Source organism: Pinus tabuliformis, chromosome 3_1 (genome assembly GCF_031772625.1).
Source record: "Pinus tabuliformis cultivar Carrire ecotype Pingquan chromosome 3_1, CPIR1, whole genome shotgun sequence".
Classification (NCBI taxonomy): Eukaryota; Viridiplantae; Streptophyta; class Pinopsida; order Pinales; family Pinaceae; genus Pinus; species Pinus tabuliformis.
Genome location: NC_142301.1, coordinates 798,015,123 through 798,159,301, shown reverse-complemented (window position 1 = coordinate 798,159,301; position 144,179 = coordinate 798,015,123). Strand labels below are relative to the sequence as shown.

The following is a 144,179-nucleotide window of genomic DNA, read 5'->3' as shown; positions in this document are numbered from 1 at the left end:
ACATAAAATCTCAACATTAAATGTAGTGAAAACAACACGATCACAAAGATTCATTCTTCCACAATAAAGACAAATCAATTTCCCTAAGAAATCTAAACTTGGGAGGAAAACCAAGAAATTTCTTCTAGGAGAAATTATTCTTCAACAAGGTTTACAAATCCAAATTTGTCTGGAAATCTGTTCCAAAATCCAAGTCCAAATACCAGCCAAACTTGTTCAATATCCAACAAGTCATTGTTGTTCAAACCAACCAAAAATATAGAAGTCAACATTGGTCAATAGTCAAAATTTTAGCTTGCAGTCAAGCTCAATCTTGTGGTCAAATTGGCATTTAGCCAAACGTCTACGGTCAAATCCATAACACAGTCAACCTTAGTCAATAGTCAAACTCATTCAAACTCAACTTTTAGTCAATTTGGCCTCTATCTATTCACACATGCAAATGCTTAGAAAAGAGATGATGTGATGTGATGAATAGTCAAACTGAAGTGTCACATCATGTATAAATACAAGTCAAATGGGTGAATTTTGAGTAACGGAAACACCCTTTCGTGGTGGGGTTTGTTAGAAAATTATATATTACAGAGCAATGGAACACATAAAATATATTGCAAAAACTTAAACATAGAAAACACATAAAACAAGAGAGACACAGATATACATGGTTTACCCAATTTGGGCTACGTCCACGGAGAAACAACCAGTCCTTCCTTTTATATTATCTAGCAAACTGAAGGGATACAACCTACATCAGATCCGTTGTAATTCCCTCTTCGCTCTCACAAAATCTCCTCTCTCTTTCTCATTCAGAATACAGATATACATAGACTTAATACAATTCCCTCATATATAGCGAGGGGTTGCATTCTAGGGAAAAAAAACTCTAAATTAAACATAACTTCTACCATCAGAACTCCGCCTAATGAACAGCCCATATTGACTACGAAATTACAGCATTTTACAAGGCAATTTTACATCTATTTTTTAGCTTCGGGGGCGCTTCCCCTGCCAGGGGAGGACTCTCAAGGATCACAACCGCCCCCCACTGGACCCCCCATGTAGCATACATTTTACGGGCAGTTTTGTCGCCACATTACGAATTGGGGTCCAATGTGGCGATACCTCTAAATAAAGAAGATAATAAGGCTCCACACCCAATAGGGTTGACTTGAATTGTTGAGCCCACGTGATGCCGAAAAGGTAAAATTTTATTTTTATTTTTCATAATTCTTCTAGGCTGACTTGGGTGATCTTTTGGCATGCGGGAATGCCTCTTGATGCCCATTAGAGGAAACTTCATCCTAAAAGTGGCTTCCTAAGGAAAAACAATAAAACAATAGTTAAAATAATAAAATAAGAGATGAATTTTTTAGGGAAAAAAAGAAAACTACTTTTAAATTGTACTTTTGGCTTATCTCCTTATAGGTTTACTCAAATTTCAAGTGTAGACACTCGTTGGATGTGGAATTAAATTCTACATCCAATGAGTACCCATTATGCATACTTTTGAGAAGTCCCACATTGATAAAAATTGCATATACATTAAAAAAGTGTGTTGGGCACACTTTTTTAATGTATATGAAATTTTTATCAATGTGAGACTTCTCGAAAGTATGCATAACGGGTACTCATTGGATGTATAATTTAATTCCGCATCCAACGAGTGTTTACACTGGAAATTTGAGTAAACCTATAAGGAGACAAGCCAAAAATACAATTAAAAAAAGTAGTTTTTCTTTTTTTCCCTCCAAAATATTTACATGTACCTCTTTTTAAATTTTAAAGGATTTTGATTGGTTTAAATATTATGACATGGAAATTACATGAAAATTTCATGAAAATTTCACAGGCACTTTTAGGCTAAAATTTCCTCTAATGACACAAAAATCAACACAAGAATGGCGATGTGACTAGAATCATAGTTCTAACAAACCTATTGTGCTATGTAACCATATCACAAAAACAACAGAAAAGATAAATCAACAAATTAAAAATAAGCCTCTTCAAGGGGGCAACCTTTTTTTACATCACATAAATGAACAATTCTTGGATGATCCAAATGAAAAGATCTCCTTGGTATATATAGGAGTCTAAAGGGTCAAAATATAATTAGGGCCTACATAACAATAATAATGCAAAGGATAAAAAATAACAATAGTGGGCTTCTATGGGGCACAACAATAACAATATGGGGGCTACACTAGTATTATATGGATCTAACATTCCCCTCTCCTTCAAAAAAGAATTATCCTCATTGCTTACATAGTTTTGGATGCTTCTTTATGAAATGTTCATCCTCCCATGTGGAATCCTCAACAGGTAAGTTCTTCCACTTTATGATATACTCTGAAATTGATCGATTCCATAGCTATCAGATTCTTGTTTCCATGATTACTTCATGCTCCAATATGTTTTTTCCTTCTTCATAAAGTTGATTTGAATAAGCTAGGAGGTGGATTAAGGTCCATATAGTTATCCAATGATGAGGCTCATCATCAACCCCCTACTGAAAGTGTTGCTCATCCTTTGAGCAACTCAATCAACATCCATGTCCTTTATTTCTCCAGTGGCCTCCCTAATGTCCCATGCTTCTATTGTAGTTTCCTCTTCCTATGCATAGAATCCTGCCTTCCTTTCTATCTCCTCCCACTGCTTTCTTTCTTCCTCTTCCTTCCTTCCTTCCAACATTCCTAAGAGCAGTGGTGGACTGAGTCTCAAGCCAATCCAATTGACTTTGAGTCTTTGGAGAGCTTTCTTGTACATGGGTGTCCTATTTAGTGCTTCTCTCATTCTTTGAGGAGAATGGTACTCTCTGATTTTCAAGCTGTAGGGCAAAGTGTTCCATATCCTTTGGCAAGCTTGCATGCTGTCATCCCCTAATAGCCTAAACATGTCCTCAAAGTGTGTGATTGCTTGCTCTTGGGCAGCAAGGTACCTAGGTGCAAGTTGAGGGTCATTTGCAATCAAGTTATGGGTGTTGATGACAACCATTGGATTTGACTGCTCAGCTCTTATCATGAGAGGTTATGTTTCTTCCCTTGCCATTATTTTCTTCATTTCTACAGCCCTTGCTTCCTCATGGTTCATCCATGATTCCAAAGCCATCAACTGTAAGTCCCCTAGTTTTGAATTAGGGTCCCACACATTCAGATCTGTCAAGGCTAAGTTATGTAGGTAGAACTCAGACATTTTAGCCCTATCCTCCAATGTGCTTTGATCACAAAGATCAATGAATTGTCTATAATCCTGGAATGACATAGTGCCTCTCTGTGCTAAAGTCTTCATTTGGAACTGCAACCACTGTTCCTTAAGATATAATGCATAGGACTTAGATGGCATCCTACACTGGATTACCTCTAAGGATAGACGGGCCATGGATGCCAATTGATTCTCTCTCTCTTGTAGCTGTCCTCTTAACCATGCATTTTTTGCCTCCAACTGAGCTTTCATCATTGCCTCTCTATCCCTCAGGCTGCTTAGTTCTCTATCCATCTCCTTTAATTTCTCCTCCATGTGACTTATGTCCTCCACTCCATTAGATTTGGAAATTTAAATCCATCTTTGTGTTCTTGCCCTTTCTTTCTCATGCTCAAAGAATAATGGGATGGCAAATTTCTGTGGAATGACCCTACCCCCTTCAATGAGCCTGTAGTAGGAGTCAAGGTTAGGTTGAGGACTAGGTTCCCTCAGCTATGGATCCTCCTTTTTTTTTTCTTGCTGCATACTCCCTTCTTTGTCCAATTTATGAGTTTCTTGTAGGTTTAGTGTATTTTCTTGTAGGATTGCCTCTGCTTCTTGTAGGTCCTTCTGTGTATCCTGTAGGAGGCCTTTTCCTTTGGATGAGGCAGATCTAGTGGTAGGCCTCCTATCATAAGTGATATGAGACTTGGGAGAGTCTTGTCTTGGCGATCCTTCTCCTTGATTTTTCATAAGAGGAGCTATCTTTTCCTACTGTTTGGGTGAGTCATCAATGAAAATAGGAACCTTGGTGGGAGTTTGAGGTTTTGGAGGGCATCTTCTATGATAAGTCTAATTAACCCATGATGGGCTAGAATTTGATGGTTTCCTTCCTGCACCTTAATGCTCATATCTATCACCGATTGAAGAAGGAAGTAGGGTATGCTGAGTTTGTTTTGAGGAGATGTGTCTACTCCAAAGCTCAACTCTTGGAGAAGCCTAAAATGGTATCCATATACCACACTGTAGCTACCTTCACATGAAATATAATTAATAAGGTGGTAGCTAATTTCATTCCAAGGATATGGCAGGGTTTCTCTTTTGACTCCATTTTTTGTTTTCCATGGCCTCCTCTCCTTCTAAAAAGAATTTCTTCTTTGCAATTTGGCTATTTCCCTTATCCTCCTTTCTCCAAGGCATCCCTAAAGGGAGGGTGGTCATTCTACCTATGATTTCAAGGGTGAGTTATATAGAGAGGCCTTTCACCACAACAGTGACATGGGTCCTAGTCAGTGGAATGAGGGAGAGAGAAAAATCTTTGGCTACTTCATCATCATATCCCCTCAATTTATCAAAGAAGCCCATCCAATTATGCCTTGTGTATATCTCTAGTACAGGAGGGTGATGATGAATCCTCACTGTGTTGATGAGTTCCATCTTATTAAATCCCCCTGTCATTTTCTCTGATGGATGGAGGGTTGTATATGTTTGATACCAAATTTAATGAATGAGGAATTTTAAATGAAAATTCTGTGTATACAATTCCCCTAGACTGCAATCTTTTTCAACACAATAGAAGGTTTTTCTATATTCTTTTCACTTGGAAATTGTGGGAAAGTATAGAGCCTACCTCCTTATCACTGCTTGATGAAGCCAACCTCTGTTTTTCCCTTATAGAACTGCTCACTGCCAATCTTGTAGGTGTTGTTTTGTATCCTATAGGATCTCCTATAGGATCCTGTAGGATTTCCTGTAGGATCCTGTAGGTGCTCCTGCGCAGGGAAAAAATGAATTCTGCCTTTCTTGTAGACTGCTTGAGGGCCAAGAGTGACTTTTCTAGTGTGTAGCCTCAAGAATGCAAATGTGCATGGGGATCAATGTTTATTTCCTCATATGGGTGATTTATATGGTGGTGGGAATATCTATTTTTGGAACGTTGGTCCCACTACCACATCATCATTCTCCTCACTTCGTAATCATCTCCCACTTCGGGCATCCGTAGCTTAACCAATTTCAACCTCAGCTCTCCTTTTCCTTGACTTGACTACTGCCATGTGTGTAAGGACTAACTTCCTGAGCAAAGGTGGCCAAGTTAACTGGCTTCCTTTGCTTATAAACTAACTCTTTCACAACTTTTACATGTTTGATCATATTATTCTAACGAGAGAGTGTAAGAAAGATACTTACCTGTGTAATGATGCCTTGATGATGTTTGTTGAAGAATGAAGTCCTTGTTGTGTTTTAGCTACATGTGTTTTTCTCCTCTCTTTTTTTTATTATTTTCCTTTGATGTTTTTCTTTGATGTGAAAGTACTGGGTGTTGATGTTGATGATCCTGATGTTGTTGCTAAGCTCTGGAGGGGCTTCTTTGTGCTCTAGATCTCTATGCTTGAAGCTGAATGCAAACTGTGATTTTTGTTTTGTGGGATAGGTTGCTACAGGATTTCCTACATGATGTCCTATAGTTGCTTCTCCCTCAAATTTTTTTAATAATTTTCCACTCCTGGAGCATGAGGATGGTTGGCATGGGCAGAGAAGGGGTCTAGGGATTTGTGAATGAGGAAAATAGCCTTCAGGTGTTGTCCCCTTGTTCTCTATCTTAATCCTCTTTTATCTATATTTTTTTCTTTGAAAACTGATTTTTTTTTTTTGAAATTGATTGTTTTGGATGAATGCAGGTGTGATCATGGCGGAGAGAGGTATGGTGATGAGATGGTGAAGTAGAAATTTATTTTCTTGACATGGGCAGGTCATCCCCTTGCTCTATGGTTACTTCCTTTGGGATTCCCAAGCCACTATAATTCCTATAGGATCATCCTGTAGGTTTTCAGGGAATACTATAGGTTTACAGGGAATCCTGTAGAAAACACAGAACCCTTACAAATTGAGCTAAATGAGTGGAAAAATGGAGGTAATGATGGAGGATAATGAAAGGATAAATAAAAACATGAACTAGATAGGTCCCTTTTGATCCTCTCTTGTTGCTCTGATCCTCCTCCTGCTGAGCTGCAAACAATATTTTCACAATTTTCCTTTTCTCTTTTTTTTTTTGAAAGCAACTACTCTGCCTCCAAGAGGTTTTCATCCTAACTGCTTGCCCTAGGCACCTCAAGAGAGGTTTTCACCTAGAGATCTTTTTTTTTTGACACCATTGGGATGCCTCAAGAGGTTTTCAACCCAAAAGTGGGACTCAGGCATCTCATGGAGGTTTTTACCTGAGTCTCCTTATTTTTTCTCTCTTATTTTTCTTTTTTCTCTCTTTTTCTTTTTTTCTTTTAGGGTGACTTGATGAGGTAGAAGCTGAGACTTGCTCCACCACCATCACTATCTTGCTGATGCCATCAATGAAATCTTGCTTTGACAATGGCTTCTTGTAAACCTTCAATCTGTGCCCATTAACAAGTAAAGGAATGGCCTCTGCATCAATGGTTCTAATATGCACTGAACCATTATCATGACATTTCTCTATGACATAAGGCCCTAACTATCTAGTCCTTAACTTGCCCTTAAAATCTTTATATATAGAATCATATAACAAAGCCCATTGACCTTCTTGAAATTGCTTGTCCTTGATGTTCTTATCATGCCAGATCTTCCTCTGAATTTGAGTCACCTCTGTGTGTAGGAGGGCCTCCATTCTAAACCCATATAACCCATTCCACTGGAGAAATATCTCTTTTTGTGCGCTGCTGAGATCTAGATCTAGTTGGGCTGCCATCCTTAATGTATTGTACTCAAATTCAATGGACATTAGGGCCTTTTTCCGATAGACCAACTCATAGGGTGTGAGTCAAGTGGTGGTCTTCTAGGTGGTATTGTAGGCCAAATTGGCATCAACTAATCTATCCACCCAATCTTTTCTACTGTTGCTAACCACTTTGGTCAGGATTCCCTCCAGCACTCTGTTGGTCACCTCTACTTGCCCATTAGCTTGTGGGTGATAGGGAGTGGAGGTTCTATGCTTGATGTTGTGCTGGATTAACAAGTCTTCGATTATGTGAGATGTGCATTGGCTGCCTTGATCAGTGACCAGTTCTCTAGGGTATCGAAACTTGTAAAATACATTTTCCCTTAAGAACTCAACCACTTTCTCCTCTGTTGCTGCCTTGATTGCCTTGGATTCAACCCACTTGGTCAAGTATTCAGTGCACACAATGATGTACTACTTTTGCTTGGATGGAGGGTCAATAGGTCCAATTAAATCCGCGCCTCATTTGTCAAATGGCTCGAAAGTCACTTGAGGTTGCAGAGGCATTTCATCCCTTGGAGTAGGTTTTCCCATCCTTTGGCACCAATCACACTGACTAGTATACCTTCTCACATCTTGATGAAGAGTGGGTCAATAATAACCAGCTTGTAACACCTTGAATGTTGTCATCTTGGCTGCAAAGTGACCTCCACAAGGCACATCATGGAAGTCAAAAGGATGTCAAAGACTTCCTCCTCCCTAACACATATTCTAAGAATTTGATCTGGGCCTAGTTTGAAGAGGTTTCCCCCAATCCAAGTGAATGGGGCGCTCTTCCTCACAATCTTACTTTTCTCTTTGGAGGACAAATTCAGTGGGAACTATGTAGAAACCAAATAGTTTGCTATGTTAGCAAACCATGGAGAGAGAACTGAAATGGAGAATAAGTGTTCATCCAGTAACTGATCATCAACCATTCCTTCCTCCCCTATAGGAAAAGTTAACCTGGATAAAAAATCAACAACAACATTTTCCTTGCCAGGCTTATCAACAATAGTTAGATCAAATTGCTGTAATAAAAGTAACCACCTAATAATCTGGGCATTTACATCAGGTTTATTCATCAAGTTTTTAATTGCAGCATGGTTAGTATGTAAAAATGTTTGGTAACTTGTAATGTAATGCCTAAATTTGTTCAATGAATGCACAACAACTAGGAGCTCCTTTTCGGTCACTGTGTAGTTTAGTTCAGCCTTTGACAGATTCTTACTGATGAAGTAAATGGCATAAGGTAACTTGTCATCTATCTGGCCTAGAGCTTCTCCTATGGCTTTGTGTGAGGCATCAACATGTATATGAAAAGGAAGGGCCCAATTCAGGCCTCGAAGAATAGGTGCAGTGGTCAACTTGTCCTTTAGGGTGTCCAAGGCCTCTTGACAGATTTTTGACCATACAAATTTAGAGTCTTTGGCCAATAACCCAAATAAAGGAGAAGCTAACTTGCTGAAGTCTTTTATAAACCTCCGATAGTATCTAGCTAAACCTAGAAAACTTCTGACATCTCTCTGTTTTTGTAGAGGTGGGACCCTTTGGATGATGGCTATTTTGTTTGGGTCCACCTACAGTCCTTGCTAGGATATTGAATGACCTAGAACAATCCCTGCAGTCATCAAGAAATCACATTTTTCAGGACTAAGGGACAGGTTCATTTCAATGCATTTGTTCAGCACCTTACCTAAGTTGGATAGAGCCTCCTGGAAATCACACCCATAGGGTGTAAAATCATCCATATAAATCTCTACTGCATCATGGACTAGCTCGACAAAGATACTCAGGACTGCTCTTTGGAAAGTGGCAGGGGAATTGCATAGGCCAAAAGGAAGGACCCTATAGGTGAAAGTACCCCAAGGACAAGTGAAGGTGGTTTTATCTTGGTCTTTCAGGCTGATCTGGATTTGAAAAAAAAATTTCCCTACTAGGAAAGATAATTTTTTTTCCCCTGCTAGGCCATATAACACATGGTCAATGAAAGGTAGAGGGAAATTGTCCTTCTTTTTTGATTTGTTTAACTCTCTGTAATCGACACAAATCCTCCACTTCCCATTTTTATTTGGAACCAACACCAAAGGAGAGACCCACTCACTACCCAAGATAGGGTAAATGAATCCCGCATCTAGAAGGTTTTGCAGTTCTTCTTTGACTATATCCTTGAGAGATGGACTCATTCTCCTTTGGGGTTGTCGGACTAGTTTGCAACCTTCCTTGATATAAATTTGGTGAGTACACACCGAGGGGTGCACTCTCTTCGTTTCCTTGTAACACCAAGCAAATGCATCTAGATGTTCCTTTAGCATGTTGCACAACTTTTCTTCTTGGTGTACAGAAAGAGATGGGTTGATTTTCAAAGTTCTCTTAGGGACGAATTCAATGGTTTTGACACAGGTAGGGTTTGAATAAGCTAATCATAGGTCAATCTGATGGTTCTTCTGGATTTATTTTACTACTTCCTCTAAGGACAATGTGCTAGGAGTTGGACTGTGGAGTATGTGTTCAATCAAATCATCTTCATCTGGTTGTCCTCCTCCCATGGCTGTTTCTAAGGTATAGAGTTGGGCTGAATAAACTTCATCTTCTTCCTCCTCTTCTAGCCATCAAGGTAACTCATGTTCTAGAGATGGTTGAGAAGGAGGGTACATGACTAACTGCTTGGACATATGCCCATTTTTTATAGTCATATTTCCAGCCCTGCAACTGATGTAGGCATCAACAGTGGCTAACCAGGGCCTCCCAAGGATGAGAGAGTAACTAGTAAGCTTGGCCTTAGGCTGGAGAACTAGGAAGTCTACAGGACAGTCCCAAGAGTCAACGAAGACCATCACATCCTGCGCAATCCCCTTAGGGGTCACTGTGGAACGGTTTGCAAGTTGCAAGACTGTTGTGGTATTTATCAATGAACCTTAGAGCTTGAGCTTAAGCATGGTGTCCTTAGTCATCACATTAATGGCATCCCCAAGATCAATCAATGTGTGTGGGACAATGGTGCCATTGATGTGCACATCTACTACAGGGCTTCTAGGGTCCAAATACTTCAGACAAATTACCTTCCCCAGCATTAAGTTGGACAACTGTCCAATGACATTAATGGTAGGGGTGTCTATTTTCTGCCTCCCTAGATGTTTGAAGCACTTCCCCTTAATCAAATTGTTGTAAATAACTACATCCTTTATGGCTCAGAGAAGTGGAATTTTGAGACATAGATTTTTCAATTCATCCAGAAGTTCATTCTCTTCTAGGGTAGGCTGGACTAGATGAGTTAATCTCTCAAGAAAGGGTGGAGGATTTACTCTAGGCATGCTTTCCTCTCTTTCTTCCTCACTCTCCCTAGGTGGAGGTAGAGGTTGGTTGTCCGAGAGTACTCTCCCAGATCTCAGGTTGATTTCCTAAATCTCCAGAGCATAAGCAGGATAGGATGTCTCTCCACTGTATACTTGTTATGTCTATTTGTTGTTCGGGTTTGGATTTGGTTGGGTAGGCATCTAGGGTTGTTTAGGTGGATTAGTGTGTAAAAGTGGTGGTTGAGTAGGTGTTGAAGGCAATAAAGCTAGAGAATTATTGTATGGGGGCCTCCACCCCTGGGGCGGTGCATTCCACTGAGGCTAAGGTGGAGCATATGGCTGAAATGACTGGTTGGTTGGTTGGGAATGGTACTGAGGTGAAAAGGACCAAGGAGGAGGTGTAGACCACGAAGGATGAGTAGGGGCCCTCAAGAGGGAATGGATGTGATCTAGTTAGGGTTGTAATAGGCATGGGATGACCCTTGCATGCCCTGCTAGTATGGCCAAGGTCCATGAGGTCTCCTTTGATTTATGTAGCAGAGTTGTTCAGTCACCCCTTTAGTTCCCTGATACACAGATTTTACTCCAAGTAAAGAAGGGCACTTGTTTGTGGAGTGGTTTTATTCACAGGCCGAGTAGACTTCAATAAGATTCAATGGACATTCATTCCTAGGGTGCCTCCTTATGCATCTAGGGAAGAAAATGCCTAAGGCTCTCTTTGCCTCCTCCTACTTTCTCTTGATGTGCATAGTGTCCATCTGTAGGGAAAGGGTTTGTAGCATCTCACTCTTGAAATCTTCTAGCATATTTCCAATTTCACCTTTGATGGATGTATTGGAAGAGGATGGACTTACCATAGGTTGACTACCCCTACCATTTTTCCTAGCTGCCATAGAATGGTTCCTAAAGACAGTCTTGATATCTTCATAGGGTAGTTGGTAGATGTCCCCTCCTGCTAGCAGGTTTAGGGTATCCATAAGATCTTCCCTTACCCCTCTAAGCAAGACTAGCTTCAGTGACTTAAGATCAAGTGTGCACCCGACCCTTTTGTAGCTAAGCTGGAATCTTTCTTCATAATCCTTTAGGGATGCATCATGCCCTAAGGTCATCCTAAAAATTTCTTCTTTAGTATATTTGGACCTACAGTAGTCTCGATACTTGTTGTTGAAGGCTTGCTGAATATGAGCCCAAGTCATGATGCTATTCCCAGGTAAACCGATGAACCAATGCAAAGTTGCATCCTTGAGAGTGGATGGGAATAGTTTCAACTTTTTTTCATCATTGGTGTAATAATAGGTTCTGCATATGACAACAAACTCAAATAAGAAAGTGTATGGATCTTCTAAGGTCAAGCCATGGAAATGAGGAAGAGCGGAGGGGATTATATTCTTCATCTTGGTATCCCCATTAGTTTCTCTGATGGGAAAGGTACCCTCAAATCTTTCTCTATTTCCTCTGTCATTTCTATTTTCAGCCATTGGGTCAGTTGGAATGGGTTCTTCTTCTTCTTCTCCCCTTGTAGGCTCTTCAAATATCTCTAGTTGTTCACCTAATGGTTCCTCCAATTCACAACCATTGAAAAAGAGGGAAGGTTGGCTGTTTGAAGCGGTGGGGGTATTTGGCAAAAAATTCCCTAAGTTATCCCTATTCATACGAGGCATGAAAGAAGTGTTTTTGGTTTGTTTTATGTTTTTTTCAAGCTTTGAAAATAATTACAAAATTGAAATTGCAAACTGAATGGAAACTAATTGACTGAATGAAAACTAATTGCTTCAATGAAATCTCACTTGCAGAATGGAAAATAAAGCAAAGAATGCATAATGGAAAAGAAAGCAAACTAAATTACTTTTGCAGAAATGAAACTAATAGTAGAATGTCAGAGATAAGAAATGGAAGAAAGAAAGTAGACCACATATTACTCAGACACCTCACCGGCAATGACGACAAAAAGTGATGAGCACCAGTATTGCACCAAGAATGTTGCAACTCCAAGGGCTATCAAATTTACTTTATCAACCTGGGTTTCATAAAAACTTGGAGGTGACAGTGATGTATACACAAGTAAATGTGATGGGTCTGCTCCTTGTCACTACTAAGCTGACGATATACCACTAAGGTTTTTCAAACTAAAATTCTATGGATTTAGAAGAATTTTTATTACCAATGAGGAAAAGAGAAATCTACACTAAGAGAAAGCTACTGTGGTAAAGAAAAAGACTGAAATCAAATGCTAAATCACACCATTTTTCTAACTAACTGCTAAGAGGTTTTGCTTCAAAATAATGCTAAAGTTAACATATATGCAATCCTATTGTCCTAAGCATGCAAATTGAAACATCAAACATTCTACTGCTTTGCATGTAAATGACCAAAATAACTTTGTTTTCTTTTTGTCACTTTTTGTGTGAAAGTGTGAAAGCTAACTTCTTTTGGTGATGTGGCAGGGGGCTTAAGGATGATGGTGAATGGTCAGAATGCTTAGGATACAAGTAGGCCTCAAAACAAGCCACTACAGGTCTACCTAGAGGATGTCCTAATGCGTTCTACAGGATGTACTGAATTCCTACAGGATCCCCTGTATTCCTACAGGATACAGCCGAAAGAAAAGGAGGGATGTTGAAGGTGATGGAAGGCTTAGGGAAGGTGGTTGGTGGATGGAATGAGGTCAGGGAGTGCCTAGGACCACTTCAGAACTCAAAACCAGAGTTGGGAGATTGCTAAATTTGCTCAACAAGCTTCGAGAAGTATTCTTGTGAAATGATGAATTTGGTGAGGGTTTTAGTGAAAGAAAGGAATGATCATGGATGGATGAATTTGGGATGAGGTTTTTGATCATGAAATCTCTATGTAATGCTAAAAATCATGCACTGCATCAAACATTGACATTTATCCATAAATCATGCAAACAAGAAGGATTTCAATTAACTAAGGAAAACATAATTTCATGAGCTAGCTGCCTACTTCATGCATGAGGGAAAAATTGTAGAAGAAGATGAAACCCTGATAAGATCTAAATTAAAACTGAAGATATAAGAATTGATAACTAAATCCTATTCTTGCAAACTAATCAAATGCTGGGCTAAGTACATAAAACCCTAAATTCCATAAGAAACTAGAATTCTGTCTTTTTGGGGGCTGCATAGGGGTTATTTCCTCAAACCATGATCCCTGAAGGAAGGAGTGAGGAAAAACCCACCCACTGACAACTTTTTGATGTTCCTTTATCTTTTCTAAGGTACCGTTGAAGTAAAGCACAAATGGAAGCAAACTAATGAAATCCACAACTACTTGTAATGAAATAATGCTAAAGACAATTCAACTATGAAATCAACTAAGCATACAAATACAAGAAGAGGAGCCTTTTCTACTAGGGTTGGGCCCTAACCCAAAAGCTTCATCCCTATGAGTCAACTCAGTGATGGATCAATGAAATGTTGATTCTCATTATCAGAACAGAAAATTACATAACAATGTTTTCCACAAGTCTTGAACTCGAAAATGACTAGTATTTTTACAACAAAAATTTAAATCCTAATGAGGCTCTAGGCCTTCTTATTTATTCAATTGAAGTCTCCAACAAATTTCTTAAATCTAGGGAGGCTCGACTCCCAGCCTTGAGATAAACTAGCTCTTTAACTGTAACTTAATCGGTTGCCTTTTGATCTCCATGACTTGGCTGCTTGTAACTCCGAGCTAGTGTGATTGATGGAGGAGTATTAGAATGAGTGAGGAGTAAATGAGGAGGATCTACCTCCTACAATCTCTCCTCCTTGTCTTATTCGAGTTTTAGCCCTTAATTAGCCAAAATTTCCATGATTTTCTCTCAAAAACCTGCAATCAGTGCATATTAGTCCACTAGGCATAATATCCCACTTTGACTCATCTCATTAAGAAAAATACAATCAAAATATGTAATAAATTATGAGAAGAGTTGATTTGAATAAGCTAGGATGTGGATTAAGGTCCATATAGTTACCCAATGATGAGGCTCATCAGGAACGAACAAATCTAAATATGAAGAGGAATCATTTAGCTTCTTCATATTTTTCACCATAGCTGTAGCCATGGACTTGTAGTCCATCATACTGAATCTCCTCAAGATCTAGATGATGTACTTCCTTCATTAGATAGATGCCACACCTCCAGTCCAAGAAATAATGTATCTAGACAAGATCCTTCATCTCAAACTCTGAGGCCAACTCCCTCTGATACTGAAGTAGATCCATCTAGGTTGCTACCTTTGTCATGTAAGAAATCTCTTCTACCACTACTGCTCCCTTTGTCACTGAAGCATACTATTACTATCATTTCTAACATGGCCCCTTCTTAGAAAGCATACAACTCCTAGAGACCTCTTATCTCTTAGTATCTAATAAATTCATGACATCCTCTTGGAAGGTTACTCCTTCTACTCTTCTTGATTGTATGCTCCCTCAGAACTAGAATCCCTTTCGATCATATCACATGATCCTAGATGTTCTAAAAATCTATACAATCCTCCCTCTCAAACACCAATCACTCCTGTTGAGTCTATGCCTAAGCCTTTAGGTCATATAAGAACCTAACTATTTAACAATTGGAGAAAAAAATCTCCTTGTAGTCCACTACCTCTTTCCGGGAGAACCTTATCGCCACAAATTTTCTTTTTACTTCTTGATGATGCCATCTTATACATGAATAATGTACCTATTCTTCCTTTTTGAAAAATCCATTCAGGAGGCCGTAGTGTAAAAATAATAACCACAAGAGGTTGACCAAATAATAATAATAATAATTAAGGGAGAAAGATATGGAGTACTTGTCTCTTGATTAAGGAAGAAATTGTTGAGGATTTTCAACTCCATCTTTGAAAAATCTATAAGAGAAACTGTGAAACCCATCATGTGCCTAGAGGCACAACTCCCCACAAAATTATTGGTAATATATCTTGAAATAATAATTCCTTTGACTTCTTCTGAGGTGGACACTCATCCTCGTCCCAACACCAGTTGGTGCATGTCGATTTCCTTTTTTTTTCTTGTATGAATTGTAAGGGTTGGGGTTTCTCGATTCTACAAATTTATCAAGCTATATGGCCACACCAAAGGCTCGAAAACATGCTAGAATCAACACCAAGTCACTCCACATGATATCAAGAGATAAACCAAGCATACATCACACAAAATCCACTTGCATCCAACACTCCAAGTCTTTTTCTAAGGTTCCATCCCAGAAACCCCAAGAATTTCTCATCCAATAATTCAACAAAAGTCATAACCTCCAAGTCTTCTCTAGGGTTTACGAACCCTAAGTCTTCCAACTCCTGTACCACACAAGAATAAAGAATCCAAGACGGATATATCGATATTAAAAGCACATAATTTAATATAAGTGTTATGATAGGCTCTCTTGTTGCTATATATAAAAGCAGGTGAGGGAGTCTTTCTCCTCAACTCCCTCTAGATTTGGAGTAACTTCCTTCTGAATATTTCTAACATTGTCTTTCATTTTGAAAGTTGGCACCAATTAACAAGAAATTGAAATCTAGTCAAGTTGTTGAACACTTGTCTCTTAGGTTGACTTCAATGGATGCTCTTTCAACAAAGATTTGACACCGTGTTGAATTTTCTACAAGATGAATAGTAGAAACCAATTTTTTGATTGGATAACTACTACCCAATTATCTTTGACAATTTATCTTATGCCACTAATATCATTGAGTAATTATACACAGGAAATCTCAACATTAAATGTAGTGAAAACAATAGGATCACAAATATTCATTCATGTACAATAGAGACAAATCAATTTCCCTAAGAAACCAAAACTTGGGAGGAAAACCAATAAATTTCTTTTAGGATAAATTATTCTTCAATAAGGTTTACAAATCCAAATTTGTCTTGAAATCCGTGCCAAAATCCAAGTCCAAATACCAGTCAAACCTGGTCAACATCCAGCAAGTCATTGTTGTTTAAACCAACCAAAAATACAAAAGTCAACATTGGTCAATAGTCAAAATTTTAGCTTGTTGTCAAGCTCAGTCTTGCAGTCAACTCGGCATGCAGTCAAAGGTCTGCGGTCAAATCCATATTGTGGTCAACCTTAGTCAATAGTCCAACTCATTCAAACTCAACTTTTAGTCAATTTGGCCTCTATCTATTCACACGTGCAGATGCTTAGAAATAGAGGATGTGATGTGATGAATAGTCAAACAGAAGTGTCACATCATGTATAAATACAAGTAAAATGGGTGAATTTTGAGTAACGGACACACCCTTTCATGGTGGGGTTGACTTGAATTTTTGAGCCTGTGTGATGCCGAAAAAGTAAAATTTTATTTTTATTTTTCATAATTCTTCTAGGCCAACTTAGGTGACCTTTTGGCATGCGAGAATGCCTCTCAATGCCCATTAGAGGAAACTTCATCCTAAAAGTGGCCTCCTAAGGAGAAACAATAAAATAATAGTTAAAATAATAAAATAAGATTTATGATTTTTTTAGGGAAAAAAAGAAAACTACTTTTTTAATTGTACTTTTGGCTTATCTCCTTATAGGTTTACTCAAATTTCAAGTGTAGACACTAATTGGATGCGGAATTAAATTTCGCATCCAACGAGTATCCATTATGCATACTTTTGAGAAGACCCACATTGATAAAAAAAAATGCAGATACATTAAAAATATGTGTTGGACACACTTTTTTAATGTATATGCATTTTTTATCAATGTGGGTCTTCTCAAAAGTATGCATAATGGGTACTCATTGGATGTGGAATTTAATTCTGCATCCAATGAGTGTCTACACTTGAAATTTGAGTAAACTTATAAGGAGATAAGCCAAAAATACAATTAAAAAAAGTAGTTTTTCTTTTTTTCCCTCCAAAATATAAACCTGTACCTCTTTTAAAATTTAAAGGATTTTGATTGGTTTACATATTATGACATGGAAATTACGTGAAAATTTCATGGGCACTTTTAGGCTAAAATTTCCTCTAATGACATGAAAATCAACACAAGAATGACGATGTGACTAGAATCATAGTTCAAACAAACCTATTGTGCTATGTAACCATATCACAAAAACAACATAAAAGATAGATCAATGAATTAAAAATAAGCCTCTTCGAGGGGGAAACCTTTTTTTACATCACATAAATGAACAATTCTTGGATGATTCAAATGAAAGGACCTCCTTGGTATATATAGGAGTCTAAAGGGTCAAAATATAATTAGGGCCTACATAACAATAATAATGTAAATGATAAAAAATAACAATAGTGAGCTTCTATGGGGCACAACAATAACAATATGGGGGCTACACTAATATTATATGGACCCCCCATCTCCTTCAAAAAAGAATTATCCTCAATGCTTACATAGTTCTGGATGCTTCTGTATGAAATGCTCATCCTCCCATGTGGAATCCTCAACAGGTAAGTTCTTCCACTTTATGATATACTCTGAAATTGATCGATTCCGTAGCTATCGAATTCTTGTTTCCATGATTACTTCATGCTCCAATATGATTTTTTCTTCTTCATAAATTTCTATAAATATAATTTGAAGGGAACTTGTCATCTATAACCTTCTTTAAGCATGAAACATGGAAAATTAGGTGTACTCGAGAAGATGCAGATAACTCCAATTTGTGTGCCATAGTACCAATATTTTGCAACACCTTACAAGGGCCATAGTACTTGATTGATAGTTTAGTATCCTTGTTAGCATGCTTGAGGGACATTTGTTTGTATGGTTGTAGTCGTAAAAATACGCAATCACCCACATAAAAAATTCTTCCACTGCGTGTTGATCTAATTGTTGTTTCATTTGATTATGTGCCCAAGTTAGTGTATCCTTTAAAAGTTGGAGAAGTTGTTGTTGAGCTCGACGTGATATTTCATTGCTTGAACCTTAGAATTGTCTCTTAAAGATGATGTGATGGACGGTGGATGATATCCATAAAGCGCCATAAATGGGGCCTTTTTGTTGCGGTATGGAAGGAAGTGTTATACCACCATTCTGCCAGAGGTAACCACTTGACCCATTGTGTTTTTTTATTAGATACAAAGCAACAAATATATCCTTCCAAACATTTGTTCACTATCTCAGTTTTCTAATAAGATTGAGGATCATAAGATGAACTATGAGCTAATTGAGTACCAAGACAAGAAAATAATTCTATTCAAAAATTTCCAGTGAAAATGGGATCTTTGTCACTTATAATAATCTTTGGGTTTCCATGTATATTTTGAATTATTTCTAGAAGTGCAATAGCAACTGTCCTGGATTTGAAAGCATGAGATAGTGAGCTTCATCCAACAATTCATTAATGATAGGAATGGGAAATTTATCTATAATAGTGAGCTTGTTGGGCTCTCTATAATCGAGACACATACACCATGATCCATCCTTCTTGTGCACCAATACTACTAGAGAAGAAGAAGAAATTTGGCTAGGTAGAATTATGCCTTTCTTTAGCCTTTCTGCAACCATACGTCCAATTTCACTCTTCTGGGCATAAGGATATTTGTAAGGTGTAATATTTGGAAGAACAATTCTTGGAATCAAGTGGATATCATGATCATTTTCACGAATAGGTGGGACACCTTTTGGAGTCTCAAATGCCTTTGACTAATTATTAAGGATTGTGTGCAAATATGGAGAAATTGATGACTTAGATGTTTGAACATCTAGTGAACATTATTGTACAATTACCCCTCATTTTTCCTTTTTCAAAACCTTTTTCATGCCATTAGAGTCAATTATCTTCCTAGATTTCCCTCTGATACCCCTTAATTCAATTTCCTTTCCTTCCAAGAAAAGTTCTTGAAAATTAAAAGTTATTGTCCCAAAATATTTTAATCATTGGAATCCCAATACAACATCTGTGCTACCCATTGGACTATTCAATACATATTTCCCCATGGTTAGAGTGATATTATGGCACTTCCCTAAGCAATTTATAGTTCCTCCATTTGCAACCATAACTTGACACTCTAGTGTTGGATACACAAAGCAATTTAAATCCTTGGCTATCTTACAATGAATATATTATGAGTACTACATGAATCAATCAAAACTATTACCTTTTTCCTCTTAATATCGCCTTCTATCTCAAGAGTTTGAGGAGTGGTAATTCCTGCCAATGAATTAAAAGATATGGTTGGATTCATTTCTTCTTTTTCAATTGTTGTGGTTGGTCCTTGGTGTATATCTTTTTCTTTTGATGTTTCTTGTTCCTTTTCTTCCTCCTTTTCGCAATCTATGTAAAAGAATTTCTTCTCCGCACACTTATGACCTTTAGTGTATTTGTTATCACAATTGTAACAAAGCCATTTTTCTATTTTTTTATTCCATTTGTTGTGGTGTAAACCTTATAGGTTGTGGGAATTTAGGAGTGGAAACACTTCCATCTTTATAGTTGTGAGTGCTAGACCTCCTTGTTGTCGTAATTTTTCTTTAAACTTTTCTTTCCACTTTGAATGCATTCTCCAATGACTTAGGTTCCTAAAGACGAACATAATGTTGGATATTATCCTTTAAATTCTCCATGAAGACATCAATCAAATGATCCTATGGAATACCAATTACCTTGATATTCAATCTATGGAAGTCCTCAATGTGCTTCTCAATTGAACCTTTTTTGTTGAGATTTATCATTTGGACAACGAAGGCATTTCTCTTTGTATCCTCATAATGTGTTATTAATTCCTTTGTAAAAATTATCCAAGTGAAAAGTGATTTACAAGAACAAAGCCATCGATATCATACAAATCGATTAGGCTCTAAATATAAATATGCAATATGTACCTTTTGTGTGTGTTACACATCATGTAGATCAAAGAAATTCTCCATCTGTAGTATCCATGTAACCAGATCCCTGCCATAAAACTTCCACATATCAATATTTGGAATATGGTTGGTCTTCAACCCAAAGTTTGAGTCTCTAAAATCATGATTCACATTCCTTTTGTTCTAATTATGTGTTTCATGGCATACATTGTCAATAACAGGAAGCCTTTATTCTAACAACTTTGTCAAACATTCCTTCAAACCTCCCATGTCTACTTTTATTTTTGCTTCTAAACCATCAATATTAGCTTCTAATTCATTATTGGTTGCTCTTTTTTATAGCAAAAATTGTTGCACTTGGTCCTGTGAATTTGATATATCATGTTGCATTTCTTCTTTTTCATGCATCATACTAGAGCTTTCAGAGGGCTTGATGGGTGTAGAATTTTTGGATCAATTAATGATATCTATGCTTGATTATGCCCTTTGAATAAGTTCAAAATTATTTTTCAAACAAAATTTATGCAAATTTAAAATACACACCTTTTAAGAACTTGATTTTGAGATTGTTAATAAGGCTGACCTTGAAACTATTGTATCTTTGTGATTTCAGCCTCCCAAGGTCTGAAATTATGTCATGTGGTATCCCTTTATGTTTTCTTTCCAACCCTACCAGTTAGACCGAGATTGGATTCTTCAAGGTGAATTTATGCCGAATATCCCACGATGACCTGATTATGGATTGGTTTAGTAGAGAGAACTTGTAGGGTATGCCACATGTCATTGTTTTAACCTTCAACCCTTAAATTGATACACAAAAAAATATAGTTTTTTTTACTTGGAGTAAATTTTTATTAAACTCAAATCTGATGTAGAAAATGAAGGTTATGAAAATTTTCCGTAGAAAACTTGTTTGAGGCTAAATTCTATAGCACGTGGAAACCCTAACTTGCTTGGATCATACCTTTGAAAATATAGCAAAACAAGATCTAAATTTTTTGCAAGAAGTTCATAAAGATTTCAAATCCACGTGGTAAAATTTTCATCTTTTGAAGCCGCGTAGAAAAAACTTTATAGTGAAAATACCAAGATGACTTGTTTGAAGTAGCAAAACCCTAGGATTCAAAGCTCTGATACCAAATGTTAACCAGATCATAAAAACAAAAGAAAAGCTAGATCAATGACTTGAAAATAAGCCTCTTCGAGGGGTAAACCTCCTTTTACATCACGTAAATGAAAATTTCTTGAATGATTCAAATGAAAAGACCTCCTTGGTATATATAGGAGTCTAAATGGGTCAAAATATAATTAGGGCCTACATAACAATAATAATGTAAGGGCTCAACAATAAAAATAGCGGGATTCCATGGGGCACAAGAATAACAATATGGGGGTTGCACTAGTATAGATACCTAACATATTTGAACATACTAAAGCACAAAAATTCAATGAAGATATATTCCATCCAAGATATGGATCCATAGTGGTCAAAGTCATAGGTTGTTTAAGCTGTTTGAGTAAGGGAGAAATTGATTCAACACGGGTCAAAAATATGTAAAAAATTAGAAGCGTGGAAGATGGAAGGTATTAGTGGGATCATGATATCAAAGGAAAATAATTGAGGAAACAATATTACTATATACATTGTCTCACATCAAGGACACTGAAATCACAAAATAAAGGTCTAAGTCATATTGCTTAAAATCTTCTATCTCACAAAGGGGTTATGAAAATGTCACCCCTTTTAATGAATAGATGTAGGTTAACTAAATAACTATATAATATATATAGTAGGATAAGGATATAAATTATTGAATCAAATTCACACATGTATAATAACTACTAAGATCCCAAACACTATGCCAGAAATCATAGATAAAAATGTGGTAGAATGTGTCAACAACATAGAACTGGGAAACTAGATGGTGTATATAGCACCATTATAATCTAGAAACATGCAAGGGTTAATAGAGGCCCTTGAATTTACATGCTTATAGCTTACGTGGTGAAGGTGTGCATTTGTGTGTATGCACACCTTAACCCCCTTGGAGGGTCTATGGTGGCAGGGTGGTGGAGGGTGAATGTGTGAATTTGTGAATCATGAGGGTTGAGCTCTAAAAGTGGTGAGGTATAGGATGTGCATTTGTGCTATGAACATACAATATTAATAAACACATATTTTTCACATTAACTAGGTTTTATAACAAAATTGACATGACCCATTGGATGAAGGTTTACTTTTAGAGGCAAGACAAAGGAGAGGGCTCAAAATCCCTACTATGTTGTGAATTAAATAAAAATAGGAGTCCATCCTAAAGGGGCCAAAATTACCATTGAGTGGATTTATAGGAATTGGTAGGTTTTCTTGATATTGATGTTGTTATTGAAATAACTCTTTACAGTAATATGCTAAATGAATTGTTCATCTTTACCAAAGTGTGTGAGAATTCCCATTGAGTGGATTTATATGAATTGAGAGGTTGTTTTGATATCAATGTTGTTATTGAAGTAACTATTTACACTCATATGCTATACTAATTGTTCATATTTCCCAAAGTGCGTGAGAATTGTAACTGCTAACCATTAGTAGTTAGGGCAAGTAGAGATATCAAATAAGATTTAGTGTTGGCATAGTGTGTGGAATATCTAACTCGTTAAATATAATGTTTCTTTTAACTAATCAATTGTACCATAAACAAAATTATCAAATCACATATCTATTACAAGTTGGGGGAAATAATTGTATCAATTTTCTTGACTATTCTATTCCTTTATACATCTAATGATGGTAAATAGGGGAATGAGAAAGAAAAACTACTTGATAATAAGTGTTTGGTATCACTTTGTGGTTGATGAGTTGATGCAAAAATTGTGTTAGTTTACCCATTGACACCCATATAACATAAATGAATCATTGTGGTTATGTTCAATTATTTAGTAGAGGGTACTATTTTACTACGCAAGGAAGTTGAATTGGTGGAATATATAATTAGTGTTTAGGGTGCGATCCCAAGTAGATTTGGCATGCAAGGTCTGACGATGTGTGGCTTGCTAGAGAATTCAACATCCTTGAGTAGTGTGACAACATGGACCATGAACCAAACATTTTGATTACATGCAAGCTTGATGTGATGGGGAACTTGGAATGTAAGTATAGGGAAATAGTGGGGGTGAAATCTCATGGGGCAATTATAGAAATCATGTTAAAGTGTTTAGATGTAAGAGGCTCTTTTGGAGGACTTTGGGGTTAAATGTTGTCACAAATTACTATTTTTAGTATAATATGGGTCCACATAGACAATGAATTATGTCATTGTCTTCAATTATTGTTAAAAAAGCATGTGTGTAGCCCTTGAGAGAGGTGCATCACAATGTTGTAAGTAACCACATCTTAAGGACTCTTTGCAAAGGACACATTTGAAATGAACCATTTATCATGTATATCATTTGAGGCATAGAAATGCAATGTTTTATTAATATAAGATGGTGGTGTTTATGATACTATCCATGGCAAGGAGGGACATGTGTGAGAAAAATGTTTCTCACATTAACTACCATGTTACTCATGATTAGTGTGACTCTAGTAAGAGAACAAGGTGTAGGGACTACACTAGTAACAAACCAAACTAAATATATTTAATCTAATACAAAATTTTGTAAAGGCACACATAGGTGGAGGAGAGAATGGAACTTCTTTCATTAAGGCGATACCTTCTTCTATGATTTAAAAACAAAAATTTGATACTATAAATCCTCTATTCATTTTTCATATATCAAAATGAAGTGAACAAATTCTAAATCATTAATACATAAGAACTCATGAAAATATTATGTAAAATCAAAGTCAAGCTGTAGGTTATGGTTTAGAACGAATAAAATTGAATGACTATCTTTTGTAGAAATTTCATCATAGATTACCTGATAATGCAATATACTAAATAAAAATGCTTGATCTACTTCTACTATCAAACTTTGTGGAAGCTTAATCAATTTGAGAAAGATCAGTCAGAACACATATAACAGAGAAGAAGAAATCATACACATGAAACACAGAAGAATACTTTGGGGAAAGCCTCAGCTAAAAACCCCGCTATCTGTATTATCATACAAGTGGAAATATCTCAGGATTACGCAAAGCTTTAGATCACAAGATATCCAGCTCTCAGTACAATCCCTCACTGCTGCTCATAGACAGAATAGACAACACATATGCCTTCCTTCAGTCCTCCAAGCCTCCTATTTCCTTGTGCAGTTTCTCTTGTTTCCTCCAGCTGCACCTGTGTGACTCTCACCTCACACACAACATTGACCTCTAAAATAACTGCGCAATCCTGAAGGAGATAATTCCTTCTGCGTGGATGAGTTTCCTATATAGGAAAATTCCTCCAACTGATAGTACATTGTCCCTTCCTTTAATCTCAACTGGGTCTCTATCTGAACTGACATGGATGAGTTATTTATGAGAGAATATTCAGTTATTTGGAGAACACTAGTTGCATGCATGCATGCATTAATCGACTGAACTCACAATTAGTTCCTACAAATGTTTGGAACTAATTTAACTGGAATTAACTCAGTTAACTGATCTAACTAATTACAACTCAAATATAGCTCATCCTTATCTCCTTAATTAAGGGATAACTTCATCAATCAAAGGGATAACTGTTGCATGTCTTCACATAGACTTCATGTTTGATTTTCTCCAATTAATTAACTCAAGATGAATTAATTAATTATTTTTCAAACAACTAGTGAGTCTAAATTCGAATTTTAATTCTCAATTTTAATTCAAGGACTAATTAAAATTGGAATCTATCCTAAAATTCTATTTATAGCAATGATATTTTTAACATTTCTATTTTTTGTTATTTCCAAAAAAGTTGGAGTATATCCTGAAATGCTATTTATAGCAATGCTATTTTTAGCATTTCTTATTGTTATTTTCAACACTTCCTCTCAACAATAAAGGCATTTAACTCGAACCCGATCATGAACCTTTGGAATGTTTTGCATGCAACACTTCTCTCAAGTGTTGTTGCTCCAGAAACTCTAGGAACACAAAGAATATCCAACCTGTATCAAAATGATGCCTCTGTCATCAAAGTCTCTGATTGTTATTGCCCCTGTCGACTAAAAACTCTGCACCTATGTGCCCTTTAGTATCTGACTGCTCTAGCCTCTACCACTTTTATCTCTGACTACTTCAATCACACTGATTCCTCCTACTGCATCTGTGCTGCTGCTGGTCCTATCTCCCAGCATTGCATCCGCACTGCACCTCCTCTCATCATGTTGCATCATGCTGCCCACTGCTACACTGCAACTCAGTTACTGAGAAGTAAGCAACTGATCTCCCAATTGACCTCCCTGTTGGGCAAGAAACACCCTCTGATGCTGAAGCTTCCTCTACCGCTGACAAGTGCTCCCTCACTGACCTCTGTGCTGTCGCAATAACTCCCTGCATCTCGCACCGTTGCACACCTCTCTATGCCATCCTGCACTAGTGCAACACTCTTGTGCCTCTCACATTGCTGCAACTTGCTAGCTCTGCGCTGTCTTGGGATTCCTGCACTGTAGCTCTCTCTATCACTCCATCCACATCTGTCTCTACCCACTCAACTAGTCCTGCTACTCCTTGTCGGGGCTCCAGTAGCAAGGTCTAATCCAAGAGGTTGGGTACCTCAAGGATCCTACCCCTATTTCAGCCTTCTTGGGACTGTCACTCTACATTGCCCCACCTCCTACCTAAAGGTATGGATGCATGTCATCCCTCTACCCACTTGGCTTGAAATTTCCTCTTACTGGAGGTCTCTACATGAATGGATGCCTCCACTTGATCTCCTCTCAGTTTCTCTAGTTGTGGCTACTCCACATCCTCCTGAAGTTGCTTCACGAATTGTGGCTCCTCCACAATTGTCTGAGACTTCTTCTGGCACTGCATGTTGAGAGGTAATGTAATCTCCCTCTTAACCACCAAGTCTCCAACAGTTGCCTTGCTCCTCAAGGCTTTGCATGCATCTTGAACCTCAATAGCATATAGGTTCTTGACTCGTGAACCGATTTGCTTAACTTGTCTTGTGGTGATGTGTCTAAGGAAAACCTTTCCCTTACTGAAGACTACATTATAACCTTTGTCTTCCAGCATCGTGATCGATACCAAGTTCTTCTTCAGCCCTGGCACATACTTCACATCTGTCAAGGTAATGCGAGCTCCATGCTCCCTCTAAAAAGAAACCATGCCCACACTTGAAACACTATACTTTTCATCATTACCCATCGCTATGAGTATCTTGAGGTCTTTCACCTCGAAGGTACTGAACAAAATCTTATCATCGGTCATGTGGAATGAGGCTCCGCTGTCAAGAAACTAACCACAACCCATCATCGATGAAACCATGCATGCGATGAGGGTAAAATCCAATTCGAACTGAGAGGCCAATGTCTCACCTTCTGATCCTTCCTTGGATCCCATCTTGGATTTCTTCAATGGAGAATTAGTTGAATAATGGCCCACCTCATGACAATTAAAGCATCACACTTTAGATTTGTCAATCTTCTTCCCACCATGGGAAGAACTTGATTTGGGATGAGAATCCTTCTCCTTCCCTTTCTTTGCCTTACTCACTAAGGCACAATTTTCTTCATCCTCCTTGGATGAAGAACCGTCTCTGGTGCTTCTCCTGATCTCCTCCTGCATCAGATCCGACCACAGTCATTCCCAATCTGGCAGTTTCTCTCTTCCATTCACCGAGACTTGGTAGCTATGCCAGCTCTTAAGAATACCGAGGAGAGAAAGACTTACCATGTCATCATCGATTGTCATGATTCCTACACTTCCAAGTTCATCCCTACAGGTGGTGAGCTTGTTCAAATATGTAGAGATCGTGTCGCCCTTTTCACACTTGATTTTTTGAAGCTTGTCTTTCAGCACCAGCTTCCTCTAATCACTGCTGTTCTGATATAGATCCTTTAATGTTTTCCACATTGAAAATGGTGTCTCCTTCGCATGGACACTTGAGACAATGTGGTCTCGAAATCCCTCCAGAAGAATCCTCCTCGCTCTAGCCACACATTTCTTCCATTCTGCCAATTCTTGGGCATTAGTAGCTACTGGCTTGGGGACTTCTTGATTAATGAAGTCCATCAAACCGTTGTCCTCTAATATTGCTTCCATGCGATCCTTCTAGGCTATATAATTCGAGCTACCATATAGGGCATACTAGAGTCTCAAACCGTTGAACGCCATTGGTGAAATTTGAGATATGATAAGAATTTGATTTCTATAATCCGGAACTTCAAACTTCGAACTTCTCCCTTATTTTTATATTGTTCTCCGCTTTGATCACCTTTGCTCTGATACCATGTAAAAATTTCACCGTAGATCACCTGATAATGCAATATACTAAAGCAAAATACTTGATCTACTTCTACTATCAAACTTTGTGGAAGATTAATCAATTTGAGCAAGATCAGTCGAACACATATAACAGAGAAGAAGAAATCATACACATGAAACACATAATAATACTTTGGGGAAGCCTCAGCTAAAAATGCCGCTATCTGTATTATCATACAAGTGGAAATATCTTAGGATGACACAAAGCTTTAGCTCACAAGCTATCCAACTCTCAGTACAATCCCTCACTGTTGTTCATAGATAGAATATACAACACGTATGCCTTCCTTCAGTCCTCCAAGCCTCCTATTTCCTTGTGTAGTTTCTCTTGGGTCCTCCAGCTGCTACCTGTGTGATTCTCACCTCACACACAACACTGACCCTTGAAATAACTGCGCAATCCTAAAGGAGATAATTCCTTCTGCATGGATGGGTTTCCTATATAGGAAAATTCCTCCAACTAAGAGTACATTGTCCCTTCCTTTAATCTCAACTAGGTCTCTGTCTGAACTGACATTCATGAGTTATCTATGAGAGGATATTCAATTATCTAGAGAACACTAGTTGCATGCATGCATGCATTAACTGACTGAACTCACAATTTGTTCCTCCAACTGTTTGGAAGTAATTTAACTAGAATTAACTCAGTTAATTGAGCTAACTAATTACAACTCATCCTTATCTCCTTAATTAAGGGATAACTTCCTCAATCAAAGGGATAACTATTGCATGTCTTCATATAGACTTCATTTTTGATTTTCTCCAACTTATTAACTCAAGATGAACTAGTTAATTATTTTTCAAACGGCTAGTGAGACTAAATTCAAATTTTAATTCTCAATTTTAATTCAAGGACTAGTTAAAATTGGAATCTATCCTGAAATGCTATTTATAGCAATGCTATTTTTAGAATTTCTAATTTTAGCATTTCTTGTTGCTATTTTCAACATATTTCACCTATTGTTGATGGGAACCAATTCTCATTCAAGAGGAAAAGAGGGAGGTGTGGATTCCCATGTGTGGGAACCATAAGTCAAATTTTGAAATATATTATATGTTTTAGCTAATTAAAAAATAGTATGGGTATCATATATCCTTAATTAAGATATATTATTTAAAAATGCATCTTGAAGATACACTTACCTATTCATGAGATTCACAAGAAATAGTAAGGGAATCGAATGGAACCAACCCACATCAATGTTTTATAATAAAGATAAGAACAAAATATAATTAGGGAAACATAACATTTTAAGAGAAACCAACCAAGAGAATTTCTATCCTAGATAAAGGCATGAAAACATATAAAAAACTAAGGAGAAAAAATAAGTGCAAAAATTAATAGCCCAAACGTCTGAAACATAAATCTTAGCTTTCTTAAATGAACTCTTTACCACTAGGGGTTCCTCCTTAGAAATTGTTTTTAAAGGGCTTCATTCTCTTCCACGTTAATAAGTCTCAAGAAAATTGACACCAATTTAAGCATTTATATTATGGTCCAATACCATAAGAGACCAAAATTACACACCATGTATAGCAATGTGAGCATAGAGCATAACTCCAAGATATATAAGAGAGATAAGTTACACAATAACTCCTTAATTAATAGGAGAAACTATTCCAAATACCCAAACACATTCACAAATCCAAATCATATGTCCTCAATAATGACAACATTATCTCTATATATACCTATTCACGCATTGCGCATGTAGCCCCTTCATCTCTATGCTAACCATATCACATATATATTTAAACATTACATATATATTTAACCATAAATATGTGCCCCCTTTCGGTCATACCAAATATGTTTAACCCAATATATTCCATCCTTGGGGTCATAAGAATTTCCCCCATATTTGCTTTGTTTGGCTCCTTGAAAATTTCTTTGAGGTCACTGGCTCCTAACTTAGCAAGATGTAGGAAATCTCAAACCTTATTGCATTCACAATCTTTTAATTCCCAAATAGTAATTTTTTTTACTATAACTCATAAAATTTTGTAAAATTTGGTTTTCTTGTCTTCCACATAGATCCATAAAGCTCAAATCTTCAAATGCCACACATTGTCATTATCTAAAAGGATCTTGGTTTGTTGTTGTTTTAGAGTTTGAATTATGTCCAACATGTCTTGTGACAAGGAACTTCTATAGGTGGATGTCAATGGCCACCTACCTTTTCCACTAACTCAACAATTCTCTATCTGCTTAATTGTTAGAAAATTATATATTACGGAGCAATGGAACACATAAAATATTGCAGAAATATAAACACAGAAAACGCACAAAACAAGAGAGACATAGATATACGTGGTTCACCCAGTTTGGGCTACGTCCACCCCGAACAGCCAGTCCTTCCTTTCTATTATCCAACAAAATGAAGAGACACAACCTACATCAAATCCGCTGTAATATCCTCTGTTTTCTCTCACAGTCTCACCTCTCTGTTTCTCGCTCACAGAATACACATCTATATCTCAGCCTCCAATACAATGCCCTCATACAAAGAGAGGGGTTTCCTTCTAGGGCAAAAAACCCTAAACTAAACATAAGTTCTACCGTCAGATCATCTGCCTAATGAACGACCCAGATTGACTAGAAATTACTATACTTTTACAAGGCAATTTTACATTTGTTTTACAAGTCCCCCCCGCACCCCCCGCGTGGAGGGGTGTACAAACTTCCTGGGGTATACATCCGGCTGAAACAAAGACCTCTGAACAATCATGCTCCACACACAACATTAATAGTTTTCTATGGTTTTTTTAGTCCAAAACTTCTAGGGTCATTTTGAGGCCCTAAATGATGTTTTTTGGAAATATAAGAGGCCATGGGTTTCCACTGAATTCCCTAAACCTAGTTGAAAGTTGTATTCCTTAGATACCTCATTCCAATGAGTTACTATACTCCCTAAACATATATTGTATGGGAAATTTGTGCCCCTAGGAAGTTGATCTACCAACTAGCCACTTTGGCGCCTAAAAACCTTTTGGCGCTTCATTTTCTAGGGCTATGGTTTTAGACATCTAGAGTTATTTATTTATGTCAAAAGGCCATTGTTTTGGCCTATTGTAATAGATTTTACAAATATGAGGAGTTTCCATATCTCTCTCTTAAGAGATAAGCTACCACCATTTTATCCAGTTTGTGTTCTATAGTATTATGTTATTTCATTTATTAATAGAAGTTAGATTTTCACCATATTAAATTGCTTTCGATTATATTTCTCTATGTGTGTGTTTAATTTCCTTTCCTTCCTTTCATTTCATTCCTTGTACAACTCATATAAGTGGTATTAGAGAAATCTTCTCCTTATTATTTCTCGGTGCACGTCCTTGACAAGGTTAAGGTATAAAAGTTGAGCCTCAAGCTATATTCACTTGGGAATGATCGCTTTCACCAACCCAAGTGGCCTCCCATGGTGGAAGAAAATGTAGATGATGGATTGGGAGATCTTATCAATTTTTATTTAGGAATAACTAATGCGACAAAGGAATGATGGGATGGATAATTTTTCCAAGATACTACAACAACTTCCAACGACAACCAAGGAAACTTCAATGAGTGACAATTTTGGAGGTGACACCCTTAAAGCTACAAGTTAACTTTATACCCATTATTTGAAGGAAAAATAGATGCAATTGCTTTGGATAGATGATGAGTAGTTTCCATATCTCTCTCTTCAGAGATAAGCTACCACCATTTTATCCAGTTTGTGTTCTATAGTATTATGTTATTTCATTTATTAATAGAAGTTGGATTTTAACCATATTACGATGCTTTCGATTATATTTTTGTATGTGTGTGTTTCATTTCATTTCCTTCCTTTCATTTCATTCCTTTTACAACTCATATAACTGGTATTAGATAAATCTTCTCCTTTTTGTTTCTTGGTCAATGTCCTTGACAAGGTTAGGGTATAAAGAGTTGGGCCTCAAGCTCTATTCGCTTGGGAATGATCACTTTAAACAACCTAAGTGGCCTCCCATGGTGGAAGAAAATGTAGATGATGGAGTGGGAGATCCTATCAATTTTTATTTAAGAAGAACTAATGCAACAAAGGAATGATGTGATGAATAATTTTTACAAGATCTGTCAACAACTTCCAACAACAACCAAGGCAACTTCAACCATTGACAATTTTGGAGGTGACATCCTTCAAGCCACAAGTTAACTTTTATATCCCCTTATTTGAAGGAAAAATAGATGAAAATGCTTTAGATAAATGGTTAAATCTATTATAGGTTTTTTATTATATCAAAAAAAAATTGACAATGAAAAGGTCACCTTTGCATTCCATAAAGCCCTTCCCCATGTGAAATATTAGTGGAAAGGTTACTTAGAGAGAAAAAATGAATATGAATCTATGATATTCAAGGAAGGAACCACCTGGGAAACTTTTTTTGATGCCCTTAAGGAAGAATTCTATTTTGTAGGGAACTATGATGACCGCAATTCACAATATGGACAACCATACGATATGAGAGAGACCATATAGTGTTAGAGTACACAAATAATTTCCATATGTTGTGCTCAAAGTTGAGTATTAAAGACTACAAGTAGAACCTCGTTCTAAAGTGTTGTAGTGCATTACATAGGCACATCCAAATGTATATGTATGCCTTGGACATCTCTTCATTGGAAGCCACTTATCAACATGTTGTCAAATTGAGCAAAACTGAAGCAGAGAATTAAGAAAGAGTTTGGGTCTGCAAATCGACTACTGTAAAATCCTAGAAAAGGTGGCCCAAACTTGTATAACAAGGGACAAATCAAGGAGATCCAATCTCAAGAAAAAAATTCCAGGTCACAGACAAAGAATGGTAATGGGATGTTAAAAAAGGACACTAAAAAGTGGTGTGAGTTCCATAAAATCCCCTGGCACAATACCAATGAATGTCACTTGAAACAATCGTAATTTGAAAATATTAAAGAAAAGGACACATATTTTGAGTTTGATTTTGATTTGGAATACAATAAAGGAAAGAGAATCATTGATGTAGAACCCAATGTTATCGTTGTGACCACAAATATCCAACCAAAATAACTATAAGATCCCAAAGAAGGGAAGCACCTATTCCATTCAAAAATGTGGGTGAAGGGGACTCCACTATATTTTATCATTGACAACGAGAGCCAAAAGAACTTGATATTAGTCAAGGTCATTAGGAGATTTACACTATCAACAATTCCACACCTCCAACCACAAAACATTGGTTGATTGAGCTATGGAAAACACATTCCTATTAGCTAGCAATGTCACCTATCATATGACATCAAGCCCTTCAAATATGAGGTACTATGTGATGTCTCCCCACTTGAAGTTTGTGATTTTCTTTTAGGAAAACTTTATATGTGGAAATGCCATTTTTTATGAGTTTCATCCCCATAATGTCATTGTTACTATAGGAGGCCAACTCTACATGGTAGCAGAGGTAGTTCCAACTACTCTAATTTCATTGATATTAGGAAAACTTTTTCAAATGTAAATCTCTCAAAATATACATTTTTCCTCTTCATGGTTCAATCAAAAGGTGAAAGGAAGGTCACTACGACAACTATAGCGTTAGCATGAGGCCTCTCTACACAACATAAGTAGGTGGACAAGAATGTAGAGTCATATAGAGATATTTTACTCCACTTATGGAGGTGCCTCTGCACTAAAAGGTCAAACACTCAATTGAATTGATACCCAATGATACTTTACCTAATGGCCCAATATATATATACTCTCTCTTAGAGAATGAGGAAATTAAATGTCATATTCATGAACTCATCCAAGAGGGCCACATACAACTGAGCTCCTCACCTTGCAAGAGTCTAATTGCATTGATGTAGAAGAAGGATAGGAAATGGAGATTGTATTGATTATAGATCCCTAAAAAAAATCATTGTCAAGAATAGATACTTGATCCCCTATATTGATGATATTCCTAATTAGCTTAAGGGTGTCAAGTTCTTTAGTAAGAATGATCTAAATTCACGCTACCAATAGGTTCAATTGAACAAATTGATGTACGGAAGACAACCATCGAAACCAATGAAGGACATTTTGAGTGGCTGGTCATGCACATTGGCTTGACTAATGCTCCAACAATGCTCATAAGGATGATGGATGATATCCTAAATTTGTTCACAAACTAAGTTTTGGTTGTATATTTGGATGGCATTCTCATCTTCAGCAAGACCTGGAAAAAATATTTGTAGCACATTCAGTAGGTCCTGAGCACCTTGTTACAGCATAAGTTGTATGCCAATATACAGAAATTCTCATTTGGCATGCAAAGAATTCAATATTGGGATACATTGTGGATGAACATCGGGTGCACGTGGACCCAACGAATATCCAAGTCATTCATGATTGGCCAGCCTCAATGACTCTAACAAAGATTTATATCTTCTTTAGCATTGTTAACTTCTACTGAATGTTCATGTCGGGGTTCTTTCATATCTCTTGGCCCTTAAGTCAAGTGACTAATGGTGAAGCAAAATCAAATTTATCCTTGTCTGAGACACAATAGAAAACACTTGAGGACCTGAACCATTATATTTTCTCTACACCAATCCTCACCTTCCTAGACCTGTAACAAGCATTTGAGATGAGATAGATGCCTCTAAATATGCTATTGGTGCATTATTGGCTTAGTAAGGACATTTAAGTTCCTATAAAAGTGAAACACTATTTGGTACTATCTAGAGATACTTGACCTATGAGAAGGATGTGTAATCCATCTTACAAGCATGCAAATAGTGGAAGAATTATATATGGGGAAGGAGATAATCATCCACATTGATCATACACCTCTACAATTCATATGGACATAAGGAAAGTTACAAAATGATCACCATAATACATGACCCATATACTTTCAACAATTCCACTTAAATACCAAATAAAAGCCAAGTAGCACCAATCATGTTGTAGATTATTTCAATTGGGCCCCAGGAGTGGCATCACTCATAGTTATTAGCTCTTGTGGGCATGAGACCTGTAGGTGGAACAAATTATATAACAATGACTATGACTTCATTGCCACATACTGTACATTAGTCACATGCCAATAAGTTCCATAATTCCACCTCTAAAATGTGTTTTTATGTTTCCCAGGCCACCTCTGTGTTCCTTAAGCAAACATGCCAACCTAATCTTGGAGGAAAATTATAGTCAAGTGCTAGGGCACTTTGGTGTGGAGAAGACAATAACAATTATTTAGACATGATGTATTTATAATGGCCAAAGCTTTGAAAATATGCCCACTAGTATATTAGATCATGAAAACCAACCATTAAGAAGTATGGGATTTAAACTCTATGTACCCAAGGTAAGCCCTTCGAGCCAGTATCTATAGATTATATGCCAGGTTTTCCCTCCACCAAGCATAGTAATAATTGTGTGTATGTGTTTGTTAACTAATTCTCTAAGATTACCATTTCGGCCCCATGCAAGAGGAGTATCATAACTGAAGCCACTACTCAACTCTTCTTTAAGCATGCTTGGGTCCATTTTGGGCTACCTTGGATCAAATTGATTGCTATTTATCCCAAAATGATGGATCAATAGTAGTAATCAATAATATTTTTGTGCATATCTTGCACATGTACAACTCCAAGCATCCATGTACATGGGACAAAATCCTTCCATATGTTTATCCTAGCCATAAAAAATCCCTCCATAGCTCTATTGGCCACAATCCTTTTCATTTGTGCTTTGGGTTCTAACCATTAGCCCCACTTGATGTAGTTATTCCCATTTCATATTCTCTAGTAGATTCCTTTGATGCTTAGTTAAAGGCAGATATAGTATCCAAATTCATTGAACATATCCAACACTTCCAACAATAGGTGCATGATATCTCACAAAAATCTAATGCCAAATACAAGCAACAACATGATCAATATAGGGTTCCACACAAGCTTTAGGTTGGTGATAAGGTATGGTTGTGTTTACAAATTAGCACCTCATAGGCACCCATAGGAAGTTCATACCACTTTGATATGGGTCTTACACAATCACAAAGGTTGTGGGTGAAAATTATTTTGAATTGAGAGTTACCCCTATCCTTAGCTTGCACTCAATATTTAATGTGGAGTTGCTTTGGCCTTATTTTCCACCTTTGAGGTAGCTAAGAAATTTACATGAGCGTAAAGGCCCTATATTTTCTCCCTATTCAAAGTCAAATCTAATTTCACCCCTCCCCAACACCACCACCCCGCATTGTTAGATTATCATACTACAATATTCAAAGCAAGAGATTATCTTAAAACTACTCCCTACACTAATAGGGACCATATAAATTGTGTAAAGATAATGAGATTCCTAGCTCCCTACTATGCACCATATTGAAAATTCCTGATAAAAGATAAAGAAATTTATCAAAGAAATATTCATATGAATCCCAATGATAAAACCCCCAAAGAAGTTAATTGAATCCACACCAAAAATGTCCCAATCAAAAATTAAATTTCTCAACTCTTATATGATTGTACCAGAAAGCCCCATCATCTCATGTATCATAACAACATCTCGATTATCTAATTCTTCTAGTGTTTTAATGGATATATATTTTCCCTCCATCCCAATCCTCTCATATTAAATAACATAATATCCTTGGTTAACTACCTTGGGGGAAATTCTTGCTTTAAGAACCCATAAAAGAATTCATTTTTTTTCTTGGTAAATTTCTCCCGATTCCTTTTCTTGTGCATGCTTGAGATAATATCTATGCCTTTCTTTCAATGGACCAATATCCTTAAGTTGACCAAACCTTAAGCCCCCTAAAACTACTGGCACCTGAGAGGAATTTATATAACATAGAAGATATGGATCCCTTTCACTAGAGGTTGAAGGAGGGTTGGGAAGAGATGGCCTATGGGTGTCCATATGTGGGAGAGGAAATGTTCCCACTTTATGACCCCACTCTATGGCTCAAATACTTAATCCCTGAATTAGACCAAGGGGAAAGAAAAAAACATTGAGAATGAGATCTAGAATTAGACCTCGTATGATTCAAGATAGGTAAAGGTGACATTATAATATTAATTGAGGATTATGGTGTAGGAGAACCTTTGGGCCATAATTCCTTTGAATTGTTCCATTGAGATGCTGAGAAGTCCAGTTCACTAAGAAAACTGGCCACATGGTTAGAATATTTCTCCCAAAACTAAGAGACTATAATTATTGAGATATACATATTGGTAAACAAAAAATTCTTTTCCATATCGACTGTCCATGGAAATCGGCTTTTGTAGTAACATCAAGTAAATTATTCAATTAGAAAAATAACAGACTATGTGGTCGAATGTGTGATCAACAATTTGGTTGAGTAACCAACTAGTAAATTGTTGATCAAGTGGTCAGCTAGTGATACCACTGACTGAATGGTCATAGAAATCCGCTGATGGTTATCTACACTAAAGTTGTAACCTATTGTACTTGAATTTCTGAAGTGCATATTCATTCCCAACACCACGTTTACTTTAGTGGAATGCTAAAACAATTGAAGCCATTGTAATTAATGTTGGTGATGTTGCTTCAAGTTGATAGACTCACTTTTAGGGGAAACATGCCAGTATTTCATTTATGGATCCTATTCATGAAACTTGTGATCTAGAATCCTATGTGGATGCACAAGGACAACCTAAATGGGAATAGGCTATGCAGGTCAAGGTATATTCTCTTTTGAAGAATTAAACTTGGGAATTAGTTCCTCTACCATAAGGGAAGAATTTCATGAAGTTTTGATGGGTATTTGTGAATAGATTCACCTATAAATGTGTTTTTGAGCATCATAAGGCTTGTTTGTTTGCAGCATGATTTTCATAGCAAGAAGGCATTAACTACACCAAAACATTTTCCCATGTTGCAAATATGAATTTTATTCAACTGATTCTTTCTCTCCTACCCATTTTGGATGGAAAATTAATCAAATGGATTTTAAGAGTGCCTTCCTTCATGGTGACTTCTTTGAAGAAATACACATGGAGAAATCCACTAGTTTTGTAAGAGATTCTAGTCTTTTTTTTATTACAGAAATTGTTGTATGGTTTGAAGCATGCCCCCCTATTTTGGTATGCTAAGACTGATTGGTTCTTTCTCAATATTGGGCTCAAATGCTATGAATTTGAACACGATTTTTATGTATTACAGAATAATGGTGATACCTTGATAATTAATGTCTATTTTGGTGATTTCATTATAACCAAAAATATCATTGACCAAGTTCTTAGATTAAAGAGTTAACTTGTTGACAACTTGGAAATCACTGACCTTGGTCTTTTGCATTTTTATCTTCGTTTCCAAGTTTTCCCATTACTTGATCTTCTCTTCCTCTTTCAATCTAAATATGTAATGGAATAATTGAAATGATTTAAGATGGATGAATATAAGTCATTTTCTACACCCTTTTAGTCAGGTATCAAGCTGACTAAAGAGTGGCCTTCTCCGAAAGTCGATGATACCCTTTATCAATAATTGGTTGGTGGCCTTATTTACTAAATCATGGTCAACGCGAAATTTCTTTTTCTATTAGTGTGGCTTCTTGATTTATGTAGAATCCATGAGAAAGCCACTGGAAAGATGAAAAAATAATTGTTCACTTCATTTAGAGTACCTCCAAGTTTGGTATCAAATACTATAGGTTTTCAAATTTATTTGTTGACTTCACCAACTCCAACGGGGAAAGAGATAGTGATGATAAAAATACACTGATGACTGCCATTTTTTCCTCAATAATATACCTATGATTTATTTGTGCAAGAAACAATTTTTTGTCTCTCTATCAACTATGGAAGTTGAGTATCGTGGATGGTACTTCCCCACATTTCGTGGATGGTAAACTGGGTAAACGGCCGACCCTGATTACTATTGGGAATCATGATTTCCGTTAGAATAAAACTCATAGGTGTTAGTCAACCATCAAATCACCAAATATAAGGATCCATGAGAGGCGGTTAGTCCATGTCACGAAACACATTGGGAGCATTGGTTTATCCAATGTCTAACAATCTCCCCCCAACGCGAGTCGGGTGTGTATCAAACTTGTGACCTATGCTCTGATACCAGCTGTTGGGAATCATGATTGTTGTTAGACCAAAACCCATAGGTGTTAGTCAACGATTGAGTTGCCATAGATAAGGATCCATGAGAGGCGGTTAGTCCATGTCACGAAACACACAAAGAGCATTGGTTTATCCAATGTCCAACAATTACGGGGCCTCATCCCAAGGGAATTAAAGAGAGTCAAACCCATGATCAACAACAACTAACAACAATATCAAAGAACTTTACGTCTGACTCTAGACCAGTTGAGCTAACCCTTTGAGACTATCCAAAGTGTGTGTTTGTGTGTGTGATTTTAATCATCACGCCAAGAGGCACCCTATAGCTCAATACGGGGGAGATGTGTATAAGTTAGGCGTAATGTAAGAAAGATTATATGTCAATATTTTTTAATGTCAGCTATAGTATAACTAATAATAATAATTAAGAAAACAACAAAAATTAATGTCAACTTCAACATAAAAAATGTATAAATATAAACCATATAATCAATCTCTCAATCACTTAATCATTGAATTTGTCCATGCACATGAATAAGTGGGAGTAGGTGAAAAGCAATTGCAGGACCTCAATACTATGGATGCAAACAAATTGAGGTAAGTGCAAACCTTTGAAACTCAATATCATTTAGATAAGTATTAATATTATATTTGCCTATTTTATTTTATAATGTTTTATTAGTTTGTTTTGTATGAGTCGCATTTGAGCTTTATTGCTTTTTGTTATTAAGGAATTCCATCATTTTCTCACACCAACAAAATTATGAGATTTTTGTGTGGGTGCTAGATTCTTCAAAATCTAAAAACTTTACTTGACTTTCCATTTGTATCTCCAAGTTTTATAAAAATTTCTTGACAGCGTACACCCCACACACTGCTAGTTATTTAATTTCACTGTCAATGGTCATTCCCCACACACTTTGTCAACTAATTTTCTATTCACTCATCTATATACATATATATTAAGTTTTATAAAACAAAATTAAACTAATAATTTTATTTAAATACATATAAAAATACAATTAAATAAAAAAATAATTTTTATTAATAAATAAATATACATATATGATTATATGTAATTAAATCTAATAACATAACAATATCTTCAATCTTCTACTCCAATTACACTAACTCCACATTCATGCACCTTTCTAAACTTCTCATTAGACAAAACCCGACCCTTCATGCCATAAATATAGACCTATTAAATTAAAAATTCTTTCAAATAACATGTGAAGTGAATAGAGGTATTTGGCGATTTGTGTGACATGTGAGTAAATAACATGTGAAGTGAATAGAGGTATTTGGCAATTTGTGTGGCATGTGAGTAATAAAATATATAATATGGAGCTTATTTAATGGCTCCATTTCTCATCCATATTACAAAAAGTCCCCATATTGTTCCAAGTCCAAGTTCTTAATTCAATGTACAAAATATGTGGCATTTTATATTATTATCTCGATAATTTGTGAAGGTATGGATTTTGATTTTAATATTTTAGAGTTTTAAAGAAGTATAATCTTGATAACTGGTAAAGGTATAATTATTTTGATTTTGAAATTATAGAATTTTTTAGAATTTTAAAAATTATATAATATAATATTAATATTAAATATTATATTATATTAATAGTGTTAATATTTATATTATTATTAAAAAAATATTTGTTAAGCGGTTTTAATTCATTAGAGATTATATTAGGTTTGATTTGTGGTTTGAGAAAACGTCACTTAGTGGCATTTAAGACATCAAAATCACCTAGCGACATCTAAGGTATTAAAGGCATCAAAATCACTAGGATCGCACTCACCTGGCCACACAAACTCTTAACATGATTGTATTTTTGCCCACAAAATTTCGAACCACCTTTACATCACAGTGCACCAATAAATTATTTTACTATTAAATATTAATCATTAACAATATTAATATTAATATTAAATAATTATAATATAATATTATGTAATTATCCCATATAATTTTCCACAACCACTATAATATTAACCTCACCACTATAATATTAACCTCAGATAGGTCTTTACGAGAATGGGTATTTCCTTCCTCGATTACGTGAGTTGATTTAAGCCTTTCTGATTGGTTGGGGCATTTTTCTCAACCAATTTGATTAATATCAAACTAAAATTAAAATTAATCTAAATTAATTATTTGAAATTAAAATTAAAATCCATCTAAATTAATTATTTGAAATTTATAGCTTTTTTGGATTTACATTACTTGGAAAAAAATAAAAAATCACACATAATCTATTCGTTATACATATAACCATGAAGTTTGTAAATTTCAAAACACTGAAATTTATAACTCAGTAAGCTTCCAGGAATTTGAAAACACTTCCATAGGACCCCACACCTTGAAAACTTCTGCAATTCTACCCTGCAACGTACCAAAGCTTTGGATGAAATAATGGTTTGACTCCCTTGAAGAGAAAGTTAATACCAGTTGTAAAATCGCCAATCATATGTGACACTCTCAGGGCAATTAGTCTTTCTCAACGTGGTCACGTATCACTTTTGGAACCGATGTCAAGGATGCACCAATTTCGGATCTCACCAGTCTCACTTCTGGAACCGATGTCAAACATGAACCAATTTCTGACCTCACCAATGTTGAGCTGGTTTCATCAGTATATTTGATTTCGATGATAATGACATCATTGAATTGCCTGGTTGCTTTATATTGAGTGTAGCGCATCCTAACAAGTATAAGTCACACGGCTCTGCACGGCTGTTTGGGTGCCCTCATGTCTTTCATTCTCAATTTCATTCTCGTTGTCCTTGTCTGTACTTAAGCTTAACCTTACAATCTTCAATCAATCAGTACTATTTTAGAAGCCATGAGAATGGTAGGTTCGATTATAGAACTGCTGATCCTGGCGAATCTGTCTACTGTTTCTGCCTCTATACAACACCTCTCTCGAAACGACTTTCCTCCAGACTTCATATTTGGTGTTGGTTCCTCTGGTTACCAGGTATCTTTCTGCTTCATCATTCATATATTTATGTATACATTCGTTCGTTCATTCATTCAATGATTATGGGAAAGACATGCCCATCTCCCAATTCATAGATGGGATGTTAATGTGAAAAGTCCAAAATTGGTTTTCTGCAGTATGAAGGAGCTGCAGCAGAAGATGGTCGGAAGCCAAGCATCTTTGACACTTTCACTCACAGGGAAGGTCTGTTTCATCACATATCTTCATTCATCCCTTCATTTGCATTCTACCCAGTGCCTTACTTTGGGACTTTCAAGGCCAAGGCTGGAAGTGAGCCGTTGTTTGTTTTAACTGTATTCTCAAGGACTACTGTGGATGGAGGTAATGGAGATGTAGCTATTGATCAATACCATCGTTACAAGGTATTATTATCTGCAAATCTAAGAACAATAAATGTCACTAGGACAACCTATATGTAGTGGCTACTTGTAAGCCATCCTCAAGCTTTATGTGCATGTCCAACCCCATTATTGTTGTCTTCATACTAATGTATCAATAGTTAAACTCCTAGATGATTTGGGTATCTACCTGATGCAAAATTTCATGTGGGTTTTGAAGGAGGATATTGATCTAATGTCTGCGATGGGAGTAGATGCCTATAGATTTTCAATCTCATGGCCCAGGCTTATTCCTGGTATATTTCTATTTGAGCTCTGACCACATGTTTAATCCTGAGAATTTAGTAAACACTTAATGAACAATGGTAGGAAATAACTATTTCACATATATTGATGCAGATGGCGAAGGACCCATCAACCCAAAAGGCGTTGAGTACTATAATAACCTCATAAATGAGCTTTTGTCCCATGGTAGTATTTATTGACAAACTTGTCTCTCTACTTTGTTTTTATCCCTGTGACTATCATCCTCAAAACTGTTAATCGTGACACAATGCATGTCTCAGGTATTCAACCACACGTGACATTGTACCACTTTGATCTGTCCCAAGCTCTGGAAGATTCCTATGGAGGTTTCTTAAATCCACAGATTGTGTAAACATCTTATGTCATCTCCTGTTCTTGTTTTGCTTCCCATGTGGGTTGACACACAAGTCAATGCATTAATTAATAATCTTATGGTTAGAGAAGCAGAGTTCTCTAATCTACTTCGATCTTATGCAGGGAGGATTTTAAAGGTTATGCAGATGTGTGTTTCAGAGAGTTTGGTGATCGAGTGAAATATTGGTCCACTTTCAATAAGCCGAATGTATTTTCCACTGCAGGATATGATGACGGCGTTTTCCCACCTCAAAGATGTTCCCAACCATTTGGAAATTGTACTGCTGGAAACTCAACTGTTGAGCCATATATTGTTAGTCACCATGTTTTGCTATCACATATCGCTGCTGTGGAGCTGTACAGGAAAACCTATCGGGTTCTTTTCCTCTCTGATCTACGTTCATCTCCATTCATTCTACGAGATTTTCTAAATTTCTCGATGAATGTAGTAAAAGCAAAAGGGCTGGATTGGATTAGTAATTTTAGTACACTGGATGATACCTCTTACCAATAAATCCACAGATGTGGTTGCTACTCAAAGAGCAAATGATTTTATGGTGGGCTGGTGAGTGATTTCTTTAACAATGAATTTTCAAGTTAACTTATGTTTCCAGAACCTTGAGTGCCATAGAGCAGTCTCACCAATTGTTATTTCTCCTCTTTTTCAGTTGGGGTTTTCGTAGTGATTCAAATAATTAATAGCTATATTGTTGAAGTGGATGCAAATAGGTGTACTTTTGTTTGGTTGAGGGCAGACAACCACCCTGAATTAATTTCTTTTTCCAAAATCCAGGCTTTTAGACCCATTTGTTTCTGGAGACTATCCAGGGAGCATGAGGAATATAGTGGGTTCTCCGTTACCTTCATTTACAAAGGAACAAGCTCAAAAGTTTTTACAAAGGAACAAGCTCAAAAGTTACAAGGGTCATTGGACTTCATTGGTGTCAATCACTATGTTTCCAGGGATTGTTTTGATGTTCCAAGAAAAGGTGAACTTATGTCAAGAGACTATGCTCAAGATATGTCCATTGGAACTGCAGGTACGAGAGTCATTCTCACAAATAGATTTAACTCAATAAATCTCATCTTCTAACAGCCTTTCAACTTGGCCTCCTTAAATCTAAGAAGAATAACATTACTGTCTTCAAATCATAAAGGAAAATGATTTTGATCCGTTGAAGTTTTATGTTATTTTAAATTCAAAAGTGATACAGTCCAAGAACATTGGTATTAAGAACATTTTATGGCTGTTCTATACTGCTTGATGAATGCAGTGGAACGAGATGGAATTCACATTAGCGTCGATGTAAGAAGATTTTGAAGAATCACATGTCCCATTATAATCATATGTTTTCTTTTTCTTTTTCTTTTTAGCAGGAGCTTTTTATAAATATGAGTATGTAGATTTTTACAGTTCGACAGAAATTTTGGATTTAAACTATGCCTTAACATAATTCTAAACTGAGAGACAAATAGAATCCAAAAATTCGACTAAACTTTTTATAAAGTTTTAACAGTATGTTCTAAGTATGTTTATATCTTGACAAAAAAATATTTACCTCGTGCTGAAATTTGTGGCAGAGATCATTTTTGGGTATGCCAGTTGTACCACAAAACATGCAGGCAGTGCTTGAATATATTGAGGACCGTTCCCATAATATTCCTATTATTGTGCATGAAAATGGTGGGCACTCTTCTTATGTTATTCCTCTACCACAAGTTAGGTTTTCAGGTCCTCAATGAGAGCTCTCTGTACACGATTTATGCAGGTTCAAGAAAATATACGCAGATTGGTGTTACAATTTTTGATCATTGACCATCTAATTATCTGTTCTGGATTTATAATATCAGCTTTCATGTCTGGACATGATTTTCAGAGCCTAATAATTCTTCTATTTCCCTTTCTGAGGCTTTGAATGACCAATTCAGGATGGATCTCCATTAAGATGTCCTTCAGTATGTGCTTGTAGCAATAATGTATACCATTTATGAAACATAAAACGTTTATTCATTGTGGCAGGAATTTGTGAAATGATGAATATCTCTCAGACAAAACGTTTATTCATCGTGGCAAGAATGGGTCAGACATCCGTGGATACTTTATATGGACTTTCCTAGATGACTTTGAAGTTTTGAGTGGTTACACTTGGCGTTTTGGTCTTCATTATGTGGACTTCAATGACAATTTGAAGCATTATCCCAAACTATCTGCTCATTGGTACAAGAGTTTTATGCAGAGGCGGGAAAGCAGGGAATCAATACTTGAATCTCAAATTCTACTGAACACCTACACTCCTATTAACGTCTCATAAAACCAAGAATTGAAACTCAATTTTATGAAAACAATGCAGTATATTTTAGGCATGATTTTCTTATACAAATTTGATATTTATGTTTATATTCACTTCCAAAAATGTTTTTAGTTTATATTCACCTCCAAAATGCTTTTATAGCATTTAATATATGATGTTTATGGTAGGAAACAATGTATTAAAAAATCTCAATTAATTTTTTTTTTTTTTTAAGTTAGGATATATCATAGAAGTGTTAATGGATGTTCTTTTTTTCATTATCTTCATCATCATCACCATATTGGAATTTTCTAAAGTTTTCACTAGTTCTCTCCAAATTGTTCTTTGGAACCTTACAAATTGTTCAATATTATATTTTTTTATTCTGGAGGCATCCTAGTCTTAAAATGATATTTGAAACAAACTTTATGAGTCATATACTTCAAAATATGAGCTTTTGTGCTTCATGTTTGCCACAAGCAAAATCACGGCAGCTTAAATTAAATTATGAAATATTGAATGACAATCTTGGTTTTCTTAGAAAATATGACTCTAGTGGTCGCTCGCTGGTTTATTATTTTTCAATAGTCGTTGTTGGTGTGCCTAATGAGTATTTCTCATTATCTACACATATATGCCTTGTCTATTATTGTGGAGGTTGTTGAATCTTAGTTGGATATGAGAGATTCTCTCCAACAAGATTTTTTCCTAGAATAGAATGTGGAGTTAAGTTGTTGTTGGCTTGAAGTCTCAGTGGAATAGTATATTTATCTTTAGTCGAAAACCTCCATGTCTAAATTCACATTGAACTAGATGGAATAAACAATTCAATGTGTTTATGTGTGTTATGATTGTATTTTTGTGAATTATTGTGTTTCTTCTTCAATTCTTTTGAAGTAAATTTGTTACAATAGTTTAGTCATTTTGAGAGCTAATCCTTAAAATAATTGAGGAAGCCACAAAAGGCAAACTCTATACATACATGTTTCCTATCATGTTGGAATTACCAAAAGTAACTGATTTTTATGTGGAACAACTTGCACTTTTTGTCCTTCTCAAATTCCTCAAGGATCTCTTAAAGTACACAATTGTTTTATAAGCTTTGTTATGCTCTTAACCTGCAAAATGATACCCAAATACAGAATATGCGAATAAAAGATACCCAGAACACATAATAGCAATGATTTTATTATTCAGAGAGTAATGTTCACTTGCCTCTTCGAGGGGGCAACCTCCAATAGAGCAGAGCTCGACTACAAAATAAGACACGATGCTCCTCACAGGGAGTCTCTATCCTTTATATATGACTCATACATGCAATACCACGGGCCAATACTGTGGATTTTATTAATACCATCTATCTAATACTACGGCCCATTTGCAACTAACTGTGGTTCCGTCATTAATCGCGGATTAACCACTTACAATTATTAATATGGGCTTTATTGACTCTTGACTATGACGTGATCCCATTACATAAATAAGGGGGTTAGGGTGGGACCCTAACATGCCATCCCCCTTAAGACGAGCCTTGTCCTCAAGGCTGAAGCTGCGGAAACTGCTGAAGAATAGTGGCTGGTTCCCAAGTTGCATCTTCCGGAGAGGTGTCTTTCCATTTGACAAGGACTTCCTTAATCATGTGGCCACGCAGTTGCTTGTCTCGTGTGTCTAGGACCTGTTCGGGTTGAAGCCAGATGGACCCTTCTTCATCCAATTCAGGTACACTGGTCTGAATTCTACAATTGTTCCCAATCACTTTCTTGAGGCATGAGACATGGAAAACTGGATGGATTTTTGCAGTAGGTGGCAAGGCCAACTTGTAGGCCACTTATCCAATGCGCTGAAGTACTTGATATGGTCCGTAGAATTTGGGAGAGAGTTTCTGACACCCCTTGTCCTTGAGTGATGTTTGCTTATATGGTTGTAGCCGTAAAAAGACCTGATCCCCTTCGTGAAATTGGCGCTCTGAGTGATGCTAGTCTACCTGTTGCTTCATGCGGTTCTGAGCTTGATGAAGATTCGCTCGAAGATGGGCGAGCATGGTTGCGCGATGTTGTAGGAGTTGATCCACTGCTTGTACTTTTGAGCATCCCTTGAGATACGAAGTAGGTGAAGGCGGGAGTTGACCATATACTGCTTCATAGGGAGTCATTTTGGTGGTGGCATGATAGTTGGTGTTATACCACCATGCAGCCAGAGGTAACCACTGTACCCAAAGGTGTTGCTTTTCTGAAGTGAAACACCTAAGGTAGGTTTCTAGACATTTGTTGACGGCTTCGGTTTGACCATCTGTTTGCGGATGATAGGAAGTAATGAGTTTGAGTTGAGTGCCTTGTATTTTGAAGAGTTCCTGCCAAAAATTACTGGTGAAGATCGGGTCGCGGTCGGACACAATAGAAGTGGGCATGCCATGCAATTTGAAGATCTGATCCATGAAAGATTGAGCAACCAAAGTTGGTGTAAACGGGTGGGGTAGGGCGCAGAAATGAGCATACTTCGACAGTCGGTCCACAACCACCATGATGACTGACTTGTTCCCTGACTTTGGAAGACCTGTAATGAAATCCATAGAAACCTCCGTCCAAATTGATGCCGGAATGGGCAATGGTTGTAATGTGCCTGGTGTGTTGACGATTTCCCCTTTGTGGCGTTGACAGACATCACATTCTGCTACGAAAGTAAGGATGTCATTTTTCATGCCTGTCCAAAAAAATGATCTTCTGGTGCAAGTATACGTCTTCTGAAAGCCCGAATGTCCTGCAATGGGAGATGAGTGCAATTCTGCCAAAATGCGACTTTTGAGGGTGGATGTTGGTGATATTACGACTCTGTCCTTGTAGCTAAGAATATCATCCTACCACGAGTAGCCCTTGGTGGAATTTAGATCTACCTGCAATTGAGAAATGAGTTGGGAGAGCTCGGGGTGTGAAAACCATTCCCTGCGAGCCTCTTCAATCCATTCTGGAATGGGGAGGGAAATTGCTAGCAGAGTACTTTCCTCCTCAAATTGGCGAGATAATGCATCTGCTACACTGTTGTCTTTCCCTTTCTTGTAAATGATCTCATAATCATATCCCAGCATTTTGGCTAGCCATTTATTTTGTTGTGGGGAGGATAGGCGTTGCTCCAAAAAATATTTAAGACTGTGATGATCTGTGCGGATTTGGAAACGTCGCCCCAATAAGTAAGGTCGCCAGGTCTCGACTGCATGTAAGATGGCCATCATTTCCTTCTCGTAGGTAGATTGGCCCAGATTCCTCCCACTGAGTTGTTGGCTTGTGAAGGCCAACGGTCGCCCTTCCTGCATTAAGACTGCCCCAATACCTGTACCTGAAGCATTCCATTCAATGAAAAAAGATTTGGTGAAGTCAGGTAGTGCTAAGACTGGAGTGGAACACATGGCATTTTTTAAAGCTGTAAAGGCCTGTTGTGCTTCCTCATTCCAGAAGAATGAATTTTTCTTTAGGAGTTGGGTGAGGGGCTTCGCTAGGCGACCATAGTTGTGGACAAATTTACGATAATAGCCTGTGAGACCCAAAAATCCTCTCAAGCTCTTCAAGGTCTTAGGTTGAGGCCATTCCTGCATTGCCTGGATCTTTTTGGGGTCCACCTTGACACCTTCACGCCCCACAATGTCGCCCAAATACTCTACTTCTGCCATGCCAAACGAACACTTGGACATCTTGACAAATAATTTATGCTTGCGGAGCAGTTGCAAGAGTAGATCTACATGCTGAAGATGTGCGGCCCAAGTGCAACTATAGATGAGGATGTCATCGAAGAAAACAAGGACAAATTTCCTGAGATATGGTTTGAGAATGTGGTTCATAAGGCTCTGAAAAGTAGAGGGGGCATTACAAAGACCAAATGGCATGACCAGGAATTCATAATGGCCTTCATGAGTTCTGAAAGCAGTCTTGGGGATGTCGACTTCCTTCATGCGAATTTGGTGGTAGCCTGAGCGAAGATCCAGCTTAGTGAAGAATTGAGCCCCATTGAGTTCATCCAGCAAATCATCAACCACCGGGATGGGAAATTTATCTTTGACTGTCAACTTATTGAGGGCCCTGAAGTCAGGACACATCCGCCACTCCCCATCTTTCTTGAGCACCATGACCACTGGGGATGAATAAGGACTAATGCTGGTAGACACCTGCTTCCAAAAGTTCCTTGATGATTTTTTCTATTTCATTCTTTTGGGTGAACGGATATCTGTATGGGCGCACATTTGGGGGTTGGGCCCCTGGAACCAAGGTGATGCTATGAATATGTTCCCCTCGTGAGGGTGGAAGCTCATGAGGCTTGTCAAAGACCGGTAGATGGTTATTTAAAATCTGTTGCATCTCAGGATGAATTGGTAGAGGCTTTGTTTCGACTGCCTGGATGGAATTAAATTGAGCTACAACTCCATGATTGCCCTTTTTTAACAATTTTTCCATCCTATGCAAGCTGATGATAGAGGGGGCTCCCGCCTGGAGTCCACGGAGGGTATGTGTGTAGTTGTTCTGCTTAAAACTCATATATAACTCCTGGAAATCCATTGTGATTGGCCCTAGAGTGCGGAGCCATTCAGCGCCGAGGACAATGTCGCAACCCCCCATGTGTATGGCAAACATGTGGGTTTTCAACTGATAATCCCCCATTTGAAGTTTGACATTTTCACAGCGGCCTTCACATTTCATTGTGCCTCCATCCGCAATTTGAACTTGGAAGTTAGAAACTGCTCGTACAAAACAATGCACTGCTTCTGCGACTTTTTGATGGATGAAATTATGTGTACTTCCACTATCAATCAAGACTACTACTGGGCGATGTTTAATAAAACCTCTGATTTTGAGAGTTTGAGGGGAAGAAATCCCTACCAAAGCATGCAACTAAATAACTGGTTCGTCAGAGACATTGTCCTTTTGGTTGTCTTCTTCTAGCGGCTCCTGTTCCTCTAGTGGTGGATCTTCCTCTGTTGAGCTGTAGTCAGTGGCATCACTTTGAAAAAATTTGGGCTCCTTGCATTTATGACCTGGGGAGTATTTTTCATCACAGTAGTAACATAGGCCTTGCTTTCTTCTTTCGGCCATTTCCGCAGGTGACACCTTTTGGACCTTAAGTGTTTGAGTCGTGTTGTGAGCCTGTGGGGGGCGAACTTTAGTGGAGAAATTTGGGCGACTGTATTGGGCTGCTAATGCACGTTCCATGTTACGAGCTACCTTACAAGCCTCCGTCCATGTGGGAGGGTGGTGCAGTAGGACTTGGGCTTTGATAGCTTCTTTAAGACCGCTAATAAAACATTCTGTGTAGAACACATCTGAGAGACCCCAAGTGCGGAAGGCTAAGGCCTCAAAAGCTGTAATATATTCATCCACTGTACCAGTCTGTCGGAGCTTAGTAAGACGACCCAAAAAAGATGATTCCTGGTCAAAGCGGTCTTGAAGAGCTTTGGTGAATTTGGTCCAAGTCCTAAAAGGTCCAGTGCAACGCTGATGTCATTCCCACCATTGCCACCTTTCATTGTCCAAGTACATGCTCCCCAACATAAGCTGAGTCACATCATTGAAGATGTGATTCAGTTTGAAATACTGCTCCATTTGTGCTATCCATGCCGATGGGTGAGAACCGTCAAATTTATGCATATCCAACTTGGGAGGTCGCTGACTGGGTGGTGGGTGGGTGTGCCAGACCTGAGGAGAGTGGCTAGACTCACCCTCATTGTGTTCAGTGCCATTATACTCCTCCTCGTGGGCTTGCTCCTTGCCCTTTGGGACTATTTTCTCGACCATGCTACATAGTCCGGTAAGCTGAAGGTGGAGGTTGTGCATTGATTCTTCAAGTTTGTCCATCCTTTCATTGGCCATCGCTTGAGCTCTAGTTTCTACCATACACCAACCGGATTTTTTTAAAATTGGGACCGCCTAAAAATTTTTCACTAAGAAGTGAATGGTACCACCGTGCTCAGCTCGTCGTCCTGATTCTGATGGGCTAGATCACCAATAAGCGCCCCGGAAGATCTCAGATTTTATTTATTTATTTATTTATTATTATTTTTTTTTCCTGAAAACTCCTAACGGAGTTTTACTCCTTCCTTATCAATACTGCAATGGCCAAATCCTCAAATGTCAATGCGGCCAAAAGTCCTACGAGAATTATACCCTGGTATAGGAACCCTTCACAACGAATCCGATTTGGTGGATCTGAGAGATCTGAATGGCGGATCTGATGGCGGAACAGACTGCTTTTGCGGATCTGATGGATCTAATAGATCGGAATGGCTGATCTGCGAACTCGAGACTACGAGACTGATGTCTGCTGCTGCTGCACCCTTTTGCACAAGCGGGTCTGGAAGAGATGTTGTGTGATCCATTTGTGCTATCCATGCCGACGGGTGAGAACCGTCAAATTTATGCATATCCAACCTGGGAGGTCGTTGACTGGGTGGTGGGTGGGTGTGCCAGACGTGAGGAGAGTGGCTAGACTCACCCTCATTGTGTTCAGTGCCATTATACTCCTCCTCGTGGGATTGCTCCTTGCCCTTCGGGACTATTTTCTCGACCATGCTACATAGTTCAGTAAGCTGAAGGTGGAGGTTGTGCATTGATTCTTCAAGTTTGTCCATCCTTTCATTGGCCATCGCTTGAGCTCTAGTTTCTACCATAAACCAACCGGATTTTTTGAAAATTGGGACCGCCTAAAAAATTTTCACTAAGAAGTGAATGGTACCACTGTGCTCAGCTCGTCGTCCTGATTCTGATAGGATAGATCACCAATAAGCGCCCCGGAAGATCTCAGATTTTATTTATTTATTTATTATTATTATTATTATTTTTTTTTTTCCTGAAAACTCCTAACGGAGTTTTACTCCTTCCTTATCAATACTGCAGTGGCCAAATCCTCAAAATGTCAATGCAGCTAAAAGTCCTGCGAAAATTATACCCCGGTATAAGAACCCTTCACAACGACTCCGATATGGTGGATCTGAGAGATCTGAATGGCGGATCTGATGGTGGAACAGACTGCTTCTGCGGATCTGATGGATCTAATAGATCAGAATGGCTGATCTGCAAACTCGAGACTGCGGGACTGATGTCTGCTGCTGCTGCACCCCTTTGCACAAGCGGATCTGGAAGAGACGCTGTGTGATCCCCCAATAGAAAAGGGAACTATGGTCTTGAGGAGTGTCAGGTGCTACAGATCGCAATATACATAAGGGTCTGGCAGTAGTACTTGGCCCAATGTTTCAAGGCTCTAACTAAGGAGGATCGACCGTACCCTTAGCCGTGCAACCCGACTACCCTATCGTACGGGCGAGTAATCTCCCCGAGTGCTGTTCTCGGTGTACTGTAGCCACAAGACGGCCGACGGTTTATCTATGGCGAGGTTTCAAGGGAGCCTAGGGGGCTTCCGATATACCCAGAGGGTACGTGGAAGACAATCCGTGCGCAGTTCTGTCTAATGCGCTACTACTCGAAGGGGTACTTGCAAGGGTTACAAGGGAGTCCAACAAACGTGACCACCTCTTGTATTTCTTGCGTGCATGCCTCCCCAAATCCGCAGGTTTATGCGCTCAACGACAGATCCCGTGGTTTAAAGACGCCGGAACACGTCTCTAGCCAAAAAAAAAATTGCTAAGAAATGGAGATCCCACCAGCCCTGGAAATTGCTCTGATACCACTTGTTATGCTCTTAACCTACAAAATGATACCCAAATATAGAATATGCGAAGAAAAGATACCCAGAACACAGAATAGCAATGATTTTATTATTCAGAGAGTAATGTTCACTTGCCTCTTCGAGGGGGAAACCTCCAATAGAGCAGAGCTCGACTACAATATAAGACACGATGCTCCTCACAGGGAGTCTCTATCCTTTATATATGACTCATACATGCAATACCAAGGGCCAATATCGTGGGTTTTATTAATACCATCTATCTAATACTACGGCCCATTTGCAACTAACTGTGGTTCCGTCATTAATCGCGGATTAACCACTTACAATTATTAATATGGGCTTTATTGACTCTTGACTATGACGTGATCCCATTACATAAATAAGGGGGTTAGGGTGGGACCCTAACAAGCTTCCTAGGAACCTTAATATGTTCCTGGGTTGGAAAACTAAAATGGTATTCTATTATTAAACAAGGTCATTCTATGTAGGGTTGAAATTTGATATTCTACCTCACAAGTTAAGAATTTTTTATGAGAAGTTCTAATTTAAATACACATTTCATCTAATGTTCAAATTTTAATTCTTTAGTTGATCTCTTAATGTACACAATTGTTCATTCTCAAATTCTTTAGTCATCCTTTTCAAATTCTTCAATAATCCTTTAGTGTATACAACTATTTTATCAAGCTTCCTAAAGCTTTAGTATATTCCTAGAATACAAAACTAAAATGATATCTTGTTCTTTAACAATTCATTTTATGCATGGTTGAAATTTGATGTCCTACTTTTCAAATGTAGAAAATTTTAGTATATTAATGGTTTTTTAAAATAAAATGATATATTGTTATTAAACAATGTCATTCTATGCATGATTGGAATTTGATGTCCTACCTTTCAAGTCTAGAAATTTTTATGTGATTCTCTACTTTAAACATTGATTTAATTTTATGCTTAAATCTTAATGTTGTATATCAAACAATAGGCGTATTTTATTTTATTTTTTGAATATGACATTTATTATTACTATATAAAACACTGGAATTTCATATATTTCTTCATATTGTATAAAAGAAATGCAAAGACTTAGTTTTCCACCAAGTTCCTAAGATGTATAAGTGTGGGAGAGAGGAAACATACACGGGGATGTCTAGAGAAACCCCTAAAATTTTAGGTATATTCATGGGGATAAGGGGATAGTGTAAAGAACCCTATATCTAAAATCATTAAGAAAAAAATCCCAACATAACATTCATCATTGTTGGGATGGGGTCCCCTAGGGTCAATTTTGGGGCAAAAGCCCAAGTTTTGTGGTATAAATATGTAAAGTCTTCGCAAGTTGTGGTCACGGAACGTGTAGATAATTAAGTCATAAAAGGTTTTACCATTCTTTATGTAAGTTGAGTCGGCTTTTTGAGGATCTACCCATGGTCCGTAGACAATGGGATTGTATAAATAGGTGTGTCTTAGGATGTCTAAGGCAAGTAATGAAGTTTGGTCTATTGGAGAAGTCTAAAGAGTTAGTGAAGAAGAGTAAGAAGAAATACTCTACAATTGTGTGCGCAGAGGCCTAGAGTGGAGTCCGTAGTTGAGTGCATAGACCCTTGTAGCTGAGTGCGCAAGCAAGTCTTGAGTCTGTAAACTAAACCAAGTATTAATAAAGAAGATTATTGTAGAAATTCTTGTGTTTTTCCTATTTACTTTTGTTATGAATGAATGTGTTTTATGTTATGATGAATGTTGGACTTATGAAATAATGATGTATTGATGTGTGATTTTACACGATTTATACTATTATATGAACGCAATTACTGTTAACTGTTTACGCGAAGATTATCTTGTTGTATGTTGAAGTTATCGAACACTTAAGCTGATCTGAGTAATTACTGGGTTATAAATAATCTTTAATGCATGTAAGTAGTGGATTCGCCTATTCAGGGTCTGTGAAAGACAGTCGTAGACCTTCGCGGAGGTTTAGAGGCTGATAAAAGGGAGTTACATCGATAAGCCTTGAAGGATTATTGATCTACGCGAAGACAGATTTAGGGCATAAAACGACATTACACTAATCTCTGGGTGCGGAAACTTGGTTCTTGTATCCCCCCATACTGCTTCGGGCGAGACTTTAGTCCATGTTCCGTAGATTGATGCCGAAAGGGCCAGTAGTGTAGGGATTTTTTTAGCGAAACTAACTCTGAACCTGGGTCAGGACCCACTAAGCCAACAAATGGTTCCATTGTCGGGACTGAGATCTGAATAAAGAGATGTATGATGTCGCATCACTGAAATCTGACCAAGAAAGAAATTGAGGAGTGGTTGGATAGAAAGATCCATGAATTCGCGACGCAAGAAAATAGAAATCCATGCCTTAAGAAAGAATAGTAATTGGACAACTATTTGTACACAGAAATACATGAGATCTTCTTTTACACCTTCATGATCGAACTATACGAGTGGATCACTAATTGGAAGACAGCCAAGAAAGGTGGAGGCTTGACGGACCAATAGTGTGGACCCCGGAGCTAGTGTGGAGGTTGGAAGCTTCTGAAGATAAGCTCATGTGCGTTGTCAATCACTAGCTTGATCAAGTCATAGGAGGATTCGTGACAGAATTTGCGGTCGATACCTCAGTTAATTACAATGAAGCAGAGCGATGCTTTTTCAAGGGACCACGAGGTAAGTATTTGAGATCTTTGAATACTTGGATTAAAATTCTCTTGTGTGAAAAGCGGGTTATGCCACTACCTTGATGTTTGGATCTATGCGAAGTGGATGATTCTTTAGAAATCGGAGAGAGCAAATCCTGAATACAGTCCATTGATAGAACCTCCTTCAATCAACGACGAGGGAGTGGTACAGGCCTCACCGCGAAGCGCTGTACAATTGATAAAACAAGGCTTTCCATAAATACTTCATCTGCACACACCACCTCCACCTTCACCCCCACAGCATACACCTTCATCCACACCACCACCACCTCTGTCACAGTTCAACATGTCGAATACAATGAAAGTGCTCATTTTCAAGGGCTTGGGAAATGAGGACCCAGACCAGTTTTGGTTTGTTGCAAAGGTTGTGTGGACAACACAGAATATTATAGATGATCATATGAAGAAAGCGCAGTTGGTTACTACTCTACATGATCGTGCGTTGACGTGGTACATTACGTATTGCACTAATAATCCAATGGAATCATTAGTGGACACTTAGACTGCTTTGAATAAGGAATTCAGTAGGCTTAAGTCTGAAATGAAATCAGTAGTGGGGTTCAAAGAAATCATGATGAGGATTGGAAAAACACCCTGGGAGCTGGATCAGAGACTGAAGTACAGAATCCATGACGCCAATATGAATCTCACAGACAGTCAGCACCGCGATTGGTTTATAGCCATGCTCCTACCTCACTTAAGGATTGCTTTTTCACAACAAAAGATAAGGACTCAGGTAGAAGTGTTGGAGATCGCAATGAGATTACATGAGACACCTATCCAAGACGCGATGTTGGGAGTTCAACAGATTCATGCGGAATTGCAAAACCTTTGCTTGGAGTTTCAGAGCTTGAAATAGGAGAAAGCGGCTCAGCCAAAGGTACGCGGAGAAGTTTGGTGCCTCAATTGTAAAAGCCAGGGTCATGATAAGGATCATTGCCCTGTCTTCGCGAGTTATATCGCAGGAGGAGGGCTAATGCCCCTGAGGCTGAAATCTCAAGCTGGGCCAAGTACAGGGCCCGCCCTATGGTGCGCTATCTTTCAAGTAGTAGGGAAACATTGCCACTTGCTGCAAAAGTTTTTGAAGACATGACGACAACTATTCTACAATTTCTGTAAATCAGTGGGCCGCGATGAACATAACTATTGTAGCTATAAATTTATGATGGAAAGAACGCCCGTGTATTGAATGCAAATAGAAACTCGGCCTTTGGATCAAGGCATCGGGGGAGCACGTGGAGGATATCATGGACGCGGATGAGATTGAGGAGGAGGAGGACCTGGGAGAGGTCAAGGGCATGTTATTTTCCATAATTGTGGACTATCAGGACACTACGTGCAGGAGCGTATGATCCAGACATGCTCGTCATGCCGGTATTGTACTCAGTTTGACCACATGATAGAAGAATGCCCTATATTGATAGATAAAATGCAGGAGAAGAAGATGAAACCTCAGCAGCCTACCCAAAACCTGCAAATGATGAGGGCTGAGCCTCGCGAAGAGGATCCCAATGTGAATATCATGCTGCAAAGTGGTATGACGACTAGTGACGATAAGGGAAAACAACCTGAAGAAGGTGGATGGGTCCGCAAGGCTCCAGAAAAATAAGTTGGGTTTGATCTAGAGCACGCAAAGGAAATGTTCATGGAAGCAAAGAAAAGCTTCGTTGAAGCCTCTACCTCAGGAAGTCAGGATAGGTTATTTGAAGAAGTTGACCCCTCCATGCTTACTACTTTCTTGGAGACTTTCATGAAACTGTTGCGTGACAGCAGGGCTGTGAAAGGATTACATGAGTTGATAAACAAATGTGCTGGTAGGGATAATGCTTCTGATGGGCACCATGTGGTCAGAAATATTGGCAAACATAAGATGAGAACAGGACGTGAGATGAGGCTTACCGCGCAAATAGGAGATTACGAGATGGATCAAGTTATTTTGGATTTGGGGTTGTATGTGAATGTTTTGCCTAAGTAGACTTGGGAAAGAATGGGGAGGCCTGCGCTATAGTGGTCTCTGATTTAATTAAGAATGACAAATCAACAAAAGATTATCCCTATGGGGAGATTGCGTGGGGTGACCATAGATATAGAAGGTGCAAGCGCGTTGGTTGAATTTGAAATAATATAAATTGTTGATGACAACAATCCATATCCTGCACTCCTTGAAATTGATTAGGCTATCGACATGAATGGGGTCATCAATTTGAAGAAGCAGACAATGTCGTTTGAAAGGAAAACACTTCGCATGGTAGTACCATTGGACCTTGCAGAGGGACTGCGCTATACTGAACGGGTCTGTGACTATGAGGAAAGAGACGACTATTTGGACCAAATCTATAAGATAACAATGCAAGACCAATATTGGATTAATTCGACAACCGATGGGCAAATCGCATGGGATCGCAAAAGCTCTTGTACATCAGATTCAGATGAAGAATTGGAGCATTGGTAGAATAGGTTGCATGAAGTATCTACGCTACTTGTAAGATGATGACTAAATTGTTGCACTGTGTATCATCTGAGGTAAGAAGTTTGCCTTATTATGATGGTCTTGTCATGCGGAAAGAGTCAATTTTGCGGACAAAACCAACCTCCCTAGAAGCTTAAGGCTTTCTAGTGACAAACAAGACAATTAAGAACAATCCTTCTCTAAATATGCATTTACCATATAAGAAACCAAGTGTTTAGATCCTACCTGTAGTCCAACGCTATGGTAGTAGTCCAGCCTCGTCGATCCGGATGAGCTCCTCCTTCCCTTCGAAACCTGCATTCACTAACAATCAAATGATTAAATAGCACCTGAATATCTCATAAAATAAAACATATTTAACATACAGACCAAGGAGTATATGAAACAACTCATAAATAACAAATTGTTGAGAAGAATGGACTTATTTGTATTAATAGGAAACAAAAGAAACCATTACAACCTGAGCCTTGGTGTTGTGCAAGTTCCTCCCAGGGTCCAGCAAGAGTTTTCCTTTACTTTGACCAGCTCACCCACTTCCAAATGAAACAAGAAAGGATGACAATCTCTCCTCACAAGCTTCTACAAGGAAGTCCTAATCTCAGCAGCATCTACCCTTAGGAATGTTCAGCTTTCAACCTCCCCTCCCTCTGGCCCAATGCATGTATTTATAGTGTTGTAGAGGAAGTTAATCAGGTCCACCATCAATGGGATAAGCCCCTCTTTGGGTGGGTTAGCTCCCCTCTTGATGGGATAAGTTCCTCTTCCATAGGGATACATGAACCATCTGGAGGCGCTCCATACACGTCAAACAAGCTTCTAGAATGCTCTAGAAATGACCACAAGTAACTTTTTTGGAGTGAAACTTGCGCCTTTTGACCTTTACAGGAGTATGCACCCATTGCTTTACAGACAGAGAGTACAAGTACGCAGGTATTGTGAACTTGGGTTGCGTACATGCAGGTAAGGCTGAGAGAAACTGCGTACCCAGAGATAATTGACTTTAAATGACTTTTCTCTCTTTCTTGGAGTTTGACATGGAAAGCAGAGGCATGAGACTTGCCAAGGAGGATAGTATGACAGTTGATGGAGCCATACTAACTGCAAATAGTCATGGTGACATTTTTTAGTGTAACAGATTGCCCCCTAAAGTGCGAAGCCTGAAGTAGATTTAGGGTTTCAAATAATCTAGGAAGGGTGAAGTACTTTATCATTTCAAGGATTATCTTGTGGACAGCCTGGTCAGAACCTGCAAATATTCAACACAAAATACATATATAAGATGATATCATCGCTGAGGTAGGCATTCCCATACTCAGATTGAAAACTTTAACTAACAATCTAACTACTGCTCTGATACAGGAATGATTTTGCAGTACATCACAACCATAGACACATATAGACACAGTATGGACGCAACCATCTGTTTGTGATTAGTCTATTTATATAATGAATACAAAACTCCTCGCAGCCTGGATGGTGGAAACTAGATCCAGGGTCTTGATTTCTACTTCCCGAATTGGTACGATTCTATCCATGCGAATAAATGAGTTGATGTCGAACATGGTAGAAACCACTTGATTACCAGTCAATGATGTAAACTGTTAACAAGTGTGAGAGAGACCACCAATGATGTCAATGGTTCTCAAAGTACCCAGTACAATCCATGAGATGTGAATGAATGAGTTGATGTCGAACATGTCATGGAATCCTTCGATCGAAAGTCAATGATGTAAACTGTCGTCAAAGGCGAGAAACCTGCCATTGATGCATGCAGACTTCAAGGTACTGACGATTTCTAAGTCATCTCTCTAGATAATGCGCTGATGTCGATAGAAAGCGACCCGTTGTAGGCAAGCCCACAACACGAAATCATAGTTCAAGTTGAAGAAATGTTGCTGTAAGGACTGACTCAGGGATGGTCAAAATGGATGACAAGTATTTTGCATATGAATGGTTTATTTGCAGAGACCTCTTGAACACATAACGACACGACAGATGGCTTGGCGACGATTGACCCAAAGTTAATACCCAGAAACGGTTGAAGACTTTCAAAGTGGTTTTAATCAACTTCAAGACAAAGGATTTCCCAACCCAGGTGAATGAAAAGTGTCGTGTTCAAGAGTGGTAGTAAGGTTCTTCTGTGACAAAGGATAACAAATAGGTTCATTCTTCTCTCTTTTCCCCCACCATTTCTGGCAAGTACCTCTTTATTTTTTACAAGCTTGAGGAGGATAACATATGCTTGATTATAAGCTCATCCTTTGGATGAGTCCAACTTAGTTTAGATTCGGACCCTAAGAAGGAGTGGTTCGTTCCTGTTTGTAATTGAACAGGTCCTTTACTGTGAAATTTTAACGAGTCCAGTATAGGAGAAACTTGGCATTTTTCAATTTTAGAGAGTCTGAAAAAACTAAAGAAGACTCCAGGGTTGAACTTTTTCGTAAATTTGTGTCTCTCAAGCCTGAAAAAGTATAAAATAATACTTGAGAGAACCGCTTAATCTTGTGACCAAGGAGTACTTTCATGATTAGTGCCTTTGACCTGAAAAGTAAAAAGCGATCAAGGACACGTCGTTTTATTTCCAGTATCGAGTTTGAAACGACAAAAACCCGGCAATCTTTTCCTGTTTTTACGGTCAGAAAAGGGCTATAAGGGGACCGTCTTTTAATTCCGTTTTAACGAGTGTAAAAGAAACGCTCGGCAATCTTTTCATGTTTTAGGAGTCAGAAAAGGGCTTTGTTACACTAAAAAATGTCACCTTGACTACTTACAGTTAGTATGGCTCAAATCAACAGTCATGCTACCCTCTTAGGCAAGTCTCATGCCTCTGTTATCCATCTCAAACTCAAAGAAGAGAGAAAGTCTTGTAAAAATCATGTTTATCTCTGGGGTCGCAGGTTCTCTCTAGCCTTACCTGCGGGGACGCTGACCATGTTCACAAAATATGCGTCCATGGACGCTCTGTATGTTAAGGGACAGGTGCGTCCCTCTGTAAAAGGCAAAATGCGCGAGTTTTATCTTGAAAAAGTTACTTGTGGTTACTTCTAGAACATTCTAGAGGTCGGTTTGATGAAATGGATGCGCCTCCAGTTGGTTCATGTATCTCTATTAAGGGGGAACTTATCCCATCAATAAGGGAGCTATCCCACCCATAGAGGGGGATGATCCCATTGATAGTGGACCTGAATAACCTCTTTACAGCACTATAAATGAAGGCATTGAGCCAGAAGGAGAAGAGGTTGGAGCTATACATTTTCTTTGGGTAAATGCTGCAGGATTTAGGTCTTCCATTAGAGCCTTTGTGAGGAGAGATTGTCTTCACTTGATTCTACTTGGGAGAGGGTGAGCTTTGTCAAAGTAGAGGAAAACCCTTGATGGACCCTGGGAGGAACTTGCACAACACCAAGGCCAGGTTGTAAGAGTTTCTTTGTTTCGTTATTAATACAAACTGGTTTATTTTTCTCAATAGCTTGTGTTAATGAGTTATTTCATGTGTTCCTTGGTCTGCATGTTGAATATATGTTTTATTATATGAAATGCAAGTGCTTGGTAATTGTTTGATTGTTTGTGGTTGCAGGAATTGACTTGAAGGAGGAGCTCATCCGGATCGTCAAGAACGGACTTCAACAACAGCGTTTTGGAATAAGGTAAGCCTAAACACTTGTAGTTTTCATGTTGTAAAAGGTGTATTTAGAGAAAGATCACTCCATTTTGTCTTGTTTGTCATTAGAATGTCTTAGACTTCTAGGAAGGTCAGTCGTGTCCGCACCCTTGACAGATTCCGTGTGACAAATTGGCGACTCCACTGGGGAATCCATTAATGAGAGAGTCTTTTCCTTTATATGAACTTTGCTTTGAGAAAATCATTTTTATTTTCTGGTTTTTGACTGTGAGAATTAGTATTTGGGTGGCTTAGCTGTAGATTTAGTTGGCTTTAGTTTTTCTTCCTTTTTCCAGAAGACGCAGTCTCTGTGTGCTGCACAGTGCGTCCTTGGACGCGCTGTTGTCGACTGCACAGTGCGGGGCCGCACCTGTGACAACGGGTGGCCTGCGTCTTCCTGTAAAAGTTAAGAAAATTCCATTTTTGCCTTAAATTACTTTTAGATTTTGTTTTTTCTTAGTGTTTTCTGCCCAGATCCTTTAGTACCCTGTCAAGAATTCTCACCTGAACTGGTTTTGTGAGCTTTGAGTGTTTTAGTGGTTTTCAACGAAGTTTAGACCTAGGGTTTGATTTTTGGAAAGGCTTTGTAGTGACTTTGAGCTTAGAAAGTTGTCCAGCCTTAGATATCTCTGGTTAGTCAACCTTCTTAGAAGTTGAGCCTGTCGTAAAGTCTCCTTGTTTGAGCAACTTGTCATTTGAGTTGTTTTGGGTCAAATTTCGAATTGCTTGTTTTTAAAGTATTGATTTCCATTTTCAAAAAGGACAAAAAGATTAGAATTTTGTTTTGACTAGTTTTTGGTTCTGCAATAAGCTAGTCCTTGATTTGATTGTGATCAAGTAAAACACCTTAGAAATAATCATTGTTAGTTTTGGCCTCGTTAAGATTGCTTAGAGTAAATTTGCCTTTAGTTTGCTTATGAGTGCATTTTCATAGATTTTAAGAGTTGTTAAGATTGATTTTTGGTTATATTAGATTTATTTGCTTTATTAAAAGAAAAATACAAAAACATCTTCTTAAAAAGTCTTGTTTCAAGTAGCTTTTTGTTTTCAAAAGAAGAAAAGAGTTTTTTCGTGCATGTAAAGAGAAGTTATGTTTTTATGCTTGGAAAAGAAAAACGAATTGTTTCTTTGATTGTCTTCAATTAAGAAGTTGCTTTTATAAAGATTGCATTCTCTCAACTTTTTAGTTAAGCAATTCATCGAAAAAGTAAAGTAGTGGATAAATCATTTTAGGTGCATTTTGTAGTGGTTTCGAGTCGAGTCAACACACCACTAGTTTCACTTCCATCACCTTTTGACTTAAGAAACAACCTTAAAAGTAACGCTTAAATTAAAATCAATCTAGTAATCTTTATTTTTCTAGGGCTCTGAAGCACCAACATAGCTTAGGCTAGGGTCTTGGAGTAGGTGAGTACTTAACTCTCCAAGACTACAAAACCAAACAGATAGTCTATCTTGAGTAGAACAAATCCAATTGTTTCAGTTACATTCTGGGAAAGCTCCTCTTAAAGGAGAAACACGAGCTCGTGTCCGAACCAGTGAGGGGATCATTCCTCCCTCGTTGGGAACGACGCCAGGCAGTACGTATTACAAACGGTAAACCTCGGATTAACCATTGTCGAGGAGCCAGGGGTCACTTATCGGTAAACCTTGGATTGTTGTCAAGGAGCCGGTAAGGGGATTGGAGCTTGCTACTCTGCCCTTGCGTGCTGTCGGAGTTTAGACTGTTCCCCCAGGTGTAATTGTTGTGATTGGTAACCTTAGTGGCCATAATATCTAGGATTCTACCCAAGGTGACGGTGGAGGGAAGGTCCCACTGTACCTGGAGCAGACGTCGGTTATACTCACTTGGATTTTCTGGGGGGTTCGCTTCACTTCGAGACGGTTAAAGTGGAGGAACTTGGTCCAGTCTATTCATTAAGCAGGTTGCCGGGGTAACTGTTCCACCCACTATTTCTGTACTGAATCCTGCGAGGTTGGGCCTAATCACCAACTAGCGCTTTTGGTCCGGAAGACTACTGTTTGTGTGTGGTTTGACGCTCTAGATTATTTAGGCGTGTGCTTCAAATTTGATTGGTTCTTTAGAAGACTTTAGGTGGTTTGATTTGAAATTTTTTACTTTGATTTCGTGTGTTGTAGTTAAAATCTTTAATTGTGGCGGAATTACCGAGAAGGTCCCGTAGATTGCGGGCCAGTCTCCTGAAGTTGTTTCTGTGGCCGAATTGTTGAGAAGATCCCGTGAACTTAGGGGTTCACCTCCTCGAGACGACCCCAGTTATTTAGAGGGTTTAAAGGTCCTTGTAACTCCTCCTAGTGGCAGTAGAGTAGGTTCACCTGAAGAAGGAGAATCTTCCTTGGTAGTCCATCCAGATTACCAAAGATTAGAAACAGGTTACAATCCCGAAGCTGTTACAGTTTCCGAGCTTGCTGGTAGTTTTTCATCTGCCAGTGAAACAGGCGAAGAACCTGAAATTTCAGAACCTGTTACTCCAACTCCTAGTGTTCCTGATTCACCAAGAATAGAAAGAATTATCACCGAAAATCTTCCTGTTGGATTAATTGCTATAGAAGAACTTGTTCCAGAGGAAGAAATAGGCGTTTCTGATTCTGAAGATCTAATTACCCTTGATCTAAGGGAGCGTGAATCCATCTTTTACAGTCCTCCTAGAAGTGAATCTTGGTACCTTGCATTAACCAATTTTTTAGACAACTCAGTAGGTTTTTCTACACCTCGTACTCCGGTTCCACCTAGAGGAATTCATTCTCCTGTAAATATGTCTGGTCAGTCATCTGTGTTTTCACAAAGTCCTGAATCATTTTTACATGGCGGTCCTTCTGTTCCTACTGGGTATCAATCACTTTCTGGTACCTTTGCGGGAGCATCTCCTCAACCTGTTGATCATGGGTTATTAGTTGGAAACAGTGGTAATGTACCATTGAGTATAGGTGAAGTTTATATGATGTCAGGTTCAACTCCCATTAACCAACCTCAAGGTGGCCAATTACCGCCTGGGGGGCAACCTTCGTTAATGCCTGGGGGGCAACCTCAAGGTACTTCATTTGTGACTGGGGGGCAACCTCAAGGGTATCAACCCCAAGGGTATCAACCCCAGCCTCAATATGTACCCCAAAGTCAACCTCAGTATCAGTATCAACCTCAAGGATGGCAACCTCAAGGATGGCAACCCCAAGGGTATCAACCCCAAGGGTATCAACCTCAAGGATACCAACCTCAAGGTCAAGGTCAACCCCAGTATTCGTATTTACCTCAAGGTTATCAACCTACGGGTCAATACCCTGGTCAAGGTTATCAACCACCTCAAGGGCAATCATATGGGACTACACCTTACAGTTATCAACCCTATCCTCAATACGGCTATGGATCTCAGTATCCTCAACCTGTTACGAGTCAATACCCTGGAATGTTAACATGGGATCCGTCACAGGGTCAACAGATGTCGCAACCAAGTATACAGTCGGTACCTCAAGCAGGACAACCTGCAGTTCCTGGTCCACCCCAGCAACCGCAACCTGTCCAGTCAAGTGTTCAGACCCCTGTAACTTCTGTAGTTACTCAGCCGCCAATTGCACCGAGTACTCCACCTCACACGGCTGCAGCAACTACCGCTTCATCTACCATGCTTACTTCTGGAGTATCGGCAGCTCCGGTTTCTACTGTCCCTGTAACCGCTCCTCAGACATCTGTACCGTTGTCTGGACCCACGGTTCAAACCACAGTCCAGATGCCTGCAGGTCAACCTGGTACAAGTACGGTTGTTACTACTCAACCTCAATTTGTTCAACCTCCGTACCAGGGACAGTATCAACCTGGGCAAGCTGCCCAACAACCGGTTTACCAGTATCAACCGTATCCTGGGTACAATTATCAACCACCTCAACAACCCCAGTACGGTCCGGTTAATCCTGGTTTTCCAGGAGGATATAATATCCCCAATGCGAATCCTGTTCCTAGTTATCCTGGATATCCTCCTCCTGGGGCTGGTATTGTGACTCAGAGTTTCAGAGATCCTAACCGGCAGTTACCATTTATTGCGACTTTAGATTTACCCGACTTGACGCGCCTAACGAACGATCCAATTCAATATCTTCCGTTCTGGCCGCCAATGCCAAATAAGTTGCCCAGCGATATACCCAAGTTCGAAGGTAAGTCTGGAGAGGATCCGTCTAATCACGTGATGACTTACCACCTCTGGTGTGCATCAAATTCCATCTCAGATGATTCTATCCGCTTACGTCTTTTCCAGCGTACACTCATTGGTCTCGCAGCCAAGTGGTACATTGAGTTGCCACGGGCTTCTTTTTACAACTTTAGCCAGTTAGCTACTTCATTCTTAACTCATTTTCAGTTACCAGTCAGATACGATAATGGTACGAATTATTAACTTCGCTAAAACAATCGACATCCACGTACATTTCTGATCACATCCATGAGTGGAGACGTCGAAGGAGATTAGTGAAAGTTTTTATCCCGGACCAAATTTTAGCTGAATGGTTTGTAAAATCATTATTACCAAGAATTACTGAAGATGTAGCTAAGGCCGGCGTAGTTACTGAGGAGCAAGTCATTGCTCAGGCACAATACCTTGACTTAGTTTACACTCAGTCGGGTACGTTACACGAGAAAATTCCGGATCTTCCAAAGTCAAACCAAATCGCTGCTGCTCCTTCGGGATCTCATGCCGCTGATGGTATGATCGGTATCGTGACTACGAAGAGTAAGAAGAAGTCTTCCAAGACCTCCAATACTCCAATTATCACTTTGCCTGATTCTCCGACAGGAGAGTCTTCTCCTCCTGAACTTACCGCCGACATTCACGCTGTAGAGTCATCTACGGCCAAATCCAAAAACGGTGGAAAGAAGAAAGGAAAGAAGAAGGCTAAAGCAGACAAGGCTCCAAAGGAGAAAACGGAAAAGTCGGAAACCAATGACGAAAAGCGCAAACCTCGTTATCCTTGTCTCATTTGTGAAGAAGATCATTTTACGAGAGACTGCCCTCATCGGGCCGAGGTAGTGAAAATAGTTAAAGGTTCTCCGACTCCTGCTGTGTTAAAGAATCCATTTCCCGAGCAGGAAAATAAGATGATAGGTTCTTCTTCGAATGCCAGTGAAGAACCCATTTTGATGATGTCTCATGTCAGGATTGCGACTCGATCGCAAGATTATGGTAGTAAGGCTCCTGTTGATGGTAAAGAAGCAGAATCTTCTCACTCTAACCCATCAACCTCAGCTCCTGGTTCCGATCCACTACAGATCGAAAAACCTAACCCAGACTTAGTGATTAAGCCGCCCGCCAAGGGTGTACTTCGAAGGTCTGCTTTCAATCCACATGCGAGAGCAGCCCAGAATTACAACATTGTTGAAGACTTAGCTGTTTCACCTTCAGCAATGTCGGCACTCGAAGTGCTGCAATCATGTCCAGCGCAACGAAAATTGCTTTTGTCGGCTATTGGAGCTGTCGATGTTCAGGACCCGAACCTAATGATCTTTGATCTAGAAAGTAGTACACCGCGTCTCCCCCATCAAATGGCTTTCCAAATTCCAGTGATAGTCAAAAACAGGCCTATTCATCGGACTGTGATTGATGAGGGAGCTTCTACGTGTATTATGTCGATTCAATGTTGGAGATCGCTTGGTTCTCCTTCGTTGAACCAATCCCCCACCATCCTTAAGGCCTTTGATGGCCGTGGGTTCCGTCCGTTTGGTATTCTACAAGAATTGCCTATAGGGGTCGAAGGTAAAACCGTTAGTCTGGATGTGGAAGTGGTTGATGCCCCTCTAGACTACAACCTTCTTTTGGGTCGAAGTTGGTCATATGCTATGACAGCGGTCGTTTCATCGGTCTTCAGAGTCATTAAGTTTCCACATAACGGTAAGATCGTGACTATTGATCAGCTGACATACTTTTCATCCGACCCAACCTCTTTAGAAACTATCCAGCATGTTGGTAAAACGACAATCCCTTATAGGGACATTGGTGTAGGTTTAGTTAAGGATTCCGGTTTACTGGGAACTTTTCCTCTCCCTCCACTCAATGCAGACCCTTCGTTCGCAACAATTCATATGATCACGTCAGAAAACATTATTTATGATGATCCTTGGTATGTTCCCTCTGACTCTGAGCTAGACTCACTCGGTGATGTTATGCCGTTGAGTCCGTATGAGATTGCTTATGAAGCTCTTATGTCTTTTACCGACTTTCATTCAACCGACCAAATGAATGTGGTCAGTGAAGAGTCACTTTTCACCTCACCCTTAGAACGGATAACGTTTCCCGAAGAAGTGTCATCTGACGAACAACTTCGCGAAATCCTAAGTGTAGATGATCTACCATGGGAAGATCTCCATCACAGATCTTCGTTTTTACCTAAGGATGATGCATTTGAAAATGATTTTTCATCTATCTTTACCGCTGAATATGTCAAAGACGCTCAGGATCCAACGAAACATTCTGATTCAGAGCTGAATTTAGGGAATATTTCTCGTACTATTCCCATTGATATTTCAGTGAAGCCCGGAATCGAGGAGAACATTCATATAGGTGCCGCATGTACTGAAGAAGAAATCCAAACTTACAAGGCCCTATTCCAAGAATTCCGCGACGTGTTTGCCTGGTCTTACGAAGAAATGCCGGAATTGATCCTGCCATTGTTGTTCATGAAATCAAAACCTACCCGGATGCTAAACCCATTCGGCAACGGTTGCGTCAGATTCACCCTCGAAAAGCAGCTGCAATCAAAGCCGAAGTCGAAAAGCTGTTGAAAGCAGGTTTCATTTATCCGATCCCGTTAACGGATTGGGTATCGAATATTGTTCCCGTCAATAAAAAACAAGGAACAATAAGAATCTGTATCGATTATAGGGATATCAATCGAGCTTGTCCAAAAGACAACTATCCTACGCCTTATATCGATCAAATTATTGATGATTGTGCCGGAAGTGAGATGTTTTCCTTCATGGATGGTTTCTCAGGGTATAATCAAATCAATATTCTACCTGCCGATCAACCAAAAACGGCATTCATTTGTCCATGGGGGACATTTGCTTATTGCAAATTACCTTTTGGCCTTAAGAATGCCGGTGCTACTTTTCAACGGGCCATGTCTTATGCATTTCATGACATCAAGCACATTGTGCAACCCTATCTCGATGATTTGCCTGCTCATTCTTTACACCGAGCTGATCACCTTGTCCATTTACGAGCAATCTTTATGAGGTGTAGGCATTATCGAATTCGGTTGAATCCCCACAAGTGTGTTTTCTGTATAGAAACAGGTCGATTGCTGGGATTTGTTGTTTCCAAAACCGGCATTCGCGTCGATCCCTCGAAAGTCGAGGCTATCATCCAATTGCCTCCTCCTTCGAGTTTGCGCCAACTCCAAAGTTTGCAAGGGAAAGCGAACTTTTTACGCCGATTCATCCCTAACTACGCCGAGGTCACTAAAGGTTTTACACGGTTGTTGAAACAGAACGTACAATTCTTTTGGGACGAGATTGCTCAACAATCTTTTGATGCACTGAAACACGCGTTGACCCATGCACCGTTATTGCATCCTCCCAACTACAACCAGGACTACTTCTTATACCTCGCAGCTTCGCATTCCACCATTGGAATGGTGTTAGTTCAAGAAGATGAATTCAAGGCAGAGCATGTGATATATTACCTTAGCAGAACCTTAAATCCAACTGAGTTAAAATATTCGCATGTGGAGAAATTGGCCCTGGCAGCCGTTCAAGCTGTCCAGCGTTTTCGTCACTACATTCTTCTCCGCAAAACTACTGTTATTTCGGATTGCAACCCTATGATTTATATTTGACAAAACAACTGCTAGGGGGCAAGTACTCTAAATGGATCGTCATCCTGCAAGAGTTCGACTTGGAGTTTGAGAAGTCCAAGTCTAAGAAATCTTTAGTCTTCGCGGAATTGATGTGTGATTTCCCGAGTGCTGACACAGAGACTGTGGCAGAGGAGTCCATTGCGGACGAATCTTTGTTTCTTATTAGCACTGTAGATCCGTGGTATGGGGATATAATCATCTATCTCCAAACCCAAACCTTTCGGCCTGAAGCTTCCAAGGAAAACCGTCGAAAAATTCGGTTTCAATCCCAGCAATACAGAATTATTGGAGATACACTTTATCGCCTGGGGGCAGACTTAGTTTTTCGACGTTGTTTAACTCACGATGAGGCTGAGAGAGTTTTGAATGATTGTCACTCTGGAGCATGTGGCGGTCATATGTCTGGGTATGCCACAGCTCAGAAGGTGTTGCGCGCTGGCTATTTCTGGCCGTCTATGTTTAAAGATTGTATCCTTGCCGTCAGAAAATGCCACAACTGTCAAGTGTTTGATCGCAAGATGCGCGCTCCACCTGCTCCTCTCCACCCTATAATTGCCGCTGGTCCATTCGCCAAATGGGGCATTGACTTTATTACTTGTAACCCTCACTCGGCCGGGGGGCATGCGTATATCATCCTTGCGGTTGATTATTTTACTAAGTGGGCCGAGGCGATGCCTACATTCGACGCAAGCGGCAAGACAGCTGCACTTTTCGTATTCAATCATATCATAACTAGGTTTGGTGTCCCACAAGCAATCATTACGGACCATGGAAGCCATTTTCGAAATGTCATGATGACTGAACTTACAAGCCAGCTTGGTTTGCGCCACGATAGCTCTACACCTTATTATCCGCAAGCCAACGGTTTGGTTGAGTCAATCAACAAAGTTCTAGTCGTCATGATTCGACGGATCATTGGTATCCATCGAACGAATTGGCATAACATGTTATTTTCGGCGCTATGGGCATATCGAACTTCAGTGAAAAATTCAACAGGTTTCACCCCTTTTCAGCTAGTTTATGGCTTAGAAGCTGTGTTACCTATTGAGTGCGAAATCCCATCACTTCAAATGGCTGTCGAATTACTTCCAGCTACTTCCGAAGAGGAGAAACGGTTGTTATACTTAGCTAAATTAGATGAGACTCGACGTGACGCTACTTTAGCTATCGAGACTCACGCGAAACGAATGAAAGCTCAGTACGATAAAAATGTAACCCCTCGAAGTTTTTCGGAAGGAGACCTAGTACTATTATATGATCAAGCTAACGATAAGCTAGGTGCCGGAAAATTCGTTCCCATGTGGCATGGGCCCTACATTGTAAAGCGAAAGCTAGCAAAAGGGGCTTATGAGTTAGTTGATTTTGATGGGGACTCTTTGGGCAAACCCAGAAATGGACTTTACCTAAAGAGGTATTATGCTTAAAATGATGGATGGAGAAATTTTTAGATAGGTTAGATTTCCTTTCTAGCTAGCAAGTGTGTTAGTTTAGTCAGTGTGCTTAGCTTAGCAAGTGTGGTTTTTCGTCATTATTTTGGCTCATCTTGGTTTTACTCTTGATATTGTAGATGTCGACGCCTCTCCAAACATACATTGGATTTGCTGATGGTGCTTGTCGTAGTACACGGAATATCTCTTCCGCAGCTTGGGTTATCTATTCGCCCTCTGACGAGTTAGTTTCTATGCATGGGGTAAGCCTCGGTCAAACAACGAATAACATTGCAGAATACAGTGCAGTGGTTGAATTATTATCCGAATCTATTTCATTTGGAATTCGACGTTTGATAGTGAGGTTAGATTCTGAACTTGTTGTATTACAGCTTAATAGAGTTTATGCCATTAGAAATCCTGTGTTATTAAGGTTGTTTTTGAGAGTGCGTCTCTTGGAACGTGAATTTGATTACATTGAATATCAACATATTCCAAGGTCTTTGAATACATTAGCAGATGCAATTGCTTCTCGAGTGTTGGACAGACATTTATAATAATCATGCAAGTAAATTTAAAGACATTTCATCATACATGTTAAACAAGATAAGCCGGTAATAGTGATATATAGATATAGATAGAAGTGTGTCCAAAAATATATACATCGTCTTCGATCATAGGTTTAACACACCTTATGATCGGCAAAATGATAGTACAAAAAGTCAAAAATGTCACATGTGACTACAAAAGTGACTAGTCAATCACTGGTGGTGCTCTCTGTACGACACCACTGCGCGGGCTATCTTGCGCAGAAATCTCCTAAACGGTCCAGGGACCGCGACCACGAAGCGCTGAAGCCTCATTGGAATATCATCCATAGTAGTCTCAGGTATATCTGCCGTGAGACGCTCTAGATCATGCTCCAAATCGGCTAGTACTTCTGCTGTCGCATCCTGTAAGGCCGGTGCCGGTGCAGCTGGATGTCGTCTATCGTAAGGCCGGAGATTGGCTGGACGCTGTGGTCCAACATCTGCATTTTTAAAATTTTACTGTTACTTTGAGACGATATATATAAAAAATAAAAAAAATACATAATTAGAAAACTTGTGAAAATGAAAGTACCTCTGTCATCCCATTGTTCTCCCTGTGGAAGAACCATGTCCGGATCACCTCTGAAATCCATTCCGGCATATGGAAAGTCTTGTATCACAAAAAGCTGGCCCTCTAGCCAGTCGAAGTAACTGTCTGAGAATCGAACCACTGCAGCACCCTCGTCAGGATGCCGGGCCATCACCGCAACCCATCGAACAAGCTTTGGCTCCCGAGGACCCAAGTCATCAACAGTGAGTTGCTGAGGGATCAGCATAGGAACTCTCTCCAAGGCAAAGCTCACGACTAGAGGCCCATATCCAAAAGTCTTTAGTCGTCCGTTCTTTGCCTTGGTTAGTTGGCTCTTCATATGAGCCGACACAGCTTCGCACCAGTTGAAGATGGTGCCTTGGTAACAGTCAACTGCCATCCGCATTTGGGATCCGGAGGCAATGTGCAAGGCGGCCGCGCCACAAATCCTAGTGACCGTAAATGCAATAACTCTAAGTTCCGCCAGAGCGATGTGCTTTATCTCCACGCCTTTTTTATGGCGAGTCCCTGGTCTGCACCACTCCTCGCGGAGATCATCAAGGGATTGGCCACCCGGCCTGGTCCCCGCAAGGTTGAGTTGCTCACCTCTGTTTGGCAAGCCAGTGAGAAAGTATACATCCGAGGGCTCTATCTCGAGCTGGTGCCCTCCAATGTAAAAGCATTGATCTTGAACGTTCCATCGCTCAACCAGCCATTCCAAAAATCTTACCTGGCCCCTCATGCCCGGTATGGTCCAATATTTGTACAATCCACATGTTCTTAGGGCATCCAGAGAGGGTTGGTGGTTAATCGCAGCTTCATCGTCTTCTACGTGCTCTCTCTCTCTCCAGTCTAACATGTTTTGGGCCCTGCACATCAAAAGAGTCAATTAGAAATTAATTTGAGAAAATTTGGTGGTTTTTTGAGAGAGTTAGGGTTTTGAAATGCGCCCTTTGCGGAAGACGCACCCCGGCTTTTTAGCACAGGGCGTCCGGACGCAGCTCGCCTGAAGGCGGACTGCGTCCCCCGACCTTTTTCCCGTGTGAGAAAAAGTCGGGGGACGCGGGTCACCCGAAGGGCACCTGCGTCCGCCGAGGGGCGCATTTTGAACCCAAAACCCCCCCAAAAAATGAAACAGAGACCAAAAACAAAAAACTAAACGGATAAAAATGAAGAGTGGGATGTGTAAAATACCTCGGTGAAACGGCGTTCGATTCCGACGGTCAGATTTTCCGCAGCAACCACGGGAAGTTTCTTGTCAAAAGCTCCTTTTTCAACCTCAACAGTGAAACGGTAAAAATGACATGGTAAAAGGTCTTTTTATAGGTTTTTTGGATGAATTAGTTCATTTTTTACCATGAAAAGATGTTTTCGAATGTATTTTTGCCTATTTTAAACAGGTATGAGTAATGTGTCGCTTTTGTGCAGGACGAAGGGATTTCGAGGGAAATTGTAATTTTTCACAAACAAAATTTCAGAGTCATCTTTTAAGCCCTTTTCTGACTCCTAAAACATGAAAAGATCGCCGAGTGTTTCTTTTTCACTCGTTAAAACGGAATTAAAAGACGGTCCCCTTTTAGCTCTTTTCTGACCGCAAAATCAGGAAAAGATTGCCGGGTTTTTGTCGTTTCAAACTCGATAAGGAAATAAAACGACGTGTCTTTGATCGCTTTTTACTTTTCAGGTCAACGACACTATTATGAAAGTACTCCTTGGTCGCAAGATCAAGCGGTTCCCCCAGGTATTATTTTATACTTTTTCGGGCTTGAGGGACACAAATATACGAAAAAGTTCAACGTGGAGTTTCCTTAAGTTTTTCAGACTCTCTAAAATTGAAAAACGCCGAGTTTCTCCTATACTGGGCTCGTTAAACTTTTACAGTAAAGGACCTGTTCAATTACAAACAGGAACGAACCACTCCTTCCTAGGGTTCGAATTTAAACTAGGTTGGACTCGTCCGAAGGATGAGCTTATAATCAAGCATATGTTATCCTCCTCAAGCTTGTTAAAAATAAAGAGGTACTTGCCAGAAATGGTGGGGGAAAAAAGAGAAGAATGAACCTATTTGTCACCTTTTGTCTCAGAAGAAACTTTATTACCGCTCTTGAACACGACACTTTTCATTCACCTGGGTTGGGAAATCTTTTACCTCACAGTTGACTAAATCACTTTGAAAATCTTTAACCGGGTTCAGGGATCAACTTTGAGTTATTCGTCACCAAACCATCTGTTGTGTCGTTATGTGTTCAAGAGGTCTGCAAGCAAAACTTTCATCTGCAAAATACTTGTCATCCATTTGACCATCCCTGAGTCAGTCCTTACAGCAACATTTCTTCAACTTGAACAATGATTTCGTGTTGCGGGCTTGCCTGCAACGGGTCGCTTTCTATCGACATCGACACATTATCTAGAAAGATGACTTAGGAATCGACAGTACCTTGAAGTCTGCATGCATCAATGGCAGGTTTCTCGCCTTTGACGTCAGTTTACATCATTGACTTTCGATCAAAGGATTCCGTGAAGTGTTCGACATCAAAACATCTATTCACATTTCACGGGTTGTGCTTGGTACTTTGAGGACCATTGACATTACTGGTGGTTTCTCTCACGCTTGTTAACAGTTTACATCATTGACTGGTAATCAAGTGGTTTCTACCATGTTCGACATCGAATCATTTAATCACATGGCTAGAATCGTACCAATTCGGGAAGTAGAAGTGAAGACCCTGGATCTAGTTTCTACCATCCAGGCTGCGAGGAGTTTTGTATTCATTGTCTATGTAGACTTATCATAAACAGATGGCTGCGTCCATACTGTGTCTACAAAAGTCTATAAAAATGATGTACTGCAAGATCATTCCTGTATCAGAATAGTTAGTCCATTAGTTAAAGTTTTGAATCTGAGTATGGGAATGCCTACCTCAGTGATGATATAATCTTATCCATGTATTTTGTGTTGAAAATTGCAGGTTCCAACCAGGCCATCCACAAGGCAATCCTTGAAATGATAAAGCGCTTCACCCTTCCTAGAATTACAAAACCCTATTCTATTCCAGGCTTCGCACTTTAGGGGGCAATCTGTTACACTAAAAAATGTCACCTTGACTACTTACAGTTAGTATGGCTCAAATCAACAGTCATGCTACCCTCTTAGGCAAGTCTCATGCCTCTGTTATCCATCTCAAACTCAAAGAAGAGAGAAAGTCTTGTAAAAATCATGTTTATCTCTGGGGTCGCAGGTTCTCTCTAGCCTTACCTGCGGGGACGCTGACCATGTTCACAAAATCTGCGTCCATGGACGCTCTGTATGTTAAGGGACAGGTGCGTCCCTCTGTAAAAGGCAAAATGCGCGAGTTTTATCTTGAAAAAGTTACTTGTGGTTACTTCTAGAACATTCTAGAGGTCGGTTTGATGAAATGGATGCGCCTCCAGTTGGTTCATGTATCTCTATTAAGGGGGAACTTATCCCATCAATAAGGGAGCTATCCCACCCATAGAGGGGGATGATCCCATTGATAGTGGACCTGAATAACCTCTTTACAGCACTATAAATAAAGGCATTGAGCCAGAAGGAGAAGAGGTTGGAGCTATACATTTTCTTTGGGTAAATGCTGCAGGATTTAGGTCTTCCATTAGAGCCTTTGTGAGGAGAGATTGTCTTCACTTGATTCTACTTGGGAGAGGGTGAGCTTTGTCAAAGTAGAGGAAAACCCTTGATGGACCCTGGGAGGAACTTGCACAACACCAAGGCCAGGTTGTAAGAGTTTCTTTGTTTCGTTATTAATACAAACTGGTTTATTTTTCTCAATAGCTTGTGTTAATGAGTTATTTCATGTGTTCCTTGGTCTGCATGTTGAATATATGTTTTATTATATGAAATGCAAGTGCTTGGTAATTGTTTGATTGTTTGTGGTTGCAGGAATTGACTTGAAGGAGGAGCTCATCCGGATCGTCAAGAACGGACTTCAACAACAGCATTTTGGAATAAGGTAAGCCTAAACACTTGTAGTTTTCATGTTGTAAAAGGTGTATTTAGAGAAAGATCACTCCATTTTGTCTTGTTTGTCATTAGAATGTCTTAGACTTCTAGGAAGGTCAGTCGTGTCCGCACCCTTGACAGATTCCGTGTGACAGGCTTAAAAGATGACTCTGATGTTTTGGTTCGTGAAAAATGATAATTTTCTCTGAAAGTCCTTTTGTCCTGCACAAAAACAACACATTACTCATACCTGTTTAAGATAGGCAAAAATACATTGAAAAATATCTCTCCATGGTGAAAAATAAACAAACCTAGCATTCATTTATCCAAAAAACCTATAAAAAGACTTTTTACCATGTCATTTTTACCATTTTACTGTTGAGGGAGAGAAAAGGGCTTTCGGCAAGAAACTTCTCGTGGACTTTGCGGAGAATCCGACCGTCGGAATCGAGCGCCGTCTCTTTTAGGTATTCCACAACATCCTCCTCTTTGTTTTCATCCGTTTAGAATTTCATTTTAAGCCCTAGTTTGATTTTTTGGGGGCTTTGGGGTTTTAAGATACGCCTTTCGGGGTACGCAGGTGCCCCATGGGCGACCTGCGTACCCCGACATTTTCGTTAATGGGAGAATGGCAGGAGTACGAAGCCTACCTTCAGAACAGCTGTGTACCGCCGCTCTGTTTCTGAACGCGGGGTGCGTACTCCGCGCAAAGCAATTTCAAAAGCCCAAATCTCAAAACTAAATCATCATTTTTTGATTTAATGAATTCTAATGGGTGTTTTCTGGTGTGTAGATTTCCCACCATGCTTGATTGGCGCGAAAGAGAACACGAAGATGTCGATTTGGCCGCAATAGATCATCAACCTTCCATTGATGCTTTGAAAGCATGCGGTCTCTACAAATACTGGGCCATACCTAGCATGAGGGCCCAGGTGCCATTCTTAGAGTGGCTGGTTGAAAGGTGGAACGTCCAGGAACAATGTTTTTACATCGGAGGGCACCAGCTCAAGATAGAGCCCTCAGACATATATTTTCTCACTGGTTTGCCTAATAGGGGCGAGCAACTGTCTCTGTTCGGGACTAGGCCGGGTGGCCAATCCCTTGCTAGTCTCCGACTAGAGTGGTGCAACAATCAAAACCAGGAGAAGGGGATAGAAATCAAATACATATCCCCACCTGAACTTATGGTAATTGCCTTTACAGTTACCAGACTCTGCGGCGCAGCCGCTTTGCACAATGCCACCGGGTCCCAAATGCGGATGGCGATTGATTGCTTCCGAGGCACCATTTTCAACTGGTGCGATGCTGTGTTGGCCAATATGAAGGGCCAACTGACTAGGGCAAAGAATGGGCAATTAAAGACCTTTGGGTATGGGCCTTTAGTTGTGAGTTTTGCCCTAGAGAGAGTTCCGATGCTTATCCCTCAGCATCTCACTGTTGCGGTTGGGCCACCTCGGGAGCCAAAGTTGATGCGATGGGTTGCGGTGATGGCCCGGCATCTTGATGAGGGAGCGGGAGTTGTCTGATTTCCTGCGGGTTACTTTCACTGGTTGGAGGACCAGGTCTTTGCAATCCAGGATTTTCCTTATGCCGGAGTAGATTTTCGCGGTGATCCGGACATGGTTCTTCCACAGGGAGAACAATGGGACGACAGAGGTACTTCATTTTTCACAAGTTTTTAAATTATCTATTTTTTTTTTATATATCGTCTCAAAACTGACAGTAAAAATTTTCAAAATGTAGATGTGGGTCCACGGCGTCCAGCCAATCTCCGGCCTTTCGAGAGGAGACAACCAGTTGCACCGGCACCGGTCCCACAAGATGCGGCTGCAGAGACCTTAGCTGAGTTGGAGCAGGATCTAGAGCGTCTGACGACGGATATACCAGAGACTACTATAGATGATATTCCTATCAGACTTCAGCGCTATGTAGTCGTAGTCCCAGGACCTTTTAGGAGGTTTTTATGTAGGGTAGCCCATGCAGTGGTGTCGTATAGGGAGCACCACCAGTGATTGGATGGTCACTTGTGTAGACACATGTGACATTTTGGTTTTTTGTACTTATCATTTTTGCCGATCATAAGGTGTTTTGCAACCTATGATCGAAGACGATGTATTTTTGACACACTCCTATTTATATATATATCATTATTACCGGCTTATCTTGTTAAACATGTGTGATTAAATGTTAATGTTTTTAAATTTACATGTATGATTATCGCAAATGTCTGTCTAACATTCGAGAAGCAATTGTATCTGCTAATGTATTAAAAGACCTTGGAATATGTTGATATTCGATGTAATCAAATTCACGTTCCAAAAGACGCACTCTAAAAAATAACCTTAATAACACTGAATTTCTAATGGCATAAACTCTATTAAGCTGTAATACAACGAGTTCAGAATCTAACCTCACTATCAAACTCCGAATCCCAAATGAAATGGATTCAGATAATAATTCAATCACTGCACTGTATTCTGCAATGTTGTTTGTTGTTTGACCGAGGCTCACCCCATGCATAGAAACTAACTCGTCAGAGGGCGAATAGATAACCCAAGCTGCGGAAGAGATATTCTGTGTACTACGACAAGCACCATCAGCAAATCCAATGTACGTTTGGAGAGGCATCGACATCTGCAAACATCAAGGGTAAAACCAAGATAAGCAGAATAACGATGAAAAACACACTTTCTAAACTAAGCACACTGTCTATTCTAACAAACACACTAGCTAGAAAGAGAAAATTAACCTAACTATCCTAACGAAAATCTTCACACCCTCCATTTAAGCATAGTACCTCTTTAGGTAAAGTCCATTTCTGGGTTTACCCAAAGAGTCTCCATCAAAGTCAACCAGCTCATAGGCCCCTTTTGCTAGCTTTCGCTTAACAATGTAGGGTCCATGCCACATAGGAACAAATTTTCCAACACCTAATTTATCGTTAGCTTGATCATACAATAGCACTAGGTCTCCTTCCGAAAAACTTCGAGGGGTCACATTTCTATCATACTGAGATTTCATTCGTTTTGCATGAGTCTCGATTGCTAATGCAGCATCGCGTCGAGTCTCATCTAATTGAGCTAAATACAATAAACGCTTCTCCTCTTCGGAAGTAGCTGGAAGTAATTCGACAGCCATTTGAAGTGATGGAATTTCGCATTCAATGGGTAGCACGGCTTCCAAACCATAAACTAGTTGGAAAGGAGTGAACCCTGTTGATGTTTTCACCGAAGTTCGATATGCCCAAAGTGCGGAAAATAACATGTTGTGCCAATTCGACCGATGAATCCCAATGATTCGTTGGATCATGATGACCAAAACTTTGTTGATGGACTCAACCAGACCGTTGGCTTGTGGATAATAAGGAGTTGAACTATCGTGGCGCAAACCAAGCTGGCATGTAAGTTCTGTCATCATAATGTTTCGAAAATGGCGCCCATGGTCAGTGATTATCGCTTGTGGGACACCAAACCTAGCAATAATGTGATTGAATACGAAAATTGCAGCGGTCTTGCCATCTGCCTCGAATGTAGGCATCGCCTCGCCCCACTTAGTAAAATAATCAACTGCAAGGATGATATACGCATGCCCCCTGGCCGAGTGAGGGTTACATGTAATAAAGTCGATACCCCATTTGGCAAAAGGACCAACGGCAATTATAGGGTGGAGAGGAGCTGGTGGTGCGCGCATCTTGCGATCAAACACTTGACAGTTGTGGCATTTTCGGACCGCAATGATACAATCTTTAAACATGGACGACCGGAAATAGCCAACACGCAACACCTTCTGAGCTGTGGCATACCCAGACATATGACCGCCACATGCCCCAGAGTGACAGTCATTCAAAACCCTTTCTGCCTCTTCGTGAGTTAAGCAACGTCGGAAAACCAAGTCCGCCCCATGGCGATAAAGAGTATCTCCAATAATTTTGTACTGTTGGGACTGGAATCGAATTTTCCGACGTTCCGTCTTAGAAGCTTCGGGCTGAAAGGATTGGGTTTGGAGATAAATGATTATATCCCCGTACCACGGATCTAAAGTGCTGATGAGAAACAAAGATTCGTCCGCAATGGGCTCTTCTGCCACAGTTTCTGTGTCAGCACGCGGGAAGTCACACATCAACTCTGCAAAGACTAAAGATTTCTTAGACTTAGACTTTTCAAACTCTAAGTCGAACTCTTGCAGGATAACGATCCATTTAGAGTACTTGCCCCCTAGCAATTGTTTAGTCAAAATGTAGATCATAGGGTTGCAATCTGAAATGACTATAGTTTTACGGAGAAGAATGTAATGACGAAAACGCTGGACAGCTTGAACGGCTGCCAGGGCCAATTTCTCCAAATGCGAATATTTTAGCTCTGTGGGATTTAACGTCCTACTAAGATAATATATCACATGTTCCGTTGCGAATTCGTCTTCCTGAACTAATACCATCCCAATCGTGGAATGAGAGGCAGCGAGGTACAAAAAGTAGTCTTGGTTGTAGTTGGGAGGATGCAACAACGGTGCATGGGTCAGCACGTGTTTAAGTGCATCAAAAGATTGCTGAGCTATCTCATCCCAAGAGAATTGAGCGTTCTGTTTCAACAACCGTGTAAAACCTTCTGTAATCTCGGCATAGTTAGGAATGAATCGGCGTAGAAAGTTTGCTTTCCCTTGCAAACTTTGGAGTTGGCGAAGACTCGAAGGGGGAGGCAGCTTGATGATAGCTTCGACCTTCGAGGGATCGACGCGAATGCCGGCTTTTGAAACTACAAATCCCAGCAATCGTCCCACTTCGATACAGAAGACACATTTGTGTGGGTTCAAACGTATATGATAATGCCTACACCTCATGAAAATTGCTCGTAAATGGACAAGGTGATCAACTCGATGTAATGAATGAGTAGGCAAATCATCGAGGTATGGTTGCATAATGTGTTTGATGTCATGAAACGCATAAGACATTGCCCTTTGAAAAGTGGCTCCGACATTCTTAAGCCCAAAAGGTAATTTGCAATAAGCAAATGTCCCCCAAGGACAAATGAAAGCCGTTTTTGGTTGATCGGCAGGTAGAATATTGATTTGATTGTAACCGGAAAAACCGTCCATAAAGGAAAATATTTCACTGCCGGCACAATCATCAATGATTTGATCGATATAGGGTGTGGGATAGTTGTCTTTTGGACAAGCACGATTAATATCCCTATAGTCGATTCATATTCTTATTGTTCCCTGCTTCTTGTTAACCGGAACAATATTCGATACCCAATCCGTTAACGAGATCGGATAAATGAAACCTGCTTTCAACAGCTTCTCAACTTCTGCTTTAATTGCAGCCGCTTTCCGAGGGTGTATCTGACGCAGACGTTGCCGAACGGGTTTAGCATTCGGGTAAGTTTTGATCTCATGAACGACAATGGAGGGATCAATTCCTGGCATTTCCTCATAGGACCAGGCAAACACGTCACGGAATTCTTGAAATAGGGCCTTGTATTTTTGAATTTCTTCATCTGTACACGAGGCACCTATATGAATGTTCTCAACAATCCCAGTTTTGACTGAAATGTCAATGGCAATAGTTTGGGAAATGTTTCCCAAATTCAACTCTGAATCAGGATGCTTCATGGGATTCTGAGCGTCCTTGACATATTCAGCCGTAAAGATTGATGAAAAACCATTTTCAAAGTCATCACCCTCAGGTAAAAACGAAGATCTATGATGGAGATCTTCCCATGGTAGATCGTCTACACTTAGGATTTCGCGAAATTGCTCGTCAGATGACACGACTTCGGGAAATGCTATCCGTTCTGAGGTTGATGTGAAAAGTGATTCCTCACCGACCACATTCATTTGGTCGATTTTGGTTGAACGCGAGTCGGTAAAAGACTGCACGGCTTCGTAAGCAATTTCATACGGACTCAAAGGCATAACATCACCAAATGAGTCTATCTCAGATTCAGATGGGACAATCCATGGATCATCGTAAATAATAGTATCTGCTGTAATCATATGAATGAATGCGAATGAAGGGTCTGCGTTGATTGGAGGAAAAGGAAAAGTTCCTAGTAAACCAGAATCTTTAACTAATCCTACGCCAACATCCTTATAAGGGATAGTCGTTTTACCGACATGCTGGATACTCTCTGAAGAGGCTGGGTCGGATGAAAAATAAGCCAGCTGGTCTATGGTCACGATCTTGCCATTATGTGGAAATTTTATTACTCTAAAGACCGATGAGACGACCGCTGTCATAGCGTAAGACCAACTTCGACCCAAGAGAAGGTTGTAGTCTAGAGGGGCATCAACCACCTCCACATCCAGACTAACAGTTTTTCCTTCAACCCCTATAGGAAAATCCTGTAGAATGCCAAACGGATGGAACCCACGGCCATCAAAGGCCTTAAGAATTGTCGGGGATTGGTTCAACGAAGGAGAACCAAGCAATCTCCAACACTGAATCGACATAATACACGTGGAAGCTCCCTCATCAATTACAGTCCGATGAATAGGCCTGTTTTTGACTATCACTGGGATCTGGAAAGCCATCTGATGAGGTAAACGCGGTGTACTATTTTCTAGATCAAAGATTATTAGGTTCGGGTCCTGAACATCAACAGCTCCTATAGCCGACAAAAGTAATTTTCGTTGTGCTGGGCATGATTGCAGCACTTCTAAAGCCGACATTGCTGAGGGTGAAACAGCTAAAACCTCAACAATATTGTAATTCTGGGCCGCTCTCGCATGTGGATTGAAAGCAGACCTTCGAAGTACACCCTTGGCGGGCGGTTTAATTACTAAGTCAGGGTTAGGTTTCTCGATCTGTAGTGGATCGGAACCGGGAGCTGAGGTTGATGGATTTGACTGAGAATATTCTGCTTCTTTCGATCCATCAACAGGACTTTTACTACCATAATCGTGTGACCGAGTCGCAATCCTTACATGAGACATCATCAATATGGGTTCTTCACTGGCACTCGAGGAAGAACCTATCATCTTACTCTCCTGCTTTGGAAATGGATCTTTCAAAACAGCAGGAGTTGGGGAACCCTTGACGATTTTCACAACCTCGGCCCGATGAGGGCAATCTCTTGTAAAATGATCCTCTTCACAAATAAGACAAGGATATCGAGGTTTGCGCTTTTCGTCATTGGTTTCTGACTTTTCTTTTTTCTCCTTTGGAGCCTTGTCTGCTTTATCCTTCTTCTTACCTTTCTTTTTCCCACCATTTTTTGATTTGGCCGTAGATGACTCTACAGCGTGAATATCAGCAGAAATTTCAGGAGAAGATTCTCCTGTCGGGGAGTCTGGTAAGGTGATAATGGGCGAAGAATTCTTTGAAGACTTCTTCTTGCTTTTAGTATTCACCGTACCAATCATGCCATCAGCAGCATGAGATCCTGAAGGAGCAACATCGATTTGATTCGACTTTGGAAGATCTGGGATCTTTTCGTGTAACGTACCCGACTGAGTATAAACTAAGTCAAGGTACTGCGCTTGAGCAATGACTTGCTCTTCAGTAACTACTCCGGCCTTAGCTACGTCTTCAGTAATCTTCGGTAATAATGATTTAACAAACCATTCAGCTAAGATTTGGTCCGGGATAAAAACTTTCACTAAACGCCTTCGACGTCTCCATTCATGAATATGGTCGGAAATATAAGTAGACGTCGACTGTTTTAATGAAGTTAATAACTCGGTGCCATTATCATATCTGACCGGCAACTGAAAATGCGTTAAGAATGAGGTAGCTAACTGACTAAAATTATAAAAAGAGGCCTGTGGTAACTCAATGTACCACTTGGCCGCGAGACCAATGAGCGTACACTGAAAAAGACGTAAACGGATCGAATCATCCGAGATAGAATTTGAAGCACACCAGAGGTGGTAAGTCATCACATGATTTGATGGATCCTCTCCAGACTTACCTTCGAACTTGGGTATGTCACTGGGCAACTTATTTGGCATTGGTGGCCAGAACGGAAGATAATTTATTGATTCATTCGTTAGGCGCATCAAGTCTGGTAAATCCAAAGTTGCGATAAACGGCAATTGCCGATTAGGATCCCTAAAACTCTGGGTCACAAGACCAGTCCCAGGAGGAGGATATCCAGGATAACTTGGAACAGGAATCGAATTCGGGATATTGTATCCTCCCGGAAAACCAGGATTAACCGGACCGTACTGGGGTTGCTGTGGTTGTTGATAAGTGTACCCAGGATACGGTTGATACTGGTAAACCGGTTGTTGGACAGCAGGCCCGTATTGGCACTGTCCCTGGTACGGTTGATAAACAAATTGTGGTTGAGAAGTAACAACCGTACTTAAACCTGGTTGCCCCACAGGCATCTGAACCATAGTTTGAATCGTGGATCCAGACAATGGTAAAGATGTCTACGGAGTAGTGGCAGAGACAGTAGAAACTGGAGCTGTCGATACTCCAGAAGTAGGTGTGGTGGAAGGAACAGATGTTGCGGTAGTTGCAGCAGTCGTTTGAGATGGAGTACTAGGTGCAATTGGCGACTGAGTAACTACCGAAGGTACGGAAGTTTGAACATTAGACTGGACTGGTTGCTGGAGTTGACCAGAAACCACAGGTTGTCCAGTTTGAGATGACAACTGTACACTTGGCTGCAACACTTGTTGAACTTGCGATGGATCCCACACTACGTTCATTCCGGGGTATTGACCCATGACAGGTTGAGGATATTGAGATCCATAACCGGATTGAGGGTATGATTGATAATTGAAAGGTACATTTCCCGTACCTTGAACATAAGATTGACCTTGAGGTGGTTGATAACCTTGACTCGAGTACTGACCTTGGGGTAGATACCCTTGAGGTAAGTACTGATACTGGGGTGGACCTTGAGGCATATATTGGTACTAAGGTTGACCCTGGGGTACATATTGAGGCTGGGATTGACCTTGAGGAATGTATTGTACCATGGGTACATACTGTCCTTGAGGTTGCCCCCCAGACGCAAGTTGTGTACCTTGAGGTTGCCCCCCAGGCGTTAATTGAGGCTGCCCCCGAGGCGGTAATTGACCACCTTGAGGTTGAGAACCGGGAATTGAACCTGATATCATATAAATGTCTCCTACACCCAACAGTTTATTACCATTGTTTCCAGCTAATGACCCATGTCCAATGGGTTGAGGAGATGCTCCTGCAAAAGTACCAGAAAGTGACTGATACCCAGCAGGAACAGAAGGACCACCATACAAGAAAGATTCAGGGGGTTGAGTAAACACGGACGACTGACTAGACATATTTACAGGAGTATAAATAGCTCCGGGTGGATAAGGAGTACGAGGTGGAGAAAAACTTATCCCTGAGTTGTCTAAGTAATTAGTTAACGAAAGATACCAAGTAGTACTTCTAGGTGGGCTGTAAAAGATAGATTCACGCTCTCTTAGATCAATAGTAGGTTGATCTTCAAGAATAGGGCCGCCTACTTCTTCTTCTGGAGCAAGTTCTTCAATGGCTATCAAACCAGAAGGAAGATTTTCGGTGATGACTCTTTCTACCCTAGGTGAATCAGGAACACTAGAAGTTGGAGTAACAGGTTCAGATATTTCAGGTTCTTCGCCTATATCACTAGTAGATGAAAAACTACCAGCAAGCTCAGAAACTGCAACAGCTTCAGGATTATAACCTGTTTCTAGACTTTGGTAATCTGGATGGACTACCAACGAAGACTCTCCTTCTTCAGGTGAACCTACTCTACTGCCACTAGGAGGAGTTACAAGGACTTTCAAACCTTCGTAATGACTCGGGACGTCTTGAGGAGGTTCACCCCGAAGTCTACGGGACTTCCTCAACAATTCGGCCACGGAAACAATCTCAGGAGACTGGCCCCGAAGTCTATGGGACTGTCTCGGTAATTCCGCCACAGTTAAAAACTTTTAACTACCGCACACGCAAACAAAGTAAAATCCTCAAAACAAACCACCTAAAGTCTCTAAAGAACCAAACAAATTTGAATCACACGCCTAAAGAATCTAGGGTGTCAAACCATGCACAAACAATAGCCTTCCGGACCGAAAACACTAGTTGGTGATGAAGCCCAACATCGCAAAATTCAGTACAGAAGTGGTGGGTGGAACAGTTACCCCGACAGCCTGCTTAATGAATAGACCGGCACAAGTTCCTCCACTTTAACCGTCTCGAGTGAAGTGAACCCCCCGGAAAATCCAAGTGAGTCTAGCCGACGTCTGCTCCAGGTACAGTGGGATCTTCCCTCCACCGTCACCTCGGGTAGAATCCTAAAGATAATGGTCACTAAGGTTACCAACAGCAACAAATATACCTGGGGGAACAGTCTACGACCCGATAGCACGCAAGGGCAGAGTAACAAGCTCAATCCCCTTGCCGGTTCCTTGACAATAATCCAAGGTTTACCGACAAGTGACCCCAGGCTCCTCGACAATAATCCGAGGTTTACCGTTTGTAATACGTGCGTATCTAGCGTCTTTCCCAATGAAGGAGGATTGATCCCCTCACTGGTTCGGACACGGTCTCGTGCTTCTCCTTTAAGAGGAGCTTTCCCAGAGTACAAATGAAACAGTTGGATTTATCCTACCACAAGATAAGCTACTTGTTTGGTTTTACTGTCTTGGAGAGTTAATTACTCTCCTACTCCAAAACACTAGCCTGATCTATATTGGTGTTTCAGAGCCCTAGTAAATAAAAGTTACTAAGTTGATTTTACTTTAAGCGTTAATTTTTATGGCTTTTCTTTAAGACAAAAGGTAGCGGAGATGAAACTGATGGTGTGTAGACTCGACTCAAACCACTACAAAGATGCACTTAGGATGATTTATACTAATTTTCTTTTTCAATGAATTCCTTAGCTAAGAGAGTTGGAGAATGCAAAATTTATATAAAAACAACTTTCTTGGCAATGAAAATCAAAGAAACAATCTCTTTATCTTTTCCAAAACATGCAACACATGACCACTAATTATTTTGCGAAAATTCCCTTTTCATTCAAAGACTCAAATGCCACTAAGCAAACTTTTCTTTCAAAGGAGATTTTTGGATTTTTTCCTACTTAACAAAGCATTTAAAAAATCAAAAAGCAAACCTTTACAAATCTATCAAATCAAAGCTACTTAAAAGCAAATCAAAAGAAATTCACCTAATAAACAAATCTAATGAGGCCAAAACCTACAAAGTATGATCCCAGGATGTTTTACTTAGTCGTGATTTAACTAAGGACTAGTCAATGTAGAATCAAAAACTAGTCAAAAACAAACATAAAATCTTTTGTTCTTTTTGTAAAATGAAATTCACAGTTCAATCAACAAACTCTTCCGAGATTCGGCAAAGAGACAAAACAAAGGTAAATGTCTCACAAGGGTAGATTCTATGAAAGGTCCGACTCCTAAGAAGACTGCAAATACCAGGGAGATCCAAGGTTTTACGACTTCTAAAGCCAAAATCACTACAGGACCAATGCAAAAATCAAACCCTAAGGCAAAATCTCTATGAATTCCACTAAAACACTTGACACTGACGAAACAAGTTCAGATGAAGATCTCTGGTAGGTAACCAGTGGATCTGGGTGGAAAAAACAAATTAAAAGCAAAATCTAAGAGGCAAAAAGGAGAAAATTGAAATTTTCTCAATTTTGACAGGGTACGCAGGCAACCTGTTTACACAGGTGCGGGTACGCTCTGTGCACACAGTCGTAGTGCGTACAAGTACGCACTGTGCTGAACTCAGAGGCTGCGTACTTCTAGCAAAACTAAGAAAAACTAAAATCTAATTTAACCCTAAGCTAGCCCACCCAAACACACAGTCAGACAACCAAAAACCAGAAAGAAAAAGACTTTTCTCAGATCAAAGTTTCAGACAAAGGAAAAATCATTCACATCAATGGAGTTCCCCAGCGGAGTCGCCATTTTGTCATGCGGAAAGAGTCAATTTTGCGGACAAAACCAACCTCCCTAGAAGCTTAAGGCTTTCTAGTGACAAACAAGACAATTAAGAACAATCCTTCTCTAAATATGCATTTACCATATAAGAAACCAAGTGTTTAGATCCTACCTGTAGTCCAACGCTGTTGTAGTAGTCCAGCCTCGTCGATCCGGATGAGCTCCTCCTTCCCTTCGAAACTTGCATTCACTAACAATCAAACGATTAAATAGCACATGAATATCTCATAAAATAAAACATATTTAACATACAGACCAAGGAGTATATGAAACAACTCATAAATAACAAATTGTTGAGAAGAATGGACTTATTTGTATTAATAGGAAACAAAAGAAACCATTACAACCTGAGCCTTGGTGTTGTGCAAGTTCCTCCCAGGGTCCAGCAAGAGTTTTCCTTTACTTTGACCAGCTCACCCACTTCCAAATGAAACAAGAAAGGATGACAATCTCTCCTCACAAGCTTCTACAAGGAAGTCCTAATCTCAGCAGCATCTACCCTTAGGAATGTTCAGCTTTCAACCTCCCCTCCCTCTGGCCCAATGCATGTATTTATAGTGTTGTAGAGGAAGTTAATCAGGTCCACCATCAATGGGATAAGCCCCTCTTTGGGTGGGTTAGCTCCCCTCTTGATGGGATAAGTTCCTCTTCCATAGGGATACATGAACCATCTGGAGGCGCTCCATACACGTCAAACAAGCTTCTAGAATGCTCTAGAAATGACCACAAGTAACTTTTTTGGAGTGAAACTTGCGCCTTTTGACCTTTACAGGAGTACGCACCCATTGCTTTACAGACAGAGCGTACAAGTACGCAGGTATTGTGAACTTGGGTTACGTACACGCAGGTAAGGCTGAGAGAAACTGCGTACCCAGAGATAATTGACTTTAAATGACTTTTCTCTCTTTCTTGGAGTTTGACATGGAAAGCAGAGGCATGAGACTTGCCAAGGAGGATAGTATGACAGTTGATGGAGCCATACTAACTGCAAATAGTCATGGTGACATTTTTTAGTGTAACAGGTCTAATTGATGTAGATAAATTTATGGATGCATTTGAAAGGGAAGTTCCTAAGAAGCATCACTTCCAAGCGTTGGATTTGGCGCTGCGTGCTACGCCCTCACGATGGTGGGGTACACATAGAGACAGTTTTGAAGAATGGCGCGACTAAAGGAGGATGATGAGGATGCAATTTGGTCACTCCAAGGTACGGTTGACTCAGAAGTACGATGGGAGAAATGATCCCCGTGATCATTTGGTGAAGTGGAATAAGGTTTATGGAATGGAGCTGCAGCTAGAGTGGGTGCATTTATTCTGTCACACTCTGGATGTAATCCCTATGAACTGGTATTTAGAAACGGAGCTCTGCCACGACATCGTGGAATGGGATATTTTAAGAGAAGGATTTGTGAGGACATTCATCTTTGAAGATGGATTCGAAAGTATTGATGAAGTGTTGTAAGAGGTTAAGGCAACGATCTTTAAAATTCCGCAGGATCCCTTGGAATTGATTCAACCGCATTGGAGCACCTAACTACGCCATGCGCAAGAATGCTATAATATGGCTATTGAAGGAGAAGATGAAGATCCAAGGAATATCAACATCCCTGAAGCAAAATGCCACCGTGAAGTAGAGGGACCGCAGATAGAGAACCCCAACATCACCATGCCACTAAAAACTAAGCAAGTAAACATTGGTACAGAGGTGGAACAAAAGTTTGTGAAGATAGGGGATTACTGAGATGATGCTACAGTAGATAAAGTCGCTGAGTTGCTCCACGAATATCAGGATTTATTCCGTACCAAATTTTTGGACTTGAAAGGCATCATAGGTGATTTAGGAGTGATGAAAATAAATTTGAAACTGGACGTGAAGCCTATTAAGCAGAGGCCATATCGTCTTAATCCAAAATACAAGGAAAAGGTCTACTTGGAGTTGGACAAGATGCTTGCATCGGGTATTATTGAACTAGTGGAGGAATCTGATTGGGTAAGTCCAATGGTCATTCAGGAAAAGAAGTAGAAGGATGAAATAAGGATTTGCGTAGATCTCAAAAAGCTTAACGATGCTTGTTTTCATGATCCTTTTCCAACTCTGTTCACAGATGAAGTATTGGATAATGTTGGCGGGTAAGAGGCCTATTCATTCACTGATGGGTTCTTTGGATACCATCAGATAAATATTGCACCAAAAGACAGGAGTAAGACCACCTTCGCGATAGAGTGGGGATGTTTCCAGTATATGACGTTGCCTTTTGGACTTAAGAATGCGTCGACGATCTTCTCCCGTGTGGTCATCGCGACGTTCAAAGAGTTTATTCACAAATTCTTGGAGGTCTATTATGGTGACTGGACAATGTTCGGGCTAGTCAAGCACCATGTAGATAGCCTGCACTTAATGTTGGATACATGCCAAAGGTATCAGATCGCGCTAAACCTGAAGAAATTTTTGTTTTGTGCCCCTTTTGGGATCTTGCTGGGTCATCTGGTATGTAGGAAAGGACTTATGGTGGACCCTACTAAGATTGTGGTCATAATCACTTTGAAAGCCCCGAGGAGTGTTAGACAGTTGCTCACTACACTGGGACATTGATTTCGGGTAGCATTGGATGTGATATATCCATAAAAATTGGTGGAGAGGCTAAAGCACATAAGATCTCCAATATATAGAAATGGTTTGGGCAGAATCTAACCAGTTTGGGAGATATTAAAATAATTAATATTTTTAATGGAGTCCCTAAGTCTAAACTTAGGGAAATAAAATATTAATTTGAATTAATATAAAATTGAGTTAGAATGGTCCAAAGTTCATGGATCAAGCCAGACCTAATCTTAGCCATTGATTAGGGACTTAATCTTGGTCGTTGAATAGTCAACGAGAAAAGTATAAGAGGAGGCGTAAGTGTCACTTGGAGAACACACTGAGTTGATCAAGAATTCAATTTTTTGGGGCAGGGCTTGCTGAGGAAATCGAAGGAGTGATCAGAGTTGCAACTGAGGGGCAGTGAATGCAGTAGTAGAGAGGCAGAGATAGTACCCAAAGCATCAATGTAGAAGCTGGGAGAGGGTTGATGCAGAGCCAACCAAAGGCCACGCAGAGGTAGTCAGAAGTTGTGCAGAGCCTAAGGAGGGCCAGCGTCAGAGACGCAGAGGTTCCAAAGGATGATGAAGAGCCCAGAGAGGCTAACTCTGGGCCAGAGAAGCCGACGCTAGGCAGATACTGGGCTAGGGAGGTTGATATAGGCCCTAGAGGTTGACGCTAGGAGATTTCGTGGGGTAGATTGGGGCTGATATCTGTCTCCGACTGACAGGTACTACTGCTGAGGGCATTCTCTATTGGGTGATCCATTTCTGGAACCCAGATTTTATTTTGAAACTGTTTAATAATAAAACCCTCAAATAGTTGCACTGGTTTTCCCACATTGGGTTTTTCCAGGGACATTAGTCCAAAAATAACAGTTTCACTTGTGTGCTTGTTTTTCCTTGAGTTGATGATCTGTATGTGTTGAGACTGTACTTGTATTTATTTTCAGTATTTACATGGTAAATAACTTGTTAATTAACAGAACAAGTAGGAAGAAATAAATCAAAAAGTACAGGAAGGATTTCTAATACATAGAATTAGAAATTCCAACATGGGCCATACTGGATATTATCATAAGTTCATCAAAATTTATGCTCAGATTACTGCGCCTATTCAAAAGTTACTGAATAAGGATGCTACATTCTGTTGGGATGGAGAATGTCAGTGCAGCCTGGATGTACTGAAGGAAAAAATGGTCACCGCGCTGATTCTAGTCTTCCCAGACTAGAAGAAGGAGTTCCATGTGCATGTAGATGCCTCATGTATTGCGCTAGGAGCAATGTTGACATAGGCTAGTGAAGGAGAACTAGATCATCCTATAGCATTTGTCAGCAAGAAGTTGTCTAAGGATGAAAAGAATTATTCGACAACAGAGCGCAAAGGTTTGGCTATGGTGTACGTGCTCTAGAAGTTCAGAGGCAGGCATTTCAAGATGTACATAGACCATTCTGCATTGAAATATCTAGTCAATAAGCTTGTGTTGGGGGGGTGGAATATGCAGATGGTTGTTGTTGTTTCAAGAGTATGATTTCAAGGTGATTGTGAAGCCAGGAAGGTTGAATGCAGGTCCAAACCATCTGTCACGCATTGAAACAGGGGAAGAGCCTACCAATTTGGAGGAAGGGTTGTTGGACACGCAACGCTTCACAATGCATGTAGCGGTTAATCACTTTGCCAATATTATCCACTTTCTAACAACAGGGACGACTCGAGAAGGATATACCAGTCAGCAGAAGAAAGAATTGGTGGTGCACGCGACATAATTTTCAGTTATTGCAAGCCATTTGTATAAGATGGGATCGGATGAAATACTGCGATGATATGTGGCTGATTTTGAACAAAACAGTATCCTCGCTGAAGCTCATTGAGGAGTTGTGAGAGGGCATTATGCAGGAAAAGCAACAACGCAGAAGATTTTACGCGTTGGGTTGTGGTGGACGCCGCTGCATAAGGATTATAAAGCATATTATAGGGCATGCGATGCATGTCAAAGAATGGGTAGGCCATCATGGAGGGATGAGTTGCCTTTGAATCTGCTTGTGTCATTGCAGCCATTTGAGAAATGGGCAATTGATTTTGTGGGACCAATTCAGCCTCCAGGCAAGAAGACGGGTGCGTGGTATATCATCACTGCAACCGAATATTTGACTAGATGGGTGGAGGCGCATCCTGTGAAGGACTATACAGGGGCAAAAAATATGAAATTCTTGTTCGAATATGTGTTGAATAGGTTTGGTTGCCCGAAGGTATTGATGAGCAATCATGATATGCATTTTATCAATGAAATGATCAGTGCGCTGACAGAAGAGTTCCAGGTTTACCATCAGAAGAGTACGCCATACCATCCTCAGGCCAATGGAACTATTGAGGATTTTAATAATATATTGGAGAATGTGCTAATGAAGGTTTGCAATGCACAGCCAAATGATTGGGACATGCGCATACCAGCAATGTTATGGCCTACATAACTACTTATAAAAATCTTACTAGTCAGACACCTTTTAGGTTGGTCTATGGCATGGAAGTTGTTATGCCTATGGAATATATTGTGCCTAGTCTACGTATAGTGACTTACAAAGGAATGACGGACCGTGAAGCCTTAGAAAAGAGGCTTGCACAGCTAATGGAGCTCGAAGAAGATCAGTTTTTGGCTGGATTCCATCAGCAGGTTCAGAAGGAACGTGAAAAATCTTGGCACAATCGACATATCAAATTGCACACCTTCAAGGTAAATTATTTAATTTTATTATATGACAGTAAGTTTGATAAGTTTCAAGGAAAATTTCAGATGCAGTGGCTGGGGCCATATTTTATCAAAGAGATTACAGATGGTGGAGTAGTTTAGCTCGCGAAGTTGAATGGAGATCCATTTCCAGGAAGGGTAAATGGAAGTCGATTGAAGCAATACATCGGGGACGCAACCTAATGACTACATGATGGTAGCACAGTCTTAGTGCTCCAGGAAACTGCAAGGAGGCGTGAGACTATAAACTACACAGCCCGGTTTGAAGAGCTGCACGACAGGGGGGCTACGCAAAGACGAATGATGTCACAATACCAAAAGAAGCGCGAAGTAAGATGCATTATAGGGGGAGAGATTGCGTAGCATAGCTAGAAAGTAATCATTACAATCACTGTTCATGATTTGACTGCTAGAAGATGGTTAAGAGGAGCAGGGGGGGCGACATTTAAGGTTGAATTTAAGAGTGAAATCTTTGGAAATTTGTCACCAATTTAGCATTTATGGATGGATTTTTGGGGGAACGGTCGAATTTGAATTCAAATTCGTCTATAAATTACGTGTGGTTATCCAGTGAAAAACACTTTGCATTCTTAGAATTTCAGTTTTTAGTTGTCGTTTGTTTATGAATCCTCAGGTTTACGTTGATTTGGTCGCTAGTTCTGTCTTTGATAAGTTACCATAGGATACCCAATGTTTCATTCTCAGCACAATCTCTAGACCCAGAGAGACTGCTAGTATTGGAGGATTTATCACCTTTTAGGGTGTTGCTCTAGAGGTGATGAGCATGGAGACTCCAACTGTAGTGCCTACGACGTCGAGGTCACCTAGGCTGAAGCCCACGTCAGTGAGGGAAGTCCCCAAACCTAAGAAGTACAAGCAGAAGAAGCCCATGCTGGTGCACGAGTCACTAAGGAAGCATGCAAATACCCAGGCCCAGAAGAAAGACAAACCGAGTGCAAAAGAGAAGGGGAAAGTGGTAGATTTGGAGGCTCAAGAGGGTGTGGAGGATAGAGACACCGAGGGGGTGGATCCAATATCCAAGTTACTAGATTATATCCCTTTGCCTAAGGGAAAAGTGAAGGTACCTAAGGACCCAGATGTAGGAAAATTCCTTCTCAACACACCCCTGCTGCCAGAGAACATCACTTTCAAAGGTCCTTGCTTGGCGCGGATTCCCCATCTCAAGCTAGAATACTGGCATCTAGTGGACCACAAGAGGAGGTTCCCCCACTTGGAAACAAAAAACTACATGAAGAGGGTGTTCTACAAAGAATCATGTGTCACTGCGCTGGAGCCGGTGGAGTGGATTCACATAGTGAATTAGTTGGGGTTGCTAAACCTGTTATGGGTGCCCCACTACCACTGCTCAAACATAAAATTAATTGTGATCAAGCAGTTATTGACCTTGGTGCATGATAGTTGTGTAGGTTTTAATCCCGTATAGAAATTACCTACATACGAATTCTAAAACATAGAAAATAAACAATGTAAGAGCATAACACATAAACACATATACACAGATATTTTCCCTTGGATCCCAAAACTGGGATTACCATCTTGATTTTTCATTATTTTCCTTTCAATGTTACAATAGATATTTATACATGCCAAAGCATCCAATGCCATGGACTGAAAACCATCGCGTCCAAAACCATGGATCGAAAACCATCACATCCAAAACCATGGACCGAAAACCATTGCGTCCAAAACCGTGTGCGAATATCACGCACAAAACCATAGGTAGGTCTGCCAAACCTAATATAGGGTCCAAAAAAGAATTTTCTTGGGGTGCTGCCCTCAACCCCACAGAGGGAGGCTACATGCCCCCCTCAAACCCCCCAGACAGGGGGGGCTACCGCCCCCCTGTGACCCCCTTGTTGCGCAACCGGCATAATGAGGGGGGGGGGGGGGGGGAATGAAGGGGGGGCTCTGCCCCCCCTCTAAACCCCCGGTTCACTACGTGGGCTAGTTGTGGAAAGAATAACACAACCAACATTCTCCTGCTTGTTGTTTTCTTTCCACAGGGGGTCACAAGAGAGCTTAGTCATTTATCCAACCCTACAACGCCCATTGTTTCTCTACACCAAGAGAACTTCTCAGATCTCACAGTTTTTTTCAATGCATCTGCAATATTCTTCAAAGTGTCCACCTTTACCAGCAACACCTTTTTGTCTTCTATCATATCCCTCGCAAAGTGATACTGAACATCAATGTGCTTTGTCTTTGAATGGTAAGCAGGGTTCTTTGCCAAAAAAAAATTCACTTTGGCTATCACAGTCTATCCTTATAGCTCTTTGTACTAACCCCATACTTGAACACAATCTCTGCAACCAAATTGCTTCCTTGCTTGCATGAGTGGCTGCCATGTATTCTACCTCTGTAGTTGATAGTGCCACTATAGTTTGTTTCTTACTCATCCAACTAACTGTACCTCCAAATAGGTTAAACACATACCCACTTGTAGATCTTCTCTAATCCAGATCTCCAACCCAATCTGCATCAACAAAGCCATGAATTTCCAATACTTTGTCCAATCCTGGTCTTCCTTGGTAGCACAAACCATAATCACTAGTGCCAAGAAAATACATGAAAACTCGCTTCACTGCTATCCATTGCTCCTTCCCTGGTTTTGACATAAACCTGCTCAATACTCCCACTGCATGTGCAATGTTGGGTCTAGTATAGACCATTGCATACATCAGGCTACCGACTGCACTTGCATATGGAACACAGGACATGTCCTCTTCCTCTTCTTGTGTCTTGGGACACTGTTCAGCAGATAACTTTACACCTACAGGAATAGGAACCTTCACCAGTTTACTATCCTACATATTAAGCCTTTGCAATATTGTCTCGACATACTTCCTCTGGTTTAACCAGAGCTTCCCCTTTGCCCGATCTCTTTTAATTTCCATGCCCAAAATATAGTTTGCAGCACCAAGATCTTTCATGTTGAATTTGGAGGACAATTGGTTCTTCAAATCCTGGGTAATTTCTTTGTCATTTCCAACCAGCAACATATCATCCACATACAAGACCAGATAAATAACATGGTCACCAATTAATTTAAAATACACACAGTGATCTGCTTTTCTTCTGGTGAAGCCAAGTCCTCGTATAAATGTATCAAATTTCTGATACCACATCCTTGGTGACTGTTTAACCCATACATAGACTTCTTTAACTTGCATACTAGTTATTTCTTACCCTTCACCGCAAAGCCTTCAGGTTGCTTCATGTAGATCTCCTCTTCCAGATCCCCATGAAGAAATGTTGTTTTCACATCCATCTGTTCTACCTCAAAATCAAAAGCAGCAGCAACAGATAAAAGTAATCTAATAGAAGCTACCTTGGCAACAAGAGAAAAAATATAACCAAAATCAATTCCCGGCACCTGGGAATAACCTTTTTCTACCAACCAAGCTTTGTATTTCTCCACCTTTCCTTCTGCATTTGTCTTCTTCTTGAACACCCATTTGCTGCCAACAGGTTTCCTTCCAGTCGACAACTCCAACAGATCCCAAGCCTCATTTTTGTGAAAAGATGCCATTTTATCAACCATTGCCTCTTTCCAGAGTTTTCCATCCTCTGAATCCAGTGCTTCCTTCACAGTTCTGGGATCATCATTAGTAATAGATAAAGAAAAATTTCAACAGAAAGCAGATGGAATATACCTTTCTAGCTGCCTTCTTTCTCAAACTGATCTTCTCACACCCGGAGTTTGTGGCTCTTCATCTTCTGATTCCTCCTTTGCTGGAGAGTCTAATTCTTCCTCCTTTAGCTCAAACTCTATCTTCTCAGGTTCCTTTGGTTGGACTTAATGTTTAATAACATCTTTCACCTCTTTGAACACCACATCTCGGCTGTACACAACCTTGTTACTGGGTTCCAAAGCTTATAACCCTTTAAACCATCCTTAAACCCAATAAAGATGCACTTTTCATATTTACTATCCAACTTGGTTCGTTTCTCCTTTGGAACATGTACATATGCATCACATCAAAATACCCTCAGATGTGAAAGAGAGGGTTTCTTACCAGTCCATACCTCTTATGGAGTCTTATCCTCCAACGCTAATGAAGGTGATTTATTGACCAGGTAACATGCTGTCTCCACTGCCTTTGCCTAGAATTCCTGTCCTAACTTGGCACCACTGAGCATGCTTCTTGTCCTTTCCATCAACGTCTTGTTCATTCTTTCTGCAACTCCATTTTGCTGAGGTGTATATGGATTAGTCTTCTGCCATGCTATACCACACTTCTTACAGAAATCTTCAAATTCCTTACTGCAAAACTCTCCACCGCTATCTATCATCAGCACCTTTATCTTCTTCTCTATCTGGTTTTCCACTAGAGCCTTAAATTCTTTAAACCTGTCAAAGACTTTGGATTTCTTCTTAAGTAAATATATCCATGTATTCCTTGAGAAGTCATCTATAAATGATACATAGTACACAAACTTACCCAGTAATGGAGCCTTCACAGGTCCAAACACATCACTGTGCACAAGCTCTAATATCTGTTTCGCCCTCTTATCATCAGAGGGGAAACTTACCCAATTCTACTTCCCATATACACAATTTTCACAGAAATCAAAATCCAGAGAGTTATTACTCATACCTTTACCATGAAGTATTTGAAGGCCCTTCTCTCCAATATATCCAAGCCTTTGATGCCATGACATGGTCTTCTCTCCAGAGACCACTATATTTTCTACTCCACTTTCAAGAACCATAGAACTGTTGCACCCATCAACAATAGTGCTACCTTGCAGCTTGTACAGAGTTCCAATTTGAACTCCCCACATCAATACCAGTGCTCCCTGAACCATCTTGCAAGTATCCTTCTCAAACAATGGTTTTACACCTGCATCATCCAACTTGCTTATAGAAATTAGATTTCTGGCCAATGGAGGAATATGTAGAACCCCGGAGGTGTTCTAACCCTTCCACCTTGCAACTTTAACTTTACTTTTCTACAACCAACGATTCTAGCCTTCCTATCATCTCCTAAGAAGAAATCACCACCATCGTATTTCTCATACACACAAAACCATTCTCTATGGGGAGTGAAGTGAAAGGATGCACCTAAGTCAATCAACCATGCCTCATGATCTACATGTGTACTTGAAGAAGCCAAGTACACATCCCCACCTTCATCTGAGGTGGTTTTCACCTCTGCAGAAGGAGCATCATCAGATCCCTTTCCTTTGTCATGAGCTTTAGATTTACAATCCCTTTTTTAGTGCCCTTCCTTTCTACATTTCCAGCACACCACCTTTACAGGTTTTCCCGAAGATTTATATCTCCCTCTAGATTTAGATTTCCCACTCGATGACTTATTTTGTTTCAATTATGGGACCATCCTCGCACAGACATGGCATCACCATTATGGCTCTCCATATTTTTCCATCTCATCTCCTCCGTTAGCAAGGATGAGACTATTTCATCAAATTGCAAGGCAGTTGCATTGCTACCTATTGCAATAACCAGACTATCCCACGAATCTGGTAGAGAACACAAAAAACTAATTCACTTATCTTCATCTGAAATTTTGATATCAACAGACGATAACTGACTTACCATAGTATTAAACGCATTCAGATGCTCTGTCACCAAGTCTCCATCTTTCATCCCCAGGTTATATAGTTTTTTCCATTGGAATAGTTTATTAACTAGAGAATTAGATTGGTACAAAGTCCCTAACTTGTCCCACAAAGCCTTCGCCATAGCTTCCCCTGATACATTCAACAATATTGAATCTAAGACACATAATCATATTGTGCTCTTAGCCTTCCGATCCAACTTCTTCCATTCTTCATCGGACACTCCCGTTGGTTTAGTACCTAGATCTACCGTGATCCACTGATCTTTATCCACCAACAGATCCTCCATCTTGAGTTTCCATAACTCAAAACTCTGACCATTAAATTTCTCAATCTCTATCTTTCCACTGCTCGCCATCCTCTTTCACCACCAAAATTGATCCCACAATTCTCCCACTGAATAGGGTCTACCACAGGCCCAAGCAAAACCCCTCAGCAACAAAGGCGTCCCCTTGAAGCCAAAACAACTCTGATACCAAATGTAGGTTTTAACCCCGTACAAAAATTACCTGCATACGAATTCTAAAACACAAAAAATAAACAATGCGAGAGCATAACACATAAAACACATATACACAGAGATTTTCACCTGGACCCCAAAACCGAGACTACCAGCTTGATTTTTCATTTTTTCCTTTCAATGTTACAATACATATTTATACATGCCAAAGCATCCAATACCATGGACCGAAAACCATCGCATCCAAAACCATGGACCAAAAACCATTGCATCCAAAACCATGTGTGAATATCACACACAAAACCATAGGTAGGTCTGCCCAACCTAATATAGGTTCCAATTTTTTTTTTTTCCTGGGGCGCTGCCTCGGACCCCGTAGAGGGGGGCTACCCGCCCCCCTCAAACCCCATGTCATCCCCCCGTTACGCAATCGGCACAATGAAGGGGGGGCTCCACCCCCCCTCTAACCCCCCAGTTCATTACGTGGGCTAGTCGTGGAAAGGATAACACAACCCAACATGTTGTTTGTGGCTGAGCGTGCCAATCCCCATTACCGATATGCTGATCCATTGGATCATGCTATTGCTTCACTCAGGGTTGAATCTGGCCAAGGATTTTGGCGAAAAGGTGAGCGAGCGCGACCTCGCAGGAAAAATGAAGGATAAATTCAAGCTTGAGAAGAAGCCGTGCGGGTACTCTATTACCTCAATCACCGAACCCACAATGAATATTGCCACACAGATCCTTGCGGGCATAATTATGAGAAAATGTCACACAGACGAGGTTTCAGTGCCAGTGATCTCATTGGCTTCACAGTGCATGGAGGGCATGTAGTTCAACTGGGAGCACTACCTTTGTAGTGAGTTCCTCGCGAACTATCGAGAGGCGCAGGATGAGAGTAAAACATTCCACTATTTGTGGTTGTTTCTCTCCATTGTGCTCGTCGCATGAGATCTACCAGAGGATAGTCATTTTCCTCCCGTGGATAAGGATTTTCTAGAGGCTGCACAGTTTGCGTCCCTATGGACAATGAAGGACATTGCGCACGTCACAAAGACCAAAGTCTTCTGGGTGCTAATGGAGGCGAGCATTCACATGGCCATCAAATAGAAGCCATAGTTGTCTCCAACCGTGTTTAAGCAGCTGTCAGGGTATGAAGAGTTTAAAGATGACTTCCACCATGTATACATCTGGGTGCAAAAGGATCCGCAGCAAAAATGTTTTGACTTGCCTTACCTTGCTACAAATGATGCTATTGAGGATGTCATCAAGCATTGGTCGACAGAGTGGCACTCTCCATCCGATCTGGCCACAGGGACTAGCAAGTCTGCGGAGAAGAAGAAGAAGGAAGTAGCCAAGTGGAAGGCCCAAGAGTTGGCTGAGAATAAAAAAAAAAAGAAGAGGCTGAGGAGAAGGCCTGGGTGGAAGCAGAGTGCGCCGTGAAGCGACAGGCCAAACAGGAGGAGCACGACTCCGAGCACAGTGAAATGTATCTGTCACCCCAAAAAAAGGAGGAGGAGCAGTTAGAGTAGGGTGGCGATGGTCAGGAGGAATAGGAGAGCACTCCCTTCCGGGTCAAAAGGTACAGGGAACAAGGGAAGGCAGGGCTGCGGAAGAAATCAAAGGCGACAAATTCGCCGCTGGACCCAATTACTCTGACAGACGACGACCTGGACGAGATAGGTGACAAGGTGCGGGATACCATGACAGAACTGTTGCAACAGTTTGAGCAACAACAAAAGTAGGCTCTAAGCACCATTCAAAAGGATCTGCGTGAGCTGCAAATTCAGAAAAATAGGATCTAGTTAGGAGCAAGGCAGATCAACGTTGCACCAACAATTTTGGCACCGGGGACCACTTAGGTAGCAGAGATGGTTTGATCACTGGATCTTCGGGTAGTCGCACTCCCATATGGATCCTTGAGCACAGAGGCGACCAATGACAAGGTCATCGTGAGTTCTTTGAAGAACATCGGCCTCAATATGGTTGCACTCCCTAGTGAATATCTTCATACGCTATAGGTAGGTGTGACAGTAGAGTTCCAGGCGTGGGAGCAACATGCACTTAGCCTCATAAGTGAGTATCAAGTAAACAACAAACAGATGTTCACTAAGAAGTCAGAGGGGCTGGAGGCACAGAAGAAAATTAAGATGCAGAGTGCTCAACTGGTGGCCACAGTGGCAGAAGCATGTAGAACGGTGCCGGAATTGCATATCCCGAAGGATGCACCGTTGGAGAAAAAGATCAGAAAGCTTGCCATGGGCGTGCGTGACGCTAAAGCAGAGGTGGATAGAGTTCAATTTGAGCTTAACCTAAAGATCATAGAATTGGAGTTGAAGTCACAACCTTCAACCTTGTGAAAGGTAAGAGAACAGCGTGAAGCCACTGTGAAAGATGGAGTCGTGACGGTGGATGCCGCGGTGGTGCATTGCACTGTGCTATTTGAGCAAGCTATGAAGGTAGTCACGGATCTGCAGGAAGATCCCAACTTGCAAGTCTTGAATACTATAGTTCGTGAGCTCCAATAGTAATATAACGAAGTAAGGTCAACGACATGCACCGTTGCTACAACATAACACCTTGCTAAGTTGCAGGAGGCGAAGCTGCTGGTTACATAGGTGGAAGCAGCGTAGAAGAAAGAAGTAGTCCTCAAGGCTAGATTGGGGCCCTAGTTGGATGAGGCATACACCATCTCCACCAATATTCAGGAGAAATTGGCAAACTTGCAGAGTACGAAGCAGAAAATCCAGCAGGATGGTGCGGGACCAAGCACAAAGAAATTGGTGGAACAGATCAAGAAGGCAACCACATAGAGTGCAGTTGAGGTAGCAGTGGCATGAGTGGAGCTAGGGGACCTTCACAGTAAGATCTCCATGCCAGCCAAGTGACTCGAGGGCGAGCTGTGATCTTTGTGTTGGGGGCCTGTTGGGATGGGGTCCCCTAGGGTCAATTTTGGGGCAAAAGCCCAAGTTTTATTGTATAAAGATGTAAAGTCTCCACAAGTTGTGGTCATAGAGTGTGTAGATAATTAAAGAGTCATAAATGGTTTTACCCTTCTTTATGTAAGTTGAGTCGACTTTTTGAGGATCTACCCATGGTCCATGGACCATGGGATTGTATAAATAGGTGTGTCTTAGGATGTCTAAGGAAAGTAATAAAGTTTGATCTATGGGAGGAGTCTAAATATTTAGTGAAGAAGAGTAGGAAAAAAGGCTTTGCAGCTGTGTGCACAGAGGCCTAGAGTAGAGTCTGGAGCTGAGTGCGTGGACCCCTGCAGCTGAGTGCGTAGGGAAGTCTTGAGTTTGTAAGCTGAACCGAGTATTAATAAAGAAGATTATTGTAGAAATTCCTGTGTTTTGCCTATTTAGTTTTGTTATGAATGAATGTGCTTTATGTTATGATGAATGTTGGACTTATGAAATAATGATGTATTGATGTGCGATTTTACATGATTTATATTGTTATATGAACATAATTATTGTTAACTATTTACGTGAAGATTATCGTGTTGTATGTTGAAGTTATCGAACACTTAAGTTGATCTGAGTAATTACTGGGTTATAAGTAATCTTTGATGCATGTAAGTAGTGGATTCTCCTATTCAAGGTCCATGAAAGACAGTTGTAGACCTTTGTGGAGGTCTAGAGGCTGATAAAAGGGAGTTATATCGACAAGCCTTAAAGGCTTATCGATCTGTGCGAAGACAGATTTAGGGGATAAAACGACATTACACTGATCTTTGGGTGCAAAAACTTGGTTCCTGCATCCCCTCATACTGCTTCTGGTGAGACTTAAGTCCGCACTCTGTGGTTTGATGTCGAAAGGGCCAATAGTGTAGGGATTTGTTTGGAAAAACTAACTTTGAACCTAGGTCAAGACCCACTAAGAAAACAATCATTATGTAATGGATTTTTTTATTTTTATTTTTATATATTTATATTTATACTTTTTTTCTCAGGGGGCAGGTTTGGGGGATGTGGGAACAGGGAAGGGGAGGTTTGGAGCCATACGGGTGCATGTTGCCTATAGGTCCCCAATTTTGTGAAACATGTCCCGTACATTGGCAAAACATTTTCTTGTGTATTTCACTTAGTTTCACAAAATGCAGGGTGGTAAAATGTTTTTCTGAACACTGTCCCTCATTTTGAGGGTGTGGGAAGTGTAGGGGGCACCATAGAAAATTTTAGGGGCGAATGTTCGCCCTTTGGCGAAATTAAAGGGTTTTAAATTTTTAGTGGGCGAATATTTTGTATCATAGTACATTTTTACAAATCATCTCAAATAGCCCACCTTATTTTAAGGGAGAGGATAAAAAAGGTAAATTTAGCCCTTGAAATTAGGAGTTGCAACCTTCCATTCGCCCATTTTCAAGAATAGGTCTTATTTAAGTGAATCCATTAGCCCATTTGCAAGAATAGGTTTTATTTAAGTGAATCCTATGGGCCAAAGGCCCAAAAACCATATTTATAAAAGAGGTATGGTAAATTAATAAAAATATAAATAAATGAAAGGTATGGTAAATAATTAAAACATTTTTTATATTTACTCCATAAGTCACCTTATATACATGCAAGGGTGTAAACAAATAAAAATATATAAAAATATAAGTAAAGTGGAGGTATGGTAAATAAATAAAAACATCTTTTTATACTTACTCAAAAGGTATGGTAAATAAATAAAAATATAAATAAACTAGACGCATGGTAAATAAATAAAACCTCTTTTTATATTTAGTCCATAACCCTCGTTCTATTTATGAAGGCCCAAGAAAGAGGTTTATTTAAGTAAATCCTATGGGCCAAATACCATATTTGTAAAAGAGGTATGGTAAATTAATAAAAATATAAATAAACGAGAGGTATGGTAAACAAATAAAACATTTTTTTATATTTACTCCATAAGTCACCTTATATTTACGAACACTCAAAAAATGCGTTATATTTAGGTGAAACCTATGGACAAAATACTATGGGACAAATACCATGGACTAGATTGTTATTAATACCATGCAAAAAAACATTATTAACTCTAATATTAGTATTAATAAAAATAAAAATGGCACATGGTATTGACCCATGGTATTCACCAAAATGGTACATGGTATTGATCCATGGTATTCATCTGGAATGTAGCCTATTTAAATGGGGGAATTAAACCAACATAGATCCATCTTTACTCTGGATCTACTAACCCCCGAGAGGTATCAAATATCGTGATATGCAAACTAGCATAGAGTGAAAAAATATTTGATCCGATCAAGAGTAAAAATGGATGTTGTAATTTAATGTATGTTAAACATTTTAGCTTGGTTAAAATAAAAAATAAAATAAAAATCAACTATTAATTTTATTAATTTTTATAAATTACTAATAGTAATTTTTAAGCTCCAGGTTTATGATAACCCATGGTATTGACCCATGGTAATACCATGGTATTCATGTGAGCATAGACTATTTAAAGGGGAAATTCTATCATCTTAGATCCATCTTAATTCTGGGTCTACCAAGTGCTCAGAGGGATAAATAGATTTCATCCCCCTAAGAGTGGTAGATGTGGAGTTAAGATGGATATAGGTTGGTTTTTATGATAATGAAGATATTAAATAGACTTAGGAAATTATATTGTAAAAACATCTTAAGATGAATGGTTAAAGCATAGACATTGGACAAGTATATTTGTATACTTCTGTTTTAAACTGAAACAAATCTAGGGCTAAAAGGAATGGATTGATTACACTAGTCATCCTTCTATAACTTTCCAACATATGCTGGAGTAAACAGATTGTAATTTGGGTAATTTTTCTAATTGCAAACAGGAACATACTTGTGTATTGGTAGGGTGGTTACGAGGTCCCTAGAAGTGATGAATTTGATTTTTTCTTGGTTTTATATATAGTATTAGGTTTTTTCTCACGCTTTCTGTGAATGGCGCAGGTGAATTTTATCCTACACCCACTAGGTTATCGATATGTAATTTCGGTAACTTTGATTTCAAAAGATATTTTAAAGAAATGCAATGATTTCATTTGTATTCAATAAACACAAGATTTTATAATTGAGTAAAATATTCGCCATGCCTGGTGAGAGATTCGCCAAAAAATTATATATACATATCATATTATTGATAAAATCGCCTTCCATTTTTCTTATATACCATGGAGATTCGCCCACTTATTATACATGTAAATTTAGGGAGGGTTCTTAAAATTTTCCCTAGGGGGCACATCCCTATGGAACAATGCAAAAACGATTTTAAATATATGATAACATACACACATATGATACGATAAGTAAGAAACTTGAATTTTAGAAAATATTTTTTAAACCTTTTCAAGAATTGTGCATCCAAGTGTAAATAATAATCTTTTCTCTATACAAAAAAGCAACGATAGATCATTTTAAATCAATTGTGGTTATATTAGACTCATACCTAAGATTGCAATATTTGGTGGAACAAGAAATATTTCTTAGAAAAAGTAATTTGAAACCTACAAATGAGTAGCGAGGTGAAATGTTTGTGAATTATATGAAATGATGAGCTACAAGGTTAAAATATTTTACGGTGTACAAGAGTTTAGAAAATTTGGACTCCCAATTTCATATAGTGTGAAGAGAGCTACATAAAAATAAGAAGAAGAACAAAAGGGCAAACTTGTGACCATAAAACCTTGACATTTCACAAAGGGCAAACTTGTGACCATGCTAATTAGAGATACATAAGGATATCTACATAGAATACTAATGAATCAAAGTAGATGATTCAAAACTCTATAAGAAGACTCACTTGTCAAAAATCTCATGAAATGGCCATAACAAATCAAAGAGCATGCATGATGGTGCAACAAACAAATATTTGCTTGCAAAATATTCTATAACCTAGATTTCAATTATTTGTGCATAAGCAATGGATGCATGAAATAGTTGCATTCTAAAATTAGCTAGCATCGATTAGATCTATGAATATGTGAAATGGATCATGATGGAGTTGTAAACAAAAAAAATTACAATTTGTAAAAATTTAAAAAATGAAACTTCCAATTTCCATATAAATGAAAATAAAGTTTTATGAAAAGAGGAAATTCATCACTAAGTTACTACTAGTGCATTATACTAATGAATGAAAATTTCATATAAATCATCTATGGTCAAGATGTGAATGAATACACACCACAAAGCGAAATGCATAACCCAAATGGAACAGTTACATACTACAATTAGATAGACCAACCAACATAGAAGGAAAATTAATACATGGAATGAAATGCCAGAGTTAGCAAGTTGTTGGCAAGTAAAGAAATGCATAGGCTAGAGTTAGTAGGTTGTTCAGAGGGAAAGAGCTTGGTGGTGTCTATTTGCATTTGAATAAAGTCAAACATTGTGTCATTAGTTGTAGGATTCTAGAGAGATATTCCATATGATTGACAAATTGATATCAAGAACTAGTGAGACTTTCTAGAATTTGATAACTCATGTTAAAATCAATGAATTTCATGAACCTAACTTAAACAATTTTACCTTTTGGTTGAGCTTCAACAAATTTCAAAGTTAGAAGATAAAATTTGATGAACTTTATGACTTTGGTTTTAATGTAGAAATTGATTCAACATGCTTGTGGGAAATAGTCTGAGGCTAGGAGGATAACATTCCTATCAATCCCCTAGGTTAGACCTAATTGAGAAATAAGAATATGAATTAAAAAACCAATATGGTCAAAATCGATATATATCAATTTGCAATCCTACGGGTTTTTTGATTTTTATACTTATTTGTATGGTATGTAGAACCATTTTCTCTTATAGTCCAACTCCCTCTTTTGCCTTTTCAAGAAAGTATCTTAGTTTACACATAAAAGAGTTTAGTACCTAATAGAAACTTTTCATTCTTGCACTTTCCCTTCCTACCTAGGCTACAAGGGTAGATATTTCTTAGAACTCTCCCATATCTCTATCTAAAATCTACTTTGTAAGAAGAAAGGACTTGGTATTTATTGCTAGGTTGTCTAATTAGTATCTTGCATTTATACTTTTCACACAATGTTTGTGTCTATTTGTATAACCACAAAGCAAAGACACATGTACCATTAGTTTGAGATTCTAAAAATTTTGAGCTAAACGACTACTTTTCAATTATGTTGTCCCATTTATGCTTTCCATGGCATGGATCCTCTATTCAAATGGAAAAATAACTAGAAAAGGCCCATTTATTCTTGTCTTGTAGTAAGGATATTAGTTATCGATCTCATTTTTCTAGGGAAAAAAGGACCTTAATACTCCATTTTTTTATCCCACAACCATTGGAAGATAATTAATAACAAACTCCACCAATCCTAGGGGTTTTTATCATTCAACAAACTAGAATATCCTAGCATACTCGCATCATAGGAATTGGGTTTCTTATCCCCCAAATGCACCGGAACACCCTTTCCTTAAGTCCATATCATTAACTTTCTTAGGATATCCCCATGTATCTTGCATGATACACTCACTAAGTAACATAAAAGGACCATATCACACGATAAAAGTTTTATACCCTAATTACTATTGTCACTAGGCTCCCACAAAGTCATAAACTATAGGTTAGTTCATTATTATGTGTACATAAGTATGAACATAATAACCACATCCCTATAGGGATTATATACATATCAGTTCACAAAATCATATATAAATGCTAAATCATATACTCTAAAATACATATTATTAACACAAACTTGTATACCTATATTTGGAATATATAAATTTAATGTTAATACATAAAAAACATCATGATCTCATATCACATAACATATGTCTAAAATGGTCACAAATAGATATATTTGTACTATATTATAAATATATATGAGTTTGGTTAAATCCTTGTAAACAAGGGATTGACTTGAGCCATATTGAAAACATAATTATAATATTTCTTGACAAGGATTCAAAATGTGGGGACCAGTTGACGGTGCTAGAGATACACCAACCATGTGGGTGTACCCGATGTGAAGTCCCAATTAGACCTCACACCATTTGGAGTAGGAGATCTATCTGGAGTATCATCCTGATCACCATAACTTAAGGTTTTCCTTAGTTGTTGATCCAAATCAGATCCATAAAAGACTATCAAAGAACCTTGATTGTATCGGGACGAAACAAATCTCTAAAGAATCCAAAACAACAAATCACCCTGAACTAGTGGCAATGGCAGCCAGCGTGGAGCGACGAGGACCTCGGTCAAAGCGCGCTGACTGAGGCCCATGGAGATTGCGCGGGAGGTCAAAGTAGCCCCTGGGAGCCCTGGATCGGGAAAAGGATGTGATTTTTGATGCGCGATTAGCACCTAATCGCGCATCGTTGGGCAAACAGGGCCAAAATGGAGGAGCCTTAAGCATTCAATCGTGTTGGGAGCCAGAGAACCGCGGGCAGAGAAACAAAAAGTGCTAATGTAAGAAGGTGGGACCCGCGCTCTAGAAAACCGGTGGTATTGACCAGGGCGCCCTCAAACGGTAAACGGTTTTGGAGAAAGCGGCGCGATCCCACTCAACGATCGACGCGTGGTGGTAGAGGAGAGAGAAAACTGCCGTTGATCGCGTGCTATCGGTCGAGCAAGTCAACCACGCAGGACGTGCATATGATGTTGGATCTGGAGGAGCCCAGATCAGATGGCTGAGATTGCACCCGATGGAGGAAGCAGAATCGACAGGGAATTAAGCCGCATTCTAAAGGGATTTATAATCTGTTTGACCGCCATAGTGGAGGAAGAACGCATCAACGACATAACTGAAGAAATGAACGGATGAGCAGGCTGGTGTTGCTCAGATGAGGACATGTGGCCACTCCCTGAGCATTCATGCTGACGCCGAACAGGGAACTCCAAGTGCAGCTGCAGAAGGTGAATCGACAGAGGTGGAAGAGGAATAGAACCGGCATGGGTTTGAATGAATAAAAAGCCATGAATGGAGACAAAATGCACAATCAATTCAAGTCAATTCAAGTGGAAGTCGGAGTGAAGTCTGAGAGACGAAGGAGAAAGACCAGAATCCCGAGAGGAGGACATAATACACAGAGAAGAAGACAGTAAAGCAAGAGAAAAGCAGGACGAGACAGAGGGCCGAGCTGAAACAGTGGCAGCGTCGAGCACCAGAGCTTGAGAGATTCAAGCCATCCCATAGGGGAATCTGTCTGGATCAAGTATCACATTTGGCTCCTTCCACTGTAGACCAGAAGGTCATAGAGCTGGTAGGAAGAAGAAGAGTCTGTGTACTCCAGTGGCTTGGGGAATCCAAGGAACCACCTTGCCAAGAAAAACCTTCTTCAGGAGAACTCACATTGAGTCCCTGCATCGTAATTCTCTGTTTAAAGGCACAATAAAACAAGGCCACCACTGAAAGCTGGATCAGAGACGTAGCCCTAGAGAATAGGGTGAACCCCTTATTAAAATTGCTTGTGTCTTTGTGGTTGCTTACTGTGTTTCTCTGTTGTCTTTCCATTTGAAATATTTGTGTATTGGAAATATGATTGATCCATTGCTTAAATAACATAGAACACACACCAGCACATGAGTTTGTAATACATTTTGTTTAATAAAACTTTAACTGATGTCACTCATAGGGTGATTATCAGATCAAGTGGTATCAGAGCTCTAGGTTGTAAGGTTAGACAAGCTTGTGTTGGTTTGGCTATGAATGATCACTAGATCAAAGCTCAAATTAGGAGAAGGAGAGTTGGTGGAAACTAATCCTGAAATTGGGAGAGTCTATCCTCGAAAGGCAATGTCAGAGGAAGGTTCTATAGGGTCAGACCCTCAATTCATAGAAAGTTTCCTAGCTATAAATTCTATGGTAGAAGAAATGTATAGGGACTTTAGAAAGCATAAGGATGAAGATTCATCAGGCTTTAAACAAGATAAAGAAGAAGATGAATATCATTCCCATGACCACTCAAAAGGGAAAGGGAAAGAAGAAAGCTTTCCTACACCTCCTAATAGCCATGTGCATAATAAGAAAACATCTTTGATTAAACTAGATGTTAAATTTGATTTGCCTATATATGATGGAGAGCTAAATGTTGAAAATTTGGACAATTGGATTAGAAAAATTGATGTATATTGCGGGATACAGAACATAGACTCGGACAAGAGTAAGATTCAGCTAGCAAGCCTACGCCTAGGAGGCACTACCTTGGTTTGGTGGGAAGGCAGAACCTAAGCTAACATGAAGAAGCATGGTAAGACCTGTTAGTGTCAGTCTTTACAGCCTTCCTCTAGTGATCAAATGTGCTCTTACATAGTGATTTTGAAATGTCAAGGTCAAATTTTGTCATTTCAGTGAGTCTTCAAGCAAAATTTGGTCACTAGGTATTAGGTCTAGGGTTTGCTTTCACTCTTTTCAAAGTTTGCCCAAATTTCAGCCTATGTCATCATTCAGCTGAGCCTATCATCATTCAGAGGGTTGTCATTATCATGTCAGTGTCTAATGAGTCATTTTACACCTTGTTCATGCTTCATGTTGCCACCCAGGCAAGGTCATTTCCCTCTCCTAGGGTTTTGAAGGCAATTTCTCTTGGATGGTCAAATCACCGGCAAAAATTGTTTCCAGATGTTCATACACCTTCCCCTACCCTTCACCTACCTTATCAAACACTTCCCAACACTCAGATCCCCCAAATTCCTCATTTTTGCACAAACCCTAGTTTCTAGCTACAACCTGGCAATTTTCTAGGTTGGGCCTGTGTTTTGCTCTTTTCGACCCCTTCCCCTCACTCAGTCACTGAGATTCCACTTTCTCCTACTTCCTAACATCCCTCCCCACTCCCACAAATTTCCCCAAGAATTTAGAAGCCCCCTATCCCCTTCATCTCGCTCCATTTCGACAAAATTCCTTGCTTCACACATCGGGACAAGTCGCACTCAAAAGCTTTTTCTGAGCAATCAAAGATGAATTTTGCAAAACTGAGAGAGGTTTTTGTCCACAACATGCCAAGAAATAAAAACCTCTTTCACTTTTTACACAGGTGTCATGGTTTGAGAGAAATGTCAAAAATACCGGCGAGAACGAAGGTGCTCCAAGGACGGTTGGCCAAAGCAAAAAAACGAAGGAAAACGCCCGATCCACTCCAAATTTTGGTCAAAGCCTCTTTGACTGAGCATGGTACTTTATTGGGGACTCCCAGCCCAAATTTCAAGAAATTTGGAGAAAATTTTGTCATTTGTGAATTTTTTGTGCCAATTACAGGTTTTTCCCAAGAACTGGTCTCACCCCGGGTGAGACCAGTTTGAAGGGCTGCTCGGAATTTTGCAAACTGGGCATTTTTGGAAAGGGCATTCAAAAATAAAAATTACCAATACTTGGGAGAAGCCTGATTTTGAGTTTTGAGCCTCCAAAAGCTCAAAATACACCTAAAAAATGACTTTCTGCCCACTTTTTGAGTTGCAGAAAGTGACCTTGGGAGAAATGGTTTTTGAGGGGTCAAATCAACACCAAATTCAGAAATTCCACTTGGGATGGAAAGTAGACAGGACAAGCTTTCCAATGAGCCATCTTGCACCTGATTTGGACCAGTGGAACCCACTCAAAAACAGCTGTGAAGGGGCGCGACCAGAACTTCCAGGGGCGCGACCAGAACTTCCAGATTTGCCAGAATTCACATTTTTGGTCAAAAAAACACTGTTTTGACTATGGTTGACTATTTTTACTTGTAGATGATGGATAAATGTAATATGTTCATGGCACTTTGATAGATTTTATCTCTCTTTACCCTTCTAGAAGCTTCCATGATGTAAAAAGTGAAAAATTAATGCATGGATGAGTTAGCTAAGTAATAGAGGCAAGTTGTTGGGCTGCCTATTTTCTAGTTCTTAGTTTAGAATTAGTTCAAACTGCTCCTAGGAAGTTGAGCTCGACCCCTAGAGGTGGGGAAAGGAGTTAGATGGTCTAGATGGTCTATATTATGCTCTCTCCTTCTCATTTTCATGGTTGGACTCTTGTGTAAGGAAGCTTTATTGTATATTGTGCATCTATTTCTGCAATTCAAGGCAAGGAAAGCCAGGGTTTTACAGACATCTTTGAGGATTCTTGTGGATCTGATTGTTGATGGTGTGTTCTCTACATGTTCTTGTAAGTTTGTTTATGTGTTTCACATCTCTCTTATGCTTCTAAATTGGACAGATGAAGTGGTAAAGTTTGAACTCATGTTTTGACATGCTCAGCTTTTTAGTTTGTTCAATTTTAATGTTTTCTACCGTCTAGAGAGGATTCGAATTGTGTGTTTGCCCTCTTTAGCTTCTCCTCTATCATCTCTGATCATCCATCTCAGATTAAGGCATCAGCACTCATTCCTACCTTGCCCCTTAGATCCCCCTGTGAAAACTGTGCTCAATCCCCGCACCTTGAATTGCACTTCCACCAATTGCCACCAAAAACCCCAAAAAAATCATTAAATCAACCCCCTTATCAATTTACTAGCCTAAAATCTTTATTATTAATTGGTCAGCCTAATCATATTGAAAGATCTATCGAATGTGACCCGAGAGAGCCTTCTCATACCTCGTAGGGCTAGCTACGAGGTGAAATGGTTTGATGTAGCCTTGAGAGTTTGTCTATCTCAGCCTAGGTGAATTCCAAGCGCTAACATATTGGCGACCATACTGGGGAGAACATATTAATCGTTTGCTCATTGTCGTGTTATTTCATAAGTCTTAGACGGAGCCTGAAGTTACGCCAGGAGCCTTCGAAAACGCTCTTGTTTTACATCAGCGTTAGTAGATAAACGCTGCTTCAGTCTATCTCCGTGGGATTTGTGAACATAGCGCTTCATTGACACTTTACCCCAGTACATATATCAAGTTCAGATCTGATTGTTGATGGTGAACAACGATCAGACACTGGCAAGGCTGAAATCATTCACTTGGCGACTCTAAAATATTTTCGAGATCAGATCCAAAGACTCCACTGGAGGATGATCCCGACCAGCAGAAACATGAAAGGAGAATATGGCAAGATCAGGTACTCAAGTTGGAATTTCATCCAAGATATTTTGTTCTTTGTCGTAAATTATTTCTTCTCTTTTCCCAAGAATGTAACGAAAGCTTTGCAAAGCATATTGTATTTGAGAAGAGATCCCAGGCCTACAGTTGACTCTTTCCCTTTGAAGATTGTGAATACCAAAGATTTGCATGCCTTTGAGCTTGATCAAGATCCTTTTTCCGAATTTTGTAATGATCATCTTCAAATTGATGAGCCCCAAGAGACCAAGATCGATTTTATATCTGCTGTAAATACCCCTATACCTTGTAGAATTCCAGATCAGTATAAACCTCTTGTTTTACCTTCGGTTCTTCATGCTTTCCCCAAAAACTATGATCTATACTTGCCGATGTTTGATGGTGAATGTAAGAATGTCAACGCTGAGCAACATGTCCAGAATTTTGAGAATTTTCTAGATCTTTTTGAAGTTGATGAAGAAGATGTCAGTATTAGGCTTTTTGCTCTTTCTTTGCAAGCTGAAGTTAAGAGTTGGTTCAAAACCCTGCCTGATGCAAGCATCTCAGATTTCCAGCAGTTCATCAAAGTTTTTCTCGATAGGTGGATGATCGGGCAGAACCTTTTCTTGATTGTAGAAGAGTATAACCATCTGAAAAGACTACCAGGGGAGACAGTACAACAATTTTCGGCTAGATTTAATCAAGTTTATTATTCGATGCCGGCTGATATAAGGCCTACTCCTAGATCTGCTCTCTTGCACTATCCGGGTGCCTTTGATCCGGAGATGGAGTTTCAGTTGAGAGAAAGGGATATTGCAACACTTCACGAGATGCAAAACAGTGCAGTGAATGTAGAGGCGCATCTGCTGATCCGACGGGCAAGGATGAAGGAAGAAGAGATGAAAAACATAGATCCGGAAAAATCGGCATCTTTAGAGGTAAAGCTTGACGTTTTGGTAAGTGCAGTAGAAGAGATGATGGACAAGATCAACACAAGGAATGATTATGATGTTCAAACTCATGGCTCACTGATTGAAGAAGAACAAGTTGCTGACCCAAAACATTTTGTTTCTGATCTCAGTTGTCATGGTGATTGTTTTATAGATCATTGTGAAGAAGAAAGAACTATTGATATGACCTGCATGCTTGATGATATGTTTTATACCGTTGATTTGCCTCAGTTTGATGAGTATGATGATGATTATGTTCTCCAAACAGAAGCTAATCTTGCAGACAAATCAGCAGCTCGTTTGTGGGAGGAAAAAGTTCATTTTCAGTAGCTTGAATACAATGTTCAGCCATCACATATCAGCTATGACAGTGACGAGGAAAGTGCAGCAAATTTTGAAGTAAGTGAAGGATCTTTGCCTTTTTGTTTTGATTCATGTCAGTTCATCAGAGACAACTTCCATGCAATCACAAATCCGTTGTTGACCAGTCTTGATTTGGATCCTCTTGAGCGCGATGAAAACTTTGTTCAAGACTCCTCATATTCAGATTTGCAACCCCCGAAAGCCATTGATTGTCAAATTGCAGATGATTTAATGATTCAAGGTGACTCCGTACCATTCTGTTTTGAATCATTTCAGTTTTTGAAGGATCGATTGCATAGTACATCTTCAAATGAAAAGCCTATAACAAATCAACAATCACTCAGTTTTAATGTTGAGGATGAAGGTCAGATTATAGATGAAGTTGTGGAAGATGAAATACATGATGTGATGATGCAGGAAGATTCTTTACCCTTTTGTTTCGAGGCATTTCAGTTTATAAGGCAGAATTTTCATATTATCTCTAAAGAACAAGATGAGCAACATGTAGGAAATCAGGTAGTCACATTGGAACCAATAGAAAATGGGTTGCAGCAGTCTTTTCAAGTTTTTCATGATCCAATAGCTGATGTTTTGGATGAGTTTTGCAGTGAAAGTCTTTCTCCATTTACTATGTGTGAGCTTGAAAAATGTGCTGATATGAATTTGATCCGGCAGCCAGTTTCTTCATCATTTTCAGCAGGGGTCTCGTCACAAGGCTCAGATCAAAGTTTGCATGCATGGTACGAGGAAAAGAGAAGTAATCCATTGGATGAGCTAAGTTCCAGTGAGCTTGAATTTCAAGATCCTTATGCAGTGTTTTTGGAGGCGGATAGAGAGTTCATATCATTCAATGGATCTGTTTCTCAGTTGCAATCAGAGTTGCCTTTTAGTAGTTCTCTCTTGTTGCTCATAAGCAAACATTTGTGGAGGTTTCAACCAGTAGATGTGATACTTACTTGGTTGCATTGGTTGTTTCATTTCACTTGATCAGGTGATGAATGAAACTGTTAGAGTAGGTTGTGATGAATAAGCTCCCCTTTGAGCATCATTTTCAGTTTGTAGGTTGTGTGTAAGTATCGAGTCAGTTTTTAGTTGAGTGAGAGTCAATTTGTGTTGTTAGGTACTCTGTTTTCAGTCATACATTTCAGCTTGAGTTTTTGACTCCATCGCCCAATGGTTGAAAACACTGGTCTGCTCTCCCAAGAGGTCTGAGGTTCTTGGCACCTCCAAGGAGCTACCATCCCCATTGGAGCCAATGTTAGTGTCAGTCTTTACAGCCTTCCTCCAGTGATCAAATGTGCTCTTACATAGTGATTTTGAAATGTCAAGGTCAAATTTTGTCATTTCAGTGAGTCTTCAAGAAAAATTTGGTCACTAGGTATTAGGTCTAGGGTTTGCTTTCACTCTTTTCAAAGTTTGCCCAAATGTCAGCCTATGTCATCATTCAGCTGAGCCTATCATCATTCAGAGGGTTGTCATTATCATGTCAGTGTCTAATGAGTCATTTTACACCTTGTTCATGCTTCATGTTGCCACCCAGGCAAGGTCATTTCCCTCTCCTAGGGTTTTGAAGGCAATTTCTCTTGGATGGTCAAATCACCGGCAAAAATTGTTTCCAGATGTTCATACACCTTCCTCTACCCTTCACCTACCTTATCAAACACTTCCCAACACTCAGATCCCCCAAATTCCTCATTTTTGCACAAACCCTAGTTTCTAGCTACAACCTGGCAATTTTCTAGGTTGGGCCTGTGTTTTGCTCTTTTCGACCCCTTCCCCTCACTCAGTCACTGAGATTCCACTTTCTCCTGCTTCCTAACATCCCTCCCCACTCCCACAAATTTCCCCAAGAATTTAGAAGCCCCCTATCCCCTTCATCTCGCTCCATTTCGACAAAATTCCTTGCTTCACACATCGGGACAAGTCGCACTCAAAAGCTGTTTCTGAGCAATCAAAGATGAATTTTGCAAAAATGAGAGAGGTTTTTGTCTACAACACGCCAAGGAAGAAAAACCTCTTTCACTTTTTACACAGGTGTCATGGTTTGAGAGAAATGTCAAAAATACCGGCGAGAACGAAGGTGTTCCAAGGACGGTTGGCCAAAGCAAAAAAACGAAGGAAAACGCCCGATCCACTCCAAATTTTGGTCAAAGCCTCTTTGACTGAGCATGGTACTTTATTGGGGACTCCCAGCCCAAATTTCAAGAAATTTGGAGAAAATTTTGTCATTTGTGAATTTTTTGTGCCAATTACAGGTTTTTCCCAAGAACTGGTCTCACCCCGGGTGAGACCAGTTTGAAGGGCTGCTCGGAATTTTGCAAACTGGGCATTTTTGGAAAGGGCATTCAAAAATAAAAATTACCAACACTTGGGAGAAGCCTGATTTTGAGTTTTGAGCCTCCAAAAGCTCAAAATACACCTAAAAAATGACTTTCTGCCCACTTTTTGAGTTGCAGAAAGTGACCTTGGGAGAAATGGTTTTTGAGGGGTCAAATCAACACCAAATTCAGAAATTCCACTTGGGATGGAAAGTAGACAGGCCAAGCTTTCCAATGAGCCATCTTGCACCTGATTTGGACCAGTGGAACCCACTCAAAAACAGCTGTGAAGGGGCGCGACCAGAACTTCCAGGGGCGCGACCAGAACTTCCAGATTTGCCAGAATTCACATTTTTGGTCAAAAAAACACTGTTTTGACTATGGTTGACTATTTTTACTTGTAGATGATGGATAAATGTAATATGTTCATGGCACTTTGATAGATTTTATCTCTCTTTACCCTTCTAGAAGCTTCCATGATGTAAAAAGTGAAAAATTAATGCATGGATGAGTTAGCTAAGTAATAGAGGCAAGTTGTTGGGCTGCCTATTTTCTAGTTCTTAGTTTAGAATTAGTTCAAACTGCTCCTAGGAAGTTGAGCTCGACCCCTAGAGGTGGGGAAAGGAGTTAGATGGTCTAGATGGTCTATATTATGCTCTCTCCTTCTCATTTTCATGGTTGGACTCTTGTGTAAGGAAGCTTTATTGTATATTGTGCATCTATTTCTGCAATTCAAGGCAAGGAAAGCCAGGGTTTTACAGACATCTTTGAGGATTCTTGTGGATCTGATTGTTGATGGTGTGTTCTCTACATGTTCTTGTAAGTTTGTTTATGTGTTTCACATCTCTCTTATGCTTCTAAATTGGACAGATGAAGTGGTAAAGTTTGAACTCATGTTTTGACATGCTCAGCTTTTTAGTTTGTTCAATTTTAATGTTTTCTACCGTCTAGAGAGGATTCGAATTGTGTGTTTGCCCTCTTTAGCTTCTCCTCTATCATCTCTGATCATCCATCTCAGATTAAGGCATCAACACTCATTCCTACCTTGCCCCTTAGATCCCCCTGTGAAAACTGTGCTCAATCCCCGCACCTTGAATTGCACTTCCACCAATTGCCACCAAAAACCCCAAAAAAATCATTAAATCAACTCCCTTATCAATTTACTAGCCTAAAATCTTTATTATTAATTGGTCAGCCTAATCATATTGAAAGATCTATCGAATGTGACCCGAGAGAGCCTTCTCATACCTCGTAGGGCTAGCTACGAGGTGAAATGGTTTGATGTAGCCTTGAGAGTTTGTCTATCTCAGCCTAGGTGAATTCCAAGCGCTAACAAGACCATCTCTGTCTGGAGTGAATTTGTTGTTGCAATCAAAAAGCAGTTCTATCCATTGGCCTACATGCAACAAGCCATGATGAGTTGGCAAACTCTTCGGCAGTTGAAAGGCAAAGTGTGCAAGGGTATACTGAAGAGTTCAGAAAGAGAGCATTGATGTTGGGTATCTCATTAGACTCACCAGAGACTCTTCTAAAGTACATTGGCGGTCTACACAGCTACATGAGGCATACCATCCTCATGTTTAATCCCACTAGTATAGATGAGGTATCTGTACAAGCTACTCATCTAGAAGCTAGAGGAAAGAATGGAAATCCAGAAGTTGGGAGACCATCCCAACCCACTATAAGCAAGAGCAAGGAGAAAAGAAAGCAGAAGTGGAAAGCAAGGAAGGCTAACACTACACAGAAAAGCAAAGCTTCATGCACTCATTGTAAAAAGGATGGGCATGATGATGAGCACTGTTGGATTCTGCATCCAGAGCTGAGACGTAAGAAGTCCGAGGGCAAGAAGAAGAAGACTGCTCCAACTATTTAGAAAGATTTGAGGTCAAATTCGGGAGATGAAACAATCATTGCAGCCACAGGTATAAGAGGTAAGAATTCTGCAGCATCTACTAGTAATTCTGCTCAATTTGTTATTGATGAAGAACATGAGAGAAAAATACATGAGCTTTTCCATATTCGAGTTGTTTCAAAAAATCAAAAGATTGATACTTTGTTTGATAGTGGCTCACAAGTAAATCTAATTTCTAAAGAAATTGTAAAGAAATTGGGATTAGCAACTACACCTCATAAGAAACCATACCCATTAGGATGGTTGAATGATAAAGCACAACTACAAGTGACTAGACAATGCAAACTCAAGTTTTCTTTTGGGTCAGCATTTGTAGATGAGGTTGAGTTAGATGTAATTCCTTTGGATATATGTGGAATTGTTTTAGGAAGTCCTTACTTGTATGATAGAAAGGCTATTTTTTATAGAGCTGAGAACAAGTATCTACTTGTTAAAGGAGGAATCGAATACTTCGTAAGAGCTCACAAGCTCAAGAATAATTATACTCTCATAAACTAAGGACATATGAAAAGAATGATAAATTCATGCAAACAGTTCTTACTAATGGTTGTAAAGGAAAAGAAACCTGATAAAACCAATGTATTTGAGGGCTGTAATGCTGATCAGCAAGCTGATATAGAAAAGATTGTTTCAGAGTATGATGTCTTGTTCCAAGAACCTAAAGGTCTGCCACCCAAAAAGGGAATAGTACATGATATTATTTTGCAGCAAGATGTTCCATTGCCTAACATTGGGATGTACAGGTTGTTTGCTTTAGAGAATGCTGAAATCAAGAAGCAGGTGCAGGAGTTGCTCGAGAAAGGGTTCATCAGGCCTAGCACATCACCATGTGGGTCACCAATCGTTTTGGTGAGAAAGAAAGATGGCTCGTGGAGAATGTGCATTGACTACCGAGCACTGAATAAGATAACAATAAAAAATCGTTATCCCCTTCCTCGCATAGATGATCTTTTAGATCAATTGAAGGAAGTTGTTTATTTCACCAAGCTGGATTTGCATAGTGGATACCATCAGGTCAGAGTTGCAGAGCAAGATGCATGGAAGATTGCTTTCAAAACAAAGCAGGGATTGTATGAATCGCTGGTTATGCCTTTTGGCCTAACTAATGCTCCTTCTACTTTGATGAGATTAATGAATGATGTACTCAGACCTTTTCTTGATGATTTTGTTATTGTGTATCTGGATGACATTCTGATTTTTAGTAAAATGTGGGAAGAACATTTAAGGCATGTTAAGCAGACATTAGATGTTTTGAAGAGAGAAAAACTTTATGTTAAACTCTCCAAATGTGAATTTGGAAAAACCTCTCTAAATTATTTGGGTCATATAGTAGGAGGAGGTGAATTGAAAATAGTTCCATTAAAGTGGCAGTCATTATAAACTGGCCTAAACCCAAGTCTGCTACAAAAGTGAGAAGCTTCTTAGGAGCAGCACAATATTGGAGGAAGTTCATTTTAAATTTGTCCTCAATTGAAGCTCCCTTACATGCCTTGACAGGATTGAACAAGGCGTTTCAGTGGGCAGGCAAACAACAGAAAGCCTTCGACACCTTGAAAGAAAAGATTAGTACAACACCGATACTAGCATTACTAGATCTACAAAGACCATTTGAGATCAAAACAGATGCTAGTGACTATGCCACGAGAGCATTGTTGACACAACACGGTAAACCCATATGTTATCATTCTGAGACTTTTAATATTGCAGTAGTTAACTATCCTACCTATGATAAAGAATTGTATGCATTAGTTCAGAGTGTGAAGAAGTGGAAACATTACTTAATGGGTAAAGAAACAGTAATACATACTGATCATCAGCCACTTCAATACCTAAACTCCCAAACTAAGTTGCAGCAATCAAGACATTACAGATGGATGGGTTTTCTACAACAGTTTCATTTAGTCATCAGATATAAAAAGGGCATACATAACAAGGATGCAGACATGTTATCTAGACCCATTATAAATGCATCTACCATACTTAAGCATAATTCTGTGCTGCATGAAAGCTACATAGAATAGTATGCTCAGGACATGGACTTTAAAGATGTATATGCAACTTTGAGTCAAGGCAAAAGGATAGAAGAATTGGACTATCACGTGAAGGACTGACTCTTATATCATTGTGGGAAACTTTGCATTCCACAGACTAAGAGAGTAAAGATAATTAGGGAAGCACACACTTCTCTAATATCAGGTCACTTTGGGGTAAGTAAAACAGTTGCAAAGCTGTAAAGGTTATGCCATTGGCCGAGAATGAGTGAGACAGTTTCTAGATATGTAAAGGGATGTGCTATGTGTACAAAAAGCAAGCCCAGCAATAGAAAACTAGGCTTGTACACTCCCTTGCCAGTTCCTTCTCAACCTTGGGAAAACAATTCCATGGATTTTGTTGGAGGACTACCTAAATCTAGGAAAGGTCATGATTATCTATATGTTGTTGTGGATAGGTTCAGAAAAATGTGTATTTTGATACCCTATAGTAAACAGATTACAGCTGAACAAACTGCAAAATTGTTCTTTGAACATGTATGGGTTCATTTTGGATTACCCACTTCTATTGTATCTGATTGAGACTGATTTGTGGGGAAGTTTTGGTTAAGTCTGTGGGAAATAATGGACACCAAATTAAAGAAAAGTACAACTTTTCATCCATAAATAGATGGCCAGACAGAAGTAGTTAATAGGACGATGGTCCAGTTACTAAGAGGATATTGCAACAAACACCCTAAGCTTTGGGATGAACACTTGTGTTATGTGCAACATGCTTACAATAGAGCCAAACACTCTTCTACACAGAGATCTCCTTTTGAGACCTGTTTTGGTTTCATACCAAGGTCTCCTTTGGATTTTGTCTTTGGTAAAGACACCATGGTTGATGGACACAATGATGTGGACAAGGCAACTAGGTTCATTGAACAGATCTAGGAGATCCACCAGGAAGTACAGGAATAGCTGGAAAAGAGCCAGGCCAAGTACAAGGCTAGGCATGATAAGCATCAGATGGAGCATAGTTTTCAAGATGGAGACAAAGTCTGGCTGTATATCAGCAAGGATAGGATGCAAGGTGAAGGTAAAAAGCTAAAACCTATCAGGTATGGACCCTTCCAGATACTTGAGAAGATTGGTGAAAATGCTTTCCGCCTTGATCTACCAACTTACATGCACATCTACTCAGTCGTAAACGCAGATTGCCTGAGGTTGTTTGAACCTTCTATGATTGAGGACCCTGAAGAGCAGAGTTTGTTACCTTCTGTTGATGACCTGCTACCTGAATATATTAATGAATTACAGGAAGACAAAGTGTTGGATAGGAAGGTAAGGATGACGCGCAATGGATAAGTGGAATACCTCAGGATAGGGCTTAAAGGTTCGAAGCCGAGCAGTGTGAAGTGGATTTAGATTGGGCAAGTGAGACAACAGTTTCCTCACTTAGTCGTTGCTTGAAGAAAACCAACTTTTGGTGGTCCAAAAGCTTTTCCAGTCGGAAGGCCGTGATCCAAATCGGATACATAAAAGACTGTCAAAGAACCTTGACTGTATCGGGATGAAACAAATCTCTAAAGAATCCAAAATAGCAATCAAAAACACCCTGAACTAGTGGCAATGGCAGCTAGCGTGGAGTGATGAGGACCTCGGTCAAAGCACGCTGACCGAGGCCCATGGATATTGTGCGATAGGTCAAAGTAGCCCCTGGGAGCCCCGGATCGGGAAAATGAGGTGATTTTTGATGCACAATTAGTGCTTAGCGCTAATTGCACATCGCTGGGCGAATAGGGCCAAAATGTAGGAGCCTTAAGCACTGAGTCACGTTGGGAGCCAGAGAACCACGGGCGGAGAAACAAAAAGTGCTAACATATGAAGGCGAGACCCGTGCTCTAGAAAACTGGCGGTATTTATCGGGGCACCCTCAAATGGTAAACGGTTTTGGAGAAAGTGGAGCAATCCCACTCAACGATCGACACATGGTGGTGGAGGAGAGAGAAAACTGTCGTTGATCGCGCGCTATCGGTCGAGCAAGTCAACCGCGCGGGACGTGCGTATGACATTGGATCTGGAGGTGCCCAGATCGGACGGTTAAGATTGCACCCGATGGAGGAAGCGGAATCGATAGGGAATTAAGCCGCGTTCTAAAGGGATTTGGAATCCATTTGACTGCCACGGTGGAGGAAGAACGCATCCATGACATAACTGAAGAAACAAACCGACGAGTAGGCTAGCGCTGTTCAGATGAGGACACGTGGCCACTCCCTGAGCGTTCATGCTGACGCCGAACAGGGAACTCCAAGCGCAGCTGCAGAAGGCGAATCGACAGAGGCGGAAGAGGAACCGAACGGGCATGGGTTCGAATGACTAAAAAGCCATGAATGGAGATAGAATGCATAGTCAAGTCAAGTGGAAGTCGAAATGAAGTCCGAGAGACAAAGGAGAAAGACCAGAATCCTGAGAGGAGGACGGAATACACAGAGAAGAAGATAGTAAAGCAAGAGAAAAGCAAGATGAGATAGAGGGCCGAGCTGACGCAGTGGCAACATCAAGCACCAGAGCTTGAGAGATTCAAGCCATCCCATAGGGGAATCTGTCTGGATCGAGCATCACATTTGGCTCCTTCCACTGTAGACCAGAAGGTCACAAAGCTGGTAGGAAGAAGAAGAGTCTGTGTACTCCAGTGGCTTGGGGAATCCAAGGAACCACCCTGCCAAGAAAAACCTGCTTCAGGAGAACTTACATTGAGTCCCTGCATTGTAATTCTCTGTTTAAAGGCACAATAAAACAAGGCCACCATTGAAAGCTGGATCGGAGACGTAGCCCTGGAGAATAGGGTGAACTCCTTATTAAAATTGCTTGTGTCTTTGTGGTTGCTTACTGTGTTTCTCTATCGTCTTTCCATTTGAAATGTCTGTGTATTGGAAATCTAATCGATCCGTTGCTTAAATAACACAGAACACACACCAGCACATGAGTCTATAATACCTTTTGTTTAATAAAAATTTAACTGATGTCACTCATAGGGTGATTATCAGATTAGTTGCAATGGATAACATAAGTGGGTATGCACATAACCTTTGAAATCAACAAATAAGATGACATTGTGAAACACCAATTTTAATGTGTAAGAGACTTTCACTTGAAGAGTGATCGAAATTTATGAAGGAATGAAATAAAATACAAATATAAAAATAAAACATAGAGATACAATGAAAACAAAAATTCATTTCATTAATAACAATTTATTGAAATTTTTTTACATGCAAAATGGAAATAAACTAGCTCAGGCCATGATAGCTTATCTCTGAGATGAGATATGGCGGTTATATGCCTTCTGAATATTGTTACAACGAGGATCAAGAGCCTATTTATTTTTTAGAGATAATGGAAAAACCTAAACATCCAAAACACTAACCCTAGGAGATGAAGCGCCATGTAACAACCTTGGTTAAAAATCCATGTAAAATATATAAGACCATGGTTGATGGGATGCGTATTCCAAGCTGAATGGTGGGAAAAAAAATCCTAGTGGGTGTTCATTCAGTTTATTATGTCTAAGGAAATTGGAAAAGGAAGTGGCTAAGGCTTTGGAGAGGCATGAGGAATTAGTCGGTATGTTATTTAAGTGAAAATAAAGAAAATTAGGAGAAAAAGAAGGTCAATGGTCAAAGTTTGGATGTGAGGAGGAAATTGAAGGAAAATAATGGAAATTGAAGAAAATAGAGGCCTCATTAATAAAAAGGCTTATGAGGATTAGTGGGTAGGCTTGGTCATTGTAAGGTTGGTCAGTTCAGTTTTGGAGCTCTCTCTCTATTCTCTCTCTCTATGTCATACTCCTGGATACTTAGAGTTTCTTGGAGCACTCTTGGAGGAGTGTGGCATGCTTGGATTTTTGGAGCAAGAAGGCAAAGAAAGAGCAGGAAAGTGCAAGAGGACATGGGGATCAACAACAAAAATGGGTTTTTCTTGCAGGTACCGAGTTGCATGTATGTTTTTGTCACTATTTTTGGCATGCATGGTATATGCATGTGATTTATTGGTCATGATTTGTCACTGGCATGGAGGATTGCCTAGATTGACAATGGTTTTGCTTAGCCTTGCCATTTCCTGGGTAACCATGGATATTGTGGGTTTATTTCCTTGTTTTGTTTTGGTTGGATCTCATGTTTCCTTAGCTTGGGTTGAGTTACTAGTTCTTGGAGCCTTGGTTGGACAAAAACTCTGGAGCCCTGTAACGACTTGGGTTGAGTTATTAGTCTTGGAGCATTGCTTGGACAAAGACTTTGGAAGCCCTGTAACAACTTGGGTTCAGTTTCTAGTCCTAGAGCCTTGGTTGGACAAACACTTTGGAGCTCTTGGTGGGTTGAGTTACTAGTCCTAGAGCCTTGGTTGGACAAACACTCTGGAGCCCGACAACAACAATGGGTTGAGTTACTAGTCTTGGATCCTTGATAGGAAAAATGCTTTGGAGCCCGACAATAGTCATGGGTTGAATTACTAGTCCTTGAAGTTGGGTTGGAACAAAAACTCTAGAGCCATATAAGGCTTGGATAGATACCAATATGATGATGGTTTTGTGATGTTGGATCGTGAGGTGGAATCGTTGTTTGATGGGTTGAGGTGGATGGCCTCTATAAGCCTTGGATGGTTTTTGGATTGTTGTGTTCTATGAGATCTGACATTCATGCTTGGAATATGGCACATGGGTGAATGGTTGAAGAGAGATTTGGCTCAACCATTCTACGATCGGGTGGAACATGGTAGTCCCATCCTGGGTTTGGGTTTTGCATCATCAATATGACGTTATTTATCCTTCTATTTCTATGAGTATTATACTGGTTTATATGTGGATTATATGGTTGTGATTTCCTTGGTATTTTTCTTTCTATTATGTTGGTTATGCATATGTTTTATGATAGTGGATATGGATGGCTCTCATCATGTTTTTACTTCTATATGAATGAACAATATATCTATGGCCTAATGGATGAAAATACAACTAAAGTGATAAGGAAACAATGCCTCATAGAAAATCTCAGATAAGTATGAGACCCCTATGCATAGATTCGTTATTTACACCTGTAGATTACATATATGCCAAGTATTTGACATAATGTCAGTCACGGTTGGGGTTGGTCAGGCCTAGTCCTAGAGTTAGTTTTTGGTTTATTAGTCTTTTCATCATGTGTTTAATGGATTTTGGAAGTTACAACAAGTTCTAGAAAGTGGTCGAAATTCTAGGCTTGAAAAGTGCCTTAAAATCCCCAGACTCTGGCATAGGTTTGTTGGAAATAGTCCCTGGATGCAGGCATGCAAGATTGTGGAAGCGTCTAGAGCTCTCTGGATGTGGTCATTCCCATAGAATGGGAGCGTCCAGAGGTCAAGTGGTCCAAAATCTCATTGGGACCTAAGGGTTGGTTGGCAGTGTTAGGTTCCTATACCAATAGGTTTCGTCTTTCATGATTGACTATGGAAGTGCCAAATATGTTCATCCTTGCATGCTGCAAAGGTTCCATATTTTGTATACAGATAAACAAAATTAAAAAAATGAAAAGAGGGTATGCCCTAAAAGAATAATCAAAGGGCAAGAAAAATGAATTGTCAGAGAAAATGATAGAAATGAACCCCAAACCAAAAGACCAGGAAAGTGGCCAGTCAAAATGCCACTGCTATCTTATTTGCAAGTTCACAATGTGCAGATACTGCTGCTTATCACACTTGATGGATGGCCCAACAGTTCAATCTGGACCATTCCATATTTAAATTTGCTGTTGTAGAATAGAGAATGAATATCTGTCCAAACAGTTCAAGCTTGGCAGATAAGTAGACAGGTAGAGAAACAAAGGAGCCCAACTGCTTAATCTGGGCCCTTGGAAGAGATAAGGGTAGATTTAGATAGGAGGGCAGTCAAAAGAAAAGAGGACAATCAGGGTTTGCTAGTCCAAGTGCACCCAATCCAAAGGAAGAAAAAATGCTAGGTGTATTAGGCTGGGTAGGCAGTTTGAGGTTGCAGAAGCAAGTTTATGATCACTTTTGTCTTGTCAAGAAAGACTCATCTCATCAATGACATTGGTACCATGGCAGTTGTTTGGTTGCATAACAATGGAAGCATGACTAATTCCCCTATCATTCCCCCAGAAATCATTTACTAACATCCCCTCAAGGACCTTGGGATCTGCCCAATAGTCCTGTTTCACTTCATTTATGAGAAATGCTAAGTCAAACTCTGAGTTTAGTTAGTGAAAAGAAGCCACATTTCTTGTGTAAAAATCATTACTCCATACTCCTTTCATCTTCCTATGTCTAAGTTTTCACTCCACAAACTTAGCATTTGCTCATACAGTTTCATTCCATAAAGTCATATTAACATTTAACCCTATTATATAGCTCCCTAAATCATTTTCCCATCCCTATCATACAAAAAACTATATAAAAACCCCAAAAAATACTAAATATCCCTACCCCTTGGCACTATAGCCATATAACCCTAGTTTGGGGAATATTGAGTTCATTTGGGACTTGTATTAGCCCTTCCGCGTCCAAAATACTTGGGGTTAATTTAACATTTGGTTAAATTAATAACCATGCTGACCCCCTCACACATAAACCTTACCATATTACCCTCTGCGCTTATATATTTCGGGTTTCGTTTGATATTTGATTAAATGAATAACCATAACCCCGGTGCCCAACATATAAAACCCATATAACCAAAGTTTATTACCCCCGGCGCGTTATCAAACAATAAAATATTCCGCGGGTCCCGCATCCAAAGCTGCTCGCCGCCCATAACTTCCCGTCCGCCGTTCGATCCAGAGCCCTTAATCCAACGGTGGGCGGCAATATCGCATGCCCCGATCTGCCGAAGATTAGCGTCCGAGGGATGGGCGGTATTGCTGTCATACCCCCGCCATGCGTCAATCTCTCGGCGTGATCAGAGCCCCCCTCTGCAATACCACCCCGGGCCAAAAGCGGTGCAGGGAAAACCGGAAACCGCCCACCACCTGCCCGATGACGTCAGGTCCCCGTCACCATATGATGTTGCATACACGTCGACTCGCCACTACTCTGTACCACTGCCACATCATCCGCTGACATCAGCACCCCGCCACCGTGTCCCATGCCACGTCACCATATGCGTCAACTGCCACGTCACTCTCTATACCCACTATGTGCCAAAAATACGTCATGCTGACGTCATCCCCGAAAAGCGCCAAAAGCGCTAAAATGTCCAAAATTCAATAAAAAGTCATGAAAACGACTATTTTGGCTTATTTTCTATTGTTATGCTGGCGAAGAACGTGCATGCGGTTTATGAACAATCTGCCACCAAACGCGCATAGTCCGTCAACCTGCGAATTTGGCTCCATAGCCCGACCCTGCAGCTCGAGTTGTACCCGCTAATTGCCCTCGGCACCATTAAAACAGGTATTTACCCATCTGTTCACCTGCAAACCCTGTTTTTCTGTAGTTTCTCCATCAAAGTTGTTTGAACATTTACAAATTCAAACTAAAAGGCACTCGAGCACCTGAAATTCCACCTGTAAACTCACTTGTTGACCCTCTGTTCAAGAGCAACCCGGCAACTTGCCCTCCTCTCCAAATTCACTATTAAAACACAGTTTAACTTCGTTTCTGCCGGCAGAGTCTCCAAACTGCCCATCAACTAAGTGCATTGGTCAAGTTCCTCTGTCAAAAATCCTATTTCCTCTGTATAGCCAGTCTCCTAAGTTGCCTCTGCACAATCTGTTCTTCCTAGGAATTTTACCTGGTGCACTTGTTTCGTATCAAAATTCAATCTACAAAATCCCTTGGGAAAAGTGTCAGAGTCCCTGTTCTATTGTTAGTTGTTGCACTCAAGCTTAAGTTTCAAATTGCAAACACTCAGATTCCAAAATGGCCACGCCAGCAGCCTTGAACATCACTCCTCTTAATGCACCTCACAAAGAGCTTGAAGCATTACCTCTGGTTGATAGGGACCACCTAATTCAAGATTTGGTTGGTGACAGAAACCACTTATAGACCTTCTGTCAACTGAGGAATAGTTACCTGAACAACAGTGATAGTTATGGCATTTGGGAATCAAACTTGCCCATCTACTTCCTCCCTTCTGTCAATGTCTTCCCTGAAATTATTCGCCTCTGCTGTGAAAACTATGACCCAACTCAAAGGGCAGTCAAGTCTCCATCTGGGAGCATTCTCTTCCAAATAACTCCTGACTCAATCAACCAAATGCTAAATTTCAAACAAACTCAGCTTCTGGTCCCTTTTTCTATGAAATTCCTTCTTGATGAAGGTCCCAAACTCTCCAGCTCAGAGATGGCCCAAATTGCCAAAACATTCATGAGAGCAGACCGCCAGCCTACAGGGCCACCTCCTTTTCTCTATGTGTGCTTTAATGAAGTGGGAAAGCTACTAGTTGACATGATATCCTATGTACTAGGTTTCAAAACAAGTGAGCACATTGATGAAACTATACTAGTCTTGTTGTCAGCATTTACTCCAGGACAGCCCCCTGCTGTCAAATACAACTATGCCAAATTTATTTCCAATAAGATACATGACCAACTGCTGAAACTGGATAGGGAGGGAGTCTTCAAATACTCATCTTACATCTATCATTTATTCATGTATTATCAGCCAGACTGCTTCCAATGCCCCATCAAAAGATTGGACTCTAAAGGAGAAAAGAGGTCTGTGATTTTCTGGACCTCAGTCTTTCATGAAGTCCACAACTCCCCCTACTCTTACTGTGAGTTTATTGACCTGTTTGTCTATCCAGTCTCTTGTCTCCTGATGAGAACTCCTCCTGCTAGGTTATCCTATGACATGCAGAAAATATTGCAGCTTTCAAAGAACTACAAAATAGGTGACCGGTACTTTTACCAGAATCACACTACCATTAGGATATATGGTTGTGAGCTCTGTCCCTACAGGCTCCCAATATATGTGCCAATGAGACTGTTTGCCTTGGAGTATTACAGGCAACTCATCAATTCAGATTTAACTCATTTTCATAGTGCCAAGAAAAATGCTCGCCTGAAATTCAAAGACCAACTAGGCCCCTTTGTTATGAACAAGAAAGAAGGTTGGCAAGATGCTGACCAACTATTGGGGGAGAAACTCAAGTTGAAAAGGAGTTTTTGGTGGGTCCCTTATGACCCAGATGGCTTTATCAATGCCAAAAAAATAAAATATAGGCTGTCAGCCTATGAGCATTGTAAAATCCCACAGATTGAACAATTTGCTAATCAAGATGAGTGGGTGCAAGGTACACTAGTTGAAGAGTTCACTCAGGAAGAAATAATGGAACGAAATGTCAAAGATTTGGAAAAGACTCTTGACTTGGATTCTTTTGAGCAGGTAACATTCAATCTGCCACACCAAGTCGGAGAAGGAACATCAACTGCTATAGCTTCACAAGCTACCCAAGAAAGATATACACCAGCAACAGGTACAGCAAAAGGAAAGGAGGTAATGGATGCAGAACAGGAAATAGTGACAGAACAACCTACCACTTCAAAGGAGCAGAGTCAAGGGTAGGCCCCTCCATAGCAAACTGAGGCACTATAGGTGCCAGCTTTACAGACTCCTCTTAATGAGGAAAGAGGTAAAAAGCGGGATAGGGAAGAGACCACACCTCCAAGTGGGTCAGCAAAGCAACCAAAAGCCAAAAGACAGAGAGTTGATCCTCAAGTTCAGGAAGAAATTGCTGAAGAAGTCATAGAGAGTCCGAGGAGGGAGAGAGAAACTAGCCAGCAAACACCTACTAGCTCATTTCAGCAAGAGCAAGAGAGGCAGCATGGTATGGAGGTCTCTTCCTCAAGGTAGCAAAGCAAGCAACCGCCTGGCATTAAAGGAACTTTCATGGAAATCAAGGCTCAGAATGAATTGTTAAGAGTACAGCTATATGATCAATTCCTCGAGCATCTTACATATATCATTTATTCATGTATTATCAGCCAGACTGCTTCCAATGCCCCATCAAAAGATTGGACTCTAAAGGAGAAAAGAGGTCTGTGATTTTCTGGACCTCAGTCTTTCATGAAGTCCACAACTCGCCCTACTCTTACTGTGAGTTTATTGACCTATTTGTCTATCCAGTCTCTTGTCTCCTGATGAGAACTCCTCTTGCTAGGTTATCCTATGACATGCAGAAAATATTGCAGCTTTCAAAGAACTACAAAATAGGTGACTGGTACTTTTACGAGAATCACACTGTCTTTAGGATATATGGCTGTGAGCTCTGTCCCTATAGGCTCCCAAGATATGTGCCAATGAGACTGTTTGCCTTGGAGTATTACAGGCAACTCATCAATTCAGATTTAACTCATTTTCATAGTGCCAAGAAAAAGGCTCGCCTGAAATTCAAAGACCAACTAGGCCCCTTTGTTATGAACAAGAAAGAAGGTTGGCAAGATGCTGACCAAATATTGGGGGAGAAACTCAAGTTGAAAAGGAGTTTTTGGTGGGTCCCTTATGACCCAGATGGCTTTATCAATGCCAGAAAAATAAAATATAGGCTGTCAGCCTATGAGCATTGTAAAATCCCACAGATTGAACAATTTGCTAATCAAGATGAGTGGGTGCAAGGTACACTAGTTGAAGAGTTCACTCAGGAAGAAATAATGGAACGAAATGTCAAAGATTTGGAAAAGACTCTTGACTTGGATTCTTTTGAGCAGGTAACATTCAAACTACCACACCAAGTCGGAGAAGGCACATCAACTGCTGCAGCTTCACAAGCTGCCCAAGAAAGATCTACACCAGCAACAGGTACAACAAAAGGCAAGGAGGTAATGGATGCAGAACAGGAAACAATGACAGAACAACCTACCACCTCAAAGGAGCAGAGTCAAGGGCAGGCCCCTCCACAGCAAACTGAGGCACTACAGGTGCCAGCTTTACAGACTCCTCTTAATGAGGAAAGAGGTAAAAAGCGGGATAGGGAAGAGACCACACCTCCAAGTGGGTCAATACAGCAACCAGAAGCCAAAAGACAGAGAGTTGATCCTCAAGTTCAGGAAGAAATTGCTGAAGGAGTCATAAAGAGTCCGAGGAGGGAGAGAGAAACTAGCCAACAAACACCTACTAGCTCATTTCAGCAAGAGCAAGAGAGGCAGCATGGTATGGAGGTCTCTTCCTCAAGGCAGCAAAGCAAGCAACCGCCTGGCATTAAAGGAACTTTCATGGAAATCAAGGCTCAGAATGAATTGTTAAGAGTACAACTATATGATCAATTCCTCAAGACAACACCCTCCAAACAGCAGAGATTGATGGCAGCTTATGACTTTAAGGAAGAGAAAATGATCTTAAGTCATTTTAAGCCGAAGATACCACAGCCACAAACAACTGCAGATTACATAAAGACAAACCTGGAGGTCCTTGCCAAGGACATACACCCGATGGACCAAATAGAGCTGCACAAGCAAACAGGTGAAATGGTCTATGCCACCCTAGCAGACAAGGCCATGCTGGCTCATCAACTGAAGGAATCATTGAAAACACAAACACTCAATTGAATTTGGAGAGAATGTCTTCCTCGGCCAAAGATAAAAGAATAAAGACATTGGAGGAAATCATTGTAGAACTAGGGCATGACCCTAAGAAGGATGCTAAAGGCATCCAGGCCCTTATAAAGAAAAAAGAGGAAGATATTGCTGCACTAAGAAAACAATTGAGGATACCTGCAACTATGCACCCTCAAACTGCAGAACTTGTGCAAGAGAAAGAAGGGGAAGATACAATGGATTTGCTCATGAGGATGAATCAAAGAATAATTCAAATGGAGGAAGAATTGGAGAGAGCATTGCAAGGCAAGTAGGGAGAGTCGACCTCCCAGCCACCTCAAACAGCTCCAACTGTTGCCACTGTTCCTCCCACACAAGCAGTAGCAATCCCTCCTGTTATCCCAACATCCACAACAACTACATCAACTATAGATGCTACAGCAGCAGCAACAACAGCAACAGCACCAGAATCTAGCATGAGCATGGAAGAAATGATGAAAGCAGTCAAAGAGCTAGAAGTTCAGGTGACAGAGGTGAAAGAGGCCAAAGAAAAGTTGGCCAAGCTGGAGGCAAGCTATGACAAGTCCAAGATGACAGTGGCTGAGAAACAAAGAGAAATAAAAGCCTTGGACAACAAAATAAAGGCCTTAGAGAAGGAGCTTACTTTGGACAAAACTCTAGTTGAAATCAAGAAGATTTTGTGGGCCAAAATTGGCCAGTCAATCACTGACCAATGGCGATCGATTCAGGCCATACATGAACAAATAGAATTGATAGGCCTAGCTCAATTTGAGACTCAAAGGGCTAGAGTAGCATTGGGAAATATGCCTGAGCAGGCCAATAAAATGATTCACTTCCTGAACACTCATACCAAAGAGGAGTTGGCAGCATTAGACATCAGTAGCAGGACAGATACTATACTGACAGCGAAAAAGGTGCTGACCCTAAATTTTTTTGTGAAAACTCTAGAAAGAAAGTGCCAGGAAATGCAGGCAGAAATAGATGATTTCGAGCTAAAGCTTGTAGCATTGCAAAGCAGAGGGTTGCCCAGCCTATTAACCAGCGCTGGAAGACTGCTGACCCGTGAGCAGTATACTACTAGGATGAATAACTATGTTTCAAATCAGATTACAGCATCCTCAAGTACCTAATAGGAAACATGGCCCACCTCTGGACAGACTCTTTATGACAAATTAGAAAATCTGTTCTATATTGAACATGAGATAAATCACGTGTTTGAGGTTCAGCCCAACTTTTACAGATATACTGAGGCTGATGAGACACTGATTAAAATACAAAGACATCAGCTGCCTACAGAGGATTGGTGGCAGGCAATGCTGGAAATTCTACCCAGGTAATTCGATTTCTGTTCCCTTTTGATCAGCTACAGATTTTTGATCAGCTACAGGTCAGCAAATTTGGATACACGGGCCACCTATCAAAGAGTAAAAACAACAGAAAAAGAAAGTCATACTATGACTGCAGTTCATTAATGCAAAAACAAAGCACTGATGACAAGGCCGGGCAGCTAAACAGCAACACAGCTACGCAGCAAGACAACAGACGCAGGAACGTAGAAGTAAAGACATTCCCATCAGTTGACTCACTTAGTACAGAAAGTCAAATATCTCTTACAAATTGGACAACTAGCACACCAACAATTACTGCAGCATTTATTTATCTCATTTACTTCTTTTGAAGAGTTGGTGAAGAAAGTTATTGCATGAAGACTTATCTACAAGATATTTTGTATATCATTTTTGTATAAATACCTCCCCATAGAATGTATTAGGGGTTGGTGATTTTCTCTCTAGACTGCGCTGTAATTTTTGAGACTCTCTAATACAAATGGCTGTTGAAGTTCATGGTTTCTGCACCGTCTGAAAGTGCAAATGATGTTCTGGGACCTGCTATAGAATTCCTGTGTCATTTGATGGAACAATAAGTTATTCTGAACTATGTTTTATGTTTTCCGTGTTTGCAAATTCCATATATGTTTCATAATCTTAGTAACAGAGAAGAAGAATAGCCCAGGATTTGTTTAAATGCACCCTGTGTTCAATCTCTGCTATTAACTATGTTTTCTTCAGAATTAGTCATAAATATGAATTCTTAACTGCTCATGTTTGCACTAATTCCTTCATTTTGAATACTATTTAGGAATTCTTAATTGCTCCTAGATAATATTCATACATTTTCCCTCTGCTAGCATAATGAAAGATTCTTGATTGCCTTTCATTCCCTGAATTCATTCCATCAATTTCCAGATTTGAAAATTGTTCCTAGACTGCCTATCTTGCTCTGCAACATTACCATTTACCCAAGAAACACTTTCAGCAGTACACCACCATTGACTCCATTGCCCAATGGTATAGACTGTTTTGGACTTTCATCCCAGCTCTTCCTGAAATCACCATCCAACAAACTTAAAACAAAACCCTGTGCATCATAACTAACCTAAAATACTCCAAAAAAACAAAGCTAAATTACAAAGAGAGAGCTCTCTCTGGTTGCAGATTGGCTAGAATCTGCAGCTAAAATATTGGTTAGTGGTTACCTCAGCCGTATTCCCTTCAGGAGGCAGGGAACAACCTAAGTGATAACATCATTGGCGACTCCACTGGGGAATGAATGACTGTTTGTAACTGCTGTCTATTTTCTAAAGCTACAGATGGAGCCTGAAGTTAGCCAGGTAGCCTTTGAAACTGTCTTTGCTCTGCATTTACAGAAGTAAATAAAAGTTTCTTCAGTCAAAGTCCAGTATAGTTTTAGGCTATAAACAGTTGTTCCAAAGATTTGATCGGTTTCCCTGTTTGAACATATTCAAAGGAAAGTCCAAAGCTTCCCATATTTCAAAGAAATTCTTGTAGAATATTGTGAAAAAATTGTGATCTTAAAACATTGCTAGAAAATACCAAAAAAAAATTTAGAAGCTAGCTCCAAAGAAGAAAACTCGTTACACCAGGTCAAACCCTGACCCAGATCCTCCAGCTATTTTTGAAAATCCCAATTTAATTTCTAAGACCCTTAGGAAACAAGAAGAACAAGAAAAATCTGCTGATTCAAACCTTCAAACAGTTAAGCAGAATTATATCCCAACTCCTTCTAAAGCCTCAATCTGTCCTCATATTACTGCTGCTTCTCCTAGTTCCTCATCCACCTCTCAAAGCACCTTCTCCACACCTCCATCCACTACACATATTTCTACTGGCCCTGTTGTTGCAGCTGTCCCATTTCTTCCTGTTGTCCCATTTATCCTTGTAAATATGGCAAACCGTTATGCTCCTCTTCAGTTGCCTAGAAATCCAGGGGCTATGCCTCAGGATTATCAGAGTAAAATCACATATTTTGATGCTACTGGCTCTTATACAGCCCAGCAACACACTAAGAAAATGCAAGATTATTTTGAGAATTATGAAATTGATGATGATGATGTGAGAATGAAGATCTTTGTTCAGAGTCGAATTGGTGATGTAAGGATTTGGTTTAGAGCACTTGCTGCAAATTCTATAGCTGATTCAGAAGCTCTTTATCAATCCTTCTTAAACAGATGGGAAAAGAAGAAAGACCCTTTACACATCTTAACAGAATATGAAAATTTGAAAAGAGGCCCACAAGAAACCGTTCAAGACTATTGTGCTAGGTTCAACAATGTTTATAATGCTATTCCCCAAAACCTAAGACCTCCCCCTGATTTAGCTTTGATGAAGTTCCCTGATGGATTTGATTCTGACATGGCATACCAACTGAGGGAAAGAGCCCCTCCAAGCTTAGCAGACATGCAAAATATAGCTGTTAGTGTGGAGGCAAACCTAATTGCTAAGCGAAATCGGGCAAGAGCTGAAAGAAGAACTACTTTCAAGGAGGAACCTTCAGCATTTGAACAAAAACTTGATGCAATCATCAAAGGCATGGACAGACTTGGGGATAGGGTGGAAACTATTGAAAGAAAATCCTCATGGGAAGGTCAACCAAGTAACACTCCAAGAAACCCAAACTTTAGAAAAAATCAAAATCCAAATGTTGGAAGGGCTGGCCCTGACCAGAACATCAGACCTCCATTTCAAGAGAACTATGCCAAAGCCTCAACATCTAGTGAACCAATAGAGGACACCCAAATCAACCTAATGGGATTAAACAGTGAGCAACAAATTTTTCTAACGCAAGATGACCAAGAAGCTCACAATTTCAATCAATTTCAAACCAAATCTGGAGAGTCATTTGATTTTAGGGAAGGCTATGATGCAGCAGTCTATGAGGTTCATAAACAATACAAATTAAGAAGTAGAATCATAGATGTTCCTGAACCTGTCAATATCAAGGATACCAAGCAGCCAAAGAAAATAAAAGATAGAGCTGTCCTGATAGAACCCTCTTCTAAAACAGACCCAGACCTAAAGGAAGTCACCGTGGAAGATATATCAGATTTACACCCTTCAAAAAACCAGCCATACACATCCCATTCTTCAAAAGAAAATCTAAACTTCGCCCCTGAAAATAATTTCAAATCAGATGTACCTCAAAACAGCACTCATAATCAAGAGAAAATCACTGAAAATCCAGTTGAAAAGGAAAATTTTGTTGTCCATAACACAAAAATGCAAATAGAGAAACCTTTTAACTTAGAAACAGAAATAGGTAAGCTGAAAATAGCGATTCCTCTCTCTGAATTGGCTAAACATGAAGTGTACAGACAACAAATCAATAGGTCACTCCAAATACCAGAGAATAGGGATGCAATCAATGTTCTTGATGATCAACCAGAGTTAATTTTCGGTCCTGAAGTCAATGGTAAAACAGTAGATGGAGGGTTCCTCCATTCTATGTGAGCTTAAACATTCATGACAAGGTACTGCATAATGCAATGTTTGATTCAGGAGCTTCCCATAACCTAATGCCTAAATCTGTGATGGAGAGACTGGATCTAGACATCACAAGGCCCTACAAAGACTTATTCTCATTTGATTCCAGCCAGGTCAGGTGCCTAGGCCTAATCAAAGACCTTTGTGTATCTTTAGTCCAATATCCAGCCAAAACAATTTTGATGGACGTAGTGGTAGCTGATATTCCACCTAAGTATGGTATGCTGTTGTCCAGATCATGGGGTGCAAAACTCTAGGGATCTTTACAACTAGACATGTCCTATGCCACTATTTCAGTCTTTGGACAGCCAAAGAGATTATACCGTGAAACACTGATGAAATATGTGGTTAGCAGTTAAGACAAACCCCAAAACTTCCCCATCTATGCAATGCATTCCGACCTGGATTCATTCATTTTATATAATGCTGGGATGTGTCCCAAAACTGATGTCAAACTCCTAGAAGCAGCACAAACACAAAGCATAGAGGAACTATCTAGTGCCCAAGATCATAAAATTGTTGATATAATTGATGTAACAAAGGAGAATGACATACCATATGAGTTACAAGAGCCAAATCTGCCCATTGAACAAGCTTCCAAAACTCTTAAGGCTAATCATAACCAAGAGATCTTATGGTACTTAGAGTTTGATGGCTCTGTGAACAAATTAGGAGCAGGGGCAGGGGTTTGGATACACAACATGCAAAATGACCATGTTGAAGGTCATGCATATAGGTTAAATTTCAGATGCACAAACAATATGGCCGAGTATGAAGCCCTATTGTTAGGACTCAAACTGATCAGAGGTCTAGGGGCAATCAAGGTTTCGATTCTAGGGGATTCAGATTTGATTATACAGCAGATGAAGGGAAACTTTGTTACAAATGATCTTAGGTTGAGGGCTTACAGAGGGGCAACCATTTAAATACTCAACACCTTCTCAGAATCTCAGCTCACCAAAATTCCTAGAAAACACAATTTACATGCACATAGCTTGGCAACTTTTGCCAGCACTTGCAAGCTACCATTTGAGCCCAATCACTATTTCACAGCTGAAATCAAACACAGACCTGCTGTCCCTGATAATGTCAAAAATTGGAAAGTCTTTGAGAGTGATACACAAATAAATAACTTCCTGACTTTGAAGGAGGAATTCTCTAGCATAAACATTGATACAAGTACCATGGATGATCAACAACAGATAGACAAAATTGAGCAAAGTATTTCAGCTGAAACAACAAATTTGATTTTGCACCCAACAACTTTTGATGACAAGAATTTACAAGAGCTGAAGCAAACATACCTTGATGAAATGGCTGAGGCAGAAGTTGAAGTAATTGAACTGAAAGATAATTTTCTACCCACGGGCTTAACTCCTTTAGAGGACATATTTGATTCAAATGACATTCCTAGAAAGCCAAAGATGCAACCTCTCAATGCAGAAATTGAGGACTGCAACATTGGAACCACAAAAAATCCAAAAATGGTAAAACTCTCCAAAGCATTGCCTGCTGATCAGAAGTTAAAATACATTGACTTGTTTAGAGAGTTCCAAGATGTCTTTGCCTGGACTTATGAGGACCTCAAATCTTATGATACTTCAGTCATCCAACATACTATACCCTTGAAAGAGAATCAAAAACCTTTTAAAAAAAAGCTTAGAAGGGTGAATCATGTCCTCCTTCCCCTGATTGAAAAGGAAGTTAAACGAATGTATGAAGCTGGAATCATTGCACCTATCAGGTTCTCAAAATGGATTTCAAATCTAGTGCCTACTAGGAAGAAAACCGGAGAGATAAGACTGTGTTGACTTGAGAAATTTGAATAAAGTTTCTCTCAAAGACCATTACCCCTTACCAAAAATGGATCATATCCTACAAAGGGTAGTGGGAGCCTCTAGGATCTCATTGTTAGATGGATTCTCAGGGTTCAATCAGATTTTAGTCCACCCGGATGATCAAGACAAGACCACATTTACAACACCTTGGGGAACCTTCAAATATGTCAAAATGCCTTTTGGACTCAAAAATGCAGGGAACACTTTTCAAAGAGCAATGGATATAGCCTTTGCCAAAGAGATCCATGATTTCTTAGTCATATACCTTGATGACCTCACTACTTTCTCAAAATCAGACCAAGAACATTTAAAACATCTAAGGCAAGTGTTCCTAATTTGCAGAAAATATGGCATATCATTGAACCCAAAGAAATCACTGTTTGGCCTAGAAGAAGGCAAACTCCTAGGTCACATAATCTCAAAAGATGGCATTTGGATCAACCCAGACAGAATTCAAGCTATCCTTCAAGTGTCTCATCCAAGAAACATCAAAGAACTATAAGCTTTTCTAGGAAAGATCAATTTCCTAAGAAGGTTCATTCCCAATTTGGCCGAGCTAATAAGACTGTTGAACAATATGTTGAAGAAATATTCTAAAGTCAAATGGACGATGGAAGCTAAACAAGCCTTTGAGGACATCAAAACAGCTTTGACAAAAACACCAGTCCTCACAAATCCCAAGTTTGATAGAGATTTCATCATTTTTTCCTTTACATCTGAGCATACTATTGCTGCTGTCCTACTACAAAAAGATGACCAAGGATGTGAGAAGCCCATTGATTTCTTCAACAAAGCCCTTAGAGATGCCCCCTTAAACTATCAAATCATGGAAAAGCAAGCTTATGCCCTTGTAAAAGCCATCAAGGATTTCAGAGTTTATATCTTGTACTCACATCTGATATCCTATGTTCCAAATGCTGTGGTTAAGGATATTTTAACTCAAGAAGGAATTGAGGGCAAGAGGGGCAAATGGATAGCCAACATTTTAGAGTATGACATTGAAATCAAGCCTACAAAACTGATAAAAGGACAAGGGCTAGCCAAATTAATGACTGAAACCAACTTCCAAGCCCTTGATATCAATCAACTGGACAACGAACAGGAGATGGCGACTCCACAAATCAATCAAGCCTTTTTAAAATCACCTTGGTATGCTGACATATGTTTTGTATTGTTAAAACTGCAAGCTCCTCCAGGGTTGTCCAAGACTAAAAAGAGATTCTTGAAAATGAAGGCATCAAAGTTTTGTATTATAGACAATGTTTTATTTTGGAAAAATCATGAAGGTATTTTGCTTAATTGCCTAACATTGGATGAAACTGACAAAGTCCTCAAGGAATTTCATGCAGGAGACTGTGGAGGACACTTGTATTGGAAATCAACAGCTGATAAGATCCTAAGAGCTAGTTTCTATTGGCCCTCCCTGTTTGCTGATGTAAAGAAATATGTAATGTCTTGCCACAAATGCCAGATCTTTGAAGGCAAGAGAAAGCTGTTACCTTTACCCCTTAAACCTATTTCAATTGAAAGACCATTTCAACAATGGGGTTTAGACTTCATTGGTGAAATTCATCCTTCCTCTTCTGGCCAACACAGGTGGATTTTGACTGCCACAGACTATTTTACCAAATGGATAGAAGCCATCCCTTGTAGGCAAGCCAATGACTCAATCATCATGCAATTCTTAGAAACCAACATCTTGTCTAGATTTGGCTGTCCCGAAAATATTATTACGGACAATGCTGTTGCATTCAAATCCAAAAGAATGATCAACTTTTGCCATAAGTACCACATTACCTTGGGCCATTCCACAACCTATTACCATCAAGGTAATGGTCTAGCTGAGTCCTCCAACAAAAGCCTCATTAACATCATCAAGAAAGTCTTCGAAGAGAATAAAAAGAATTTGCATAAAAAACTTGTAAATGCACTATGGGCAGATAGATTAACCACCAAAAGATCCATTGGAACAAGTCCGTATGAATTGGTATATGGTTTGGAGGAAGTTTTCCCCTCCTCCTTGGGAATCCCAGTGATCAAGTTGCTGCAAGAAATACAAGCAGAACCGAATGATATGCAGAGAAGGATCAATCAAACTATTCACTTGTAGCAGAGAAGAGAGGAAGTATATCAGAGAAGTTAGGTTTTACAAGAGAAGCTGAAAAAGATGTTTGACAAAAGAACAAAAGCTGAAGATTTCTTCATAGGAAACAAAGTGCTGAGATGGGACTCTAGGAGGGAAGATAAAGGGAAACATGGGAAATTTGATTTTCTCTGGAAAGGACCTTATGTTATTCAGGCAGTACAAGGTAACAACACCTATTTTTTGAAGAGTTTGGATGGCACAGATACTGAGGAAGGCCCAGTCAATGGGCGAATGCTCAAGCACTATTTTGATTCCCTGTGATCAACATAACACAATTGTATATTGTACATAAATATTTGTATTTCCATCAGTTTTCATTTACAACAATTAGATAAGGAACAAGATGCAGCAGATTTTGAGGAAAAAGTCAAGGAATTACACCACTTTTGGTGTATATTTTGAATTTACCACAAGAGATCAAGAAGAAGACTTGGGAAGTATAAAGATGATGATAAGCACTCAGAAAAACCAGCAAAGACAGAGCTGTAATTTTGCACAGATCAGCTCATAAGGACTGCATACAGGCTACCAAGGTTCAGATCATTAGTTTCTAGGAGAAGGAAGTTTTGAATTACAGCAGCCAACTGAAAATAAGGCCATCTAACCTGCTGTTCTTGACTTTTCACTAGGAAAAGCCATCCCCAAGTGGAGCCACTGTTAGGTTCCTATACCAATAGGTTTCATCTTTCATGATTGACTATGGAAGTGCCAAATATGTTCATCCTTGCATGCTGCAAAGGTTCCATATTTTGTATACAAATAAAGAAAATTAAAAAAATGAAAAGAGGGTATGCCCTAAAAGAATAATCAAAGGGCAAGAAAAATGAATTGGTCAGAGAAAATAATAGAAATGAACCCCAAACCAAAAGACCAGAAATGTTATATACCTAGGGGGGATAATATGGGGTACCAAGGGAGGTACCTAAGGTAATAATATAATAATGGGATGGGCCATAGTAATAAATAAGGTGGTTAACCCATGTCATGTAAGGGACCACAAGTAGTTAATAATAATGTAATGGGCCCGTGGTATTAGTTGATAGTATGAGGGAACCATGGTAATGACCCATGGTATTGTATGTATGAGGCCTATATAGAGGCTAGAGACTCCACATGGAGGATATGAAGAGAAGTATTATTGTATGAACAAGCATATGGCTTGTGGAGTGCTCTCCTTCCTTAAGGAGTGAATGTATGGTGTTGCCCTACCTTAAAGGTTTGATCAATAAAGTATCATTTCATATTATCTTTGGGTTTATTTGCATTATCTTGTATTTTTGTATCTAATCTATAACATTTTGGGTTAGATCTACAACAATTGGTATCAGAGCTACAACAAGTGGTATCAGAGCTACAACAATTGGTATCAGAGCACTTTCTTGGGCAAACAGTGGAGAATTTTTTTTTTTATTTTTTGCAGGGTTTCGGGGGCGGCGACTTTGCAGGTCAGATCTGTACATTTGGGTGCAAGATCTGTAAAATATAATTACAGATCTGGATTCTTTGTGCAAAAATAGTCGAATTCAAAAAAAAAAATCAGTTGAATCGGAGTCCGGATGAAGGAGATATCACTGATCTAAAAATCAGTGGGGTTGCAGACAATTTTCAGGGCAGTGATTTTGCGGCGCATATCTAGACATCTTGGTACAAGATCTGCAAAATCTAATTGCAGATCTGAATTCTTTGGGAAAAAATACCCAATTTCAAAAAACAAATCAGTCGAATCGGAGTCCGGATGAGGGAGATATTGCTGATTTAAAATCAGCTCTTTTTGCAGAAATTTTGGTGACGGCGGGAGAGTAGCAGCACAGATCTGAAATTTCAAGTGCCTGGATCAAGATTTATACCACATGGGCAGATGCAGAATGATTGTGCCATTTCTAAAAATAGGTTATATTAGCGATTCTGAGCAATATTGACGGAATTGTGACCATTTCAAATTTTCGCCTTTTTTTTTATGGCGGCCCTAGGTCAGAATTTCAGGGACTTGTATAAATTTGATGGCTCTCATCCAGCCAAATGGCTAGCACAAATGGAGAAATATTTTAGATTGAATTACATCACTGATGATGAGACTCAGTTGGGTGTGGGAATAATGTACTTGGACAATGAAAGACAGCAATGGTGGCAATGGCATCAACGTTGCTATCGAAGGCCCTTGACTTGGGACACATTCACAAAAGATCTTATGGACCACTTTGACCGTAAAGCTAATCTTGTGGATAAGCTCACACAGATAGACACACAGCCTAGCAAAGTTTTTGTAGAAAAGAAGGAAACCAAGGAACCTAAAGGGTTATTTTCTTCTGGTATATCTTTATTGCAGGTTCATGGATTGATTCAGAAGGAGAAAATCGTTGTGTCTATAAATCCTAGTTGCAAGAAAAATCTTATAAGTATTAATTTGGCAAAAAGATTGCAAGTTCCAACAAAACACATTGAAACTGCACAGATTGATAATGAGGATGTTCAAGTGTATAAGGATTTGAAGATTTCTATGGATAAATATGTGTTGCATGGTGATTTTTATGCTTCAGAGATGGATAATATGGATGTTGTTTTGGGATATCCTTGGATGGAATCCGTGGGTACTATCAATATTAATGTGCAGAAGAAATTCCTGAAGCTATGGTATAAAAAGAAGAAAATTACATTACAGGATATTTCCATCCATAAATAGGTAGAGCACATGGAGGCTGAAGCAGAAGATGTTCAAGGGACTGACATATTAGATGATGAGCCTTTGATGATCGACAATCAAACACAAACAGAGGCTGCCGAAGAAAAGGTTACAGGTGATGATACATCAGAGGAGGGCTCAGTGGTTGAAGTCATTTGAAAAAGAAGACACCACAACAGGCACCACAGCAGGGTGAAGTCAAGCAAAAGCCATCGTGGGTTAAAACTTCAACATATCATCATCCACATCACCCCGCAAGACAACCATCAAGATGGAAACCAAGTAGTCACATGACGGATAGAAAGGAGAGACGATCCACCTACTACACATCAACACAGAAGAGCTGCCATGGTCAACTTCCATCTCAAGCGAGCGAGGCACCAGCGAGATCGAGGGTTCACCTTTCTCTTGGATGGCTAGATGCACGTGCATGGTATCAGTGGACTACTCTTTTGAGTAGATCTTATTATTTGTGTTCTTCCCATGTTTCGGGGACGAAACATGCTTAGGGGGGTGGAATGTTATATACCTAGGGGGGATAATATGGGGTACCAAGGGAGGTACCCAAGGTAATAATGTAATAATGGGATGGGCCATAGTAATTAATAAGGTGGTTAACCCATGTCATGTAAGGGACCACAAGTAGTTATCCCCCCTAGGTATATAACAAGGAAAGTGGCCAGTCAAAATGCCACTGCTATCTTATTTGCAAGTTCACAATGTGCAGATGCT

General features: G+C 39.8%; 1 pseudogene; it reads left to right on the top strand.

The window, feature by feature from the left end:
• Nucleotides 1-41,281: 41,281 nt before the first annotated feature.
• LOC149189847 (putative beta-glucosidase 6) lies at nucleotides 41,282-101,450 on the top strand (annotated as a pseudogene).
• Nucleotides 101,451-144,179: the final 42,729 nt, after the last annotated feature.